Source organism: Pipra filicauda, unplaced genomic scaffold, assembly GCF_003945595.2.
Source record: "Pipra filicauda isolate LSUMZ 115617 unplaced genomic scaffold, ASM394559v2 scaffold181_size1560634_pilon, whole genome shotgun sequence".
In the NCBI taxonomy this organism is placed as follows: domain Eukaryota; kingdom Metazoa; phylum Chordata; class Aves; order Passeriformes; family Pipridae; genus Pipra; species Pipra filicauda.
This window is the reverse complement of record NW_024104289.1, coordinates 166,357-308,451: the sequence shown is the minus strand read 5'-3', so window position 1 is coordinate 308,451 and position 142,095 is coordinate 166,357. Positions and strand designations below refer to the sequence as shown.

At 44.6% G+C, this 142,095-nt stretch overlaps 4 protein-coding genes across 21 annotated transcripts in view; 3 read left to right on the top strand and 1 right to left on the bottom strand.

Moving 5' to 3' along the window:
* The first annotated feature begins 32,031 nt into the window (after nucleotides 1-32,031).
* PPFIBP1 (PPFIA binding protein 1) lies at nucleotides 32,032-110,607 on the top strand. 18 transcript variants are annotated; one of them, XM_039379951.1, is made up of 31 exons: nucleotides 32,032-32,078; nucleotides 32,997-33,072; nucleotides 59,111-59,267; nucleotides 60,939-61,144; nucleotides 79,175-79,261; nucleotides 80,102-80,215; nucleotides 80,783-80,914; nucleotides 83,643-83,735; nucleotides 84,218-84,310; nucleotides 86,031-86,145; nucleotides 87,368-87,400; nucleotides 88,681-88,742; nucleotides 89,409-89,493; nucleotides 90,760-90,896; nucleotides 91,816-91,946; nucleotides 92,648-92,701; nucleotides 93,620-93,680; nucleotides 94,548-94,577; nucleotides 96,278-96,452; nucleotides 98,103-98,135; nucleotides 100,548-100,689; nucleotides 100,938-101,066; nucleotides 101,701-101,851; nucleotides 103,043-103,154; nucleotides 103,298-103,386; nucleotides 104,892-105,014; nucleotides 105,650-105,775; nucleotides 106,565-106,753; nucleotides 107,274-107,453; nucleotides 107,787-107,852; nucleotides 107,975-110,607. In XM_039379951.1, the coding sequence occupies exons 3-31, from the start codon at nucleotides 59,204-59,206 to the stop codon at nucleotides 108,059-108,061; spliced, it is 3,099 nt and encodes a 1,032-aa protein (XP_039235885.1). In that variant the 5' UTR covers nucleotides 32,032-32,078; nucleotides 32,997-33,072; nucleotides 59,111-59,203; the 3' UTR covers nucleotides 108,062-110,607. The 18 variants fall into 18 exon arrangements, with proteins under 18 accessions (XP_039235885.1, XP_039235887.1, XP_039235886.1 ...); XM_039379953.1 differs by lacking the exons at nucleotides 32,032-32,078; nucleotides 32,997-33,072 and adding an exon at nucleotides 55,088-55,336 and having other exon boundaries at nucleotides 89,409-89,484; XM_039379952.1 differs by lacking the exons at nucleotides 32,032-32,078; nucleotides 32,997-33,072 and adding an exon at nucleotides 55,088-55,336 and having other exon boundaries at nucleotides 96,281-96,452.
* Nucleotides 110,608-112,156: 1,549 nt separating this feature from the next.
* On the top strand, nucleotides 112,157-112,928 carry REP15 (RAB15 effector protein). Its single transcript, XM_027711691.2, is given in 2 exon segments — nucleotides 112,157-112,566; nucleotides 112,569-112,928. Coding segments are annotated over 2 exon segments (750 nt in total). The 5' UTR covers nucleotides 112,157-112,176.
* A 2,626-nt stretch (nucleotides 112,929-115,554) lies between these two features.
* On the bottom strand, nucleotides 115,555-132,226 carry LOC113983003 (NADH-cytochrome b5 reductase 3). The gene is made up of 9 exons (XM_027711721.2): nucleotides 132,144-132,226; nucleotides 128,495-128,626; nucleotides 125,024-125,096; nucleotides 122,706-122,812; nucleotides 121,797-121,926; nucleotides 120,835-120,918; nucleotides 120,630-120,715; nucleotides 118,410-118,509; nucleotides 115,555-117,858 (listed from the first exon to the last, which is right to left on the bottom strand). Exons 1-9 carry the CDS (start codon nucleotides 132,162-132,164, stop codon nucleotides 117,686-117,688), a joined length of 906 nt encoding a protein of 301 aa, XP_027567522.1. The 5' UTR covers nucleotides 132,165-132,226; the 3' UTR covers nucleotides 115,555-117,685.
* A 7,251-nt stretch (nucleotides 132,227-139,477) lies between these two features.
* The window catches only part of LOC113982975 (poly(U)-specific endoribonuclease-A-like), a 5,382-nt gene continuing 2,764 nt past the window's right edge, over nucleotides 139,478-142,095 (top strand). Inside the window, 2 exon segments of the mRNA XM_027711631.2 lie at nucleotides 139,478-139,668; nucleotides 140,886-140,997. Of these exon segments, the coding sequence (XP_027567432.2) occupies nucleotides 139,528-139,668; nucleotides 140,886-140,997 (253 nt within the window). The 5' untranslated portion in view covers nucleotides 139,478-139,527.

Sequence of the window (142,095 nt, the reverse complement as noted above, 5' to 3'; positions counted from 1 at the left end):
ACAGATGAGGCTGGATAGTGGTCCTGATTACCAGAGAGTAGATGGCAACAGAAGATTCCCCATCTTGTGTGCATATCAGAGGCTGGGAATGTGCAAGGAACCCCAGTGGCTCATAGAGGGATCCTCTCTGGGACCTGCACCAGCTCCCCGGCTTGCAGAGCCCCCCAAAATCACAGCAATGGCATTGTCTTTCTCAGCATCTGGCCTAGGATGTCACCAAGGGCAATCTTGGGTTTAACTGACAGATAGAGATGACCAAGGAGACAGGTAAATCCCCCCTGAGTATACCAGTGCACATACAGCAGGATGTTATTCCAGCTTGGGTTCACAAACATCCCCTCCAGCCCTGACTGCTCTGGTGGGTAATGCTTCTCTTTAAATATCATTCTGTGCTGGTTTGACATTTCCCCCTCCTGCAACTACAGAGCTTGTCCGGAGGGCTGCAGGGACTGTTTTGTGAAGTGGGAGCATCCAAGCAGAGAGGCAGACCTGCTGCAGGGCACCCACAAATGAGTGATACCAGCCCTCTCCAAACACTGTGCAGATGGAAATTCCAGCTGTCATGGAGATGGACTTGCTGCTTCTGTGCCCTCACAGTATTTACCTCACCAAGGTGGAGGCACAGCTCTGTGGTGTCCTGCAAGAGCAATCTCCAGTCGTATTATTCTTGTCTTTCTCCTCCAACCCTTGCTGTGACCTGTTGTAGGTTCTTGCCTTCTGTTTGAAATGACATGAGCAGCTTCTGATGGTCAACAGGTCACACATAGCAAGGGATGGAGGAGAAAGACAAGGATAATATGACTGGAGGTTGCTGACATGTCTCCTGGCACCTCTTCTTGCTGAGATTCATTTGGGGTTTTGTTCAAAGCAACACTGTCCTCACCCCTTCCATCCTGCCCCGTGGAGGAGCTGCTACCTCCTGTGAGGGGACAATGGGACACCAGGCTCTGGAGTCTCACTCAGCCATTTTCACAACTCTTTATTGATGCTGGAAGTTCAGATCATTATTTACAGAGGTTACTTCCCGCTGTGACACTCCAAAAGCTACCGGCAGACCTGGCACAACACTCAGCCTGGCTGTTTCCCCAAGGGAAGCAAACTCCAGGTTAAAATCAGTCTGGAGTTCTGAGGCACAGAAGCCATGTGAGCTCTGAGCAGAATGAGGACTTGCTTCTGACATCCCCTTTTTGGATATGCTGTGGCTACCTTTGGCTTGGATGGCACAAATTTTTTACAACTGCCCAAAACTCTTGTTGGTTGAAATCCCTGCGGGCCCGTGTCAGTCTCCCAGTTCTTTGATGTGTCTCCCAGCTTGCTAATACAGGAGCAATGAGCTGCATCATTTCCATGAAAAGCAGGAGTGCAGCTTGGCTTAATGTCCTCCTACGTGTAAAATACAACATGTTTAATTTAGAAATACCCCCACACACTCAGTGCAGCTTTGGGAGCTGAGGGCCTAAGCTGAGAACTGCAGCCCATGGGGATCCTGGGGGCTGAGGGACACGAAAGGCCTGAGATTTGTCTTTTTTTTTTCAACATACTTGATCATAAGAAATGCAGCATAGTTTGTCCTGTCTTACTGAAACATTGCCATCATCTCTCATGTTTGCAGGAGAGGGGGAGTTCAGTTTGTCCCCTGTAGGGACATGTGAATGTATCCCATGTTTATTTACTATATCCAGCTAACCAAACAGGCCATTACAAGTGTGCTGTCCACAGACAACACTCAGCATTGTATATTTTTCATAAAACTTAACTGATTTAGGCAGATTGCAGCTACTGAATCTGAGTGCTTGCTGCTCATCAGTGTCCCTCAAAAAGAGGTGGCCCTTCCATTCCTCGCTTTTATTCCCAGCTTTTTGTGTTTAGTTCTCTGTTAGTGTCTTGGTTTTGAACTTACTGCTATTTCTGTTTCAGATTATTCAGCTTGTTCAGCTCCAATATCCTTTCTGCACATGTAGAAAAATCCCTTTTATCAAAAGCTGGTTCACTTCAGCCAATTCTTGTTCCAGATGTTCAGATGGTAATTCCATTAGTTTGGCTGATTTTATGTTGCTTAAGACTTCAACAGCGAACATTTATGATTTTCACCTTGAATTTTATGTCATTCATTTTAAGAAGTATATATTCAACTTATGTTTAATAGTATAAGAATAGTATAAGAATGTCATGCTTTATTTTAAATAGGCTTATGTTTTAAGTAAGCTATTGAATTATTAGTGAATCCAGCTTAAGTGTTTACTTATGTACATGTAGAAGTATAGACATATACTTTAAAAGAACACAAGATTTTTAAATATCATCCAGTCTAAAGCCCTGATTTCCAAACATTAAGGGGGACTTTTGTGTTTGCAGAACACTTGCCAAAAGATAATGGTTACTTCTGACTTTCATTTTATTTTAAATGTGAAAATATCATTTCTTGGATGCCTGAGACAGACTGAAACTTCTTTTGAATCTTCCTTGTGTGTGTTTTGTGTGTGAATTAAAGGCATCATATCTGAATTTCCTGACAGTTTTTGTTTGAATTTTAAGGTGGTTTATGTACAAAAATAGCAGTACTGTATGTAGGTACACAAGAAGTAATCTGAGTAAGGAAACTGGAGAATAAATTATTTGGGAATGCTCAAATAGTTCTTTACAGAAGCCGAGATTAGAAGAAATATCCACATATGTTAAGAAGATAACTTTGATCGCTTAAATTTGAGACTGTTTTAAAGAAAAAGTATAAGAAAGAAAAAGGCACTTTTATAGAAGGTGAACAAAGCTTTTCTGGGAAACTGAACCAGCTCTGGGAGGTTTTGATGAATCCTGCATGTGCCCTGTTACCCGAATTAAAGGAGAGCTGTCTCTTTAAAGATATTCTCAGAAGTTTTTGGCACAAAGACAAAACCCCACAACAGGAGCGCTGCTGCAGGATCCCTCGTGCCTGTGCATTAGCAAATTGGGCGTTAATGAGCTGATAGGGCTCCTAAAACCGTTTTGCAGGACGGCATTTGGCCAAGCAGAAGTGACAGCCGTGACAGCCGCAGGTATTTCCATGCAGCCAAGCTGCCAGAGGAGGTGTGCCTTCCATCTTCAGCAGGATTATGCTCAGGATGTAATTAATCTCCTCTCAGATGCACGTTCACTTATCTGCCTTTGCATTGTTTTGCTGTGCTCACCTGGTTTTCATGCCTCACTTTTTCTTTAGCACATGTTTAACCTTTCATGGTTCACAACCCAGCCCGTTGTTCCTGCAGCTGTGGTGGATTCAGCCTGTCCATCTTGTCCCTGGGAAGGAGCTGCTGGGACAGCAGGACACCCAAAATGAATGCAGAAGGTACAGCTCACCAAGACAGAGCAACCTCTTGTTTGTCTCATCTTTAGATGGTCCTCAAATCGTTTATTTTAGGTAAATAATGTAATTATTTTTAATTCTATAGGCTATTCTAAACTATTCGTGTCAGCCATACTCACTCAGACATGATTTAAAATCCCTGTCTCTTTTTGCACTTAACACAAAAAGACAGAGCTCACAAGTGAAGTGGAGAATCAAGATCATTTTGATGTTTTTCCTAACCTAAAAAATAGGTAACTTCCATGAATGAAACCTTTATTTTCTGCATTCCTAAGGCGTAAAATCTCTGGAGAGAAAGAGAGAGAGAGAGAGAGAGAGAAAGGGAGATTAAAATGGGTAGTAGCTAAATTGAAGATCCTCATCTCCTTGTGCTCCCTCAGAGCTGTATTTCCCATGTTTCTCCCTTCTTTCAGAACTAAATAATCCCTGTTTTATGGTTGTCTGTCACTTTGCTGGGAGCAGGGCAAGTGACTGATACAGTCAGACAGCTTGGTGACTGCCCTAGTCAGCCCCTAAGACTTAGCTGATCACTTCTTGTTTCTCCGGAGCAGATCATCTCAGTAATTTCCAGTGATTAACTTCCTTAGGTCCTGCCACCTGACAGCCGCCCTTCCCACTCCTGTGGACACCGGGATTGACTCAGCCGAGGAGCCTGAGTTTCCCACCTCAGTGAGTCACAGCAAAACGCATTCCCAGAGAGGTCAGCCCGGGAACAAGTGATGTGCACAGGGCTGTTGGAAATGGGAAGCAAGCGCAATTCCTGCTCCCTCCTGGGCAGGATGCCGTCGCCTTCCTCCGCGGCCCTCTCAGCCCGAATATTTAAGGAATGTGTGAAAGGGCGCTGTTTTCCTCCTCCTGAAGGCCGGTAAAGCCCGAGCCTGGGCTGAGCCAGCTTTGACACTGACTCATTGTGTTGAGCTGGAGTGAGTGACCGCAGTTATGTCTCCAGCGTGCCGGGCAGAGATATCCGCAGGGCTGGCACCACTCCACGGCTCCTCCTGCCAGCTCCGCGGTGGGAATGCAGCTCCCCGGCTGCTCTGCGACGTGGAAATGCATCCCCTCGCATGGAGGTTTGCTCAGGAACTCTGTACCGTGTCACACTGTGAACTGAGAAACACCCTGCACCTCCTCGCCCCTTGTCTTCATTGGTGCTAAAGAGAGAGTAACTTCTGTGTGGTAGATGCAGTGTTGGAGAGTCTCTTCAGAAAGGCACTTTATGGTTCTTCTAGTGCTTTTGGGAGTGCCTGTAAGCCTGGTTCTCCAAATCTTCGTTCGCGAAGTCTAGCCATGAACCTATGAATCTAAGCCTGGTTCTATTAGGAAATATAAAAAGACTTGTCTTCAGGAGCACTGGTGGGCTTTCATTGTGATCTAGAAGTTGTTGAAAAGGGAGAGTTATCCCAGTGGCTGGGGACCAAAGCTTAGGTGTAGGGTGTCACCACTAGGTGAACGTTTTGTCCTGTGTCTGAAGATAAACACTTTGAAGACCCAAAGAGCTTCTCTCCAGCTCCGTCATCTTTCCTGACTATCCCAGAAAGCAGCTCCTGAGTGTAAATAACAATTGTCTGCTGATACAGAAATGGAGAGAATGCTGTGAAAAGTACATGCACGTGAGCCTAATGAGTGTTTCAGCCCCTTTAAGGTACATTTATACCTAAATTAGGGAGTGAGAGACCTCCAGGGATAGGAAAAAAACATTCAGTAGGCCTGCAGAAATTTAAGAATGTGAAACCTTGGAAGTGTAATCTCTTTTCCTGCTTTTAATGACAGCAATTGTTCAAAATAACAGAAAGACAAAGCCGATATGGAACACTCGGTCTTTCCAAGCAGCTACTCTATTGCCACTGAACATGTAGGGATTCCTCAAGCCAAGCCCAGTGTGATTCTTGCTCATGTCAGGAGGTTTTCTCCTGGTCACATTTTACACAAAACATGCAGCACCTTCCAGTTTGTAATACTACTTTTTGTGATTTCCAGACACACACTGACACATCGCTGAGGTTCACCCCAGTGATCAGGCTGGAGAGGTTTCTGCAGTTAATTACTTCTTCACCCTCATGGGTGTGTGAAGTTTTATGGGAAGCTTTCTTGTCCTCTTGAAAAAGAACTAGAGCTTGCCTTTTCTTGTTTTTCAGGGGTTAACAACACAAAGCTCCAGATAAAATACACAAGACTGATCATCTGAAACTGGGGACCTGAAACAATCCCAAGCACTGGAGCAGATTGGTAAATTCTTAAATGGCCTTCTGCTTTTTAAGGGGTTTAAACCAGAAACTTGAGGGAGAAATGCTGATGAAAAGCAGCAGCCCTTCCATCAGTTCAGCAGCATGTTCAGTGTGCAGGGCTTTTCTTAGTGTTTTCAAACACTGTGGGAAGACCCAGGAATGGGACAACCGAGGTCAGAAGTTTGGCTGTTTTCGGGGGGTACAGTTTGGGGGCATTTTGTACTTCAGCTGCTGTGGATTAAGTGAATCCTTTGGGCACTGAATCTCTCCTCTCCTTTTTAGGAATGGATTGGAGGGGAATTTAAACATGAGAGGAAGGTTCAATTATGGGTTTGACAGCTAGAAACTGTTTGTGCAGTGCTTTGTCCCAGGACTGAACATCGTGTCATAGCGAAGCTCAAAGCTCCGGCTAAAACAATTTGCTCTGTTGAGTATTTAACTATCAGGATACTTCAGGTAGCTGAAAGCCAGGACAGCTTTGACAGCCCAGCTACAATAGGTGGTCAGAAGAGCAAACATTTCCAACAGTAAAACCGGGCTGTTGCAGAGAGAGCAAATTCCAGCTCCCTCAAGTGAAATAAGCTGCCCGGACAGAAGTGCCGCTTTTTCTGCTCATCCCTCCATCTGCACAAGGTGCTTGTGCTGGCACAACTCTGCCTTCCAGGATCTTACCACAGCTCCGACTGACACAACTATGCCGGGAGAGTCGGGAGTGGAGACCTGACCTGAAAACACCCTGGCTCAGCCCCAGGGTTAATTCCCACCTGGGAGTAAAGACAGCAACTCACAGAATCCACCTTCTGAGCTGCCTTGAAATGAAAGCCGTGCACAGCCTGGGCGTGAGACCATTGCCCTTTGGAAAGGAGATCCCTCGGCTCTTTCAGCTGTTGTATTTTTGGGAGGGGGTTTGGTCTAAAGGAAAAGTTCTGGGGCCCAACAAGGTACTGAAGTTTGAAAAAAATAAATTGGCTGTGATGTACACAGCCCTGTATTTCAGGGCTCTGCCCATGAGCTAGCACTGAATCATAGAATGGTTTGGATTGGAAGGGACCTCAAGGATCATCTAGTTCCAACCTCCCTGCCATGGGCAGGGACACCTTCCACTAGCCCAGGTTGCTCAGAGCCCCATCTAACCTGGCCTTTGACACTTCCAGCAATGGGGCAGCCACAGCTTCTCTGGGCAACCTGTGCCAGGGCCTCGCCACCTGCACAGGGAAGGATTTTTTCCTAATATCCAATCCAAACATTTAGGCATTGGGCTAATGACAGTGTGCTGCTAAAACAAGAAGACTTCCAGAAGAAGTTGAAACCTGGATCACTACAAGGCATTAACACTCCCAATAAACTGAGGTGAGTCCCTAAACTGTGTGCTGTGAGACAGCAATGCTTGTGAGAATGTAGCAAGGATAACTGCATTAAACACTGCACGATGCTTATCCTCAGCAGTGAGGCACTGCAGATTTAATGAGTGCTGCACGTTGCTGTTTTGAAAGGAGTTTTGTCTCAGAGTCGCTGCCAATGGGATGAATGGTCCTGCCCGTGCCTCCACCCAACACCCAGACACCCATTTAGTGCCAGGGACCTTGGAGCGTGTCCGCTCATCCCAGTGACCCAGCTGGAAATTAACTGCTCTGCCACACTGCACCCCCAGCTGTACCACAATGTGAGCGTGGGGGAGACATGGAGATCAGGAGAGATCTGTGAGATTCTGTCAGAGCGGTGAAGATCATGTAAGAAAGTGCACACTGCTCCTTTGAAATGCCTCTGACAGCTCCCGAAATACTGGGCTTAATGCCACTTATTGATTTGTAACCACGGAGACGGTGCGTGTTCCCATTGCAAAGTGAGGGAAAAGCTCTTTCCCTTCACCTCCTCCAGCACTGAACAATCTTGGAAAATACTCCTTGTAACCTCTGGAAGCCCTCACAGGAGGGAGGAGCGAGTTGTTTGCCTTCTTAGAGGCTGCTTCGTTTTCACAAAGGTGGGGAAAATCAACCATTCCTTGCAAACCAGCCTGGAGCAAAAAGGGCTAAGCTATTCTGGGAGATGAGAGATAAGCACGCCAGAAAGCCTTATCAGAGATTTGTCTTAACTTGCAAAGGTATTTTCTTTGATGAAAGAATACAAACAGTTGTTTGAAATGTTCTGTCTGCTCAGATTTGTTTTCAGAGATCTTACAGGAAGCCCCTCTGCATTAAGTTTTTTAATAAGGATCTTCACTTTCTGAATTAAAAATTAAAGTGCAAAAAAATAAAGGTATCAACAGGACAGTCAATTCAAAAAAGGCTGAAAAATATTGGATCAATATTTGTCCCAAGTCCAAGTCCAGCCATTTCCAGAGGGAGTGGAGTGCTGGATGTGGGATCCCTGTGATTCAGCCTGGTGGGACCTAGAGCGTGATCAGCCCTTGCCCATCAGCTGACAGCAAACTGGGAACATTTGCTGGAGAACTGATGAAGGTTTGAGGAAAATGGGCAGAAAGACCAATTGTAAAGCATCTAAACCATAGTTAGGCACCACAGCTTTGAAACAGAGGTTCTAGAAATAGAAGATACCAAAGCAAAATAGGTTATTTTTAAATTGCCTTTCTTTTCTCATAGTCTAAAACTCAGCTCTGCTGTTTAAGCTGAGACACACTGGAACTGTGTGGCCAGTGTGACAGGCTGGTAACTTATCAGAAAACAGTGTTTTGGGTAGACTTGCCGTCTTTGGAAACCGTGCTTAAAAAGCAAATGCTTAAAAAGCAAATGGTGCCTTCCTGTTTTTGTTGTGAATTCCAAATGTTTATTTCCAACATGTCACCATTTTGAGGGAAACCTCCTCTTCTTTAGAAGTCATGGTCAGAAAAAGAGCACAAGCAAATCATTTCCCCCCCACATGTAAAGCCTTAAGAGTTTTCTCTAACCCAGCTTTTGGAGAGGGGATGGGGGGAAGAGCTCTGAAAAGAAAAGTTTTGGGTCAACTCAAAACAAAATTAGGAGTTAGTTGGCTGGACCTGGCCGCCAAGCCGAGCCCCAAGGCCCACTAGTCCTGTGACTCTGCTCCTGGAGGAGCAGCACCTCGGGCCTCTGGAGACCTTTCTGCCATGGCAAAGCCAAGGTTGGTTTTTGGGGCAGGCTATCTATGGACTGTGAGTCTCTAAACTGTATGAAATGAGACAGTAACACTTGTGAGAATGCTTGTGATCACACAGGCCGTGAGAATGGCTTTGGAATGGGTGCTGGAATGGGCTGCCCAGGGAGATGGTGGAGTCGCCGTCCCTGGAGCTGCTCAAGAAGAGACTAGACGTGGCACTCAGTGCTGTGGTCTGGTAGACGAGGTGGTGTTGGGTCACAGGTTGGACTCGATGATCTCAGAGGTCTTTTCCAACCCTGCCGATTCTTCCGATTCTGCGCGAACGCTTGCGATCACACCGGCTGCTCCACCCCAGCGAAGAGCCCTTCACCCCTCCCCGGGTCTCGGGGGCGGTCCTGGGCGATCCTGGGCTGTCCGGGGCGGTGCCGGAGAGTGCGGGGCGGTGCCGGAGAGTCCGGGGCGGTGCCGGAGAGTGCGGGGCGGTGCCGGAGAGTGCGGGGCGGTGCCGGAGAGTGCGGGGCGGGGCGGTGTCGGAGCGGCGCGGGCGGGACGGTGGCGGGCGCTGCCCGGAGCCGGCGGAGGCGCGGCCCTCCCGGAGGGTTCTGTGGGGTCTGTGCGCAGGTAAGGGGCTCTCCGGGGGGTTCCCGGGACCGAGCGACAACTTGGCGTCCCGGCGGGATGAGCTCCCGCCGTGCCCTGCCCCTCCCCTGCTCCTCCTCTCCAGCCGCCATGGCCCGGGTCCCACCGGGAGCGGGGACCGGGAGCCGCCCCGAGCCCGGCGGGACGGGCACGGCCGCGGGGGCCGAAAGCCAGCCGGCCCTCCGTCCTCAACCTCCGTGAGGAGGGGGGAAGGAGAAGCGTTTTCGGCACTCCCGACCTTCTGTGCCTTATTTATGTGCTGGAAGTGACACAACTTTTAGGGAAGTTTTGGGAAGAGGTGGGCAGGCTCCGGCTTTAGTCTTTTCAGGCGCTAGTGCTGTTAAACTGCGGTTAAAGAGTTTTATCTAGAACTAGCAAATGTGTTTTGATTTAAGGCCTGGGGTTCTTACATCCTGTAATTATTTTCTTTTCCCTAGGTCTGTTTCTGTTAGATCTGTAAATTTCGGAAAGCTGGAATAGCTGTGGTAGCTCACGCTCTGGCTGACGTGCAGCTGTGGCTCTAAAAAGTTGCTTTGCACCTATCTAGTCGTTTATGTGGGGGGAAAGCGAGCTTTTGGTGTTGAACGCTATAGTGTAACACGTGTGCGCTCTCTGGTGCGAGTGCGGAAACACCGAGGAAGTGTTTCGGGCTCGGGCTTGGCTGTGCCTGAGCCTTCAGAGACTCTGCTGGCTCCTTGTTCTGGTCCGAGCACAGATACTACCACCAGCACCATGTGTGAGCTCTGGCGTGTATTGCAGTGGCAGCACATTGAGCAATACAAGTGTCGCCGCATTCCAAAAAGTAAACACCAAAAATGGGTCACACAGTGAGGATATTCTCCGGGCTTACACGATCGAGCACCCGAGAGGAAGAAGTTACAGTGTGTTAACTCCGGATTTATTGCCTCTATTAAAGGTAGTAGCTATAGCTGGAGGATTTACTTTTGTGAAGGACATAGGTAGAGGTTTCAGTAAAACCAGAGGCAGCATGGCAGCTTGGTTTCAGAGGCATTCTGGAAAAGAGAACAGCTGAAATCTGCTTAAACTCTCTTTTCCAAAGGCAGCAAAGATTTTGGCCTCTTCACTTCTTTACATCAGTAAAAAATTAGGAGCCAGAGTGCTCCTTAGTTTAGCTTAGTACCTGTCGCAGGGGAGTTTTGGCAACAGGATTTTAGCCCAGTTCTTTGAAAAGCTGTATCAGAGAGATCAGCTCCTAGAAGTGAAAATGCCAGTCAGTGGCATGTTGCTAAATTAAGATCCGCGTTCGTGTGTCAAGAGTGTGAAGTTGATGTTTGTGTCCTCCCCGAAGGCAGTGGGAGCTCCACCTGTTTGCTTGGCTGTGGAGTGGGGTCCTTGGGAGCGGGATCCCTCTTCAGCATCTCCTGCCTTTGAGCAAGGTGCCCTGGGATTTGATCCATTTGTGGGATCTGGGCTTAAGAGTTCTGCTGAGGAATATTTAAGCTGATGTGTCCTGTGCATGTGTGTCTGCAGCAGATCCATGCTCTGGAAAAATATTGGTGAGTAAGGTTTCTGCTTGTCCCTGCCACGCAGGGTGGAGCGCCTAGAAACCAGGGATGTCACAGGGGGCAGGGAACCGTGCTGAATATCATCTTTTTTTTCCTACTTGGAGGCAAGTGCTGTTCCTGTTTGGAGTTGTGCTGCCTGCGCAGTGTGAAACACCTCAGGAAGGAGTGGGGTGCTGATGTAAATGTCTGTGGGGGTGTGTGGGGAGGCTTTGCCTGTGACCCGTGGCAACAATGTGAGGATAATTGTTAACATTCCTGAAATTACAGCCATTCCCAGGAGACTGAGGTTCCCAGGTGGTGTTGCCAGCCTGTCTGGTCCCATTGCTCACCGGTGATGAGCCGGACACATTCTGGTCAGTGCTCAGGTCAGGGTGGCCTGACAGGCAGTGCTGCGTGTGAAGAGGTGCATGGGGTGCAGTGCCCTTCAGGAGGTTTTGTGTCTCTTGGATCCATCCAAGCGGGATTTTTCTGATGTTTCTCTTTCATCGCTTCAAGGAACACTTTCAATGAAGTGGAAATCCTTCCCCTGCAGAGGTTTAAAACCAAACAAGGTTTATTCATTTTCTTGACAGTGGTGTGATTGCATCAAAATAGACCTTGGGCTTACTCAGGACTGAGTAGTGTTACTGTAAACTCATTTGAATAACTGACTAATTTTCTTTGTTGTGCTTTGCATTGTGTGTTTTCTGTGGAGAGGTGGCCAGATGCCAAATCCAGTACAGATGTTCCAAAAATGTATCCCTGGCTTCTGGGATGGCACAAGAGGAGTGCAAAATAAACCCTAAATGTCTCTGACTGGGAAGTCCACTGGTTTACAGAGAAAGTAAATGCTCAAATATTAGGCAGGATTTAGGGAGGTAATAGAGCATCCTGGAACTTCCTGTGGTGTTAGAGGTGGTCAGGAAAGCCCCCTTCCCACTGCTGAATTTGCATGCCCTTTCTTAAGGAGGTGCTGGTAACCTCTGCCTCAACTTGTGCATGGTGATGCACAGGTTAGGTTAGTGTACCTGAGACAGCTTCTTCTCGTTCATGCCTTGGCTATTTTCAGGCTTCAAAGCAAAACTGAAGTGATATCGCTGCTTTAAAGTTGTACAATTATGATCTGACCTATTTCTGTCTGGCCAAACCACATCTGTAAACTTACAGATGCAAGGAATGGGTTTATTGAGAAGTTCAAGCAGGTTTTGTTGTGTTCACTCCTCATTTGGGGTGTGTGCCCACAGCTGTGCATTAACAACACCTAAAACCACTTAATACCCTCATAAATAAAACCACTTAGTACCTTCCTGTACTTAGGCTGAACAGTGAGCCCCTTCCCCTATTTGTAATTGTGAGATCCCATTAGTGACTTTGCTCTTGGATCCAGCCCAGGAGAGGTGAACTATGTTGTGCTGCTCTTTATGCCCAGACGTTTATTTAGCATTTAGTACAAATTCTCACCCTGTCCTGCTGTGCTGTAAATTTGTTGGGTGTCCAGAGCCTACATGGTGTAATTGCAGTGTCTCCTGAACAGAGGGCCTGTGCCTGGACTTCCTTCTTGGTCAGGCTTTGCATTTGCGCTGCTTTTTTAGTTTGAGTAGGGCTAGGTATCAACCCTCCCTGTGTCTTGGTAGGAAAGTGACTCTTGGTGCTGAAAATCTGCGTGCTGACAGGTGACCTGTGAATGGGGAAAGGATGGTTGTTCAATGACAGCTGCAGAAATAGCTCTTTGGAGATGTCTGGTTTGCAGCCATTAACCTTTGCATCACATAGGAAAGGCTCCAGTGCTATTCCTGAGAGATCACATCTCTTACCCAGTGTTTGGAAAAGCCAGCATCTAGTTTGTGTTCAGGTAAGGGTACTCCCTTTTCCTTTGCTCTGCATCGTTGACCAGTGCAGGCTGTGTCAAAGAGCAGGACGGGGGCCACTTCAGCAGCTTCTGGCTTGTGGTGTTGAAGGGAAGATAAAAGTAACAAGTGTGACTTTAAGGAGCCATTTGCATACATTTTGATAATAATCACTCTTCCAGTAGGCACCGTGTCCTAACTCTGGCATGAATAAAATCTCCTCCTCCAATGGCACCTGCAAGCAGAAGGCTCCCAGATCAAGTTTGGTTTGTATTTGCATCTCTCTTTATAGGCTTTTTCCTATATATTAGTGAAAAATCTGAAGGCTGAGACTTGAGCGGGTTGTTGCAGCATCTGAACTCTGAAGTGGAGAATTTCTGTGCTGCCAGACGGCTGCCTAATTGTGTCTCACATGGGAAAAACCTGATAACCACTGGCATGAATCAGCACATTTTAAATCAAACAGTTCTGGTGGCTCCAAATGTGATGGATTTGGGAGAACAACTTTTCTTTCTTGCTGTGTAATAGACATGTCAAAATAGGGGGCAATGGTAATGGTCTGGTCTTGCATAGACTAACCCGGGCCATGGGGAGTATTAAATGGGAAAAAGAACACACAGACCCTTTGGAGCTTGGTCTCCATGTTTTTGGACATTGTGAGGTTGGCAGTAGAAGGTGTCTGTAGGATCAAGTTAAAGTTCTGCAGAGCGTAATGCTGATAATTAATATCTGTCTTGAAGAGCAGGTGAGAAAGCCATCCTTGTTGTAAAAACACCCTGAGCTGCTCCTGTGTTTCTGAAAATAATTATCTCATGTGGTTGTAGCACTTGTGATCTTGGGTTCTGTCTCCTTACACTGTTGTAAAAATCCCTCTTGCCATATGGAAACTGCCAGAGTCTGTTCTCTGCTAGGCTTGGATCAGGTAGGGAGGTGGTTTGATGTCTGTGCTTCCCATGGTGCTCATCCTTTTTGCTCTCCTTCCTGCACTGGAAACATCTCTGATCGACTTTTATTAAGTGGGAGGTGGGTTCAGGTGCTGGCTTTGTTGTAGTATCCCCCGTCCTGCTTCCAAACCAGGATTAAGCAAAGGAAAATATTTCTTTACTCTTAATTTAAGTCTCTGGGAAGTTGGTTTTGCTTCAGAGCAGACTTGAAAAGGCTTGTCAGTTGGATCTTGGAGCCACCAGCATTTTTTTTCTCCTCCACTTAACCGAAGCTGGTTTCATTTGTGACAGCACTTTTAATTTGTTATGTTTGCAAAGGAAACATCAGGGAAGGTTCAGAAATGCATATTTATGTTTCTTGGCTAAGCTGAAATTGGCTCTAAGAACTTGGGTTTGGAAGTTTTAGAAAGAAAGGCTGGATTTTTTTTTTATATATTGCATTTTTTTTTTCTTCTTGTGCAAAAAGAGGTTAGAATGGCTTACCTTGGTCTACACCTTCCCTTGGATGTGAAACATGTAACTAAAAGGTCCTAACTAGGAATATCCTCTCAGAGGTTTCCACGCTCACCCTGGAGGAATGGAAGCAGTATTGAAGATGTGGTTGCACAGACAGATGGGTGTTATATGAAGCAGTAGCAGTCTGTCATAGGTGCAGACACTTCTGCAGCAACAGCATTTTGCTCTCCCTCCACTTGTAGTATAACTTGAGAGTGTCTTTTGGTGAGCAGTCCTAGGGCTGTGAATGCAGTGTGGAGACGAGAAGATCTGAGATTTGTTGTCAGGGTGGCGCCAGTAAACTTCCTGCAGCTCAGTGAGAGAGATAATTCTGCAGGGTTCTGGCTCCATTGTTGGGACTGGGTCTAAGGTGAATTTAAGAAAAATGTTCTGGTTGAACAGGCCTTCCTTTCTTGTTTTATCCAAGGGGAAATACCTGCTCAGAGCCTGATCTGTTCTTCTCATTAACTGAGACCTAAATCCATAACGATTTGCAGGTCCCTATCTGTGTGTCACAGGGTTTCCCAGGTTGATATCTCAGGTTTCAGGCTCTTAAAATCTGCAGATGCAGAAGTGTTTGATCATAAAGGGTCGATGAGGTGAGGTCTCTCTGCATCATTTGGGGCATCGTGGGATAATCAGCTGCCAAGGATTAGCCTTGCTCAGCTAACACAGGCTCGTGGGCTGCTCTTGGAAGGATGGGGAAGCGCAGGATTGTTTGACCAAGGCTATAATGCCTGAGGAGGGTGGAGAGGAGGCACTGGTGACCTGAAAGGCCTGTCAGGGATGAGATAACCTGCTTGGAGGGAGAGTGGAACATCTTGCACCCCAGCATGATGATTGCAAGAGTGGAGTCCCACCATGTCTCCAGAGAGCTTTGTGTTGGAGCCAAACCACAGCACAGCCTCAGGAGAGGGCCTCCTTTTGTGCAGTGGTAGCTGGGAATGTTTTTCCTTTTGGACCTGGTTGGAAGTCTATGGGGTTATATTTACCTCTGTGGGATATATTTACCTCCTTACTTGCAGAAGCACTAAAGCAGGACCTGAAGTTCAAGTCTGCCTCCTGCAAGGAGCCTCCGTGCCATTGTCTCCATCCGAAATCTGTTTCCAATTTCTCCAGTACCTCGTGGTGCTTGAAACTCCCCCTTCCTTCCCCACTCTTCCAAGGAATTTTGCAAAGAAATCAATAGCTGTCTAGTTATGACAGCAAAATGAGTGAGAAAGGCTGTAACGTCTCCATAGCTACCTAAAAAGTACTTGTGAAATGCCTGTGGAAGAGAGTGCCCTGGAATTATCCCATGCATTCCTTGCATGCAGACTGGAAATCGTTTGCATTAGTTAAGTAATCTCTGCACGCCTGTCCGGTGAGCAATGTTTGGTTACTGCAATAAATTTTGATTCCTCAACCCCTGTGAAGCTGAAAAAAATGGATTTGTTTTACATAGAAAACTAACTGACCTGAACTCTCAGTGGATGAGCTGGTTGCGAGCGGCCCAGCTTAATCCAACTTGTTTTTCTCCTTGTGTTTCATGTAGCATCTGAAAAGAGACAGCTTGTGGCAAATTAGCCAGGGTGAGACTACAAAAAGATTGAATTATTCCTGTTTGAACAGTTCCCAGCATGTGAGCACTTACTGCTTGGCTTGTACATCATCTGTATCTTGAGCTGGCTTGTCAGAGCTGCTGTGGCTGAGGTGAAAGTAAATAACCTCCAACTGGAAATCTTGCCTTTGCTGTAAATGAGAATTTATTCATTCATCAGTGAAAATACCATGAACAAAAAAGGTGGTTGCTGTGTGTTTGAGTTCCTTGCAACAGTGGCTCTCTGTGAAGAGAAGCTCTCTGCCATCTGTGCTGTGTTGTGCTAAAAAGTCATTTTGCTCCTGGTGGAACCTGGTGCTGGGGTGGAGATGCAGTTGTCAGGACATCTGCGAGGTGTGTCCATGCCTTGTGCTGCTCCCCTCACTCTGGGCCGTGGCACTGGAATAACAGGAGGCAGAGTTTGGCCTGCCTTGTTTGGGCAGGGCTGAGCTGGTTGTGGGAAGTGCAGAAGGAGCTGGAACAAGAAGCTGTTTCTGGAGGGATTTGCCTTGATACACTGATGTAACTCAGCACCTCTGTCAGAGGAAACTGCAGTTTTGAGAACCTCAATAGTAAAGCTCTTGGAGAGTGTCCGCAGGAAGGACACAAAGGTGGTGAATGAAGGGACTGGAGGAGCCACATGAGGAGCAACTGAGGGCACTTGGTGCGTTCAGCTGGAGAAGGGAAGATTGAGGGGAGACTTCACAGCATCTGCAGCTTCTTCATGAGGGGAAGAGGAGGGGCAGGCACTGGTCTCTGCTCTGTGGTGACCAGTGGCAGGACCCGAGGGAACGGCTGGAGTTGTGTCAGGGAAGGTTTAGGTTGGATCTCAGGAAAAGGTTCTTCCTTAGAGGGTGGTTGGGCATTGAACAGGCTCCCCAGGGCAGTGGTCACAGCCCAGGGCTGACAGAGCTCAAGGAGTTTGGAGAATGCTCTCAGGACCTTGGTGGGATTCTTGGGGCGGTACTGTGCAGGGCCAGGAGTTGGACTCAGTGATCTTTGTGGGTCTCTTCCAACCGAGCATATTCTGGGATTAAAGTGAGTAGGGAAGCTACAGCATATGTGGCAATAGTTCAGGATTGGCTACCCAGTTGTTTAGGACAGTGTATCCAGCTGGACTGCTGCTGCTAAATCAGAATTTGGCTGTGATACTGCAGTTAATTCCTCTTCTTACTGAACGTTCTGTATGATTTCCCTATGTCTGTGGTAATTAGGCCTGGCTTTACTGTTGCACATGGTGAGGAACAGCGTTTCCATTCCTTAGATCCAGCTGTGTTCATATAGCTCCTGCAGAGTGTGCTTTTAGGATCAAACCAGGGGGTCTGTCTCTGTTTTCCTGTGTTAAAAGGAAGAAATTGGGACCCCACTGCCTTTCTGCTTGAGCCTCATTGGGTTTGTTGCCTCCCTTTGCCCTGAGACGTTGAGCCATTTGTGGGTGAGATGTTACTTGCTGTCCTCAGGAAGTCCCCCATCATCCCCACATCACCATTGGCCAATCAGAGCTCAAATCAGTCCAACAGTTTAATTACCTCGGTAGCCTCATCTCCTCAGATGGTAAGATCGATGGAGAGATAGACAACAGATTAGCAAAGGCATATAGTGCTTTTGGAAAACTCCACAAAAGAGTATGGTGTAATAAACACTTGAAGAAAAGCACCAAGATCAGTGTTTACAAAGCCATAGTGTTGTCGACTCTCTTATATGGTTCTGAATCGTGGGTCATCTACCGCCACCACCTGCGTCTCCTAGAACGCTTCCATCAACGCTGCCTCCGTACAATCCTAAACATCCACTGGTCAGACTATGTGACCAACACGTCTGTTCTGGAACAGGCAGCTGTCACAAGTATTGAGGCCACGTTGATGAGAACGCAACTGCGATGGGCAGGGCACGTCTCCAGGATGAAGGACCAACCACTGCCTCCCTAAGATCTTGCTTTACGGTGAACTTGCCACCGGCTGCCGCATGAGAGGAGCCCCGAAGAAAAGATACAAGGACTCCCTGAAACAACATCTCAGCCTTGGCCATATTGATCACCATAACTGGTCTACTCTGGCCTCCAATCGGGAGGCCTGGAGACACACCATCTATAACGCAGCTGTCTCCTTCGAGAACACACGCAGGATCACCCTCGAGGAAAAAAGGCAACGCAGAAAGAACCGTGTCTTGCAGAATACACCATCTAAGGAGTCTTTCTGCTGTGCCTTTTGCAATCGGATATGTCTGTCACGTATTGGCCTCATAAGCCACCAGCGTGCCTGTAGCAAATGTGGATAGAGCCTTCCCAAATCTTCGTTTGCAAAGCCTAGCCATGATGATGATGATGATGATGTTACTTGCTGTAAGCAGAGAGGAATAACAGTGCAGTGCATAAAATACCTGCTGGAGGCAATGAAAGTATTTTTTCTAGTGAGGCCTCAGCTTTGCATTGTCCGACTTGCCATGTTTTTCTGGGAAGACAGAGGTTGATGGGGAGTGAGACCCAAGTGGAGATGCCTTTGCTGACATCCCTTTTATCTTGGCAAGCTGTAGGGAGAAGGCTGGTGAAGGGAGGAGGACATCCTGGCACGGAAGGGATGGTGGGGTCTCTGCTGCTGCACTCCTTCATTGTGAAAGTGAGGGGCAAGGAAACAGTTCCCTGGGGGGTATAAGGGGACTGGACTGGGTTTGTTGGGTGGTGAGAGCTCCTCCAGAGCTGCTGCAGAGCAGGTGGCCCTGCTGGCTTGAGGAGTTAGTGCTGCCACCCTCCAAGTGCATGTCCCTGCCCTCTGTACTGTAGCCGTGCTCCCATGGGAACACAGGGAAATTCGGAGTTATTTGTGGTGTCTTTTCTTTAATCCCTCCTGTCTGGCTTGTGCTGCAAAGCTCTGAGGCAGAGGCTTTCCTCCCGTATCTAGAGCCTCATGCCTGGATCTGGTTGATGTTTATACAGGAGCATGAGGGCAGCCAGAGGTTCTCTGGGTTCTGATAGAAACCATACATGAAATCAGTCCAGATTAAACTGGTAGTTGTTCCGTGATAAACAGGAGGTTACAGCACAGACTCAACATATTGCATAGCTTTGAGACTGTGAAAAATGAGAAGTGAATCCTCCCCTAAAAGTTGGCTGTCCTTGGATGAGGCTGAGGAGGTTTTGAGAGAAGCTAGGACACTGAGCTCGCTGCGTAGGCGTTAGCGGGAAATGAGGCAGATTTGAGGGAGAGGACTGTGGGTATAGGGAGGCAGAGGCGTGTTGGAGATGAAGTAAAGTAGCTAAAAAACCATGGGTCTGCGCAGGGTGAATCTGTGGTTCTGGGCCTGCACGCTCCTCTCTGTGGAGGAGGGAGAGGTCAGGTTGTGTATCCTGCTAATGGGCCAAACTGGAGCTGGCTCACCTCTGTGGTGGGATTCTGCACACCATTCCAATATTCCAGCTTCCTCATGCTCCACAGTGACTGAGCACATGGCAGGGATGTGGAAAGCAGGGGAAAACAAACTGGACAGGGCAACCTTTGAGTGGGTGGGCGACAGCCCTGTTCTTCCTGCAGAGCCTCTTGTGGGGCTCAGGGAATGCTGGAGGTTGGTTGAGGGCCAGACTCTCAGTGGGAAGCTTGGCATTCCCCAGGGCGGTGGCAAAATGTGTTGCTCTGCCCTCATCCCCTTTTCCCAGTTTTGGGGTGAGGGTATGTTGCGCTTCCCATCAGGGATGGCATTAAGGGGCCATTGAAGGCTGAGATGATTTTCCCTGGATGGAGTAAGTCAGCTCGCAGAGGCTTTGCTGGCTGGTGTCTTTGGAGTGGGCACATTTCTCCCAGTGAGAACAAAAATGGTACAGAAGTGTGTGCTCTGGGAGGTGCGCTGGGGTCACAGAGCAGGGCAGGCAGGATATGGACCAGTGTCATTTTACAGACCGGTTTACTCTGGGCTTGACCTGTGATGCTCTGGAGGGTTTGCAATGCCACCTGCTTCTCCTAGGGCTGGGAGTGGAGAGGGATGGATGCTGCCTGGGAGTCTCAAACTGCAGTTCTTTTCCAAGGGAAAGCAGTGCCTGCATGGTCTGGCTGCCTCTCCTGCCCACATGGAGATCATGTTGGTCTGGTGGATGTAAATGGACCTGCAGAGCTGGACCTCCAGATGTCCGAGGAGGGGCAGCTTCCAGGTGGGAATAGTCCTGGTGGTGAGGAAGGAGCTTCTTTAACTCTGTGCTTTTGGGTCTGTATACTCGGCACTTGGATCATATTAACTGCTTGTGTTTGGATTTCCAGAGAAGAAGCTTTCCCTCAATGCACATCTGTGGAGCTGGATGCAGATGGTGAAGGTTCATGTCCAGCTGTGTGTGCACAGAGGGGGGAGAGGTTATTTTGGCATCTGCAGAGGCAACTTACTAAAAATAGCCCAAAGCTCATTAACCCAGCAGCAAGAGTAGTTGTCCCAAAAGTCTTTCTTGCTGCATTTTTGGGTGTTTTTTTTCCCTTAAGGGATATTTGTTTGGAATATGCTCCGTGTCTCAGCATTTGCACAAAAGCCAGTTGTGCTCCTGCTGGAGCTGCTGCTGGGTGGATGGAGCCAGACTGAGCTCTGTTTGTAACGCCACCACTCATTCCCCTGAGGCTGGGATAAGTTACCTTCCATGTTTTCACTGCTTTCCTGCTATCAGGACTTCTGTCTGGCTCCCTGGAGCGCTTGTGCTGTTCGAGGGCAGACCATGTGCCCTGAGCAGGAGCGACACTTCCAGAAAAGACACTGGCAAGCAAGTGGCACGTGGAGAGGTTGGGATGTCAAAGCAAGGCCCTTCCTGTGGTTTGGGCTGCTGGCTCTGGCTGTGTTTCATGTGTTTGGAAGGGGCAACTCCTCACACACATGTTGTAGCTCTTGCCCATGAGCTGCTTTGTTGTTTCAAGCCCTTTTCCTTCACAGGGCTGGGGCCCTGGGCAGTGCAGAACTGCCTTCGTTTTAGGAAAGCAGAATAAAGCAGCTCAGTGTTAACTTGCTGATCACAGAGCTGATCCTGGCTGCAGGTTATATTATCTGGTGCCCAGAGACGTCCAGATTTTAAAACTGGATTTTCACAACTCAGCCTGTGAACAGGGTTGAGTGTGTGCTTGGCTGTGCTATCATAACTGTTTGCTGTCATTGACTGCACGGCTGCAATAGTAGGAGGTGGTGTTACATTTCTGGACAAGGCTTTGTACAAGACTTGCTGTCAAAACAGCTTGATAAACTGCCTGCTGTAACACAGAATGGTGGGCTGTTGTTTTGCAAATTGAATTGCTGGGAAGCTCTTATGATTATTAAAAGATACTTTGTGTTAATTTGATTTCCTGTAGAAGACACGAGCTGTGTAATTCAGAAAAACAAAGCAAGTGCTCAGTCAAGGTAAAAGCAAAATTTCCCTGCCTGTGCATATGCAATACTTAAAGATTTCCATTGGCATCATGTGCAGGGATGAAGTAAAAAAACATACATAAAACACCTCTACTTTAAAATTTGTCAATTTTGAAGAAAACTGGGAAACTGAGTAATGAAACTCAGGCAAAGCAGGAATGGGGAAAACATCAATTTAATATCTTCTCTGAGTGATGAGAGGCAGGAATCTCTATCCCCCTATTGTATTTTGAATGAGTTTAACAGCGCTTTCCAGATGGATTCAGCAGTGGTTTTGGGTGCAGAAGGGCTATTATTTGGGATTTCTGGCTGTGTTCCAGCTCAGAGGATCTCAGTTCAGGGTGAAATGCCCCCTTGCTCTAGGCAAGCATAACTGTTGCCTCTTCCTCCTGCTCCACAGGGACCAGCAGTCTCTCTCCTCCTGATTTTTTCATGCGGATGTCCTTCAGGTCTGAGTTAAGCTCACGGACTCTTGAATGAGTTGAGCTTAAGTGATCCAGGGCATCCTTTGGAGGAAGGATGCTGCTTTGGATAGCAGTAGCTGTGCTCACAGGATGCCAAGGGGCCTGAAAGCTCTGCTTTATTTATATATATAGCACTAAACTTTTAAAACAAATAGATACACATAACTATATATACAAATGTTTTGTTGCTTTCTGAGTTTGACCACAGGAGTTGTGTTGAAAATAGTGGGAAAAACTTGGAGGACTTCACGATCCCTGAGCGTTGCCTGCCTGCACTAGAGTTTAGATATTGCCTGAATATGCTTAATCAAACATTTGCCTGTGTCTCCTGCCAATTCAATTAAAGTGCTGTGCTCGAATTAAAGAGGTAGCTGGGAGGGCAAGTTAGGGACAGTACTTGAGTTAATCTTTCAATGTAGACAAACTCTGCTAATTAGTGTGTTTATCTAAGTCCTGCAGCAGTTTAGAATTCCTGGTGTGCTATTCCCTTTCCCTGTGCTTGCCCTCCTGCTGCAATGCTGTTCAAAGTCCGTCTCGCCTCAGAAGTGACTCTCCTTATCAAGAGATGTTCCTGGGGCTGTGTGTGCTTTATAAAAAGGATTGTGCGGGTAGATGCTGGTGTCATTTCTAAATGCTTTTCCTTGCAAGAAGCAGGATGATTCAGTGTGGTTCATCATGAACTGAATTTACCACTTAGCAATATTTCTCTTAGAAAGACCCAACCTGGCTGGTGCTGGCAGCAAGGTCCTTTTGTGTGTGTGTATCTACTTGGTGTTTTATTAACTGTGTATTGTTAAAGAGCTTTTCTGACTCCTGTTGCTGCTGCAGACTGCTTCAGAGGAGTCACAGAATCACAGACTGGTTTAGATTGGAAGGGACCTTAAAGACTGTGGTGTTCCAACCCCCTGCCATGGGCAGGGACACCTTCCACTAGCCCAGGTTCCTCAGAGCCCCATCCAGCCTGGCCTTCAACACTTCCAGGGATGGGGCAGCCACAGCTTCTCTGAGCAACCTGTGCCAGGGCCTCGCCACCCTCCCAGGGAAGAATTTTTTCCTAATATCCAGTCTAAACCTGCTCTCTGTCAGTGTGAAGCCATTCCCCCTTGTCCTGTTGCTCCATGCCCTTGTCACAAGTCCCTCTCCATCTCTTTTGTAGCCCCTTCAGGTACTGGAAGGAGCTATAAGGTCTCTCTGGAGCCCTCATTTCTCCAGGCTGAACAACCCCCAGTGCTCAGAGTCCTGAGAGGAACTTGCTGCCCTGCAGGAGCCTGAGCTGTGCCATTTGCAGGACGGCTCTGAAATCTGCAGTCCTTGCTCTTGCACCCACAGCATCCTTATCTTTCCCTGTGTCCCAGTGGGATGGCTGCTGAGCCGAGTGCTCTGCGTGTGCAGTGTGGGTGTACTGAGCTGTTCCAAGGCTGTGACCTTCCCCGTGTTCCCAAACTGAGCGCTCCAAGCCACAGGAAGTACAGCTGCATTGCTTGGAATCTCCTCACTTCTTGAAAAGGATTTCCTGGGAACAAAGGCTCTCATTGCTCTGTTTCTTCGATTTGATTTTGGTTTTTTTTTCTTTTTCTGTCTGCTAATAATCTTGGCTTCTTGTTCACTGTGTTTTCTGTTTTCTCCCTTTTAAAAAAGTCTGAGGAAATAATGCTTTCTGTATCTTTTTTATTTCTGAACTGAGTTTGCTCTGGTATCTGTAGGGCAAATAAATCTCCTTTTTGCTTCTTCCTGGAGCTAAGAATACCTTTCATTTGAGAGAAACTATAAATCTAAAATTACAAAAATTACAGTTTGACCTTTACTAGTTAGGAAAACAGTGATGTAATGAGATGGCTACTGGGAAGGTTGATTGCAGCTGTTTGGGGGAGCAAAGAGCTTCTGAATCTGTGGGTACATGTATGTCTGGATCATGCTCCCTTGGGGTTGGGGACTAGACTGTATCTTCTCAACTCTGACTCTAAAGGATCTGTGAGTGACATGAAAGGACTTGGAGAACATTAAAAATTGGTGTAGCCCTACACTGGCACCTTCTCCCTCTGCCTTCATGATGTGCAAGTCTGAGCATCAGAGCTTGGCTTTCTAGGCCTGATCCAGCCTTGGCTCAAGGAAATGGATATTTAGGCATTAAGTCAGTGCTATAACTTTGTGAGAAGTGCCCTTTGAGTCAAACCTGGCTCCTTCATGCTCAGAGAGATGCTGAGTTTTGGCCTGGGTTTGCAAACTCCCCTGCTGATCTTCTGTGGTTCAGCCTTCAGAAATATATCTCGGACTCTTGTGTGTTTTATCTGTACTAAGAAAGGTTATTTTTAACTCTGGATCAACATCCATGTGTGAAGGCTCAAAGATTACCTGTGGATTTACTAGAGCCAACTTCACAGTGTTGGATTTGCATAGTCTTACGAGGTACAATTTTAATTAAGAGTAATAGAGCCCTTGGATATGAAGTGAAAACCTTAATTGCTAATACAGCACAATAAAGTTTCTCAGTACCAAGCTAGTAATTACACAGAATTCCTCGCAGTATGGAAAGACTCTGGAAACACAGAAGTGTAGAGTTATGTAGAAGGAGTTTTTTGCAAATACCAACTGTCTGAATTGTTCTACTCTTAAAAAAAAAAACCAGTTCTCTCTCTTTTTGACTTAACTAGTACCATTTTAGCTGTTCAGAGTCTGTAATGCAGCTCAGTCCTTTGTTTGAGGTGGGTGGTTTTAAACAGCTAAAGCCTTGAGGTTTGTGTGACATGAAGTGCTGCAAGCCAGTCGTTCATTTTCTCTTCCTTGGTGAGTGTTTGCAGAAATTTCGAGGGCTCAGAAAGGACTTGGACTCATCCAGAAGCAAAATAACAGTTTGGTGTTCCTGTTGGATTACAGGGAAAGCTGGATACAAATCTGTATTCCCTGTTTTTCACCCACTTGTAGGGAGTGATAGCCAGTGCAGGGCAATGGTTATTTCAGCAGTGACCTTTTCAGCATCCAGCATATTTATTGCCCCCAAAAATAATGCTCATTCTACATGGATACAGCTTCCCCTGCTCTGAGTGGAGACTTGAATTCTTCAGTGCTTCAGTGATGGTGTGGGGTTTTTTTTAAGAGGTTCATTTCTTTTGGCAAAAAATGTGAAGCAAAATCAAAGATGTAAAGCTTCTTGAATTACTCATCTTTTCCACACAGAACCTGATGAAACATAAGGTTTGTCTGAGACATTTTCTACTGACCAAATGCATCTGGCTTCAGGCTGAACATCTGAGGGAAACTTTTGGGAAGGAGAGCTATGGAATAAACAGCAAATGAAATCACAGCTCTCTGTTGTATTACCAGGGGAGGAGGAGAGTGATTACTTCTTGGCAAATTAGGCTGCATGAAAGAATTCTATATAAAGATTATAGATGTCCTAATGAGTAATAATCAGTGGTGCAAAGCAGGAAGGGGAAATTACATTGTCACCAGCTGCATTGCTGCCCTGGCTGTGAGCATTACTGTGCTTTACCAAGCCCAGCAGGACCTGCAGGAAGCTCATAGTAATTCACCTTGCAGCAGGTGATCCCTCAGCCTGCAGGTCCCCAGTTTGCATAAAGAGAGGGAAACAAATCCTGGATTAAAACAGAACCTGGTGGTGTGTGTTGGCAGCCTTGTACTTGAGCTGTCTCTCTCTGCAGAAGAGAACTGGCTTCTCCGTGTGACAAAATGTTCAGTGCTGCACACACAGCTTGTGCAAATCTTCCCAATCTGTCCTTCTCCTCCCTGCACTTTATTTCTTGTGTTCTTCTGGTTCGTCTACATCATGCTCTTCTGTGGTCCTCCCTTAGGGTTGTCTTGACCTGCAGAGCCCCAGATTTAGGAGAGGATGGAAGTTGGACATCTGCTAGACCTGGTCTTTGCTGGGCTTAGAGATGTGCTGTGCGCCTAAGGAGTATACAGGGTAGTAAACAAGGAATGACTGGGAAGTGAAGGCTGTGCTGGTGCCCAGTAGCTGGGGGTTTTCATGGAAATCAAAGTAAAATGGCCTTTGCCTCTTTTTGGGGCAGTGCTCCTGTTCCTGAGGAAAATGTTACCATCACAAAAGCACTTAAGGCAGCCACTGGGCAACACTGGAGTACAAATTCAGGACAACTTACCTGTACTCTTATTTCTTCCCTTGTACTGTACCCCATAAACCCCAATGTTTTTGCAAGTGATGACTTGCCGTATGGATAAAGCAGGAGCTGTTTGTTTTTTTACTGTTTGGTCAAGTATGGAGGGCTATTTCTTCCCCTCATAAGTTTATAGGATTCTTAGGGGATATTTCAGGACAAAAGGAACTGAGACTGAAGAGGGTTAGTTCCCCACTTTTCATGGTGGAAAGTAAACAGTTTAAGTGATGTTGAAGTCTTCTCGTTGTCTCCCCAATGTTACACAGCAGTTAAAAATCTGTTTTGCCAAACTGCTGGATTCTAGGAATGCCTGTATGGGGGATGTTTAATACGGACATCCTTGTACAGGATGTGTGCTACTTCTGATATTAACTGTCCTTGGTGGGAAAGATGCTTATTAGATGATTTCTAAATGAAGATTTAACACAACACATACTTAAGGGTGCACTTGTTTGCCCTCAGCATCTTGGAAGTAGTTCTTTCCCATCCGACTTTCCTTTTGGAGTCTGAGACAAATTTGCCTCTTTCCTTAAAAAAACCAAACAACCGCCCTCCCACAAAACAAACCAACCCATGAAATATGAAATATTTATTTATTCCCATTTTGTGGGAAATATGAAACTGGCGTTCTCTGAGCTGGTTTCTGCTTGGCTGCTGTGGTAGTTGCTCTTGTCCCAAATTCCAGCTTTAAGACAGAGTCCATTTGTGGATTCAGCAGTATCCAGCAGTATTTGTGGGTATCTGAAGATGAAATGTGTCTTGTGAACAATTAGCCCAGGATGTGATAGGAGAAGGGTGTGTTGTGAGCTTCCTAGGGGGTGGAAGGAGGGCAGGGAAAGGATGTTATCCTGCTTGTAGGTATGGAGTTGGCGAAGACCTGCCGCCAGCTATGGATGCATTCCAGCTTCAGCTCAGTTGGTTAAATGTTTACTGTGGTGCTAAAAATGCCATGGTTGTGGGTTCAATCCCTGTATGGGCCTTTCAGTTAAGAGTTGGACTTGATGATCCTTGTGGGTCCCTTCCAACTCAGAATATTCTGTGATCCCTCAGGTGGCAGAACTCACAAACCCTCGTTCTTTACAGTTTTTCTTCCCCTATGTGAATTGGCTTTCTCTGCAGCATCCTTCTATTTGGACCCCTCCATTTTCCCTGTCATTGTCTCCAAATTATCTTCTCCTTCTCTTTTTGGCTTGGTCCATGGTTTCTCTGCAGTCTCTTGTGTTGTTCCCACAGGAGTCAACACGTGCACTGGGTGGCCATGTATAGATGCTGATGGAGCATCTTCTGGGCCAACCAAAGCAGGGAATTGCTGAGTTCTTGTAGCAGTTTGATCTGTGTGAGGCTGATTTGGATGTGTCTCCTCTACCTGCATAATAATTTCTCCCAAAGATGTAGGAATGTGACACCTCTTTGGATCTCTTCACCTTCTGCCAAATGTGGTCAGAACTGAGTAGCGAGTTGAAAATTTAATAGAGTGAAGACTGACAGACAACACTACTACATAAACTTAATTTCCTTTAGAAATCCAGGCCAAAAATATGTGCTGAGGGTTTTATTCTGCAATCATGTGCTTTAAAATTGTGTGGAGCAATGTGATTAGCAGAAATGATGTTTTCAGGATTATTTGCAGTGCATATGAAAGCACAACAGCTGAATCCTATTGTGTGCATGTATATTAGCACATGACCAGCTTAAAAGGACTGAAACAACTGAAGTGTCTGCGTGGAAAAATAGCAGAATACATGTATAAAACTTAACTTGTGAAACTGGGAAAGCATCTGGTTATGTTGATCATAATTTCCAGGGTTTTTAATTCTAATCTTTTGGCTGCCTCTCCTTAACAGCAACAAAAAGGTGTCATTTTATTCCTTTTCCTGGTGAGTGCTTTTGGGTTTTGCTGCTTTAAAAGCTTCCACTTCACTTCCCAGCTCTGGAAACACAAGAGTTTGGGTGCATGTGCCTCAATAATAGGATTTTGTAAGTTTGTGGTGTTGGAGCTCTTTAAGTTCCTTTAACTGTGAAGGAGGAGAATACTGACAACACCAGTGCTGTCAGATTTGTGAATTCTCTCATATCTGATTCCATAGACTTCTTATCACAGGGCTTCAATAACATAGGTGTTGGGGGCATGAGATTTTCAGTTAAATTCATAATTTTCCACGTCTTCCAGTCACTTCTACATCTTCCCTCAGCTGATGTCTGCATTTTCACAGATGATAAACCTGTTGCTTTGCCTTGTAGAATTAAAACAAAGCAGAAACTGCATGGAATGGCACTCCAGTTCAGAGATGGACACGGTGATTAATATAAAATTAGTCATAAATTTGTCATAATTTTTTTCCTTGTGTAAATCATGTCTAGTTTCACTTAAAGTCTGATAAGTTAGTGTTTTGAAAGCTTTTCTTTAAACCTTCTGCAGCTTGTTCTTGCTGCTGGTCTTACAAGTATTTCACTGAATGGTCTGTCTGGTGTTATTCTTCTCTGGCTCAGGGGATTATTTATAATATTTTATTATGCTTCCAGAAAGTATTGTTTTGCTGTTGGCTGTGTTGTCTGTATCCCCCAGTGCTGGGATGTTGATTCAGCGAGGTCTATGCTTGTACATTGTTCAGATGTGCTGCTTTGGAGTAGGAAATGTTGTCTGAGCTATCAGCTGCTTGGGTCGCTGGAGTTAATGATGTGATTAGTTTTGCTCGGTTCCCTTCAGTTTTCACTTTATGTTTCTGTGTGTGCCAGATGCCCCGGGTTTGGATTGAAACTTGGGATTTTTTTTTAAGCTCAAGGCTGGCACTGGCAAGTGGTTTAGTAAGACCCCAAACCAGATTGGCTTGTTAACATGGATGCTCTGTGATTCTTGTCTGTGTCAACATGTCTGCGGACTTCTAGAGACCAAAAATAAAGATAAGGGCTAAAGCATCTGTGTTTTCCCTTTTTGTCTGATTCGTCTGAGTGCAGCCAGCCTGTCGCCTGATAAATAAGAGATGTGCTACATGGTCTGAGGCAGCTGAAAAATGTATCCAGGGTGATTGGAAGGTGAAATATGACATGTTGGCCGGTAATCCTTGGCGTGGGTGAATGATTTATACAGATGTGGGGAAATCATTCACGATGCAGCCCTGATTACTCCCATTCAGATTCAAACCAGCCTTTGCCCAGAGGCCTTTTACAAAAAATTGTGCCATTAGTGGTACCAAAATAAAAGGCTTTTTCCATGGAAAACCATTATAGCTCCCCAAATCATTCAAACTATTAGTGTTTCTTCATTGCTTTGCTCCTTGGCTTGAAATCCTACTCCCGCCTCTCCAAGGCAAGATAACTCGACACAATCAGTGACATCCTTGGAAGTGTGTATGTTATTAATTTTCCTTAATAATTTTTTTGAGTCAAGTTCTATCTAGCAGCTGTTGATTTACTCTTTAGAGAGAGAAAAAAAATATAAAGGATAAATGGTCTTTAACTTCTATGAATCTGGGGGAAGCTGGATAATGAGGTGCGTGCCTCAACAAGGAGGTGTGTGTGCGTGGGAGCCTCCATGTGCACCCATGGCTCGGCCAAGCTGCTCCAAGCGTGGCTGGGATTTTGGGAAGAGGTGTCTCAGCTGGAGGTGGAAGGTGCTGGGAAAAAGCTGAGCGCTTGTATCACCCTGAGTAGGGTGTGTGGCAGACAGGGGAAGCACAGGGAGGCTTCTTGCCACCTTTACTCCTGACTGTCAAAGAGATCCAAGTGATCTCTTCTGGTGGGAGATACTCAAATACAAACTTCTTTGAGCCCTGTTGCCTGTGTAATTTTCTTTCAAACACGTAGGAAGAATGTCATAGTAACTTTTTAATTGAAGCACAAACACGCAGACATGAGGCAAGTGTGTGGGAAGCGGCATTAATTTGAATTGTGCTGTGACTACTCGGGTCCTGTGTTAGAGTCATTTTTTTAGCTTTTAGTGGAGAGGAGGGGCTCTTGTCAGATCTTGTGTCTCAGAGCCCTGCTTTGATCAGAAATGATTAGGCAAAGCAGATTTTATTTTTATCTAGTAAAGAGCAGACATGAATTAGATTATTTGCTTGCAGTACTCATGCATTCTTCTGAAAATATTCCTGTAGTCACAAAGCAAAGAAATAGTGCTGCAGCTTCGTTGTTAAGCTGTGCCCCTGAACATGGTGCAACATGTGAATTTTTCAGGTCTTTGAGCATATGGTTGTGTCCTGTATAAGTTCACACAGTGTGTAATTACGTGCAGTTGTGCTTCTTGAATTTGAAAAAGCAGTGGGTGGCTATGGCAGAAAACCTTTGATTCGCAAGGTAAAATATCATTGCTGAACATGCAAGATTGTAGGATTGGGATCTGTGTTTTTCTTCCTGGTTAAGAAATTAGAGTTTGGAAAGGAAAAAAGAAATCATGTTGTTCAGCTTTCTTTCCTGGAGATACTGGAAGGATTCCTCCAGGGCATTTATATATTGTGATGTTCTCTGTATGAAAGCAAAAACCTGCTTAACTCTCACCTGGTTTGCCTAGTCCTGTTCTTCTGAAATGATTATTTCTAAAAATGAATGTGGTTTTCTGGGAGACTGTTTTCTTGATACTGGAATAGAACTTGGATTGAACTCAGTGGAGAGCTTGGCTGTTGCTGGGGAGGCTGGAGAGCCCCTGTCCCTCCCAGGCTGTGCCCTCTGGTCTGGGCTGTGTGGCACATCCACATGTGATGTAAGAGCAGCTGTTCCCTCAGTTGCTGTTCTGGGATGATAATTTACCCTTCCAGTTAAACCAGAAAAGCCCCACCCTTTCCCAGAAGTCCCAACAAGTCCCAGTTTTCACTCATTGCCCCTGAACTGCAGACTTTCCCTGGGGGCTGTTGGCCTTCCTGGCATCCTAATGCTGAAGCCTTCTGGATCTTCATATCCCGTGCCCTGTTCAGGCAGGGGAAATGCTGGGATGAACATCACAGGCAATCCTAGAGGTGAGGGTGTGCAAGAGAGTGTTTTTAGCTCTGGGGTTAGGGGGTGTCTGATTGGGGGAGTGTTGTGGTTTAACCTCATCTGGCAACTGAGCCCCAGGAAGTCCCTTGTTCACTCCTTTCCTTGTGGAGTGGGGGAGAGAATCAGAAGGGTAAAAGTGAGAAAGCTTATGGGTTGAGATAGAGACAGTTTACTAGGGAAAGCAAACACAAAGCAAAACAAGGAATTTGTTCCCCACTTCCCATGGGCAGGCAGGTGTTCAGCCATCCCTAAGGACAGCAGGGCTCCAGCACATGTAATGGTTATTTGGGAAGACAAATGCCATCACCCTGAACATCCTCCTGTCCTCCTTTCCCTTCCAGCTTTCTATGCTGAGCATGGTGCCATATGGTATGGAATTTGTCAGTCGGGATCAGCTGTGTCCCCTCCCAACTCCCTCTGCACCCCCAGCCCCCTCACTGGTGGGGTGGGTGAGGAGCAGGAAAGGCCTTGGCTCTGTGTGAACCCTGCTCAGCAAGAACTAAAACATCCCTGTGTTATCCGCATGTTCCTAGCACAAATCCCAAACACAGCCCCATACCAGCTACTGTGATGAAAATTAACTCTATCCCAGCCAAAACCAGCCCAGGAAGTTCATTACTCAAAATGAAACGGGGTTTGAGGAAGGAAGGAAGCGGGGCGGTGGGAAATGCAGACCACTTCCCTAGCAACCTTGGAAACAAACTGAATCCTTGTGTTGCCAGGATCCAAGGCAGTCAGTTGCCTTTTGAGAAAGGCATGGAAGTGTTCCCTTCCCCTTGGACAGCGAGCTTGCCCAAGGTCTGGGCCGAGTGTGTGCAACTCTGACTCGGGGGAGGAGGAAATGACTAAACTTTCTGTGAAACCACAGAAACAAAGAACATCTTTGATTTACCCAAACAGTGATGGCACAGAGGCTTGGGAATAGCTGGTGGTGCCGCTCTTGCTGGGAACAGCAAGTCCATTGGAGACTGGCCCTTGTGGCGAGTGTGAGTCGCACAGGACTTAAAATAACACCATTAACTAACTTTTGTCCCCTGGCTTTGCAGTTCCATCCGTGACATTCTGCAGTGCCCTTTATAGAAACCTCAAATATTTTTTTTTCCCTGCCTTCCACATTTTGTCTCTTTTTTCCATCTCACAGATGTTTTTTCCCTGCCTGGCACAGGGCTCAGTACACAATTATTCTGTTGCAATAGCCTGGAGCCCCAGTCCTGTGACACAGGCTCGTATGTCCTCATGTGAGTTGTGTTCTATGTAATTTTTTTCATATCCTGGTGGTTTTGTTCAGTCTAGTTTAAAAAAACTGCTCTGAGAAGGAATGAGCACCCAAGCATTTGCGTGCCCTGAGACCATTACAGCTTTTCAGTATCTAGCCCTGAAAATGCTATTTTTGGGGCTTTTTTTGTATTCATCTCCCAGTCACGCTCTGTCTGAATTCTCTCTCTTCCAGTTTACACCCTCTGGATATTTGGAGTTTGTTGACCAAGTCAACGACTGGTTGGTATCTCTTTATTCCTAGATTTCTTCCTAGATTTTTGAGCTGATTCTTTGCTTTTTGGTTGTGTTACTTGCTTGGCTTTTAAACTTCTGTCAGTTTACCAGCCATATTTCACTGATTTTTGTATTTGTATTTTGTATTGCACTTGTATTTGAGTTACTGATTCTTAAGCCTCTTCTAATGGGAACCCATGTAAATGCCAAGATTTGGGAGTTTTTACTTCTTGGTCTGGAGTTTTATTCCCCAAACTTCTCTTTTGGATTTCAAATTCAAAGTTTGCCCAGAACCTTCCCCTGGAACGATTTTGTCAAGCTTCCTATACCAAACAGCTCTTATTTTGTGCACAGTCTGTAGATGGGAGTATCAATGAGTAAAACTTCCTGTCAAACCCCAGTAACAGAGAACATCTTTGGTTAACCAAAACAGTCGTAGTAAAGGGACTCAGGAAGAGCTGTGGGGTTGGTTCAGTGCTGTGGGCTGCTCTGATTTCCACTGGCTTCACTTCACACCCTGATTTTTAGATGTTCAACACCTTGGGGTGTTCAGTTGGGGTTTTTTGGAGGTTGCAGTGGTGAGAAGGAAGCCTTGCCAGGCATCATTCACCTTCTTTGTTTTGTGTTATACATGTGTGATCATCTGGGGAGGTAGAGTGCAGGCACAGGCCAACTGTGTAACGTAGAGATACTGAGAAATAATGTTGCTGGAAATTATTTGGAATAAACAAGCTAATTTCCTCTTTGTGCATCAGTTGTCATCCTTTAATCTCTTGGTATTAGCTTTTTTTAAATGCTGTTATGTACATCATCCACTGTGCTTCCTGTATCCTGTGTCACTTGAACTTTTGCAAGATATCACTGTTAAGTCACCTCAGACTTTGAGTGATGATTAATCAGAATCTCTGTTTCTCTTTTTCTCAGTGTTGGAAGTTTATATGGATCAGTGATACTTGCTCAAGAGTGACAGTGGAGATCAACACTAAGTCTGCTCCTCTGGGTAAGTGATCCAACCCACTGCATTGCTGATGTCTGTTATCTGCGTATCTGCTATTTTTTTGCTTTTTGATATCTCAAACAACAGCTCCTTTGGGATTTGATTTCAAATGTCATTAAAATGATGCTGTATATGACTTCCAGTAGGAGATGTAGAAGAATGTCATGCTGCTTCTGCAGACAAACATTTATTGGGGATCTTTTGAAGGACGGTCCTCACTTAACACAATCTGAGCTGCTATTTAGAGTCAGGGAGGCTTTCCACATTTTAAAGACAGTGAATTTGCAGTTGTGGCAAAGTAATGAAGTATATTTTGATCATCCTAGAAGCACTACTGAAATAAGCAGTGGAGCTGTTCTGTGGCACATAAAGGGCTTAAGCAGTGCCAGGGCTCCAGCACAAGATCCCACTGGATTTACCATGGTTGCAGGGTGCAGCTGTGCTGTGCATATGCAGTTAACCTGACTCAGCAGGTATGCACAGAGAAACTGCCAGCACCTTTCATGTTACTGGGGCAAGTTGATGTGAAAATGCATCCAACAGAACAGTGGATGTGTCGTGTTACCCTTTGGAAATGGCCCGGTTCAGCTGACTTCAAGGAGCAGCATTTTGCATTCGGTCTAGACTGATTTGATTCAAGTAGCCTGCTGCATGTCAGAGCTGGCAGGCTTGTTTTGGGAATTGTTATCCCTGATCTGCTTTGATTTGGATATTATAGTATGATTTAGCATCCTGAATTCCAGCTGGAGAGCTGGGTCGGATTGCTGTGCCTGCACTTGGGCCACGGCTGGGATGTGCTCACCCCAGGACACCACGGCTGGAATCCCAGCTGTGCTGAGTGTCTCCCGATCCATGCGGCTGCACTTTTCCATACTGTGTTCCACGGCTTGCTGAGCCCCATGTTTCCTTGTGTGCTGCATCCTTAAGCTGTTAGAGAGTGTCCAAAGGAGGGACACAAGGATGGGAGGGGTCTGGAGGTGAAGCCACACTTTCAGGAACAGCTGAGGGCACTTGGCTTGTTCATCCTGTAGAAGAGGAGACTGAGGGGAGACCTCATTGCAATTACAACTTCCTCAGGAGGGGAAGAGGAGAGGCAGGCACTGATCTCTGCTTGACAGGACCTGAGAGGATGGCCTGAAGTTGTGTCAGAGGAGGTTTAGGTTGGATCTCAGGAAAAGGTTCTTCCCCCAGAGGATGGTTGGGCACTGAACAGGCTCCCCAGGGCAGTGGGCACAGCACCAAGGCTGACAGAGCTCAAGGAGTGTTTGGACAATACCCTCAGGCACATGTTGGGATTGTTGGGGTGTCCTGTGCAGGACCAGGAGTTGGACTCGATGATCCTTGTGGGACCCTTCCAACTCAGCATACTCTGTGATCCTGTGATCATCTGTCTTGGCTTGCTGTCCCTCAGCTGCCCTCCCCTCTGAACTGCTCATCCCTGCCCTACCATGGGGTGCCGAGTGTGGTGTTTGTGCCATCCTCTCTCAGGTGTTCTGTGTCACCCTCTGGGTCACTGCTGCTTCCTAGAGCTGTCCTGCATCCCTGGCCTCGCTGCAGGCCCACAATATCTGAGGACTGGTGTGTCATTTGAAATTTTATTTTCCTTCTTTTACTCCCTTACCCTCTCCATAACCTCTGGAATACTGCTTCTTGGATCTCCGACCCTTCCCACTCTAAATCACTGTGTGTGAGCTCTCTCTGGGATTCACAGCTGACCAAGGTCTTGCACCAGACCTGAAAAGAAAGGGACATTGCTCCTTGTTTGTCAAGAGCCCTAAACTCCACTACCAAATGCTTTAATTCCCTGAGTTTTTAATCAGGGCTGCAGGAGTAGTTATCACCTATTGTCCCCCCTCTTGGTCACATTTCTCCAGTTTTATTACTGCTTATCAGAGTTGGTGGGATTACACTTCAGCTGGATTTGAGTCTGTCGTGGCTGTAAAAACATCATTAAAAGTTGGCTGGCAGCCACGTCCTGCTGGATGTGTGTTTGGAGACTTCCAATCTGCTGGCATGACCGTGCCTTTGCTGGAAGTCTCTCCCTCTTTGCTCTCCAGATGCTGTGCTGAGTCCCTTTTCCTGGGAGCAGCAGAAATTCTGGGACCTAAATCTACCTTGTTTTCCTTGTCACTTGTACTGTTGCTCTTGGGAAGGGGAGTGTGTGTCCAAGTCCATCCTAGGCTGTAGGAACGGGTGCTGAGTGCTCCGTTTTCTGTTCCTGTAGCTCCAGTACTGGGATTTGGAATGGTGTTGGAGTCAGATTCTCTATCCCATTGTTCCCTACCACGTTAACCATGATACTGACAGTTCAGCCATGGCCCACAGGAAGGCAGCATGTATAAATAATCCAGAAAGGCTAAATGAGGCTTTAAAAATAAGCCTTAGCAGAGACAGCTGCTTTAGTGTGGTGCCATGAAGACATAGGAACCTGGCTGAATCTATGTAGCCAGATCCAGTCATACTTCCTGCTCTTTCCTAGCAAAATCCACGCAGGTTTTCAGATATGTCTTTACCTTGCTCTCCCAGCTCTTGGGAATGCTTTGAGTTGTGGTGTCCAAAGCTGAGGCAGAGCATCACATGCAGCACTGAAATAACAGCCTGAACTCCAGTCCACCCTTTTACAGTGCCTGTGTGCAAAAGGCAAAAATTAGGATTTGTTGGGGTTTTTCCCTCCCCTCAAGGTCACGTCGAATACAGGAGGGAAAGAAGTACAAGGCTGCTTCTGTGTATTGCATTTATTAGCACTTGATGGCTTGTCCTGCAGGGCCCAGCCCACACATGGCTTTTCCTGGCCTTTTAATAGTTGTGCTAAACTAAAATGTGCCCAAAATAGCACTAATTCCAAACACTTCCCCAGAGCCTGTGGCTGCTCTGCGTGTTGGTGGGAGGTGGTTGGGGCATGGTGGGGTCCCCAGGCAGTCAGTGCTGGGGATTTCTCTGGTGTCTTTTCCCTCCCTTTCTTTCCAGAGGAAATATTGCTGTTTGCAAGAAAACAGAATATTATTGTACTTTTGCTCTTCACATATTCTGTGTTGTGGTTCTGGGTGATGTTAATGTAGCTTAACATGTAGTTAAGGTTCTGCTCACCCACAGTGCTGATGGGGGCTCTCTAACACACATCTCCCCTGCCTGCAGAGATTTATGTGTTTATCTGTAAATAGTTACCCTGCTGCCCTGTTTATCTTGCATGTGACCTCTCTGTCACACACTGCCTTTCCCTGTGTCCCTCCCATCCGATTCTCCTGATTTTATTGACTTTCCCAGTCCTGGCAACTGCTTTATATTCAGAAAACAGAAATTCATCCCTCACACAAAGCTTGCAAATCTGATTTAATTTCTTCCCTTACTTCTTTAAAAAATCCTTTTTCCTCTCTTCAAGACTGAAAATGTACATTTTCCCTGTTTATTTAGACAAGCTTCTTTTGTCTGCAGGAAGCTTGTCAAATGATAAGTTTCTTTGCTGCTTGCATTTGTAATCCTGTGAGGTTTATGTATTGGGAATAATAAGAAGGAGATTGTCCAATCTGTTTAAAGATGTCCCACTTTTTGAGTGTAGCATCTCATTAGGAACACAGTTTGCTGTTTGCATGGCTTTTTTCTTCCTCTCTATAGCTTGGGGGAGAAAATATATCATTTCTTCATCTAGTAATAATACTTGGCACATTGCATCTTCAAAGAACTATAGAGCTATGAATTGAATAATTTCTATAACACTGTGTGGTAGTTTCTCATTATTATTTCCCCTGTTTTACAGATAGGGAAAGTGAACAAGAAGTCAAGTGAGCTTAGGCCAGGAAAAGAGAAACAAAATCAATTTAAGTTCCCAGCTCTCTAATTTGTACTAGAGCAAAAGGAAGTTTGATTCAGGTCGACACAAAAGGAAAGGGAGAGCTTTTTATCTGTAATGATCTTTCCTAACCTTGTTAGCTATTTATTTGTGTTTATTGTTGTTGGGTTTTGGTGATTTTTTTTCTAAATAAGTTTTCTGACTTACTGATGTCACTTCTCGGTGTGTGGTTGGAGGAATTGTCTGAAGTTTATAAAGCGTAAGTGGGGTTGGGTTTGTTGCTCACTGCTGTCCAGGGGATCTCTCTGCTCCTTCCCTCCTCTTTCCTCTCAAACCAGAAGCTGGGAAAACCTTTTCTGGTGTATTTGGAAATACTGTTTCTCTGTCTTGTTTTCCATCTGAGACTAAGATGGCAAAAGTGAGTCATCCCAAAGTGGGAACTGTGTTTAGGTATAGAAACTAATCCCTCTTGTCTCATCCACCACATGCTACACTAAGATTTTTTTTTTCCCCCTCATGGGCTGTAGTGGAAGTTGTTGGCTCAGAGTGGTGTCTGGAATTGTGTCATTTGCAGAAATAATTTGATACAACTGCACTAGACTTGATTTTACATCTGCTTAATTAGCTGACAAGACCCCCAAACATGTTGATGCTGCATAGAAAAGGTGAGTGCTGGAGGCAGTGAACAGTAAACTGGAATTGTGTGTTACAAAGGAAGTCATGGTAACAGTTTTGTTGGCTACTTGTTCAAAGTTAGTTAAAACTTCTTTATTTTCAGGAATTCTAGCTTTTTATAAAGGTGCTTTGGAGCACTGGGCAGTGTTAGACAGTTTAGTCCTCTTGGGGAGAACAGGTAATGTGCTTGGTGCAGAGGAGCATGGAAATCACAAGGAGAATTTCTTCATCTTTCTTTAGAAAATCTCCTGGCTGCTTCTCTGCAGGCTCTCAGAGATTCCCTGGCCACCTTCTGACTGGTTTCAGATGCCTTGTTTGATAACTTTCAGGCAAAAGCCTTGCATGGCTTATAACACAACTTTATTCTGGGCATGCCCTGCTGGTGAAGGCGGTGGAGAAAGCAGCTGTCTCCAGCCACGTGCTCTTTTTAGGGGATGCAAAATTTTGCAGAGCCTTTTTTAGGGGCTCAAGATTTAACTCCAAGATTATATTTAGTTTTTGATGGGTGGGGCAGATATCCTGGTGCCTTAGATGAGACCTTCAACAATGGACAGCAGCACCAAGGTACCGCAGCCAGTATTTTTATTTTCATTTTCCTTGCATCTCTTATGTATCTGATATTTGTCCTTTGTTACTTGTGAGCTGACTTTTTAAGGATCTGAGTGTGGCTTTTCATGAATCTGGATGTTTTTCTGTCGCTGGGCTTGGGAGGCCCTCAAGGCTGAGTTGGGACCTGGACCTTGCAGCAGTGATATGAAGGACTTTGCAGGGAATCAATGCTTGTGGTGGGGTCTTTGTGTCTCTCCTTTGTCATCTAACAGCTTCTCTCACTAGACTTTGATTTCAGCTGCTTACAGCATGTGGGGAGCTGCACGTTCCCCTCAGGCTGTTCTATTGTGTTTATTTTGTTAATTTTGTGTTTTGTAATTGCTGATGCCCTGACCAAGGAATTTTGCTGAGATGCTTTAGTATCTCTAGGTGTTGTTACTTAGGTATTTGAAATTAAGAGAAGGAGGGAGCTACCTGACTACTTGCATACCTCTTCCTTCTCATTTTCCTCCTCATCAAAACTCAGGGAAATTCTCAGCTGTGGGAAGAATTGCTCAGCAGAGCCTTGAGTTGGATATTCCTTGGAGCACCATCGACCCAAAATCCAACACAGCAGTCCCAAGATTAAAGAGGACTTTTTCTGCCATCACCTTTTTGTGGCTGCAGTTGTGCCAAGCACGAGAACAGAGGGCAGGGTTGTTTGGGATTAATGTTTTTTCATGCTTCCTCATAACTGTTTGCAAGCAGCAAAGAGAAGGGAGGAGCTGTTATGTGTTGCAGGTTGATCACAAATCACAAACTCCATATGCACTCAAGAGTAGGGAAGTCTCAGGAGAGGGAAAAGGGTGGTGGGAGAGGGGACATCAGCGTGAAAGGAAGGAGGGAAAAAGTGGCAAGTGGCAGCCAGAAGGTGATCAGGGGCAGGTACTGGGATGGTACTTGAGCTGGTGTGGTTCTCCATGGTGAACTTGATTGTTACCCTCCCGGTTTTATTGGTGTGACTAAGAAATTGCATTCTGAAATAACCTAAGTATTTTTCTGTTTGAAGATCTTAAATTTGCACCTTCCTTGTTAAACCTGCCTGCCCAGCTTCTATATCCCCACACCCTCAGGTGTAAACCTGGTGTGGTAGCCGGGCTTCTTGTTGCCTCCTCTTTTATAGTTTTACTTGGTGTAGTATGTTTATAGTAACATGACTCTGGGATTCAATGTGGGTTTGGGAAAGGCTAGGATCAGCAAGACAGGGGGTGATCTTTGATTGCAGATTTAAGCTGTATGTGTAGACATTTAAGGGAAGCCACCTCAGCTGATGTTTCAGTGCCGTGGTTTAAGCCCAGCTCACACCTTGGCCCCACGCCCTCACCAGTGGGATCAGGGAGAGAATCAGAACAGTAAAAGTGGGAATAAAAGTGGAAAAACTTGTGAATTGAGATTAAGGCAGTTTGATAGGTAAAGCAAAACAAGGAATTCATTTCCCACTTCCCATGGGCAGGCAGGTGTTCGGCCAGGAAAGCCGGGCCCCATGATATGTAACGCTAACTCAGGAAGGCAAACACCATCACTCCAAATGTCTCCCCTTCCCTCTTCCCCCCCCCCCCCCCCCCCCCCCCCGCACTTTATATACTGGTCGTGATGCCATATGGTATGGAATGTCCCTTTGGCCAGTTGGGGTCAGCTTGTCCTGACTGTGTCCCCTCCCAACTCCCTGTGCATCCTCAGCCCCCTTGCTGGTGGGTTGGGGTGAGGAACAGAACCAGCCTTGACACTGTGTGAGCCCTGGTCAGCAAGAACTGAAACATCCCTGTGTTATCAATGCTGGTTCCAGCACCAATCCAAACTGTAGTAGCCCATACCAGCTTCTCTGAAGGAAATTAACTCTATCCCAGGCAAAATCAGCACGTTCAGGAGGAAGGTGTGTTGGGCGGGATGGCAGCAGGTACGTGGGACCAGCTGGGGCATCCCTGGGCTGGCAGCTGATAGCCCAGGTGAGTGGATGGCTCTTGCCCAGAGGGACTTGGACAGGGCTTTGTTTTTTTACCACTGTCATTGCTGAGAACTTCTACAGTTTTGAGTGGAAAACCAGCTGTTGTTTTTTCAGCTCTCCTCACTTCAAATTGGCAGGTTACCCTTTTCTCCTGTTTTTGAGAGGCTGAGATGACCCTGACCAAGTTTGACAAGTGATAACCAGGGAGCCTGGCTGGGTTCTCCTGCGTGATTAAAGCTGCAAGCTGGCCCTCTGAACTTCACAAGGCAGTAGCTTCCAGATTGATGTATCTGGAAAATACCAAGTAGTTAGGTGACAAGGTATGAAAGGCAAGGAGCTCTGTGTCCAATCTCCCCAAGCTTTCCTGTTTGTCCCAGGGAGGCTCAGATCCATATTGCATTAAATTGATGTTTATCTGCTTATCTGCTGGCCAAGCCCATACACTCTAGATGTTCTCTTACCTCAAAACCAGAGATGCACCTGCAATTGTCCCTTCAGGATTTGGAAGCTTTTTTGCTAAAATTGTCTGTCTACCAGTGTTTTCAAGGACATGTCACACTTGGAAATCATGGTATTAAAATAATTGCCTTTGAAATGAAGGGAGGGTCATGTGCCCTACATCGGAAATTCCTCTTAGTTCTTATTAATCTGGTATATAAATGTCATGGCTTACATCCACAGGGTGTTTATATTGAATTTTTAACTGTATCAGTAGCTCTTGCTCTTCAGAATAAATGCCATATAATCTGGTAATGAGCAATATTCTCAATTTAGAAACAAAAAATAGGACACAGACAAATCTGAGTTACTGTAAGAAAATAGGAAATAGCCTTACCTTATGAGGGGAGAGCAAATCCAATGTAGTTTTTAGTGTAATGGTAAGGCCAGAGAATTCCATCTGTTTCCTTAGAGGATAGCACAATGATTGCCTGATTCTCCTCTGGAATACCTGTACTGAGGTGTGTAATGAGGGGGTAGTTGGGAAACAACACCCTTCTTTCCTCACCCTGAGTAGATCAGCGCGCACCAATTGGAGGTAGAGAAAGCAGTGGGAATTTCAGCTTATCCCCCCTGCCCCATCCCCTGGTTTGAGGGAGATGAAGTTGTTCCTCTTGAGATCTCCAGTGAGCAGCACTGCCAAGGCCAAGATGTGCATTTTGGGAGCAGAATCATTCTTGCTGTGGCAGGTGGGCATCATCCAAGAGCTTGGAAGTCTTGAAACAGCTTCCTTGCTTAACCAAGCCAACAGTCCCACACCTGGAGGAGGTTCCTTTTCTTAGCAACTGTTCTTAAATAACAGCAATGAAATTAATAGTCATAAAAGCATCAGTAGCTAATATTAGTCAGTGCGTGATAAACTAACGATGCTAATACTGCAGCCTCTCCCTGCAGGCTGGTGACTGAGTGGCCAGTGTTTGTTTTGCCCCTCACCATGGGTGGCAAAGGCTGTTAACTTTTAGCTGAGGTGCTGTTTGTGTGCTGGGCAGGTGGGTGAACTTTGTCCCAAACTCCCAGTTGCTTCGGTGGAGGCTTTCCCCAGCTTGTCCTGTTGATGTTGGTGTCACCATGATGATGGTGTGACACTGAACCAGAGTGATCTGCAGCAAGACCCATATTGGAAGAGAACATGTCTTCATTGCAGACTTGATGTGAGTTTTGGAACTTCAGTGTTTCCCCGGGCCCAAACACACCCCTACACCCCCACTGCCACTGGAGTGGGTTCTGGTACTACCTCTAAGTGGAGAAGGAGGGAAGGTTGTAGCCACAAGGATCAGGATGTTTGTGGGGAGTTGCTCATGTTCTGTCTGTGGCAGAAATGTCTGGCTGCTGATGGTCCGAAGTCAGTCAAGGTGAGGAGAGCTGGTGTTTCACTGTGGACCTTACACAGAGGGCTGATACTACTGAAAGCACCCACAGGTCACACAAACCTGGCAGGATCTGTATTTTGAGGTCCTGTTTTGGTCACTTATGTGGGCTTGTACAACTTTCTGATCTCAGGCTGGGTGGCTCTTGCTGCAAAACTCCTGTGCCAACAGAGAGACTGTCTCTGTTTCAGGCTGTGGCTCTGCTCAGCTGTCAATCCAATTTAAGGGGACCGCATTATAAACACTGTGAAACGCTGAGCTGGTGTAAAGCTGCTTTGCTGATAAGGAGCTGTTCAAAATATTTGGAGAGTTCGGCTCTGCTGTGGACCTGGGCAACCATTGCTGGCTGCACTCCCAGGGCCCAGTGCCAGGGGTTTTTTGGCTGCTGTGCCCCCTTGACTGGATGCCGAGTGACCGAGGCTTGGTGTGCCCTGGCTGTTGCAGTGCCTGAGGGACTCCAGGTGAGGGCAGCGGTGAAGCAGCATCCTGTGGTTCTGCCATCTGGGCAGCAAACAGCCCTCTCTGTCCATGTGGGGGCAGGAAATAGGGTGGAGTACCCCATCAGGTTGCTGGGAAAACCAAAACCGAGCTGAGGGCAACTCTGGTTCCCTTTGCGTCTGTTCCCAGCTCCCAGCAGGAGGTGAAAATCTGAGAGGTGGGAGATGCCACACCTCTTTCTGGGGAAGAGCATTGTTGTCTGTCAGTGCTTCAGCCCCAGAACAGTCTGGCAATGGAGCAAACTCCCATCTTACAAGTGCTCACAGGAGCCTCTTCGTAGATTTGGTTGCTTTTGGTCCAAGACCTCAGCACAGATTTCCACAATTGCTCCTTTTCCCGTTTCCCTTTTCCCTTTCCCACCCTGTCCTTCTTGGTACAACAATGGGATAGTGTTTATTCTTCCCTTGCGGATTTGGACACTAATGGAATTTATAGAATTATAGAATGGTTTGGGTTGGAAGGGACATTAAAGATCATCTCATTCTAACCCCCTGCCATGGGCAGGGACACCTTCCACTAGCCCAGGTTGCTCAGAGCCCCATCCAACCTGGCCTTGCACACTTCCAGGGGTGGGGCAGCCACAGCTTCTCTGGGCAACCTGTGCCAGGGCCTCTCCACCCTCCCAGGGAAGAATTTCTTCCCGATATCCAATCTAAACCTACTGTCTGTCAGTTTGAAGTCATTCCCCCTTGTCCTGTCACCAGAGTTCCTGATGAACAGTCCCTCTCCATCTTCCTTGTAGGCCCCTTCAGATACTGGAAGGTGCTCTGAGGTCTCCATGAGACCTTCTCTTCTCATATTTGTTTTATCAACAGGGTGTGTGGTGTATAAATGTAACACCTTTGCATCCTGTGAATATTTAGAGTAGCCAGCCTTGTCTTCACCTGTGTGTTCCTGCTCCTTTATAGCCTGTCTTAGAATTTTCTGTAGGGACCTTATTTGCAGCTGTGGTATTGTGTGCCCTGGGTGGCTCCTGCAAGTGCTCCTCTAGGTCAGATGTCTGGTGCCAGGCAGTTTCTTGGTGTGATATTAAGGTGTGCTTCCCTATTCCATGGGTTGTTGTCAGCCAGTGATAATCCCCTGTCACTAAAGGCAAGGACAGCTCTGCTTTGAGCTGCTGGAGTAGCTGCCTGTTGGGAGGATGGGGAATAGAAGCCCCTCGACATTGTTGCATCAGAAGGACTGTGAGTGCAGTCAGTTGTGACAGCAAGGAGCCGTGTAGGTACACAGCAAACAGCAGTTATGGCCTGCGTCTGTCTCCCTGAATGCCTCTGCTATCTGATCAGTTGTCAACATCTGTTAAATCCTGCTGCCACAAAACATGCAGGCACTTCTGAGGGTTGTGTTATTAAGGGTGTGTGCTGTGTATAATTTACGGTGTGTTGTGACAGCCCTGATCTGCGCCATGGAGCGCTGACATACAGCTGAGTTCCGATCTCCTGTGTTATCCAGAGTGAGTTTGGAGCCTTGCTGGCGTTACAGCAGGAGAGGAGATGTGTGTGGTCATGTTCCCCTCATCAGACATTTGCATGGGGCTCTTTGGAGCACAGAGTTGCTGGCCTGCAGCCATGCCGGCGTCTTGGGAGCTTGTCAGATCTTGCAAGCAAAGGAGTACCAGGCTGGGTTACAGTTCTTGGACAAGAAACTTCCAAGGAACAGGCTGCTGATGCAGAGATACCAGAGACGTCCTTGTCTTGTGGTGCCATGTGTGTTCTGACACTCAGGCTGAATGTGTTTCTCCGTTTTTGTTGTTACTTGGTATTTTCTGACTTCAGAACAGCACCATTATATTCTAGTGTGGTGAGAACAAACACCGGATTCTCCTCTCCCCCAGTTGTAAAGGATTTGCAGTTCAGTTGTTTGAAATCTGCAGGGGGGTGTAGCATTGGTTGTTGATAACAGTTGCTCAGTCACAAGTTGAATATCCACCTGCACTGAGCACGGTTTAAGTGCAGCTCCACGCTGCTCCTAGAGAAACCTGGATGCTATCTCCACATGGAGCACTGTCTTTTTCCCTCCTGGTGCAAAGTTCCCCCGAGTGAGACGTTTCCACAGATTAGAATTTCACACAGGTAGTTGAACACATGCTCTGCTAACCCATTCAAACAGCCCTGAAGGCCCCAGAGGAACAGGAGTCCCAGCTCAGGTGAGCAGCTTTTAACCTAAGCCCTTCAGGGGGACTGGTTTAGCTAAACTGTCTCTTTTGATTTAATGCCCAGTTTATTTCACCTTTATGTCTGTCTTCATTGAGTTCTCGAGTTTGGCAGCTGGAATTAGGAAAATAGTGTCTCTCTCACAGCATGGAGTTGGCAGACTGCTGTGTAGAGGTCCAGAATTGTTGACCCCACCTAAGATGGAAATTTCCTGCCTTGGACCACACTGCTGGAGTACCAGGAGAGGTAGGCAGTGTAGGCAGCATAAGCACTGTAGTCCTACCTGATTATAAACCACAGGGGAACATAGACAAAGTCAACCTCTGCAAAGAAGCCCCAAATGCCGGTGGTATCTTTCCAAAGTCACACCATTGCCACAGTGGCATCAACACAGGATGCAGGATTTGGGGACTGTTCTCCAGAGTGCTGAGTTGGAAGAGGGTAGCCAAAACTGGGAATGCTCTCCAGGACAGAGGACAGGGTTGGTATTTCAGGGTAGAAACAGCAGTTAAAGTTTCTTTTCCTTAAACAAAGACATTTTCATAAATCATAAGCAACTTTTGCCTGAGTAACATAAAAGTAGGTCTGCAGAAGCTTTGAAATGGGCACAGAAAGGTCAAGAGTGTGACAACATCAGCTCATTGATACTGAGACACAAAAATGCAGCAGAGGGAATTAAACCCCTACTGTTTGGAAGTATTTAATCAGCTGACAGTACTGCTTCAGATCTTGCATCTTGTAAAATACAGCACATCACATTACTCCATCTTGGGTAGAGCTCCACTTTCTTTTTAAAGATAATTTAAGTAGAATATTAAGAGAGAGGAGAGGAAAAAAAACAACAAAAAAACCCAAACCAGAGCACAGAAATGGCAATTTAGTGTTCTTGACATTTCTCAGAAAGCTGCTTAAGATTATCCCCTTAAAACGGCAGATTTCGCCTGCAAGTCGAGTGCAGGAGCAGGAACTGATATTTCATTAAAATATTAGGAGAGGCCTGAATGCATTTATGATCCTTGAGACATTTGCAGGAAACAAGAGCTTGCTATTTGGAACTGTCAGAAGTTTGAATAAAGGGCAAAAAGCAAATCCCCAAAAACTAACTGCATAACTCTGATACCTCCACTGCCAGAGATGTGCTTGTTACCACATAGAGAGATATTCCTGGTGTTTTTTCCCCTCCTTTTTTCTAAATGTACTTGTGCAACCTTTTGTTTTAATGTTGGATGTTGAATCAGAATTTAGATAAACTGGGGTCATGATTACTGTTATACATTGTTATATTTATGGCCAGATGGACTTTCATCCAAAAATGTACCAAAATTGATGAAAAAAGAGGAAACAGTGGCTTTCCCAAGGATCTACCATGTAGACCATGCTTTTTAAATTTTTTTTAATAGAGTTGAAATTATTCTGATTATTTTCTTTTTCTCTCACCTCGCAACATCAAGGAGTTGGGCTTCTGCAAAGATTCTTTACTTAAGCTTAAAAAACGGAGTAAGAAAAGTTGGGAGATCAAAAGATAATCTGTTGGGTAAGGTCTCTAACAGCAGGATTAGTTGTATAGAGCATGTTGCTGTTTCATTTTGGAAAGCACTACTTCTATTAAACTTGTATTTTAAGGCAACAAGTTTAATATTACCCACCTGTATTTTCCACTCAGATTGTATTACAATAAATCCTACACTCAGACAAGTAGAAAGAAACCCTTGTTTTAAATTTCTAACCTTCAGTAACTTTTTGAGGTAATGCACTTTCCAATGGGGGGAAACTGTGGTTAATGAAATAGAGGAGTTGGACCCAATGAGCTTTGTGGGTCCCTTCCAACTCAGAATATTCCATGATTGTGTGAAGTGTGGGGGGAATTACAGGAACACCCAATTGTGCCAACTTGAGCACACAGTTGGAGTGTCTGATCTTCGAAGTTTGTCTCAGAGAAGTCCTAGTGTTGTAGCATTTAAGCACTTGGAGCTTCCTTGTAGTCTGGCTAGTCCAGGGGAGGCCGCCAAGATGATCAAAGGAATGGAGCACCTTTCCTGTGAGGAAAAGCTGAGAGAGTTGGGATTGTTCAGCCTGGAGAAGAGAAGGCTTTGGGGTGACCTAATTGTGGCCTTCCAGGACCTGAAGGGAGCCCAAAAGGAAGATGGAGAGAGACTATTTCCAGGGATCTAGAGTGACAGGACAAGGGGGAATGGCTTCAAACTGACAGACAGTAGGTTTAGATTGGATATTGGGAAGAAATTCTTCCCTGGGAGGGTGGGGAGGCCCTGGCACAGGTTGCCCAGAGAAGCTGTGGCTGCCCCATCCCTGGAAGTGTGCAAGGCCAGGTTAGATGGGGCTCTGAGCAACCTGGGACAGTGGAAGGTGTCCCTACCCATGGCAGGGAGTTGGAATGAGATGATCTTTAAGGTCCCTTCCAACCCAATCCATTCTGTGATTCTATGATAGTAATTGATTTGGAAAAAACCCAAGAGTTTATCAGCAAGACCTGAACCTCTCTGAAGTAAAATACCAATGGTAGCTGTATCCTACCAGCAAATCCTTGGAGTGGCTGAATCCACCTACCTAAGTGGCAGTTTCGTGCTGTAAGGAGGGTGCTGGCTTGTAGGGTTTTTGCAGCCCTGCTGGAGTGGTGGGTGCAGCAGTGGGTTTTTCTATGAGCAGTTCAGTGCATTTGTGATCCAGAGCTGTCCCCATTTCTGTCCAGGGACTGAAGTGGCAGCCTCACATAGCTATTCAAACACCTCTGCTGCAGGCTGTTTCCATGTAGTACTAAATAAATGGTGAGCTGTCCCCCAGAGGAGCTGTGCTATGTGTGCATATGTGTGATGATTTACATGCTGCAATAAGGAATGTTTCTTTTCCTAAACAGGGCTGAAGCTGTAGTTCTGTTGTATATGTAAAGTAAACATTCGTGCCATTTTGGGATTTACTTTTCCCATTTTAAACAGCAGGATCATCGTGGTTGAGGCCTTGGCATCACCAGTGTCTTCTGCAAGCCCAGACTAGACTTGTCTCAGTGCTTTTTCATGTGCACCAGAGTAAGATCCTCCTCTGAGGGAGGATCCCTTCCCAACTTTAGCCAGGGAAACAAAATCTGTAGTCATTGAGAGAGAAATGTAACCCCCCAGAAACAGTCCCTCCAGTGATGGTCTGTAAGCACGTGAAAAATAGTCAGCCCCAAAAAGGGGAAATACAGGGGCAATAGGTTTTAAAATAGTTATTTTTATAGCTCTCTTATATGTGAACCAAGAATCAACATTTTTAAAAGTTCTTTAGGGCTTGAGAACAAGTAAAACTTATCTCCAGGTCTCCGTATATACCATGAAGGATTTGACCCCAGATGTTCATGTGGCTTGAAGGAAGCTGGTGGTGATTTGAAAATGTAATGATTTGTTTAATTATTTCTGTTTAACTCTGTTATTTGGGGTAAAGTGTTTAGGGGTTTGTTTTGGGTTTTTTTTTTTGGTGAGGGTTTTTTGGCATGGTAGTAGAGGACAAGTTCTAGGACCTTCCTTTTTCGGCTGATGCCCTGTTTCTGTTTGACCTTTGGTACATGAAGAACTCCTCCTTGGCCAGCTGATACAGTGAAAATGGGTGTATAGTTAACATATACCTTTCTACAACACTGAGTCTTGCCCCCCTGCCCCCCAAAGGTTGGGAAAGTGTGAAACACTTTAAATGTCTGCTTCTTTTAGCATCAGACATCTCATTTGGTTTGTGTGTAAGCAGGAAAACTTTGAAGTGTGGTTGAAATACAAAGGGAAAGTACTTCAAAGAAATATAACTGTTTTAAGTATATCTGATCCCTCGAGGTTTTTGAAGTTTTATCTTGAGATTATATGTTCAGAGGAAGATTTATATGGAAATACTGAGGGTTATTAATTCATCCAAACAAGGATGAGTGTTGGCATTCATTGAACTGTTCCGTGCTAGTTTTAGCTTCGCACCATGGCAGGCAAGTGATCCTTCACCTTCTGTCTGCCCTGCCAGTGTCCCTGACACTGTAAGTCTCCAAAGCAAAAGTCTGCTACAGAGTGAGACTTGTTCCTTACCGTTATCCCATGAGCAGCAGAAATCTCTGGATATGGCTGAACAAACCCACACTTCTGCTTGGCATCAGTCACTGTGCTGGAGTTGAGTCCACGGTGGTCCTTGGTGCTGCATTACAAGTTCTAATAAATATCTTGAACTTTGGGAGAGTTCAGCTCTTGAATCTGAGCCTTTTTTAGGGTTGGGCGTCCACTCCTGTACAAGCATGCCCAGCTGTGCTGGAAGAGGGGGGTTGTTGTTTTTCCTTTTGGCAAAGAAGGATTCTGGCATCAAAGGTTTTAATTGCAGGAATTATATCAGCAGTTCCTAGTGCTCAAGGGGGGGGGGGTGTGCAGGAGGGGCTAATTAGACATGTATAAATAATGGGCTAGGCAGAGCTTTTAATCCTGCATATATTGTTCCACCCTTGCCATCATGTGTTACTGTGGGACTTTGGAAAGTTAGAAAACTATAAAGTTACACAAGAACCACTTTTTCCCAGTGCAACTGTGAAACAACAGTGAGGTTACTTTTGGTCTTTTTATGTCATAAAAGCATCTTTCAATTAAAATATTATTAAATTACTTTTATTGTTTTTGAAAGTTTAATTAGATCTGTAGGTTGAGGGGAGCGACACAGTTAAGCAACCTGAGATCTTTTTTTTTCTTCTGTTGCAGACTTAAAAAACCCCCAAGTGAGGTGATCCTGCTTTCCCATGCCTTGCTTCCCTTCCATGCCTTACTATGTTTCATGTCAAATAAGGACCTTTCTGTGTTCAAACTTTCAGGACATTTGTAGATCCCAAAACTTCCTTCAGCAACCATGTGCTTTTCTTTCTAATATCTCAGTGGAATTACTTCTCTGGAAGATATCGAGTTTTTAGAGAGTTTATGGGGTAAAATTGGAGAGTCTGTAAACCTGACTGGCTTAAACATGTGGTGGATACCCTTCAGTATCAACCATGGTCATATTATCCTTATCCATGGAACCCTCCAGTCCACCCCAGGGTTGTTTCTATTCCCCTGGCACTAATATCCTTGTCTTGTGAGCTCTTCTGAGCCCCAGGCACAGCTCAGCCTCTGCTCCACTGAGTTTTTTAACCTTGGGTGCTGCTGGAGGGCAAAGGGCACCAAGGCATGAAAACATCTTTCTGTGAGGGGGTGGTGAGGAGGTGTGAGTCTGACAAAAAGAAAAACAGGTTGAGATGGGATGGAGAAGACATCTTTTTGGTTCCTCAAGTTGATAGCACGTGGCTTTTGACCTTCGTCTCTCGGCACTGGAAGTTGGGTGTTGAAAAAGCAAGCCAAAATCGACAGCGCTTTGTCCCCTGTCTGGAAAAAAAGACACTAAAAAAATCTTTGCTTGCTCCAGTGTTATTGAAATCCCTGGTGTGGCAGTTTGAGCCACATTAGAAATCCAGAATCCAATTTCCAGGCTTCCCCCCACCCCTTCCCACAATTTATCCCAACACCAAAGAGAAAACTTTCAGGCCAGAGGCTTCTATGGGGAAGGGGAAAGTATATACATTTATTTACACAAATAAATACTATACAAACTAAAGGCAACTGTATATATATATAAATTACATTTCTATCAGTCCTTTTAAGCCCCTCCCTTTAAATTTAGTCCAGGAGAAGCCTTCCAAGGCTGATGTGTAATGCAGTCTCTCTCTCTCTCGTGGGAGTGTTCGGGGCCCCTGAACACTCCCCCCCCCCAGCCTTCAGCTGTTTGCCAAAGTCTTTCTCCTCATGAAGTCCAAGAAGGTAGCTTTGAGTCCTTTCTCCTCGGTCCTGTGTGTCATTTCTGCTGTATGATCTCTCTCAGTCTCATACCTCGGTTCGCTGTTGCTGTAGTGTAGCTTATCATAGTAGGCGTTTGGAATCTTCATTCCTCTAAGTCAGTTTTCGGATGCCCCCGGTCAAACTCGGCAGGGCAACTCCCGAGCCTCTTGGCCCGTCTCCAGTTTCACCTGGGATTCTTCTCCCGAGCGCCGAGCTGTTTCATTACGAGCCCGTCCACTTGACTCTGCTCCAATGCTGAGCCTCTCCTCCACTTTACAGCCGAGGGAAAGAAAAGGCCCCCCTCCACAGCTTAACTGCAGAAAGGGGGAGCTGGGAAGAGGGCTTGGCTGCAAGGCCTACCTCTCTCATCTTACCTCGGGTGCTGTGAGTCGCGTCCCTCACAAACACTCACTCTAAATGCTGCCTCTAACTCTGTCCTAGGCAGAGTTGGGGGGCCGCAGGGCTCCCCTCTCCCCCCGGAGGGGGAAAGAAGGAGCCCAGCCACCCCCTGGCCTTCTCCACCCACACGCAGCAGACACCAACAGAGAACTGCCAACAGCTTCTGGTGGCTGTGCATATATGATTTTTAGCAGAAGCAAACAACATGGACAGTGACTGGCTCTCCAGGGAACACTGCCCTGGCACCCAGTCACCTCTGAGCCCCCGACTCCTGGGGGGGCCATCTCAAACCATGACACCTGGTTATGAGTCTCGGGGCTGTGCTTGCCCAAGGGACTGGAGAGTCCCAGGGACTTGGATTCCCAGTTGTATTCCCTAAACACAGGCTGTTTGCAAAGCTCAAGCAGGAGTTATTGGCAGAGGGCTTTAGTTTGGGAGAAGATGAAAAGGTCCATCAGCTTTTGAGGAGAACAAGAGAAAACCAGAGGGAAAATGGGCCTACAATTATTGTTTCTCACTTCCCCCCATATTTTTTTCTCTTTAAAATTCAGTCCCGTTCCATTATGAGGGGGAAAAAAATTCCTTAACCATGTTGAATTTTACCCTTTCTAATTTTTAAAATGCCAAGAGGAGAGAGCTGGCAAATCATGGAATATCAGGGGATTATTGGTGTTGCAATGGTGGTTCTGGCAACTTCAAGTTCTCAGAGAACACAAGTCTTTGAAAAATGAAAGTATCCTCACACGCAGAGCATGTGCTTCAGATACCACACTCTTCTTTTACATATTACTCCTGAAAGGTAGATCTTAAGACAGCAAAATCTGAGGCAGATAGAAGGGGGAGGATGCAATGTATACACAGATTTTCTACATGTAACAGTTGATGCTGCAAAATTACAAGGTATTGGGTTTTTTGTTGTTTTCTACAGACCTTTATTAAAACACTGTTCAAGGTGAATGTATTTTATTTACTGGTGAGTGCTCTCTACTTTTGCCTTGTGCAGTGACAACACTGAGAGGGTGGATCTGGAAACTCGTAGACTTGAAGGCCCAAAATCTAAAACCTTTCAAATCTGGAGGTTTGTGAATTTGACCCTTGGACCCAGTCCATTAAAAGAAAGTGGCACAAGCTATGAAATTGTGTCTAAATGTAGTTCAGTACTCAGGATTTGGTGGTTCTTAGCCTATTTTTAAGAATTACCTTTTGGACTCTCACCTAACAGTGCCTCTTTTGTTCTGTAGCCTTTGCGGTGACAGTGTGTCAGTAACATGTTGCCTGGGGAATGTGAGGCATTTCCTTGCTTGCGTGAGAAGTCTTGGAGTGAGGAATGAATATCTCAATTGTTTTTCTAATAAGAGGACCCAAACAAAAGGTGAGAAAATAATGTATTGTTTCTCAGACTCTATAAGGTGAGTCAGTAGTTGAAGATTATGAAATAGTTAACCTTGACACAGGAATGACCTGAATGAAGTGTATCTGTGGGGTTTTCTATTTTTGCAAGTCGCCATTTGACCTTGAAATGCTTGTGATAAAAGAGTGAAAGTGAGTCTGAGGAGGGTTTGGAGGCAGGTATTGGCATTCCAGGGCTGCTGTACAGGGAAGGAGCTGCATCCCTGCCATCCAGCAATCACAGAGCCCACTTGTGCATCACAAAACAACACAACCTGTCAAGTTTTGAAAATTCCTTTCAATTGCAACACGAAAAGAAGAAAAAAAAGAACTGCTGGAGAATAGGGTGGCAGAGATAAGCAAGCAGAATGATTTCAGTGCTGCAGACCAAAATAAAGGGTTTACTTTGTAACGGGAGACGAATGTAAACCATAAACCTTGACTCAGAGACTTTGGGTGTTTATATAAGCTGTTTGCTGTTTATGCTTCTCAGTCAGAGTATCTGAAGGATGCTTGTCTTGGCAAGGCTTAGCTTTTGATTTACGACTAATGTGTTTAACAAATTTTAAGGCAAAGTGCAGAATGCACGAAGCTGGTTGGTAGTAAAAATTGCTGTGTGATTTGAAATAAGTTTTTCCCAGGTATAAACAGTTACATCTTGGAAGGGCTTCTGTGCTTTATGCTCTCAAAATACTTTTAAGTCATTTCTGTGGCCTGATAACTTTTATCCTAAGGCGTTTCTTACATGCTGTGGGATGGGCTTCTATCCTCAGTGTACTTCCATTCATTTTTATCAGTTAAAGGAAATAAATAATGTTTGTTGTGTAATAAAGAAATAATGAAATTCAGGGAACAAAGAAAGGATCTGGACTTAGGGAACAAAGGGACATTTGTTGCCCTTTTTGCAGTCCTGCATCATAGGAGAATGGTATTGCTTTGATGTCACTGCTCAGCAAATTCAAAAAGAAAATTATTTATGGATATGAAAATAAATAGACATTATCAGTTTAAAGTGAGCCTTTGCCAACATTTGGGTTGGTTTTATCTGTAATAATGTTTATCCTTTTTGCATGGTTGAGTTTTGGGCTCTTGGAGGGTGCTGAGCCCAGCACTGCTGGGCTCCTGCTTCAGGGACAGGGATCCTTGTAACCATCTTCCCAAAATGGAGCACTTGGACATGGAAGGACCAGCCAGATGATGTGTCTGGTCTCTCTTTCTGCCTCTGCCTGTTAAGCCATTGTTGGATTGAGAGCTCAGGTACCTGCTGGGAAGAATCAAGCAGAGAGCAGCTGCTCCACACCTCTGGAAAGGGGGGCAGTGTCTAAATTACTCAGCCAAAAGCTCATCTGGGCCCTAACTAGTTTCCTCTCACTGCCTCATGCTCAGATATTTCTCTGTGTTATTGCCATTAAGATATGCAATATGTTCAACAAGAATCCATTTTCTTTTTTAGTTTCTTCTTTCAGACCTGGACGGAATGAAATGGAGTTGGTTTTACATTAAAAGAAATGTTAATGACTCTTAGTGTAAATGATCTGAATATATTCATTAGTAAGTGTTGAACTGCTACTGACTGGTGGCACTATAGTTGAGCATCTTCAAAACATCCCATGAGAAACTGTGCCAGAGATTGAGACTGAATTCATTTGAAACAATTTTTAATTTTGATTGAAATGTGTTTTGCAGATAATCCTCTCTGTGTTTATGTTTCTCTTCTTGCCTTCCAGAAGACAAATAGATGTGTCTGAAATGACATTTGTCTTCATGAAGTAGAACTTTATTTTATAAAAATTAGTTGCTTAAGGGTGTATTGTTTTAGTGTCGTGAGGCAAGAAAGATGAATTCAGAAGTTGCTTTAGACCTCTCCTGCAGTCATCTTGTAGATGTAGGACTGAGAATGCAGGACATGGATTTTGACAGCATCTGGGGTTTTACTTTTGCTATAGAACAGGATAACCCTCCCCATGAAAGATGACTGGAATTTCTTAGCTTTTTCGTTTGACTTTCATGGTAGAGTGGAGGGTGATAGCCTGATCTTGGGGGTCCTTTTTTAACGCTCCCTAACAAGCCCTAATCAAGATTTTTAAGTTCTGTACATCAAAATTTCCTGGCTTAAGAAGCTTTTACGTGTGAATGGGAAAGCTGGGAAACTCAAACCATCCCTCTTACTGCATCATGTCATAACAAAAACCTGGAGCTGATGCTTTATTTCCCAACACTGAGCATTTGCAGCCCATGTGCAGAGAGAGGAAGGAGGGTGGGACAAAAGGGAAGCCCCTGCCCTTCCTCAGGGAGGTCACATCCAGGGCACGGTGTGTCCTTTGGCCTTCAGACCTGCTGGCAGCTGATCCTCCCAAGCTCTGGGAACCTCTGGGTTTTAAAGCCTGGTGCGTTTTGCAGGTGGACATCCAGGATAAGACCACCCCCAAAACAACAACAAAAACAGGCTTGAGGATGTTGCCCCTCAATGCCTCTGTGTGTGTTGTTTGATCTAGAGAAGAGGCAGCCTCTGGATGGGAAAACTATCATTTCCTACATATGTAAAATGCTTAAGTGCTTTTTTTTTCCCTCTTCTTTTTGAAGTCTGCCATCTTAATTAAATATCTGATTTTGAAATCCATATTCAGGCAGCATCCAACAGACTGCAGTTCCATTCACAAAGCCCCTTGTTTTTTGTTTTTGTTTTTTTCCCCTGGCTTTCCTCGTGTTTATTTGCAGGGCAGCATTTTGTTTTCTCTGTGAGCTGTTTGGAAAATGTCTTCACAAGCACTCTAGCCAGAGGGTTTGTATGTCATTCAAAAATAAAAATAAAAAATCTCCACCTACTGAAAAGTGAACAGCACAGCCCTAGCAACCAGCTAGTGCTTTCCAACCAGAGGAAGGGACGTTAAACAAGTAAGACCAAATTACATCTTCTCTTTGGCCAGGGATGCTGTAGAAATGCCAGCTAGTGATAAGATTAATCCTAACTGAGAGTGGAGAGAGCTGCATTTGTGGTTTATTTTATTTTTTTCATAGTGGGTTGTAAATATAGCCTTGACAAAGCAGTTCTTGTCGGCACGAGCAAGGTGTTCAGCTGGGAGCTCTACAAGGGGGACCAGCCTCTCTAAAAACACCCCCACACCCCATCTTGCACTGGTTGTGCACACAGGAAGGTAAGTGTTGTTTTCTTGGAAAGCAAGGAAGTTATTTGAAATGGTTTGACGGACAGGGAGGGCACTGTCAGTACTTCCCTCTCAGGTGTGTTGTCGATGACGTTGTGCCAGGGGTGGATTTCATGCATCTGTCTCCTCTGTGCACCTTGATATCTCATCCATCTGCTGTGTCTTAGATCCATCTGTCTTAAAATCATGATTCCCCCCCCCCCCTTTTTTTTTTTTTCCCTTCCTACTTTTGTGGATGAAGGAAATTTAAACTGCTTGTCATCATTAGCTATTCCTTATTTTCCTAAGGACTCTATTGCACTCCTCCAAGATGGATTTTCATTCATGTTACCTGTGTGGTTTTCCTTAATCACTGCCAAGAAAAAAAAAGCAACCCGAAGTCTTGAGTGTTCTCTTATGTTTTATATGTATTAGACGAAAGCCATTAAGAGGAAAGAATGGAACATACATATGGGGAAAGCCGTGCTGTGTTAGTGGCCAGCTGAGGCTCCTCTCAAAGTTTGGGAAGTCACAGGCAGCCTTGATGTCCTTCAGCAGGCACAAGGAATAACCACTGGTGTTTAATTATTATTGTCCTCTTTCCTGTAGTGCACTGATTTGTGAGTTGCGTTTCTTTGGCTCCCTCTGCTCCCACTCTTCCCACCCTCTTCCTCCTGCAGTCTGTTGTCTGTTCTGGTGTTCTGCAGTTTGGTTCTTTGGTCTGCTGGGGTACGAGGTCCCATTTCCTCTCTGCCCATCCATGTGCTGGTAATGGTGTGCAAAGCCCCAAAATGATTCTATGCCTTTCCCAGGGAAGGACTCTTCCAACATTATTTTCCTATCACAGCAATTTTACTTCCTGACTGCTGGATGGGCTGCACTGTGCTGGGAAGGTGGCCAGAGCAGGATGTGCTATTCCAGGCTGATTTTCAATGACTACTTTAGGACCAAATAACCGGAGAAATGGGATTTTTTGTTGTATCATCTCCAGCTGTTCGGCTTGGGGGCTTTTTGTTCTTTCTCATTTCACCTCTCCAAGTTTCTCAGCTGTAGGCTGGGTCAGGCTGCTGACAGATGCTCTGTGAGTGGTTTTTGGAGATTGGTGTGTTTGCAGGGACTTGCTTCAGTAAGTTTTATCTTAAAATTGCTCTCAGCAGCATAGCTCCTTTGGCAGAAGCAGTGGAGGAAGCTCTGTGCAGACTGACAAGTATCTTTCCTTGGAAGTAGAGCCAGGTAAGAGTGGAATAGATGCTGGAGATCTCTTGGATCCTTTTGGCACCACTGTCTGCCACTGCTGCTCTCGTCAGCACAGCTGTCCTAGGGTTTTTGGCAACCATGGACAAACCCTTTGTTTAGGAAAAGCAAGGAGTGCTTTTTTTGGAAACATGAGGGGTGACTGTGCCTGGATGAAGTGCAAGGATGGTGCCTACGAGCCATGGCTTTATTATGCAAGTGTAAATTAGCAGTTCCTTGTCCCCAGCTCATGTATTTCCTAGACAGAAGATGAGAAGCCAGGGATGCCCTGTGATTATGGAACACTCTGTTCCTTTGTGTGTTTTTAGCCTCCAGGAGGCTTTTCCTGAGCAGCCTCCTCAGTATTTAATGCTGTATTTAATGCTTGATCATGACCTGCGCTGAACACACTGATAGTGAGGTGGGAAGGCACCACTGGAGGTCTCCAGCCCTTCCCCTGCCCAAAGTAGGGATTCCCAGGGCAGGCTGCACCACACAGGATCCAGGCAGGCTGTGAGTGTCTCCAAGGATGGAGAGCTCAAAAGGGCAGCCCTTTCAGTGCTTGCCAGTCTTGCAGGAACAAAACTTTTAAAAATAGGGTTTTTTTATTTAGTTTTTTTCCTTCCCCCTTTTTAAGTCTTAAGTGGAATTTCCTGAGTTTTAATGTGTGCCCATTGCCTCTTGTCATGTCACTGGGCACCAGTGAGAAGAGCCTGTTTCTGCCTTCTTTACTCCCCCATCAAGTATTTCTGCAAGTTGCGGGCGCTCCTGATTCCCAGACATTAATTGACTGTTGCAGGTTTGTGGTTGCTTTGCACTGTTGGTCCTTCTTCACTTAAAACTGTGAGGAAGTCAGTGTTTTGCCTGGGGGCAGCAGCAGCCCCAGACTTTCCATGTGCCCTTTGCCCTCAGAGGGAAATCCACCACAGATCTTCACACTCTGCCTTCACAGACACCCATATTTGAGCAGGACCTGATTATCAGAGCCAGAAAATCCTAAAGCAGAAAAAAACAGACTGTCTTTAATAATGTTGAAGTGAATGTATTTGCAAAAGCTGCATTTTCTGCTCATTTTTATCAGGCACTAAACCAAATGTCTTGTAGGATCTGTATATTGTACTGGTTGAAGGTGAAGGTTTACATTGTGTTTAAAATCAGGCTTCCTTCTTGAAGGCTGAAGGTCTTCAGTAACAATGCTGCAGCATTTTTTAAGATTTGCACCATCTTAACTTACAGGTATTTTGACTGTTTCAATTCTCTTGGCCCTTCTGACTCTGACAACTAAATAACAAAGCAAGGCCTTTGTCAAAAATGCAGCTGCCTTTGTGCTGTCATTCAAAAGTCACCTTAGGGTTTGGATCTACTTCATGTAATCCAAGTGTTGTTATGGAAGATGAAATGTTCGTTGGCATTTTAAGAATAGCATTTCAGCAAAAGCCAGCTGGCAGCCTCCAATAAGAGCTACTTCCCAGCTGGGTCAAACCAATAAGGTGACTCACAAGAGGGAAAATTCAGTTTATACCATGAATTTTTTGTTTTGCTTTGTTTTTTAGTAGACTCTTTTTCAGGACTTCTGCCAGAGATGCTGTGAAAAACTTTCTTAATTGCTTATGTTGGGGCAAATGTCAGCAGCAGTGTGGCCTAATACAAAACCCAAATGGCAGGGCATGCAAAGGTTAAAGCAAGTTTTCCTTCCTGGTGTTTCTTTAGCTTTGTTCCCTAACTATATTTATGGCAGAACAGTCTCACGTGCCTTAGATGAAAGCCAAGGCAATCTGGGCTATTTTGGTGGTTTGTGTGTCCCTTGTGCCGGGATAGAGAGACTGGGAATTCCTCTGGCCTGTGCAGCTCCACTGCAGCCAAGTTCCTAAGCACCTGCTTAACTTGTAGCACATCAGGATTTCAGGTCTAGTTCACCTGCCCAAGCAACATGTTTGCTTTTCCAGACTCTGCTGGAAATACTCCTTTGGGGACAACCTCTGGCTTTTAGGAGTTTGAGGGTAAGATCAGGTAAAAATCTTTTTAGGAGTTTGAGGGTAAAAATGCAATCACTGTTAGAGTGTGAATCTGCTAGACTCAGAGCAATGTCTTGGCAGGATACTCTTTGCCTGTACACTAAATCCACCGAGTCATGGCCATGTGAGATATTCTGCCTACAAGCAAATAGTTGCATACCTGGAAATTCTGGATTGTCAGATATCCAAAAATCTTGACCAAATGGTCAGAATCCTCTTTTTCTATACCTGCAAACTCTTGGGGAGGAAAATATAGCAGGCACATACTTGGTTTATTGCTGAGATGAAGCTTCCTTTTAGTGACAGAAGTGTCTCCTGTGTGAGCTCCTGGAAGTGCCATGTGGGATTTCAATGGCATGGACCTGTGGGCAGAGCAGGCCGTGGGCTGACCAACAGTAGCATCTGGGTCATCAGGTTGGAGCTTTGATTCCTTGGTGCCAGTTCCTGCCTGGTGGTGAACACCTCTTGGTCTTCTGCTGGTCAGCAAACGATGTTTGAATTCAGAGAACACACAGTGAAATGAAATTGTCTTTTGCAGATTAAATTGCAAACTTGAGAGTTTGGACCCAGCTCACGCACCCGGTGTTTTCTTGCTCCTTATGGTGTAGCTGGTGATTGTTCCTGAGAAAAGATGATGAGTGATGCAAGTGACATGCTGGCTGCAGCTCTGGAGCAGATGGATGGCATCATAGCAGGTAAAAACTTGGGGCAGCTGGCTCCTTTTGCTTTTTGGGTCCTCCCTTCTCAGGAGGACAGAGTTCCAGGCTGAGAATGGGATGTGCTTGTAATTGGTTTAGCTCTGAAGAGTTAAAACATGACTTGAATTTTCTTTTTCTTTTTTTTTTTTTTTTTTTCAAAATTGGAATGCTTTGGCTCCAAATATTTGGCTTGGACCTACCTTGAACATGTGAATTTTTTATAAGTACCTGTAAATTGTAAGTGACCCTAGGAGAGGCATCACAAAGAATACAACCTCTGCTTTTTTAGTGAGTTAGAAAGTAAAGTACACAACACAGAGGAGCAAAGCAGCAAGAATCTAATGGTTTAATCCTGTTCCAGCAGAGCTGTGCAAACAGCTACCCTAACTGAAAAAAAAATTCTGCAAGTATAGCAACACAGTTATAAAGTTTTTAATAGTTCCACTTAAATAATTCCCCTTAGGGAAAAAATAATCGTACAGTGCATGGTTTGTTTGAACGACTCTTCTCTGCAGTTTTCCTGAAGATCTTAAGGACACATGGCAGGAACAAATGTAAAGGGGATTCAGTTTGATCATAATGATCTCTAAAAATACATATAAGCTGTGACTTTAGTAATTTCCGTAAGTAGACACTGGTATTTGGATCCAGTCAAGTATTTGTGTTTCCAAGAGCCTGAGTTAGTAATGGCAGGATGAGGCTTAATATAAAAACAAAATGTGATGTTGGAATGTTTAAGTCACCACAGACTTCATTTACCCATGTCTCTGGACAGCCCTATAAAGTAATATAACAAAGGGGTATCAGCTCCTGTGCTGTTGTGGGGATTTTTTTTCTCCTTATTTTTTTTAAAGGGAGTTTAGCAGAATACTTGGATTTTTGTGGCTTGCCAGATGAAATGAATGAAAGTTCATGGAGGTGCATATCATTGTAGTTTCTAAAAGTTGACAGTGCAAATGAAAGTCTGTCATGAACACATCTCATTGTGCCGAGGTATTACAGAATTAAGGTCACAAAATCAGTGTACTGGAATTATAGTTGGAATTAGCTAGGTTGACTTAAATCAACCTTAATCTTGAATTCATACTTTCCCTTCTTACTTAATATGTAGCAACTTCTAATGTAGGTCAAATATACATACTGTGGGTTTATGCAAATGAGAGAATTTTCTCTTTATTAACATGCAAATGTCAGTGCTACCATGTCAAATTGCTGGGTTTGAAATCTATTGCCGTGGAGGAGTGATTTGGTCTTTTTATTTATCTTTGTATTTTCCTTTATTCTTTTAAAAAATTGAAATTCCTTATAGCAGCATAATATATTCCTACATGAAAAATGCAGGGCATGGTTTCCTCTGGACACCATCACTGCCTGCCTGGGATCATTCAATCTCTACAGGGTGACTTAGGGAGTGTGTTCTCCCCAGCATACCTTTTGTTTTCGATACATCCTGGGGAGCCTTGAACCCACGGGCACGGTTGTGGCGTTCCCAGCCCTTGTGGATCAGCCCACCTCCTTCCTGCTGGAGCTTTCACAAATGTGTGGGCAGAATCCAGCCCCAGCGCTGAGTTTGGCTGGAATAAACTCCTGCCAGGAACAACCACTGCCATTTCCCAGCGTCCTTCCCGCTTTCCTGGTGTTGACACCATGTGGTTTTGCTCCTTCCAGGTTCCAAGGCTCTGGAATATTCCAACGGCATCTTCGACTGCCAGTCCCCCACCTCCCCCTTTATGGGGGGTCTGCGGGCGCTGCACCTGGTGGAGGATTTGCGGGGATTGCTGGAGATGATGGAAGCGGATGAGAGAGAAGGACTGCGCTGCCAGATCCCAGACTCCACAGCGGAGGCTCTGATCGAGTGGCTCCAAAGTCAGATGGTACAGTCTCACCTTGTCCTACCCCCTAACAGGCTCATTTTGTGTCTTAGCTAGACTGGCTCTGCTTTATGCAGGTATTAAAAAAGTTTGGAGTAAGTTTTGGGCAACCAAAGGGAAGAGATTTTGGGTTGGAGGTGCTGCTGTGGCGCCTTGGAAAAGCTGGTGCTCAAATACCTGTTGCGATGGGTTGGGCTCTGCTTTCTTTGATGGGAAAACAGAGGGAGCAAAAAATATTTGGTCACTGCTGTTTCATGTCAGAGGGCTGGGGAAAGACATTTTTATAAGAATCAGATGCTTAGGTGGAGGGAAAAAGTTTCTTTCAAAGGAGGGCAACCAAGATGGGGAAGGGCCTTGAGGGGAAGCCATGTGAGGACACTGAGGGCACTTGGTGTGTTCAGCTGGAGAAGAGGAGACTGAGGGGAGACCTCACTGCAGTTACAGCTTCCTTGGGAGGGGAAGAGGAGGGGCAGGGACTGAGCTCTGCTCTGTGGGGACCAGGGATAGGACCCAGGGAATGGCCTGGAGTTGTGTCAGGGAAGGTTTAAGTTGGATATTAGGAAAAGGTTCTTCCCCCAGAGGGTGGTTGGGCACTGACCAGGCTCCTCAGGGCAGTGGGCACAGCACTAAGGCTGACAGAGCTCAAGGTGTGTTTGCGTGATACTCTCAGGCACATGGTGTGAGTCTTGGGGATGGTCCTGTGCAGGGCCAGGAGTTGGACTTGATGATCCTTGTGGGTCCCTTCCAACTCGGCATATTCCATGAATACTTTTCACTAAAAAGCATTTTTGGCAACATGTTTTCTACAGGAACTGGTGTTATTATTGAGCTTCCTTACCTGATTCACACAGAATCGAGTGGTATAAGCTCAGCATCCCTTTAATTTGGTTTAATATGGTTTAAACCAAACCATATTTATATTTTCTGTGTTTGTGAATCAGCCAGTTTTTGTCACCTTACTTTAAAAATACACAGAAATATAACTGACAAGGCAGTTCTTTCCCCACAACTTGGTTTTCCCAAAAAATCAAAGATTATTCAAGTGTAGGTTACCTGAACACTACCCTGGGAAATAAAATTGTGTACTTACCAAAAGGTGACTTAAACAGCATCATTTTTGAAGGAGCTGTGGTTTTGCCTCCAGGTGTCCTTTGACTTGTGACTTCCGAGCAGGGCCAAGGAGGAGTCCTTGTGTTTGTAGTCTGTGGCAAGGGTTGTGTCGTGGTGGTCCAGGTGTGTGGAGGTTTTGGGGAAGCTCCAGCACTGGAACTCAAGAAGTTGGGGTGCAGATCTGGTGAGAGCTGGGTGTGATGCAGGACTGTGGTGGCTCCGTGTTGTGTGCACCCTGTGCGTTGCCACTGTTGGGACAGACAGCCAGACAGCCACTATCTCCTGGTCCCTTCCCAGGATGGGCATCACACCCCCTAGAAAGGATTCAGTCACCCTGGAGCTACAACTGACCTTGCAGAAGGTGTTTTTTGTCTCCACAAATGGATTTATTTCAGTGCTCAGAGGACTGCAGGGTGCAGGACTCTGTGTGCTGTGGCTGGTGCTGGGTGACCCTTCATGCCATCTGCTGTCATGGGGGCTGAGCACAGCAATGTGGGGTGTCCTAGTTAGGACAACTGAGACCAGTTCATCAGGGTATGGGTGTAACCCAAAACTGTGTATTCTATAGCCTTCCATGCCATTTCCCAGAAACTGTTATCAATGAACCATTTACACCCTCTGCCCATAGAGCCTGACTCCTCAGGCTATAAACTAGGTGTTAAGAGGCCTGTGAGATAGGAGGATGCTCCTGTCCTCACACCCTTTGTGGAACTCCCCGCCCTGAGGGAAGTGCTGAGCATTTCTGCCTGAACTGCAGGATATATAATCTTGGAGTCTTGGAACATTTGGAACCACTCTGTGGGATCCAGAGAAGGACTGCAGCTCATCGCTCTCAAACAGACTTGGGTCACCACCCTATACTGGACTCCAATCACCACTTTTGACCAGACTGCAACGGCTTTTCCCCCGGCATCTCACTGCAATCACCACTTTTGACTAGACTGCAACTGCTCTCCCACCAGCAGGTTCTTCCCCTCTCCCTTTACTTTGGACTCAAGCGGGGCCCAAGGAACACCACGTTGTTCATGCCCCAGGGTACTGGGTTATACATTTGGGTTTTGTGGGTTAAGACCAATTGTTTGTTTGTATGCTTGTACTTACTGTATTATTTTAGTAAATTGTTATTCTGACTTATAATCTCTCCTTTGAGTTGAGTTCATTTCCCCTGCTGGTTAACTTTTAAACCAGCACATTTTTGGCCGCCCAACGTGGGGCAGAGAGAGAGAAGTCAGAATCACAATTTCACTTTAAGCATTTGTCTATTTGGATATAGAAACTCCCTGATCACCATGTTGTTTGATGCATTCACATGGATGTTGTATTTGAGCCTGTTCATATTTCCACAGATGGGGCATTATTTGCCTGTTTTGATGCTCTCTTTAAGACCAGGGAGAGGGATCCAAATTGCTTTATTAGTATATTATGTTTATGTCATTCTAACATCAGAAGCAATGAGTTTCATTGTAAATGTGTATTCAGTCCTGTTTGCCTGTCCTGGTTTGGGTTGCTACCTCTGGGGCTTCATTAAAAATCGTACCCAGCCCTTTGGGGGAACAGGGAGGGATGGTTGTTTCCAGCCTCTCACCTCCTTCTTCCCCTTCAGACCTGCTACAACAGTTTTTGAAAATATTGAGTTCCCTTTTGATGTTAAGGACAGTATAATGTTATTGTTAGTGTTGCTCTGTCTGCTCTGTACTGTGTACACCATGTTTAGGGTCAGAACAGGGCCTTCTAGGGAGGTTGTCTGGACACCTGCCCTGGGAGCAGATAATGCTGAGTGGCATGGGAAATGGGAGGACATCAGCCAGTATTTGGAGAAGTTTTCTCCTCCAATGATCTGGAAATTCACCCCTGAACAACTGCAGGATCCTGTTAGCATGATAAGACTGGTGAAGGAAAAATGCTCTGGCAGCTCCAGAGATGGCCAGCTCACAGCAACCTGCTGGGCCCTGGCCACTGCCTACCGGACACTACTTGACATGGTACAGCACTGTCAGGGGGAGGAGAGAAGGACCAAATCCGCAGGCACCACGTCCACCCAAACCACAGCTGAGTCAGAGGGAGAAAGAAATAAACCAACCGGCACCGTGTCCACACAAACCATCGAGGAGCCAGAAGAACAACCAAAACCAATAGCAGTCGCCCCTGTCCAGAAAAGGAAATCAAAGACTAAATCAGTCCGTATAGCAAATGATGACGGAGAGGCAGGACCTTCACATCCACTGGAGGAGACAGAGCCAGAAATAATCACTCGGTCCCTATCCCTGGGTGAGCTACGCGAGCTCCGGAGAGAGTTCACACGACAGGCGAACGAGTCCATTCTGACCTGGCTGCTCCGAATCTGGGATGCCGCAGCTAACGATACAATCCTAGATGGGAGTGAAGCCAGACAGCTGGGGTCCCTGTCTCGAGATGTAGTCATTGATCAGGGGATTGGAAGGAGGCAGGAAACTCTCAGCCTCTGGCGGCGACTGTTGTGCAGTGTGAGGGAGAGATACCTTTGCAAGGAGGACCTCCACGTACAGCAAGGACAGTGGAACACGATGGAACAAGGTATCCGGTGCTTAAGGGAGTTAGCTGTACTGGAGATAATCTTTTCAGAGGACGAAAGATTCCCTAAAAGTCCAGATGGCGTACAGTGCACCTCCCAGATGTGGTTAAAGTTTGCACGACTCGGGCCAGAAATGTATTCCCGCTACTTAGCAACGCTGCAATGGAGGGAGGGAGAGGACAAGGTGGGAGCATTGGTTAGTAAACTCAGGATGTATGAAGACACTGTCACCGCCCCATTACGAGCCCACGTCTCATCTGTGGAAACCAAACTGGCTGAACACGTCAGAAGCCTGGAAGAGAAAATTGAAGAGGGACACCAGAAGCTAAGAGAGGAAATTAAGGAAGGGATCTTCCATATCTCACCAGGACAAACAAGAGTCTCTGCTATTAGGAGCCAGCGTCCCCCAGCTAAGGAGAGAAGGTACACTCCACGTGGCGATCTATGGTTTTACCTCCGTGAGCACGGAGAAGATATGAGGAAGTGGGATGGGAAACCCACCCCTTCCTTAGCAGCCCGGGTACGTGAACTGAAAAGAGGAACAAATACCATAAAGAACTCTTCAAGGGTAAACGCTGCTCCAGTCTCTCGTGGGCAAGACTCCAGACGATACAGGAATGATGATACGTCTGATCCTCTTGAAGGGACCTCCAGGTCATACCCACAAGAAGAGCACAATGAGTACCATGACCAGGACTAGGGGTGCCCTGCCTCTAGCCAGGTAGAGGAGAGGGACAATCGAGTCTATTGGACAGTGTGGATTCGGTGGCCTGGCACATCAGAGCCACAAAGGTATAAGGCCTTAGTGGACACCGGCGCACAATGTACTTTAATGCCATCAAGATACGTAGGGGCAGAATCCATCTCCATTTCTGGGGTGACAGGGGGATCCCAACAGCTGACTGTACTGGAAGCTGAAGTGAGCCTGACTGGGAAGGAATGGCACAGACACCCCATCGTGACTGGCCCAGAGGCCCCGTGCATCCTTGGCATAGATTACCTGAGGAGTGGGTATTTCAAAGACCCAAAAGGACTTCGTTGGGCTTTTGGCATAGCTGCTGTGGAGACGGAGGAAATTAGACAGTTGAACACCTTGCCTGGTCTCTCAGAGGACCCCTCTGCTGTGGGACTGCTGAAGGTTGAAGAACAATTGGTACCGATAGCCACAGCAACAGTGCACCGTCGGCAATACCGCACCGACCGAGACTCTGTGACCCCTATACATAAGATGATCCGTGAACTGGAGACCCAGGGGGTGGTCAGCAAGACTCGCTCACCCTTTAATAGCCCTATATGGCCAGTGCGTAAGTCCAGCGGAGAGTGGAGGCTGACGGTGGATTACCGTGGACTCAATGAAGTCACACCACCCCTGAGTGCTGCTGTGCCGGACATGCTGGAGCTCCAGTACGAGCTGGAGTCCAAGGAATCCAAGTGGTATGCCACCATTGACATTGCCAATGCCTTTTTCTCCATTCCTTTGGCAGCGGAGTGCAGGCCACAATTTGCTTTCACTTGGAGAGGTGTGCAGTACACCTGGAATCGACTGCCTCAGGGGTGGAAACACAGTCCCAGCATTTGCCATGGACTGATCCAGACTGCACTGGAAAAGGGTGAGGCTCCAGAGCACCTACAGTACATTGATGACATCATTGTATGGGGGAACACGGCGGGCGAAGTCTTCGAGAAAGGAGAGAAGATAATCCAGATTCTCCTAAGAGCCGGTTTTGCCATTAAACGGAGTAAGGTCAAGGGACCTGCTCAGGAAATTCAGTTCCTAGGAGTGAAGTGGCAAGATGGACGCCGCCTAATTCCCATGGAGGTGATTAACAAAATAGCAGCCATGTCCCCACCAACCAGCAAGAAGGAAACACAGGCTTTCCTAGGCGCTGTGGGCTTTTGGAGGATGCATATCCCCGAGTATAGTCAGATTGTAAGCCCTCTCTACCTTGTGACACGGAAGAAAAATGATTTCCAGTGGGGCCCCGAACAACAACAAGCCTTTGAACAAATTAAACAGGAGATTGCCCATGCGGTAGCCCTTGGGCCAGTAAGGACAGGACAGGACGTGAAGAACGTGCTCTACACCGCAGCCGGGGAGAATGGCCCTTCTTGGAGCCTCTGGCAGAAAGTGCCTGGGGAGACCCGAGGACGACCGCTGGGATTCTGGAGTCGGGGATACAAAGGATCTGAAGCCAGCTATACACCAACTGAGAAAGAGATCCTGGCTGCCTATGAAGGAGTTCGAGCTGCCTCAGAAGTAATCGGCACCGAAGCGCAGCTCCTCCTGGCACCCCGACTACCAGTGCTGGGCTGGATGTTCAAGGGAAGAGTTCCTTCCACACATCACGCCACCGATGCCACGTGGAGTAAGTGGATCGCTCTGATCACGCAGCGAACCCGGATAGGGAACCCTAATCGCCCTGGGATTCTGGAAATTATCACCAATTGGCCCGAAGGTGAGAGTTTCGGACTATCCTCTGAAGAAGAGGAGGAGAAGGTGACACGGGCTGAGGAGGCCCCACCATATGACAAGCTACCAGCAGATGAAAGGCGATATGTGCTCTTCACGGATGGCTCCTGCCGCATTGTAGGGACAAACCGAAAATGGAAGGCAGCTGTATGGAGTCCCACACGGCGAGTTGCAGAAGCGACCGAAGGACAAGGTGGGTCAAGTCAGTTTGCAGAGCTTAAAGCCGTTCAGTTGGCTTTGGATATAGCTGAACGAGAGAAGTGGCCAAGACTCTATCTCTACACTGACTCATGGATGGTGGCCAATGCTCTGTGGGGATGGCTGGAGCGATGGAAAAAGGCCAACTGGCAGCGCCAAGGGAAACCCATCTGGGCGGCGGAGATGTGGCAGGACATCGCTGGCCGGGTAGAGAAGCTGAGTGTGAAGGTCCGTCACGTAGACGCTCATGTAGGCAAGAAACGGGCTAATGAGGAGCATCGTAACAACGAGCAGGCGGACCGAGCCGCCAGGATTAAAGTCTCTCAGGTAGATCTGGATTGGCAGCACAAAGGAGAATTATTTCTGGCTCGATGGGCCCATGACGCCTCCGGTCACCAGGGGAGAGATGCAACATACAGATGGGCTCGTGACCGAGGGGTGGACTTAACCAAGGACATTGTCTCACAGGTCATCCACGACTGCGAGACGTGTGCTGCCATCAAGCAGGCCAAGCGGGTGAAGCCTCTATGGTATGGTGGACGGTGGTCAAAGTACAGGTATGGGGAAGCCTGGCAAGTTGACTACATCACGCTCCCCAAAACCCGCCAAGGCAAGCACTATGTACTGACCATGGTAGAAGGAAGTACTGGATGGTTGGAGACATACCCCGTGCCTCATGCCACTGCCCGGAATACCATCCTGGGCCTTGAAAAACAAGTCCTGTGGCGACACGGCACCCCAGAGAGAATTGAGTCTGATAATGGGACCCATTTCAAGAATGGCCTCGTAGACACCTGGGCCAAAGAGCACGGCATTGAGTGGGTGTATCATATCCCCTACCATGCACCAGCTGCTGGAAAAGTTGAGCGGTGCAACGGACTGCTGAAAACCACCCTGAAGGCACTGTGTGGGGAGACTCTCAAACACTGGGAGCTGCATTTAGCAAAGGCCACCTGGTTGGTCAACACCCGAGGCTCCATCAATCGAGCTGGCCCTGCCCAATCAGAACTTTTGCATACTGTAGATGGAGATAAAGTCCCCGTGGTACATATGAGAGGAATGTTAGGGAAGACTGTATGGATTAGTCCCACCTCAAGCAAAGGCAAACCCATCCGAGGGATTGTTTTTGCTCAAGGACCTGGTTCCACCTGGTGGGTAATGCAAAAAGATGGGGAGACACGTTGTGTACCACAAGGGAACCTAATTCTGAGTGAGAATGGTCTGTAATGTTTCATTGTATATATATGTATATATATATAGATGTATATAGCTTTAAAGGGATATAGTTTTTTTAAAGGGGGTTAATTTGGGCATGACATGGATGGCATAGAATAAGGGGTGGATAATGTCCTAGTTAGGACAACTGAGACCAGTTCATCAGGGTATGGGTGTAACCCAAAACTGTGTATTCTATAGCCTTCCATGCCATTTCCCAGAAACTGTTATCAATGAACCATTTACACCATCTGCCCATAGAGCCTGACTCCTCAGGCTATAAACTAGGTGTTAAGAGGCCTGTGAGATAGGAGGATGCTCTTGTCCTCACACCCTTTGTGGAACTCCCCACCCTGAGGGAAGTGCTGGGCATTCCTGCCTGAACTGCAGGATATATAATCTTGGAGTCTTGGAACATTTTAAACCACTCTGTGGGATCCAGAGGAAGACTGCAGCTCATCGCTCTCAAACAGACTTGGATCACCACCCTTATACTGGACTGCAATCACCACTTTGACCAGACTGCAACAGCTTTCCCCCAGCATCTCACTGCAATCACCACTTTTGACCAGACTGCAACAGCTCTCCCACCAGCAGGTTCTTCCCCTCTCCCTTTACTTTGGACTCAAGCGGGGCCCAAGGAACACCACGTTGTTCATGCCCCAGGGTACTGGGTTATACATTTGGGTTTTGTGGGTTAAGACCAATTGTTTGTTTGTATGCTTGTACTTACTGTATTATTTTAGTAAATTGTTATTCTGACTTATAATCTCTCCTTTGAGTTGAGTTCATTTCCCCTGCTGGTTAACTTTTAAACCAGCACATGGGGACAGATGGGGGCCTGGGACTCGTTTCTTGCAGAAAGGTTTGAGGGGAGAGCCTTCTTTTTCTGGTTTTTTTTTTTTTTTCCCTTTGCTTTGAACTACTCCTTTGAAAATGCCTGAAATTTAATGAAGCATGTGGGAGCTTTCCCACTGTCTCCAGTGGGATTTGGACCTCGCCTCCACTGTCAAAGTGTGGCAGCCAACACTGAGATCAGGAGGAGGAGACGGGAGTGACATTAGAGTCAGATCTTTAAAACACACAGAGTTCCTGCCAACATCAGCATTTCCTTCCTGCCTAACGAACAGCAGTGAACATTGCTGTAACTAGTCTGTGTGGAGCAGAAACTGAGGGACATAACAGGTTGCATGCAAGTATGGCCTTTATAAATCAAAAAAAAGCCAAATAAACAGTCTTGGAAGGCGAACATTTTTCCATGGTGTTCAGAGTAATCTGTAGTCCACGATCGGTGATGCCGATCCACTTTGGGGTAAAGGGGCCCAGCAACGTGGCTGGAGGCTGCAGTGCCTGCTGAGATTAATAAGGTGTGACCTCTTGTGATGGCAAATGTGTGAGTTAGGGATGCCTGGCTGTTGGGATCTGGAATGAGGTCCTTCAGACCCGTGTGATGTGGAATCACCATGTGGCAATGAGACAGTGATGGATTTTTATTGCATCCATGGGCTGAGTGGGAGGGGAAGGGCTCTGTTATGCCGTTCAGTTTAGTGTGTCTTGACCACTGAGGAAGATGTGCAGGGGTTGTGAGTACCAGAGATTGCAGAAAATTCCATCAATGCCTCAGTTATTCCTCAGTCTACCTCAAATTATTCCCCTGTATTCTCTGGCATCCTCAAAGCCCCTGGGAGGAAAGACTAAGCGTTCTACTTATACTTTGCTACAACCACAGGATTTGCAGGTGTCACCAGTGTTGCCAGTCCCTGTCTCAGCAGGAAGGTGTTTAGATTGATATTAGGAAAAGGTTCTTTCCCCAGAGGGTGGTTGGGCACTGAACAAGCTCCCCAGGGCAGTGAGCACAGCACCAAGGCTGCCAGAGCTCAAGGAGCGTTTGGACACCACTCTCAGGCACATGGTGTGACTCTTGGGGTGTCCTGTGCAGGGCCAGGAGTTGGACTTGATGATCCTTGCAGGTCCCCTACAACTCAGAATCATATTCTGTGATTCTGTGAATGATTTGCAGGAAGGTTTTTTGCAACTATGCCCATCCTTACCGAGAAGGGAAGACATTTCCTTTGTTTGAAACTCATTTAATCCTCCACTGGGCTGTTCCAAGCTGCTGGAACTGGTGTGTGACATCCCATCCCAAGCTGTAAACAAGCCTCTTGTGTCTCAGGGGAAAACAAAAATAGCGTTTGCTGCTTCCAAACACTGTGTCACAAGAGAAAAATCCTCTCCTGGCCCTACAGGGAAACCGCTGGTGCCTGAGTTGGGAAAAGGAGATGACAGCAGTCTCCCAAAGTTGCTTCTGTAAAATGGGGCAGAGCACTCAGTTCTGCCATGCCAGGATAGGCTGCCCTGTGTCCCTGAACTGCTTCCTTTGTGCTCCTCTCAATGTATCAGGGAAGTCTGTGCCCCTTCAAAAAGGGCCAATGAGTTAAAATGCCTCATGCTGATTTATTTTTCTCTAACTGGCGTGTGCCAGGTGGCCACATGACACCAGAGCACACAGACAGTGCCTTGGCATCTGGCAGAGCTCTTTCAAGAGAATCCATGGGCTAGTGCCCACGGGGAGCTCAGAAAAGTTGTACATGCAACTCTCTGCTGCTCAAGTGAGGCAGTTTAACCATAACCTGTCATTCCAGCTCAAAACTGACCTCTGGGCTGCTGAAACCCTGCTCACATCTCCATGTGCACATGGAGGTCACGTGAGTGTCAGGGAAAAAATTACAAACAAGGACATTTGTTCCAAGTCTGGAAAGGGGCTGAGGCCTTTTCTAAGCTCAGACACTCTGCTTTTCCTGGGGACCAGAACTGTAATCCATAGCCAGGCCATAACTGTTGCAGAGTTCTGGAGATTTTTCAGAATTCTCTTGTTCAGCAGAAATATTTAGTGTATTCCAGTGTGTGCTTGAGTAAAGTGTGTGCTGTACTCTGGGAAAATGGAGCCTCTGGCTTGAACACAGACAGCAGGATCTGTAACATCATCACCACCAGCAAGACCATTTTAAATGAAACTCCACATTTTGCAGCCCTGTTGTGTCCAGCTGGAAGTTGATAGATCTGTCTCTTGGAAGGTAATTCTCAGAAATCTTGGTCCCAGTCAGGAATGTTGCTCCAGTTTTTCTTCAGTTGAAACAAGAGACAGTTTTCTTGCTGGTTATTACTTTTCTTGAAAGTGTTTTGGGTTTTTTGTTTTTTAATTTTTTTAAAAAAATACATCTTATGCAACAGCCTTCCCAGAAAGAAGAAACCAACTGTGTCTTGTTAAAAAGAGTGAAGGAAAGGAGTGGGTGAACATTCTCTTCCTACGTCTCAGAGCCATTTTCCCCAAGCTCCTGATCTGAACTTGTGTATATGGGTCCTGTTGAGTGCCTCTCCCTCTTTAAAGGATGTGCCCCTGGGATGAACGAGCCAGGATAACACTTCTTCTCAAACCCACAGCAAGTGCAACTGTGGTGTTAGCTTTGGAAGTGACTTTCTGAATTTATATATATATATATATATAATAATACATATTTTATTAATTCTTTTCACTCAAGAAGCAAATTTCTGAAGTTAACTGTCAAGCAAAACAAACTTTATGGCCTCCAAAGGTTTACTGAATTATGTAGAATCATGGAATCATTAAGGTTGGAAAAGGCCTCTGAGATGATCACCAAGTCCAACCATAGAACATATTCAGCTCATCAGAAGATTAATTTAAGCTGTGGGATCCAGAGTGGCTTGTGCAATCCAGAGTGTTGCTGCTGTCTCACAGACCAGCCTCAGATTTGGACATTTTTTCAACAAATTGGTTCTTCCAGGCGGTGACTGGGAGTAGTGAGAGTTAATAGCAGGGAATATTAGCTTTTAGAGAGAAATTTTCCTTGTGGATAAACATGGCTTGTAATCTTACTGAGGTATGTTGACCTATTTGGGCAGCAGGGTGGTTCCCCAGTGGAGGAAGCGGTTTGGTTAGCCAGAAATCATCTCATATTTCTTATTCATGGAAAAGTCTCATCTTCAAACCAAAGTGTGTTGTTTGATTCTCTTAGCGTGGGTGTACAGTACAGTCATATGGTTCAGCTTCTGCTTCTGTTGGGTTTAGCTATCAAAAGGTCCTATGGTAATGTGTGGCACATGGGTGTTTACCACCAAATACCTGAGATCCCTCCTCAAGTTTGCAGTATGAAAGGAGTCTTGTGATACTGTCTCAGCCTGTCATCATAAATTCCCTGCCAGCAATACTTTCTGTCTGTGAGAGATGTACCTCTCAAAGTTCTTGAAACACAGGACCCTGCTTCTTGTTCTTCATCCAGACTGGTGTGTTTTTTAACCCTGGAAGATGATACAGGCTCATTTATAGCACATTGTGGCGTGGCATCTTCATGCATCATGGATGAGTTCATCAGCAGTAAGAACAACCCATGCAGCCCTGATGGCAGAGCTGTCAAAAATCACCATTCCCAATCCAAAATGCATCAGTGTGGCTTAAAAAGCACAGCTTCTGCTCCTCTTCTGCTCTGCTGATTTATTCTGGGTTACTCAGTATTCATACTTTTGAGATTTTTATCTCTCAGTGGTAGTTTTAAATATTTCTTTCCAATTATAAAAGCTGTGTTTTTTTGAGATGATCACAGGACTCCCCAAGTTGGGCTCTGTGATAAAATATATTAAGGACTTTTTATGCTGCTGCTGTTACTGGGTCAGTTGAAACTTGAAACTGAGGACAGAGGTTGGTTGTTATTGTTGCATTTTATGTCATTCTTAAGTATGACATAAACTTGAGACCAAGCCACTCTTGAGACCTGGGACAGCTGAGTCAACCTTTTCCTTCCATTTTTTTCTTGGTGCCTAGAAGTGAATTAATTACATGTGTCCTTCCAGCTTTTTACAATTAATAGCCCATCAAGAAAAGAAAGCTCCCTTCTATTTACTTTGTAGTCAGGTGGAGGGATGGGAATTGCTCTTCGGGGTCGGATGGTTTCCGCGGGGCCGGGAGGAGCAGAGGAGGGGATGATGCTGACAAGGAGCGAGGGTGGTGCCACCTGCGTGGGGCTGTCCTTGCTCCCAGGTCAGGTTTACACTGCTCTGCACCTCCCTGCCTTGCTGCGTCGGGATGCGGATTGGAAGAGTTCCTTGCCGGGCTTTGATGTGTTAATTCCCCAGAGCTGCTCGCTCCGCCTGAGGAGCGCTGCTGCTTCACGGGCTCCGCTTCCCACATCTCCCACTCTGCCGCTGTTCGCCTCCATCCCGGGTTAGGCGGGGGAACCTGAATCGCTTCACCTCTCCCTCGGCTCGGGGGAGCCCTGACGGCGCTGGGGCTGCGGGTCCCTGCTTCGGCTTATCCCCACAGGCCCCGGCGTCCTTGGATGCATGAAAATAGTCATGACCAGCATGGAGTACAGCTGGGACATTCACGGGCACTGCGTGTGGCTAAATAAGGTAAGGAGCTCCGTGATTGTTCTGGCTCCTGCATTTCTCCCAGTGACAAGCCATAGCTGGGCAACGCAGGGAATGGGCATTTCATCCTCCTCTTGGATCAGGCACCAACTGTGCTGCTGTTGAGGAAAGGGAATATTGTGACACGAGTGCATCTTCCCTGTTCAATATTCATATTTACAAAATGTTTCAGGTAAATATCTCAGAGTGAAGGGCTGTCTTAAGCTGGTTTTCTTTCAGAATTCACTTTTATTGTAGTGAAGCCTTTAAAATATAATGTGCGGGTGGGGGGTTTGAGAGGGTTTGTGGGGGGTTTTTTCCCCCCTTCTCATTCTGTAAGGAGGAACTAAGGTGTAAACCTTAGGAAAAGCTTAGCAGCAGATCTGCCTGTCTGCTTCCAGAGCATGTGCAAATATTCAGAGGGATGAGCAGGGAGCGTGAAATGCAGGAGATGCCAGTTTGGGAGGGCAGTGGTGGGGGTCCCACACAAACTGGTTAAACGCTGATGAATTGTGCTCAAACCAGTATAAATGTGGGACAGAATCAATGCTTACAGAGGGTAAAGCTGTCACGGCTCTGTATCTGAATACTTTGCTTGGAAAACCTGGAGGCTCTTCCTGTGGCACACAAAGTGATGTTGAGGAAGCTTGGGCTGGAGGAACCCCCTTGCAAGGGACTCTCTAAGGCTGAGGGAACAAGCAGAACAGCAGCAGCTTTGTTTAACTAAGCATAGGTAATGTGTATTATAATGATGTGAACAATGTAAGCATGTTGATGAGCTCTAATTTAACTCCAGATGGTCAGGGAAGAGGTGTCAGGGACAGCTCACTTGCCCAACTGTTGACTTGCCTGTGGTGGTCCAAGCAGTCAGTGCAATCTGCTGCACAAGGAAATGATGCTGTGGAGTGGCAACTCCTTCTATACAAATCAAACTGCACATACAGCAAGAGCAGTGTGATTTGTGCTGCTTATTTCTCTCCTCCAAAGCAGGAGAGAAAATGAAGGGAAATGAGGGTATCAGCTGTAGTAGGCTAAAAATGACTTTTATTTTTGAAAGGAGAATTCAGCAACGGAGAGGAAATGGATTTTTTTTTTTTTTTTTTTTTTTTTTTTTTTTTTTTTTTTTTTTTTTTTTTTATTGGGAGGTTTAAACCAGCTGCTATTAGAAACTTCCATGCAGTTTGGAATGCTTACTCACTTCCAGGGAAAAGGGATTAAAGAACGAAGGCAGGCAAGCTATGAAAGTTTGGTAATGCATCTACTTACTCCAGGAATAATACCCTCCAGAGCAGCGTGGATTTTTACACTCAGATGATAACAGACAAAGCTTCCACACGTGTTTAACAGATTAGCCATGGATTGATCTTGCAGAGTTTCTAAGTGCACCGGATCTGATCTTATAAGGCATTTTAAGTAAATACTTAACCTCAAACTTCTGTGAAGCCTCAGTGGCATTTTGACAACTGTTCTTTTGTTTTTAGGATTACAATCTGTATTGGTAAATCTGCTTTCTCTTTCCATACAATGTCTTACTGTTAATCCCTAAATGGAAAACACATGCAAAGTCCAACTGCTTAATTGAAGATAGATTTGAAGTTGCTGATGAAAGAAGCCTTCTTTGGAAAATGGAAAGCTTTTCTTACACAGCTCATAAACTATGTTAATCCTGTATTGACTTAAATGATACAAATTTGATCCAGAACTACCAAGTGCCCCAAATATGCTGTTGAATCAAATATTTACTTTTCTTTTTTGCTTCTCTTATTCTTTTTTTCTCCCCCAAAGCGAAGCCATTGCTTTGCAGGGTGGGTAGTTGCCAGGCTAAGTCCCAGGGGGAGGATGCAGGTTCCCAGGTGGAGAGACACTTCTGAAGGACACACTGAGTGTTGCTCACCTAGATTTTGCACACACCAGGTCTCTTGGCATCTTTCAGACTTTCCTTTGTCCACTTCCTTGCTGTTAAGGCTCCATTCACCTCATCTCCTCATGCACTTCTTTCCCATATTCAGTGTTTGGGCATCTTCCCTCTATTTCTCTTCAGTCCCACTCATTGCCATCATTACTCTATTCTTCTTTTCATATATTTCATTTCCCCTCTTCCTTTCTCATCTGTCTGGGAAGAATATCATGCCAGGAATCAACTTTTTACCTCAGACAGCGCAGAGCAGTCTGAGGAAGGCATCTGTCCATTGCCTGCAGGTCTCTGGTCTCCACACCACCCTGAGAGGTGCTGGGGCTGCTGCTCTTGGAAATAGCTGCCATGGTCTTTTTGTGTCATCTTTTTCTCCACTGAAACCAAAGTTGGTGACTTTCTTTCCTTCTTGTACCTAAAATGGAGAGTCAGTCCTATCTTTCAGAAGTTAAAACAGTTCAGGCAAAAAGCCAACTGCTCCTGGGTTGTACACAAGGTTTTCTGGTTTTGGTCTGCTTTTATGCAGGTTTTAGAAAATATTTCTGGCAATGGCCACAAAAGTGATCTTTGCCCCCAGTACACACAGCTTGCAAAACTAAGACATCTCTGCAAGGTTTCTCCCAGAAAAAAGATGAACTGCCCTCAGCATTTGACAGGATGAGAGGAAACGGCCTCAAGTTGCACCAGGGGAGGTTTAGGTCAGATATTATGAAAAATTTTCTTCCCTGAAAGGGGAAAATTGCAACAGGCTGCCCGGGGAGGTGGTGAAGTCAGCATCCCTGGGAGGATGTAAAACACATGTGAATATGGCTCTTGAGGACATTGTTTAGTGGTGAACGTGGTCCTGAGTTGATGGTTGGACTTGATGATCTTGGAGGTATTTTCCAGCTTAAACTAGTCTATGATTATTTAAGCCCTTTTATTTGGCTTTGAGCGAGAACAGCCTTTGCTCCTGTGCTGTTTGGGGTTTCCTCCTCCCTCTTTCTGATGTCAATGCACAGCTCTGGCTTGAGCTGTCCCTCTCCAAACGCTCCTATTTTAAAGCCAAGTGCGACGTGCTGAGCAAAGCAAATTTTTGTGTCAGAAATGTGAAGGGAGTTTAGCAACAAAGGTGTCTTGGCAAGATGCTGAGCACAATGACTAACATTATGCTTTAACACCTCGTTGGTTTTCACAGCATTGTAAAGACATTTTCATCGTAATGTGAAACCAAGACCTCCCTCCCCACATTTTCTTCACGCAGCCTTTGGTTTTAGCTGATTTGTGTCTGGTTATGCTGACTGGAGGTATCAGGAGGATCAGTGGTTCGGGTGTTGATGTGGTGGTTGGGAGGCAGGGAGTTCAGTCCATGTTTTGGCAAGGACTTTCTTGTTAGCCGGGGTGGAGGGCTGTCTTTGCACTTCTGCTGCCTGCAAAGAGGGATGAATACCACTCTCCTACATCAGACACACACACTGGGTTGATTAATGTGTTGTATGTTACAAAATGCAGGTGCTGTTCTTACAGAGTCTTGAGTAACGGCCTGAGATGTACTGGAGGACTTAAAAGACCTAGAGAGTAGCAAAAGTAGGCAAACCCCTCAGTTTTGTATTTCACATACAAGTCAAGTGACAAGATCTAAAACATGAGCAGCTAACAGGTTTATTTCGGAAGCTCTTTGGCTTCTTTCATCTAAATTAAAGCGTAACAAAACAGAAGATCTCACTGATCTTCAGTGGCATGAGCTAATTCCTGGTAGAGGTCAGGGGGAAAATATGGCCAGCTCTGATGTTTAGAGGAATTTTGCCCTGATGCTCAGTGTCTGGGTGGTCAAGTGGCCTAGTAATGTGGCTAGTAATGTGGCCTAGTAATGTGCGGCTAAATAATTGAGATACAGGGTCATAGTTCAGATCATGATACAACGTATTGGTACAAATTGCTAGAGAGCATCCTTTCTTAGGTTGCTTGGGTTTTCAGGGAAGATATGGTCACCATGTAGAAGGTATTGCTTGGGAGACACATTTGCTCCTGCTCACTGATTTAAGAGCTGCTAGGACACAGCCTGATTTCTTCAGAGCATTAAGATGAGGTCAGACACTTTTACCTCCTCCTGTTTGCTTTGTGTCTGATCTCTAAGTGGTGCTGGTGGGAGCTTTATTTGTTCAATTTTTTAAACAAGGCAATTTCTCCCACCACCCAAGGTCAGCCATGTACCCTAGAAAAGGAGTTTCAGCCAGGAGGTTTCCTGAGGCATCCTTGGCAATCAGGGGAGGTGAGCTGCTCCAAGGGGAGATTCCAAGCAGGACCCAGAGGCTTGGAGCTCCTGGGTGGAGGTGGCCTCTCCAGGCAGGGTTGTGCTGCAGGCTCACCAGGGCATGAGGATCATCACATATTCAGAAGGCAATCAAGGCCCCTCAACATTGGGGTGTGTCTCTGCTGGATGTCAGAGCAGCTTCTCAGACTCCTCTAAGCAATTTATGCAATGATGGCAACACGAATTTCTGTCCTGAGCCAAGATCTGATCATGGCATGGATCACAGAGTGCTTTGAGACAGCTTTGAATATGGATAGAATAAAACCCTTCTCGCTGCTCAAGAGCATTGAAGTTATTATGAAGAAAGTTACTGATTCCTCTGAACTCTCTGATAGCATTAACATGTATTCTTGTTTCTCTTTAGCCTCAGGCAGCTTTGCAGAGATGTGTTTAGAGTGCAGATGTTCACCCGTACCCAGTAAGATGTGCCTGATGTAAAAAGATGTCTCTTACTGTATGTATGACTTGCAAGAAGCATAACACACATCTTGTAGATTGTACATTTTTTTTTTCACTTGCTCAGTGTCTCAGGGTATTTGTCTCCTTGCAAGTTTGGCTTAGCGTTGTATATGGTTGAGTCCAAATTTTGTTAGCAAAATGCTGAATGCACAGTAAGTGAATTTTGCAGAACTGGGTCACCAGAAGGTTCTTCGTTTCTCATCTTGAAGCCCTTGAACAATTCTTTCCTGAATGGTGTGTCCTTTGTTGACAGTATATTTGATATGTAACCCTTGGGGGGCTGGAGAATACTACAAATCTGTTCTTAAACTGCGCAGATTAAAAATACTCTCTAAGTGTGTTGATAGCATTGGATGACACTGTGGTACAATTGCTGACTGTGCACTATTTGCTGTATTTTTCAGACTAATGGACACATATCTGGGAATGGAGATGTTTATCAAGAAAGGCTGGCTCGTCTGGAAAATGATAAGGAATCTCTTGTTCTGCAAGTGAGTTGTCACCCCAGTTATTTTTTTGTGCTCTTGCCTTCATGAGACTTTTTGATAGCATGTGATAAAAACCTCTGAGAATTTATTTGAAGTTGTGATGTCTTGGACAGTTAACCCAGATTAAGGATGGGTGTGGATTTAGATTGCAGGAAAAATCCAAAGGCCTTTATGTCTGGGTATCCGATCTGTCTTTGAATCTTGTTAGCTGAGCATGTCGGCAGAGCAGCCACCTACTTACATTCATGTATATCTTTAATATCCCCACTTTCCATGACCATTCCCATGATGGCTGCATCAGGAGACAGATATCCTGTCCTTAGGAAAGGTGTCTCAAAGGTGTTTTCTTGGTCCTGCCCAGCCTTGGGCTGTGTGTTTTAACCTCCTTTGCTTTTTTTGCTCTCAAGAGGAGAAACTGGTTGTTATGGTACACAGTGTGTGATCCCTGGGAAGGAGAATAAATTGTAAGCAGTGAGATTTGGCTATTTGGTTGTTAAGGTAGGAACTAATGGGTTTAGCTAATGGATTGTCACAGCAAAGGCATAATTGTTGGTAGCAAAATGCAGCAGCCACCCCTCATGGAAACTTCCAGGACAAGCCGTGAGGGGAGATGCAGAATTGCAATGCATCTGCCAGAACTTTGGCTGAAACTGTGGTGTGAAGGGGGAGTTTTCTCTCCTCTCCTGTTGCCTTTGCCGAGTGTTGTGTCCACTGCAGAGCTCTGCTGCTTCTTCTCCTCCCTGCATGGTCCCATTTCATCTTTGGCCCAGCCAGCATGTGCAGTTCTTCAGCTGACACAGACACAAGGTGCTAAACGTGCATCCCTTTTTCCCTGCTGTCCAGGTAAGTGTGCTCACAGACCAGGTGGAGGCCCAAGGAGAAAAGATTCGGGATCTGGAGTTCTGCCTGGAGGAGCACAGGGAGAAGCTGAATGCCACAGAGGAGATGCTGCAACAGGTATTTCACAGCTCCATGCCTGTCTTGCTGTCTTGTCTTCCTTCTGTCCTAAAAAAACCTGCATTTTGCTTTGGTGAGAGCAGTGCACTCCAAGGTGTTGCAGCCCTTGATATCTCTTAGCTAAGGGGTAATTTTCTACTATATTTGCTTTCAAATATAGTAGAAGTCTTTGTGCTTAGTAATGTCAGGGCTGCTTTACACTGTAAGAATCCAGTTCTGCTCTTCTTTGAGTCCTTCCCCACTGAACTTCAAAGAGCCTTTAGATCAAAACCGTGTGGCAGGATGGGTGGATTCCCTTCACAGCTCCTTGCTGCCCACAGCAACTGTGATGACAGACGGGCTTTTTTCTCGTCCTGGCAGCCAGCCCATGATAGTGCCCCCGTGATCCCAGATGCATCCTAGGTTCCTGGAGTCTGTCAGATGGATAATAGCTGTGTCCCAGGGCTTCACAGAGTGCAAGGAAGAGGGTGATGTTTTTTCCCCATGAAGGAGACCTTTAGCTGTCAAAATAAATCACTGATTTCTTCCCCTTGGGTGAATAATTCTGTTCTCTTTATCTTGAATCAGGAGCTTTTAAGCAGAACTACCCTTGAAACTCAGAAGCTGGATCTTATGGCAGAGATTTCCACTCTGAAATTAAAGCTTACATCTGTAGAGAAGGATAGATTGGACTATGAGGACAGATTCAGAGACACAGAGGTGAGTAAAACCCAATGGAATAAATTGTGAAAGCTGTGTGTGTCTTCACATTACCTGAAGGGAACCTGAACCAGGCAAGAAGGGAACTCATCTTTAAGGTTAAAAAAATGTATCTCTTAAAATAAGAAGGGGCCCCTTTGTTAAATTCTGGTTTTACAAAGGAAGATTCCCAGAGCCAGTTTGGGATTCCTACCATCAGAGCTGCCATCCCTGGCAGTGCTCCCCTCTATGCACTGCAGGTCTGTGCAGCTGAACCTTGTTCATTTTTGAAGCCAGAAAGCTTCAAAACAGGTGGGCAAACCCAGTTTTTCCAGGAAACTGCAAGTATCAGGCTGAGCTTTGCTGCCAGGATGACATACCCATATCAGAAAAACCTTGGATCTGTCTGCAAAGCAGAACGAAGTTTCTACTTCTGGTTTTGTAAATGAGCTGAAATGTCAGGTGTTCATATTGTGGATGTTCCAGATGTCCTTCATTTCTAGAAGGAAAAAAAGCCATATTGTCATCACAGGAGAGCAAATTTCCACTTCAGTCCAGTCAGTGGTTTCCCACCTCCTTAGTTTCCAGTGAAGCATCGTTCCTCACTTGTATTTATGAGCATAAGAAAAAAAGTTAGGCTTGCTTTTGAATTGCTTTCTTTGGACCTGAAGCCCACGGGTTAAAAACTAATTACTTGAATTGCTCTCAGATTTGAAAGTAAGTGATTCTGTGTGTGGTGACAGCTGTGTGACAGCACATTTTCCAAGCTGTGGGATGGATCCATGTGCCTGCTGTCACCTTTTCCTCTGGTTCAGTAACAGGTCTGATTTCCTTCCTCTCTTTCTATCCTTATTTTTATTAAATCTAGTTAATCATAGAGTTCTCCTGTACTCCCCCTTTCTTTGTTTCCCCCCTGAACTGCAGTCTCTCCATAATTAAATAGCACAACTCACATACCAAGAAGATGGATGTGGAGCTACCGTTTCCTAGAAAAGTGGTTCCAGTGTGGGGAGCAACTCTATAAACTGTGTGCAAAAGGCTATGAAGACCTTTCTCTTTGAAATACCTTGAAATACACTTAATGCCTTTGATAAAAATAACTTAAATTATCTTTAATTAGGGGCTATATAGATTTATTTCCTGGGTGTTTATGCCAGAACTAATGAACTATTACTAAAATGTTCCTCCCTCCCTTTGAAAACCAGAATGACGTAGTTTAGTGTGATAGAAATTGTTATATTGTTTCTTCCTTGCTTCAACACTTTATAGCTGTAAAAAAGCTTAGGCTTAAACACTGAAAGGGGTAATATATCTTAATTTCCTTTGGTTCAGTGGGAAAATGAATGGCTGATTAGTTGTAACTGTCTCAGCCCTTACAAAATCTCAAAGAGGTATTTTGGAGACAGTGCTTTATCAGAATTACACAGTATTTTATTCCTGTTTAAAGTAGTAGATTATCAACTATTTTAGATGAGCTGAGTATTTAAATGAATATTTAAAATATTTGACCATAAAACACATTGTGGCATTTACGTGGAGTGTTCAAAATGGAAATAGATTCTTACCCAAACTGGGAAAGAAAAACTATGATTGTTGCTTCTGATTTTATTTAGGGAAAAGAAAAAAACCCCATCATTGACATCTGACACCTATTGTGGAGCTACTGGCTCCTACAGAATTACCATTCAAATTGAATCCCTGTATTATCCAGTTGTTCCTTATGTCTGTTGTTGCACCTTCCCATTCCAGCTTGGTTGGTTACTCATGTTCTCCATTCTTTCTCTAAACAGATGCTTCACTGGGCCTTTCTGCTCTAGGATTTGCTGTCTAGATGTTCACAGCTTTTTCCCAAAGCTAATTGTATACTTCATAGAGATTTGTAATTCTTCTGTTCTTTAAATCATTCCAGTCTTTTCACTTTCTCAGCAGACACCAGCATTATTTTCCTTAAGGAACATGGGTGGTCTGAGTTGGGCCGAGTTTATGTAAGAAAATACCTTACAAGGGAGTTTATTTAGGGAGGAGTCCATAACCATCCTTTGAAGCAGCAGCCAGAGGGTGAAACTGGCTCAGTCACGGGGAGATCTTCATAATTTAACCAACTCCAGTGTCCTTTGTGCACAGGAGTTTCTGAGAGGAGTAGTTTGTGTTCCCAGTGCCAGTAAGGAAAACCTCTGACCCCCACAGCTCAAAGTTATCATTGATTTTTTTTTTTTTGTGCACTTGCAAGGGAGTAATTGAAAACATTTTGGGGGCAAAGCATGCTGTTAGGACTTGTCTTGAACTTCTGTTTAACACCTGGGAGAAACTGTATGGTATTTTTTGGTCACCAGTTACCAGTGGTAAAGGATCTGATTACCCATGAGGTCCATAAGAAATTAATCAGAATAATTTAGTTTCTGCTCCAGGATCTTACACTCTTGAATTCTGGTTGAATTCACTCAGCAGTGAGTGCCACACAGCATATTTTGACATTGGGTCATGCTGCAGGAGAGAAAAACCCTCCAAAATCAATTGTCATAGTGTCAAAGGTGACCATCAGATTTGGGAATAGAACGGAAAACTGAGAAATAGAGTCCCTGGATATCTGTGAAGCTCTGAGTTGCTTGACTTAGGTGGTGTGATTTTGTGTACAGAGTGCCTTTTATTGCTGCTTTTATTGTTGCTGCTTTCCTACCAATGGGTAGCTTTTGTTCTAGGACTTTTACTGAATTTTCACATTGTTTCTGGTCTTTTTCCCTTCGCTCAGGATTTGATCCAGGAAATAAATGAACTGCGGTTGAGAGTGGGAGAAATGGACAATGAAAGACTCCAGTATGAGAAAAAACTGAAAACAACCAAAGTAAGTGAGGCTGAGGGGAAGAAGCAGAGGTGGGTCTAAGTCAGGCTTTAGGAGTTCATTCTCTTTTCCCTAATCCCTGCCTGCACCCTGCAAAACCTGAGTCCTCTCAGGCCCTGGGGTTTCTTGGTTCTCACTTAACAGCAGGGGCTATTTCCATATGTCATGCTGTGGTTTTCAGCCTGTTTTTTATGAAGGATAACTTACCTTGCTGTTATCAGTAAATTTATTTCCTGTTTAGCCCCTTGTTTCACTTGTGTCAAGAAACATGAGTTGCAGTACACAAGGTCTATGCCATAGCTGAGACCAAAATTAAGCATTTATTTTCTTCTAAGTGTGCTAAAAATAAACCACTTCTGAAGTGAAAACATTCACCTAAGTATTTCTAGCAGCCTGTTTCTCTGAGTGTCTAACTTCTCTTTGCCATTTAGCCTTGTCTCTTTTCTACCTTTAGTTTTCTCTCACTCCTCTGTCTCTGTTACCAGTCTTTAATGGCCAAACTTTCTAGTATGAAAATCAAAGTGGGTCAGATGCAGTATGAAAAGCAGCGGATGGAGCAAAAAAGCCAGATGTTAAAGGTGTGGTAGTTTCTGGGGGACACTGGGCCTGTTTTGAATCCTTCATGTCCTACCCTTTTACAGTCTGTCCTGCATTGTGCTGTCATGCTCTGTTCTTCATTAATTGCTATGTGTTGGTATGCAGTGTGCCTTTCCTTGTTAGAGAGCTCTTGATGCAGATATTCCTTGTAAACAGCTTTTATTTTGCATGGGAGAGGATTTTAGTGTTGTGAACTTTGCATAGGTTACACCTAATGGAATTAGAGTTGGGTTAAAATCATGCCCCTTCTGAGGAAAGATTGCCTTGTGTGTAGCTTGCATCCATTATTCAAGCAGAACTTTTTATCACCCTTTTATAGAAAATTTATTCATGAAAACTAGCTGGAAAATAGCAATTCTTCTGTACTCCCCCCCGCCCCACATGTAAATTTGCATATCATGTTTCTAATTCAGGGGGAGAAATACACATTGACAGCTCTAGTTGTCTGTGGGTATAACAGCAGCTTCTCAAGTGACCAAGAAATGGTCTTATTTTGGAGGAGCATGGATCCTACACTGGCAGAAATCCCATCGAAATCAGTGCCACACTGGAGCACTGGAGAAATGTATTTATTGCCCAACCGCTGTTGTGGAAGAAACTTTGATTTCTTGACAATTTTAAGGTTGATCTATTTTTTTTTTTTAAATGATGCTTTAGAGCAAACATGAACCAATTACAGGAAATTCCATAGTTTGGGTTGCAGACATCACTGTATGTTTGCAACAGATCTTTTGAGGGTTAGCTCAGAAAAATACCTAAGCCACTATTTTCTAGTTTGGTTTATTCCTTTAAGGATTTAAAACGTCAGTTACAAGCTGTTAATGCCAAAATGCTGAGTCTTGCCTTGTTTTGCTTTGTTTACAAACTGAACAAATTAAATTTTCAGTGTTGGGTACATTTGCACTGAGGGCCCTGTCTTGATGATGCTGTTGCACAAGATATCCTCGGACATCAAAGAAACATGTTACTAAACTGGGTAGGATTTGACTCAAATTTTAAAAAGTTAAATGCATGGGGCTGTGCCAGTTCACTTGCTAGTGCAGATGGTTAGATCTAAGTTAAAATTTGACAGTATTTTTCTAATACACCCCAGCTCCCCCAAAACACCATCTGTCTCATTCCTAAGAATCTCAGCTCCGAGCTTCCTTCCCTAGTGCTTGATCAACAAACCCAAACTGTGGCAGAGGTACCACATTTGTGTCTGAACTGCTTTCCAGTGTGTGTGTCCATGTGCTTGGTGGTGTTGTGGTTGATTTTTCTTCCATAGAAGCAGTGGTTATTTCTGAAACTGTCCTCAGCCTGGTTGTTTGGCTTTGAACACGCAAAATGCCCTGTAAATACCAAAATAAATCTCTGGAGATTTTAACCTTTGCCCTCATCATCTGCACTTTTTCTGTCTCTGCAAGGTTAAATAAATAAGAAAACTTTTTTTTTTTTTTTTTTTTTTAAATCTTTACTATTTTTTCTTTAAATTTAGATGTAAAATCTCTTTACAATGAGACTGACAATTTCAGACCACTGGTTTTGCCCCCACAGGTCTGTTGTGATGTTCAGGGTCATTTTGGTGGGTGTAAATGTCAGGGGACCCTGGGTCGTTTCCATAGGCTGAGGATCTGCCCAATGTGCTTCCTAGAAGGGAATTTTGGAAACATCTCATGTGTGTGTGGAAGCTGTCTCTGAGTGACTCTGTGTCTGTTACAGGATGAACTCTCAGCTTTGAAAGACAAACTGGAGCAGAAGGAAGCCGAGGTAAAAAGGCTGCACGAAAAATTGGTTTGCAAGCTCAAAGGAGAAGGAATTGAAATCCTGGACAGAGGTAAGAGAAAAGAAGGCTCTGTCACCATGTCCTCCTCAGTCACCTCATCTGAGGTCGTGTCTCCATGAATGGTTGTACAGGAAATAACTGATAAAAGCCTCAATTTTCTTAAGCTTTGTGTTTACCTCTTGTAATATATTTAGTGGGTGTTGACGATGCAGCTGCTGAAATTACTGTCAAAGCAAGTTCTTTATCAAATTTAAACTGGTCAAGAGATCCCTAGTTAGATCTTTATGTGGCTTGTTTGAGGCCTAAAAAGATGCAATTTATATTGGCCAAGAAAGATTTAAAAGAATTTCAACAAGTTCCCCAAAAAGATTGAAAAGGAAATTTTCCTGCCTGGGTATTTATGGGCTTTGTGCTACTTTTTTTTATCTATGGAATAGCAAACTACAGAACAAAGTGTGATGTGGACCTACCTGTAAGTAGGTGAAATTGAGGATTGATTCTAGATTTGTGCACTGGTTAAGTCCAAATCTTAATTAGGCTTGAATTAGCACAAAAATTTTCCTTGCTAGGTAATTATTTTATTTGCTTGCGAAGAAGAAACTAAATTAGTATTTATTTAATTTTAGATTCAGGATTTATGTTACTTGAAACTAGAATTTTTTTGTTAAAGCCTCAGAAAAATTTTCCAGAGACTTTCTTAGCCTGCTGCAATTTAAATTCTGAATATATCTCGCTGGTAATTATTGCTGATTTTAAGATCATGCTTTCAAAGTCTGTTTTATAGAAAACAAAGCCACAAGAGATTAGTCTCCTCCCCTGACCTGAGGAGGAAAAGGCTGTGTGTAGATTGTCACATTTTATTTAATAAAATGATCTGTTTTCAAAACCACTGGCTAAAATCACTAAAAGTGACCACAGTGAGCCATGATTCCATTTTTATTTAAGGACATTTAAATGTGAACAAGGTCTGATTTTATTGCATTCGTGACTACTTATATAGGGCTTTTTTTTCGTGGGGAGCTGCTTGAACTCCCACTACCCTCTGGTCCTCAACTTTAGTTTAGTTTTCAGTACAGCTCAGCAAAAGATCTTTTGCAATGATGACACATATTTTTTCTGCCTTGGACCAATATTAAGAAGCATAGATTATCTGCCTCATTAGCTGAATGAAGTGAGGAATAGTTGACTCTTTTATTTATCGGTGTTCTCTGAAAAGTTATTTAATATCATAACCTTCGTACTAATTTCAAATCCAATGGGTTTTCCTGCACAGATGAAAATTGTAAAAAGAAGCTCAAAGATAAAAGTAAGGTTTCTGGTGTCTTTCCCCAAGCATTTGCATTCCAGAAGTGCTTTCCAGAATAGCTTCCTGCATGTGTTTGCAAAACTGCTTTAACAAACATGGTTAGGTTGCATCATCTATAACCCTTAGTTAGAGTAAAACTGGAGAATAAAAGTGGAGATATCACATTTAAAAACCAAAATTTTCTAAGAAAAGCCGATAGGCAAAGATTTGGTCTCAGGAAGACCCACAAAGCAGTTGCTTCTCAGAGAAATGCAGCTGCAATCCAGTAAACCAGATTTTCAGCCAGCAGAACTGAGGGAAAATCATTGGAACTGGCTCAGTTACTGGTTTAGTTTCTAAATGTCTTTCATCTGGAAAACCATCCAGGCAGCTTGTTTTCTTCTTGCATTTCATTAAGGAGGAAAATGTTCTTCCTGATCTGTTTGCTTTCCAAGAATTTTTGGGGAGTTAAAATAGTGTAAAAGGCTTTCTTGCCTGTGAGTTTGGTGAGAAATTTGCCTGTGTTTGTAGCAAAATTTAAAGTTCACTTCATTTACACAAGGTGGATTTTGAGGAGAAAGTGGAGATTATTTCTATTCTCTTTGGATTTCTAGTCCAGAACACCTCCAGAACATACATATTTCCATGTATTTATACTTCTTGGTAAATAAGGATTATAGATGAAGTGCTGTTGTCTGTATTAAGGACCTTGTCCAAGTCGGAATATATATTTATTCTAGCATGACTGCTCATCACAGCAAAGACTTGTTTCATTCCATTGTGCTGTCCTAATTTCTACATCCATACTGAATAAAGGCTGTAATTAAGCATCACTGCCCAGTGCTTCCTTCATCATATCTATTAATCCAGTTGCTTTGGATAGTGGGTTTTTGAGATGCCATTTGGGGTGTTTGTTGACTGTTGTAATGAGGATGCATTTTATTGCACTCCAAATGGAGTATTTTTTATTTCAAACTTTTTGTTTTGTAATTATTTGGCTATTTGAAAGGTGAAGATAGTGAAAAGTCAAGTAGTAGTTTTACTCTTGAGTTTTCCATTCTCTTAAATTCCTGAATTTAATAATTTCTTTGATAAAATTGTCAGTGAAGAGGTTTTGAAGAAAAGGGATTTCTTCTATATATTTCCATCTAACCCAGATTTTAAATGGCTTATGCTTTGTCTGTTAATTTGTAAGTTTACTTTCAGATATTACTGAATTGCTTCTAGGGGTTTTTTTGTTTTTCTTATTTCCTCACAGTGTCTGGTTTAAATTGACTTGGAGAACTGTGTTGTGTTTTTAGATATAGAGGTACAGAAAATGAAGAAGGCGGTAGAATCTCTAATGGCAGCAAATGAAGAGAAGGTAGCAAAGTCATTATTTTTTCAGTAATCATTCTTCAGATTGATTTATATCTCTAAGAAAACCTTCATGTATGAGCCTTTCACAATTCAATTAAAAACCAAGCTTCTAAAAATTGATGATTTTTTGTAGTCAGAAGCACAGCAGTGCCTTTAAGGGACTATAACTGAGCATTTATGAGCTCTGTGCATGTACAGAGGGTCCTTACAGAGTCCTTCACTGTTGAGTCATTGAATTCAGTGTGACTACAATTTATACTGCATTCTGAAAATGTAAAGAGCTCCATAAAAGTGCCATATTGCAGGTTGTGTTCTCAAAAGGGCTTTCTGTGAAGTAGGAATTGTTTTAAGGGATGGTTTTGTGCTTTCATATGCATGTGCATTTTATAGGATGTTTTCTTTTGATCACCAAAACCCTAAATCCTTTGTACATGGCCAATTTATTATACTCTACCTTTGACTTAACAAGGGAGCTTTCAAGGCCGGGACAATAATCAGGTGGTAGTTTTTGCTAAATACAGGTTTTGATACTACAAAACCTCCCGACATTCTGAGTCCTGTCCCATTCACACTTCCCACTTCTTTTAGTCTCACAACCAGTTAAATTGAAGAATGTAGTTATTTGTATTTCTGGGGGAGGAAGCACAGTCACAACTTCCCTTTATTTTAGGATCGGAAGATCGAAGAACTCCGGCAATCTCTGAACAGGTACAAGAAAGTTCAGGACATGGTGATACTGGCTCAAGGTAAAAAAGGTATTGTACAACCAAAAAAAATTAAACTCTGCCCTCATTTAAACTCCAGGTGCATTGTGGTAGGGAGCTTAGCTGGGAAACTGAAATGGTACCTGTAATTTATACCATAACATGGTCCATTCCATATGTTCCAAGACTGGTGGAGGTTTCCAGATCCAGCAGCTTCTGATCCCTTGAGGTGATAAGTGTTGAGCTGGTCAAAAGTTTGAGTTTGCCTGAGTTTGTTTAGGACAGACATGGGCTTGTGGCTTTTGTTGGCTGTGCAGGTGTTGGAGGTGGATCCATCCTCCATCTCCCTCTCCATCCTAGGAGAGGGATGCAGGAGCTTCCAGGGGTCCTTTCAGAGAGTAAGGATTGTCAAAAGCTGAGGAGTGAGGAAACAAAGTATGTATTTTTGTGGGGCTGAGTGTTGGAGGGGTAGCAGTTTTTGAACAAGTACTGTTTTTTCACACCTTCAAACACAGGAGGGTATTAGAACAGGCCTCGAGTCTCTGGGAACTGTGTTTTGGGGTCACTTCACGGAGCATGAACAGAGATTTCTGGCAGTGAAAACTGGGCAAGAGAGGTTTTGGCTGTGAACAAACTTCGGCTTGTGTTTGCTTCAGGTCTTTGGCAACGAGTGTGAGATTTCTGCTAACTTTTTAGGAAGCCTTGGTTGTCTTTAACAACCAATCCAAGGCTTTGGCAGGACCAGGGCAGTTCAGGAGCAACGTTGGGAGCAGAGGATGCTGGATGGGCTTCAGCATGAACGGAATGAGACACACTGAGTTTGTGGCAGGCTGCAAACACCATGTAGGCTGCTGCTAGCCCTCTCTTGAGCAGTGGGCTGCATTTTTCCTATGGGTAACTTAGAGATAACACAGAGACAGCTTAAGTTGCAGGCAGACTTGACCTCCTGGTCTTTTCCTAGTGAATAAGGGAAAAGAAATATTTAGTATGAAATTCCAGAACATGGAGAGGAAATAACTACTCCAGTTTATTCAGCTTGTTGAAAGCAATCCCACTAAATGCCCTGAGGGCATTTGCTGGAGTTTTTGCTGTTTGTCTATGTTCCTCCCTCTGTTCCAACTTGTCTGTGTTGTGGTGGTTGGATTGGGAAGCTACACTGGCAGTGACTTCCCTCCCTCTATTGTGGTCTGTCCTAAGAAAACCCAACAATCAAATCCTTCCATTTTTGACCCATAAATGACTGCACCTTGCATGGGCACAAGGGTCATCATGTATCCAGAAATAAAGCCAGCAATTTTCCATGTTCTCTCCCTTCAGGCAAGGAAAGTGACGGTGAAGACTTGAATTCAGGGTCTGTTTCCACGGTTTTACTGGACACACCAAGTCTGACTGACCCAGAGAAAAGCCCATCCCCAACCCCAGTGACAGCATCTCCAATCCACGATGAGTTTAATGTGAATATTCATGAAGGGGTGTCTTTTTTCCTTCCTCATTTAATGCCCTTGGTCCTGGAAAACCTTGTTTGTGCTGATTTCATACTACAGATGCCAAAACTCAAGTTTCTGAAAAGACTTCTTTTCTGGGTTGCACAGTTTGTAGTAATGTCTCATATCCTTTTGGAGAATGTAGTTTTCTTGTGAAAGCTGCTGAGGAGTTTGAATTAAATTTATTTTTCTTAATCATCAAATGGGATTGGTAGACAGCACATAGCTGTATTTGCCATGAGAATGGGTCTAGACTACTTTTCCTATCAAACATATAGAAATTAGTTTTCATATCAAACACAGCTATTTTAGGAGCTATATTTGGCAGGAACTTGAAGGAAACAAGTAAATAAGCAGGACTTATTTAATATATCCTGTCATATTTATTACATTATTGCATCCATGATAAGTATGTTGTGGTCCAATATCTGATTTTTGCAAACAGATTTTCCAGTAATAAAACTATAGATCTCTTCTCTTAGAAGTCTGAGTCAGAGCAGGGTCTTGACTTACATGAATACACTATGAAGAAAATTAAATTAAATTGAATGTTTAGCAGTTTTTTGGTATTCTCTGAGTGGCTGAGGACAAGTGTAAACCTGAAAAGTGAACTACCCTTCATGGTGTCTGTGGTAGAGACAGATTTAGGAGGCAACCTTGGGAGACTTGGGAGATTTTTGTCTGTGCTGTAGCTTATCTGTGCAATGATTCGTGTTTTATCTTCAACGCCATCTTTCAAATAGTAAATCACTGTATTACAATACAAAAAAACCTTTCGAAACCTTATTTCAGACCCTCCTTTTCACAGTTTATCTGTTACTCTTTTTTCATATATGACTCCTTCATTTCAACTCAGAAGAGTGTAACACATATTCTTCATCCTTTTCAGAACTCCTTACAGATCCACACCAGCATTTTACAGATTTCAATCCCTTCTTTTTCATCAACATCCAAGAGCTCAGAAGCTGATGCAGAGAGAGTGAAAACACAGCCTAGGCCAGATCCTGCAAGTGAAATGAGGTATTATTATGGTTTCTATGCATTTTTCAATTGTAAATCCAATATTCTGGGATGTTTAATGAGGTTAATAATCTGTAAGTGACTGAATTGTCAAGACATTAAGTCAGTTAAACAAGGCTGGCATTCATCTGAGTAGCTGTAGCAAACTAAGCTAATGTTCATGAAGTGCAATGGTTAAATCCTTCTCGGTAAGCAAGGAGTGGCCTTCACCTTCCACTAGCATTTCTAATCCTGCATCCTCCTTGCCCTGAGAGGAGATGGAAAAGCACCCCAGACTCACACCTACACAAGGGCTGTGCTTGTGTTTTTCAACTGGCTCCAAATCCCTGGCTTTATATAAAGGAGTATCAAATACTAAGAACCCAGAGGCAGGAAAATCTTATTGACTTTAAACAATCATCAATCTTAGTGTGAAAAATCAGTGCAAGCCCAAGTTGATGTGGGATTTTTCCATTCCAGTCAAGGAAAGCATCCTGTCCAGAAGACCAGTTTGGCTTGGTTTCTGCTGTGCCTCATGCAGCTTATCTTTATCTTGAGCTCACCTTTGTCCTTTATCTTTCACAAGACTTGCCACCCTGAGGGGAATATTTGCCATGTGTTAGTATCATAAGAGCTGAAGTGAAAGCACAGTTAAAGCAGTCTGAAATGATGGGATTTCTGTCCAGCAAAATATTTTTTCTGTATCTTCTTTGTTTTTACAGTGAAGGAAGATCAGCAGGTTCCTCCCCAGAAACTCATCTGTGTGATAGTCCAGTGTAAGTACCATAATCAAAACTGTTTAGGAGACATATATTTATATATGATTGTCAACTTGAAAACCCCAACACCCCCCATATTTTACACACACATGTAAACACGTCCAGCAAAGATGGGATTTAGTGATGGCGGGTTTCTGCTCATGTCCTGAGCTTTCCTGATCATTACTTTCCAGTGCTTTGTCTGTGCACAGTTACTTTCTGTTACATTAGTGGTAGACTGTCAGTATACTCTGAAATTTATAGTTTTCCACAGTACACACACATTTGATTTGCTTTTTTCTTTTGATAGTGGGGGAAGGGTGATGAGTGGATTAGAATGAGAAAATAAAAGCCCAATTCTGCTCCCCTTATGTTGGTGTAAATATAGGTAACTTTATAAAATTCAGTGTTTCTCCGAATTTATATGTGGTTATGAGAAAAACTTTAATGGTAATTTTCTTTTCAACCAGACTTGAGTGTTCTAGACTGTAAATGCCACCAGAAATTGTGGGATATCTGGTCCTAAATGGAAAATAGAACCGAAGTTAAAATACTAAAACACTCATACTTGGCTTCTATAAGGATTAAATTAGTCAAAAGGCAGTTGCTAAAAATACTGTTTTTCATAGCTTTTGTTTGTATCAATTCCTTTGCCTGTGTAACTTCTGCTTGTGCTTCTGAAAATATGATGTTAAATAAGAAACCAACAAAATCCAAAGGTGGGCATTGTGTCACTGAAGCATCAGCAGCAGTAATTATGGTGTAATGAAATTTTGTGGTCTTTGATTACTGCATTGATTGTCTTATTTCAAAGCATCATTGGTTTTAGTGTATCTCAGCATGTTTACAGTGCTTTCTTTAAAGCTGGTTCCGTTGTCTCAATCTTAGCAAATTTAATTTCAATAACTTAGCTTTGTTTTTATGTCGTTGTCCCAGAACTTCCTCGCTGCAGAAGTCCAGCAGTCTGAGCAGTTTGAGGAAAGATCCATCCGAAGTGGTAGGTTTGACCTCCTCCCTCCCATCCCCTTAGGAATAGGAGTGACATCTCTGTTGTGGCAGTGACCCCATGGATGCTCTGTTGCCGCCTTCTGGGAAATCCTGAGTCAGAGCAGAGCTCGTCATGCGTTAGCAATGGTCACATACATGTGACATCTTCCAGAAGAAAATAAGTCCCACTACCCCTTCCTACTTGAATAATTTTTGAAGACCATGTAATTAATGCATTATAAAATCCAGTCTGGGCTGACTATGTTTTAGGTGGTCAGGAACAAAAATATTGAGCCATTATATGTCTAGCGATAGCTTCAGTTTAGGTTTCTCTAAGTGACCAAAAGCAGCAAACCTCCAGCAATGCCATCAAATCAGGGTGATTCATGTGTTCTTTTGTGACAACCTGGACTCCTAGAGAGAGAAACTCCTGAATTCCCTGACACCTCCTGTGTCTGACAGCATAGGAGGGGTGTTGACAGGAATGCAAATGTAACCAGGATTTTATGATGAGAGCTGGAGTTTATGGGTTGGAGGTTTTTGGTTCTTTGCTTGGACAGCCAAGGAGTAGAGGATGTGGATGTTTCTACCCTGTCTGATTCCTCTTTGGGTCCTCTCAGACTTAACATTCTGCATATCCCTAATTATGTGCACAGCTAATCCTTCACAAAGTAAACCAAAGCAACTTCCATGTCAGCTCACTGACCTCAAAGAAAGCAAGGATTAATCTGTGTGAAATACAGCTCCGAAGAGATTTATTTTGGGGGAAAAAATGTGCAGGGAAGGGTATTTCATTTCAGAATTTAACTCATAATGAATTGAATGCTGGCTGTAAACCATGACATTTTAAATGTCTGTCTTAATCTTTCCCAAACAGGACAGAGACCCTGCCCAGAAGCCAACAGAGGTAACGAGTGTGTGTGTCTTTACATGGAGGAACAGGGGCAGTGAGTGGGTGGTGAAAGACTCCGTGATGTGAAATGACCACACACGGTTCCAGAGGGGGAATATGCTGCAGAAAAGATAGTGTGGAGTCTCTGAGTGTCATCATCACCTCAGTGTCAGTGCTTAATGTCTCACCCTTGCCTCCTCACACATGGATTATCTTCCAGTCTGTTTGAGCTTAAGGTTGCCCTCCAAGCTAATGTTTCCCCCACATATTCTACCACTAGATAATTAGCAAAGCTAACCATTAAGTATTTTACTGACTCTGTAATTACCTTTGATTAGTGTATCTTTAAAACCCTTTGGATTTCCCAATTGTTTCTGTGAGTAGGAAACTATGTTCCTGAAAAGACTGTCATTGCAGAACAGTTACCCCTTATGGCCACAGCCTGCATTTGTTACCTATAGGAAGACCTGAGCAAGGATGACAGACCTCAGATACCACTTGTGGGGTGAATGCTGCATTGATTCAGCAAAAGCCAAAGGATTGTATTTGGATTGTGAATGGGTTTTCTTCCTTCTTCTTTTTTAAAGCAACTGAAACAGCCAGCAAAGTTAAACTACTGCTTTAAATTGGTTAACTGGAGTGTCTGCTGTCTCTCCTGGCATTTATTCTTCATGCTTGATACATAATTTCCTCTCAGTTTTGGCAGGAGACATCATCAATTCATCCATTAATTCAGCAGTTGCAGAGCAGTGATGGAAAGAGCTCCAATACTTGGCAGAGAACTGATATACCACAAGCCTCTCTGCTTCCCACTGCCCCTGCAGCTCCCAAAGGGGGAGGCAGAAATCCTGGAGAGCTGGAAAAGTTCAAAGCCTTCCAGGACTGTATTTTACCTTTTCTATACCTTTGAGCCAAGCTTGCAGAAAGTGAGGAACATCTTAAAGAAGACAGGTTACTCTTAGCAGGTAGTGATAGTAATCCTGGGTCCTGAACATGTGTCATGGTTAAACTCCCAACTGAAAACAAAGTACCAGGCAGCTGCTCCTCACTTCCCTCTCCCTGCCCTCTCTGCCCTGGTGGGATGGGGAGGAGAATCAGGAGAAAAAAAGGAAAATTCATGGGTTGAGATAAGAACAGTTTAATAATTGAAACAAAGTAAAGTAATATAATAATAACAGTAATAAAAGGGAGAGAAAGAGAGAGAGAGACAAATGATGCACAATGCTGTTGTTCATCTCCTGAGCTACGATGGGCTCCCCTTCCAAGTAACTCCCCCAATTTATATACTGGGCATGGTGTTCCATGGCATGGAATGTCCCTTTGGCCAGCTTGGCCATGGATATCCCTTTGGCCACACTCCCTCACAGTTTCTTGTGCATTTCCTCACTGGCAGAGCCTGGAAAACTGAAAATTCCTTGACTCAGGGTAACCCCTGCTCAGCAACAACCAAAACATCCATGTGTTACCAACACTGTTTTCATCTTGAATCCAAAACACAGCTACTAGGAAAAAATGAGCTCTATCCCAGCTGAAACCAGGACGACGTATTCAAATGAAGATCTCGTTTATGTTTTTCTTTGCGGATTTTACATTTTTTTCTTGTAGTAACACATGAGAGGGACTTCCCAGGTTTTCTGTCAGCGGTCACTGTGCAGTCCCTCTCAAAAGGCCTTTTGCAATTCCCTTATATTAAATCTTTATTTCCCTAACTTAAACAGGTTAAACCTCCTGTGGAAGGTCATAGTTTTGCAACCCTGCCCCCGAAGTCTCCCTCTCATGGTGGCACAGCAGACGAGGACAGTTTTGGTACCCGCAAGGCCAGATCCTCCTTCGGCCGAGGCTTTTTCAAGATAAAGAACAACAAGAGGACTGCAAGTGCCCCCAATCTGGGTAGGTACCATGCATCTGCATGCAGACCCTGTGCATTTTGAAGGGCCTTAACAACACCTGTAGCTTTCTTAAAAAGCAGGAAGGCCAGCCTTAGTCTCACTGTGACTTTGTGGCATTTTTCTCAGTAGGATGTTTAGGAAGTATCAAACAACAAGAAAAAAAAGCACTGATGTGATGAAGTGTTTGATCTGGTTCAACTTCTGCTGTGATGTTTCCCCTGGGACCTTGCAGGGGGTTGCTGCTGTTTTGAAATACTGGCTGTCTGCCAGTAGTTCACACAGGGGATTTATGGGCTTTTTTCTCCCCCAGCTCCATCCTCAGTTTATCTTTCATAAGATATTTCATATGTGCAGAAATGGAGCAGCAACACTTAGTCTTCGCCTTTATTTTTTTTGTATTTAAACAGCTTTGCAAAAGGGATGGTGACAACAGGAACAGGATTGGCAAGTCATTCAAGCTTAGGTAGATTTTTGAGCTATTATGGAGGAGAGTTGTTTTGGTGTTGTTATTTGGTGACATTTGCATATGACAAAGAAATAAAATATTCTGCTTAATGCAGAAGTTGTTGTTGCCATCACCTGAAATCCTCCTTACATTTACTGCTCTGCTGTAGCAGTCCTTCCTTTAACACTGCTGATGCTTTTGAGAATGCACGCAGGATCACTCTTGAGGAGAAAAGACAATGCAGAAAGAATCGTGCCTTGCAGAATATATCTCTTAAGGAGTCTTTCTGCTGTGCCTTTTGCAACCGGACTTGTCTATCTTGTATTGGCCTTTTTAGCCACCAACGCGCTTGTAACAAACGTGGGTAGAGCCCTTTCCAAATCTTCGTTCGCAAAGCCCAGCCATGATGTAGCAGTCCTTCCACTGTTGTGATGAAAGCATCCATGAGTCTTGGCATTCAATCTACTGCCAGTCACCTAAAGTTTTAGTTTCTCTCTTGCACCAAATTTAGGGATTTAGCTCTCTCTTTCAGAAACCTGAAGGGGGATAGCTTCTGCTTTGTTGAGCAGAAGTGTCTCCTGTTCTTACTTATCCCAAGACAATTTTAGACTTTTGTTCAAAGCAAGTAACATACCCACACATTGATCATACATTGCCCGTATTTTCCTGTGACACACACAGCCTGGGAACTTGCTAGCTCCCAGTCTGTTCTGAGGGTTAGACTCTTTGCTTTGGTTTATTTAATGTGTACTTGAGTGAGATCACCTGTTTCATCCTGGAATCAATGTGTCTAACAAAGTGGAGCGCTTGCGGCTGTCGTAAAGGATTGGAAGATGGGTCATGTAAATCAGGGCCCTGTGAATTTGCGTAAGTTATTTATGTTATCCAGGTCTCAGTGCTTCCATCAGCTGCTGTCCAGATATTTGCCACTGGACAGGAGTCACACTCAGCCCTGAGTGTGTCCTGAAGCAGGTGACCTCACTGCACCGAAGTGACTGCACGGAGCTCTGCTCCATTTCCTTTCTGTGCAAGGGGATTAGCAGTGGATTGGTGAATTAGCAGTGAATTCGGCATTCATGTGGCGCCTGTGTCTCATGTACCTCCCTCCCTTTGTCTCGTATTTTGTTGACTTGTTCTGAACTGTGTTTTCCCTTGTCCCTCTGCGTGTTCCCTCCTGTTGTGTGTGCCTTGTTTGGATCTCTGAAGATCGCAGTCGAAGTGCAAGTGCACCTACCTTAGGTACAGTAATCCTGCATGTCTTGCCTCTACCAGCCCTGGGCTGTGGCTGCTGCTAATGGCTGGTTATGGCCACACACTCCTCAAACACCAACTACACACAAGAGCTCTGCACCCAGACCTCTTCCCATCACTAAAAGGAGTTTTTGCGTAACATCTGCCCTCTGCTAAAAGTCAGCTGTGCCATTTCTCAGTGGCTGCTACTAATGAGAGAGATTGCGGGTTAATTTGCCGTGACTTTGAGCCCAAAGTTACCCACAGACCCAGGGAGCAGCTGAGAATCGGTGGTGTTTAAATGCCAGAGGCACCTTGGTGCTCCCATCTGTCCTGGATCCACTGGAAGAGTTTAAAGAATGAGGAAGTAGGGAATGTGGGAATGGCCTGAAGCTGTGTCAGGGGAGGTTCAGGTTGGATATCAGGAAAAGGTTCTTCCCCCAGGGGGTGACTGGGCACTAAACAGACCAAGGCTGACAGAGCTCAAGGAGTGTTTGGACGACGCTCTCAGGCACAGGGTGGGATTGTTGGGGCTGATCTTTGCAAGGCCAGGAGTTGGACTTAATGATCCCTTCCAACTCAGCATATTCTATCATTCTGTGATATTTCCCAGGCATTCGTTTAGGGGAATTCCAGGGGGAAGGGTGAGTAGTTCCTTTTCTAAGGTGTAGTTATATTTATTATATAATAAAAAGCGAGAAATAATTGGGTCAGATGGTGAAGGAGCCATTCACAGAATGAGTAAAAACCAGTCTTGTAATGTGAACCTTCCCTGAGTGGTTCTGGGTGGTGAGCCCTGCAGGGCCCTGCCTTAGCCAGCAGAGCTGTGTTGGTTGGGGTGGTGGTGCAGCCACGCAGGGTGTCCCTCACTGACAAAGGGACCAAGTGATCTGAGCCCTTCAGTTTCCCACGTGTGACCCCTTATGTGTCAGCTGTTCCAAGATATAGTGTCAGTGCACCAGAGGGAGCCAGGAATGAGGAGCAAACATTGCAATACCCGCAAATCTCTGCTACTAATGCACCCGACCTTGTCCTGGTATTCTCTCTCTAGAATGCTGTTTAAATGTGTTTTTTTCCTAAACTAGCACTTCATCTTACACAAGTAAAGCAAAAACCACGAATGCCACAGCCTGATTCCATGTTAGTGCTGTCTCCCACTGGCAGGATCCTTGTGTTCCATAGTGGTCAAACTGAAGTGCCTGGAAAGAATCTTTTATTTGACCTTGTTGCTTCACTGCAAGGTTTGACATCTGAAGCATTGGTGGAAAATGGGACATGTTCAAATGTATTCTGGCTGAATCATCTAAACTTTGCCCAGCAGAAGGACCCACTGGCAGAGCCTAAATGTTTTTGCTGGTCGTGCTCTACCTTGATTCATTGTCTGCTTCCCTTCTGGAAGTCTGAGAGTCCATTTCAAAAACCACTGATGGTCATTTAATTACACAGCCATGTTAAAAGATGGTAGAAGTGATTACAGGCCTGACTGTCAGCCTGCTGCAGACTGCCTTGCCACAGCTGCTTCATCTGAACAAACTCGTGCTGTCACTGTTCCCCAGCAAGTCACTGCCATAAACTCCTCATGGTAGTTTTATTCAGCTGTCTGGCACTTGCTGGCACACCTCTGCTTGTGTAGCCTAGTAGATACTGCAGTTCTTTTAGTTTTCTTTTTAAATGCTCTTAAAATTGTTTTTTTCTCTGTTAGTTTAGCTTTTGTGACGACTTTCCCTTTGGGGACAGGAGCCCTCAGGTTTGTTGTTGTAGAAAGCAGCTACAGATCAAAGATTTAATGGTTTTATAGTGGGTGATAATGTGTGGGGTCTCTAATCAGAGGTGCTTTGTGCATCACTCAGAAGATCTGGTTCAGACAGAGCCTAAACTCCCTGTTGTTCCTCTGCAGAGGAACAAAATATTCCACAGTTTGCAGAAGTGAGGGGAAAAGGGCCTTTCCCCCAGAGCAGGAGTTTTATTGCTGGAATTTCTTTGCCATGGGAATGGAATACTGCAGGTTATTGGGAAAGATGTCTGCAGGGAAATTATTTGGTTTTCTGTGGTGTGGAGAATCCTGGTTTGGTTCCCTGCCATGGCACTGAATTGTTTCTGGGCATCCATGTGCCTTGGCTCTGTCTGTGAAAGGACTGTAGGAGCACTCCCTGAGGAAGAGTAAACTTGGGATTTAATTGACTGATTGATTAAGGAGGTATTTTTTGCCCACCTGGTGCAGAGCATTGCCTTGGAACGTTACCAGCCAGGCCCACGAAGGAGGATACATGTTGTTTCTCCTAAATTTTCCCATCCCTCTTTGCCCCATTTTCTTAATATGGTGGCTCTCAATAATTTTAGCAGGAGTCATTCCCAAGTTCAGGAGTGTGTCTGTACAGTCCTGCACAAGTGGGTCTTGACAGAGATGTTGTTTTCTAACAGCTGAGACGGAGAAGGGATCTGCAGATCACTTGGATCTGGCTGGCTTGCCCCCACACCCAAAGGAAGCAGATGGTCTACAGATGACTCCACCTTCTCCAGATTCCAGGAAAAAGGCCAGGGGGATCAAAAAGTTATTTGGAAAGTAAGTAAAAGACGAGAGATGACCATTCTCCAGAGCTGGGGTTTGCTGGGAACACATCTTCCCTTCAACATGTGGCTCCATGATTTACTGTCCCAAGAGCAGGAGCCTGTGTAGCATTTTAGAGAAGTAACAGCAGGTCAAGGGCAGGTGGAAGAAGAGCTACAAGCCCTGTAGGAGATCTTGCCTACATTGATTGCAGTTGCCTTGTCCTTAGCCAAATGTGAACATGCTTACCTCCTTTAAACCAGGCTTAGGAGAAGTCAGTCTACCACCTTCAACCCCGATGACATGTCCGAGACTGAGTTCAAACGAGGAGGGACGAGAGCGACGGCGGGGCCACGGCTGGGCTGGTCTCGAGACCTGGGGCAGTCCCACAAGTAAGACAAGTGGTGCCAAGTGTGCTGGGGCTTGATTTCCCAGCTCAAAGGAGAAGCTCAGTGCCAAACATTCCCTCTCCTGGCTCTCCTTTGAGAGGTGATCTTTGTGGGGTTTGAGGTTGGGTGGGTGGTGGGGTCGTTCCGCTGAGCTGCAGGAGTGCAGTTTCTTTGTTCTGATTATATTTTCCATTTTACACAGAGGAAGGAGCATTTGCTACACACAAGTTGATCAGCCTCTTTGCCTTTAATTGTTACAGAATTGTTTGTCTGTTTTCATTGAACCAGGACGTGAGCCCTCACGTGGCAGTGACAGATACTCCTCCAGTACCTTTCCTGCTGCACTTCCAGGGATTAAAGGCTAAAGTGAAGCATTATGGTCTCTCTTTGGGGTTTTAGCCATGCTAAGCAGCAGAGGTGGTTGGTTTTGGTAGTATTTATTGTGATAGTAGCAGCAATTAGCACTTCATGGTGCTGATGATTCCAAAGGAAACACATCACAAGCCTGCCACGATGCATGTTCCCCTCCAGAGATTGTCCTAGCTCCCACAAAATATGAATTAGACTTAGATTTTGGCTTTCTTGGAGATTTGAGGCACAGGATTTATTAGTCTTTTTTTTGGTGAATCTTCCACAGTGAGCTGGACATGCCGTTCGCAAAGTGGACAAAAGAGCAGGTTTGCAACTGGCTCCAGGACCAAGGGCTTGGCTCCTACATAAATAATGGCAGGCAGTGGATACTGTCTGGGCAAACACTCCTGCAAGCTTCTCAGCAGGATCTGGAAAAGGTGAGAAATAACAGAAGCAATCCTTTCAGTTAAAGGTACAAAAAAATTGCTGTTTCTCTGCGTGTAAATCAGGTGCACCTAGTAAAAAATGTAAACAAGGTGAGTTTTCAAAATAACTGTCATGTGCAGTGATGCCAAATCCATTTCTTTCTGGTTGAAGTTTTGTAGAAATTTAATGCTCTGGAAGGAAGGTAATAATTACAAATATGTTATTTAACTTCATGAAGCGTGGATGTATCAATTGACTATGCCACTTTCTAAAAACAGGTATGTGAGAGTGCCTCATTATCATATGGATTTGTAGCCCTGATTCATGGTACAGTTGTTTTATGCCTGTGTAAGAAGGGTGTAAAAAGTTTATGGTTTGTTCTGATTGAATTTCTGCCCATTTTATACAAAGAGAATGAGGATTTGTTACACACAGGTTGATCAGTTGATGTCTCTAATTGTTACAGAATTCTTTGTCTTTTTTTCTAAAATGAGGAACAAAATAAAAAGGTCGATTCATTTTATACTTCTAATCCACAGTATTCACTACAGTTTGAATTTCCACCTCTTAAAAAATCACTCTCCTCATGAAATAGTAAGCCCGTTTACTCAGTTAGGTAGTTACACTACAACTGGAATAAGAAAAGTGTGATGTGAACATAATGAGTTGTAATAGTGTTATCAGAGGTAACATTAACCAGCAAGCACTAGTGAAAGTGTGTATGGGATAAAAGAGATCCTGGAATGTCTGCACTTGCAGCTAAACTGGGAAAGGTGTTATGCCTTTGGAAGCATTAATGAATTTCAGTAGTGCCTGGGATCTTCATTTGCTCTTAACTAAATAATTCCTTTAACCTTACCTGCCTAAATGGGAAGGTATTTTTCTGAATGCCAGCATGGGTTATATTGTGGGATTTTTTTTAACCTGTTATCAGAATACTGTGGCTGACATTTTCATACAATTTGGAATCCATCACTTCTTGAAATTAATTTATGATTAATTAACCCACCACACCACCAGGCCTTTCCCTAGTGCTGAACATGTGCTAAAATGATGCTGATATTAATCAAATAAAAAACACACCTGCCAGGTCAACAGCAAGTGCTGTGTACAGTGTGACTCTCTGGAACCCTTTGGAATTCAGCAGAAGGAGAAATAATACAGTATTGTCTCTAGATTTGCTGCTTTCCTTCCTCTCACAGGAGCTTGGGATAAAGCACCCATTGCATCGGAAGAAGCTCCAGCTTGCTCTGCAGGCACTGGGATCTGAAGAGGAAAACAACCATGGCAAACTGGATTACCACTGGGTTACCAGTAAGATTTTATTCCATGCTGAAGCAATGTCTTTAGATGGGGGTTCCTAATCATGGCTAATTTGGGGCTCAGAAGGTGAGAAACACCAACTGGTGCAGGTAACTTGGCTCCCACACTGACAGCAGTGTTTGTCTCTGCCTCAGGGTGGCTTGATGACATTGGCCTCCCCCAGTACAAGACCCAGTTTGATGAAGGGAAGATGGACGGCCGAATGCTCCATTACATGAGTGTGGTGAGTAAATGGCTTCTTTTTTTCCCCTGACATCCTTTCCATGTTCTTAGTTTGTCCCCACTGAAGACCAGGTGAATGGTTCATTAATCAGGACTTCCAACTTTCTGGGTGATGGCTGGGAGGAGGCTGAGGGAGGTCAGAGGGTATGCCAGAATTCCCTATTTGTCCATGTGCTTCATTGCAGTGTTTAAAGGGCCCCTTCAAACTGTAGTGGGAGTCCTGTGTTAAGCTAATGCTAATAGCTGTAACCTATAGAAAACAGTTACTACTACTCACCTGCAAGTATCTCCTGTATTCTTTCCAACTTTAGAGATACTGTCTTCACACAATCTTCAGGTGGAAGAGCAAATTTCTAAGCAAGAACTCAGATTTATGCATGAGAAATGGGCAATTTTGCTCTTAACAGTTGTGCTCAGGCAGGGTTTGCACACCAAAGTGTGCAGATGCTGTCATTACTGTTCATATTGTTATTAATTAATAGAAGTAGGTGGAATTTTTTTTCTTCAGTGAGCAAGCATTCTATCTGCTTACTTATTCATGTGGATGCTTAGGTGAAGAAAACCCAAGCAATTTCCTTTGAAGAAAATTGCAGTTTGAAGAGCCAACTTGTTTGAAAACAGGCTACACTTAATAGCTTTTGCATTTCAAAGTGAGATTCCCACTCCCCACTCAGACCATTTCAGTCAAATGTTAAATACTCACTGCTTTAATGATGGGATTTAGTGCTTATTTCCTTTAGTTTTTTGAGTTCAGACATTAATATAAAAGTAGGAGGCAAATTGTTTCTTCTGCTTAATTCTTGGAAATGTGATGCCCACAAGGCTCCATTGAGCTTGATCTTGTGCTGGAAGACTTTACTACCAGTGTTAAGTGAGTGAGGATTGACTGCAGATAAGATACAGCATGGGCTGTATAACGTAAGGGAATTAGTATTATTCAGGAGTCTTTTTTGTATTGAAAAAGGAGAAAAAGTAATAGGTGGACAGAGGAAGGACATGTAGCAGGAGCTTTGTTTTTTAAATGGATATTCTTCCTATCACTGCCCTTTAATTGTGGATATTTTTAGACAGAGTTTAACCATCAAACTATGACAACAGATTCACTGTAAACAACCACCTAAATATGCAAATTATGAAACTAATACTTGTTAAGATCTTATAAAGTTACCCTGCCTCAAAATTAATAACAGTAGCTGGAAAGCTGTCCTGGCTCTAATGCAGTCCCTGAGGATGTGTCATCTCACCCTGTCCCCTCCTTGTTGCTCCAGGTTTCCTGTACTAAGCCCTGTGCCCCGTGTGAAGAGCATCACCCAGGAGGTCATACGGTGCAACATGGGGAGCTTTTGTTTTGGGACAGATGGTTTGCTGCTAATCACCTGTCTCACATATTAAAATTTTACCTCTGATGTGTCAGATGTGCCCTTTTCAGCTAGTCTCCTCCAGTCAGATGCTGGTTCCATGAATAAGCACATTTATGTTTATTAACTCCTCCTTCCTCTTTGACAGGATGACCTGCTGTCCTTGAAGGTTGTCAGTGTCCTCCACCACCTCAGCATCAAAAGAGCCATCCAGGTGTTGAGAATAAACAACTTTGAGCCCAACTGCCTGCGCAGGAGGCCATCGGATGAGGTACTGCTTTACCCTGAAACTGTGGAGGGAAATCCTTTAGGATTTTATCCCTAATGTTTCTGATTGTTCCTGCTCTGCTTTCTCCTCCTTCCTATTTCATTCTGTTTCATTTTCAGTTCCCTTTTTCTCATGTTGCCTTTCCAGCCTCATGCTCTGACATCACTTTCTTTCCTCCACCTGCCCTGACCCCAGACTTGTGTCCCCCTTGCCAAGTCTCCTGCTTCTCTTCCAAGCCAACAGCTGGGCTATTTTGGCCCAGTGGTTGATGTGCTGTCTGGAACATAAATCATCTTGAACTCAGCGCACTGCTGCCATGAGTCTTGTGTAACTTTGGCAAATTGATGGCAGTGTCAAAATTTTCTGTGTAGGAGGAGCTTGGCCCTGTTACCAGATGGGAGACTGCTACCAGTTTGTTTTGGAAGCAGCAAAGGCTGGATAGGGCAATGGATGATGAAACAGCCCAGACTCTTGGATTTAGATTCACAATGTGTATCTGCCAGAACAGCACAGCAGCTCATGGAACCAGTTGCTGAAGCTTAAAACATCCCCATCCCCACCTTGGAATTGCTGCAAGGTGGCAATCTAAAAAGCTGAGTTGGGATGTCTCCTAACCTGCCCATTCCTCCTGTACACAGAGCAATGTCACCCCTTCCGAGGTCACCCAGTGGACCAACCACCGTGTGATGGAGTGGTTGCGCTCCGTGGATCTGGCAGAGTACGCACCCAACCTGCGGGGCAGTGGTGTGCACGGAGGACTCATGGTAAGCTTTTGGGATGGCTTGTTCCTTATTATTTAAAAAAGAAAAAGTGGTTGAGAATCACCAAAAGTTCTGACACTGCGTTCACTGCACACGTCTCATCTTCTTGTTCTACTTCATAAGTAGCAACATTTATTCCTCTATGGTTTAAAGGATGTGAATGTCTGTGGCACAATTACTGTAGTTTGGTAATCTGTATTCCCCTCACAATTTAATTCTGGTATGGCATTCTCCACCTCCTGTCCTCTGATCCTGCACACTGGCGGTAAACAGCCACTGTCTGCCTTCCCAGACCTGGATATGGTTTTCTTTTAGGAGGGAAGCTTGTTACTTCTGTAAAATTTGAGATTTCAGTGTCACACCAGGATTGTTTTTAATTGCTCTGGCATCAGATACTCCAGACAAGAGATTTATAATTACAGAAGTTTGTTATGGTGATTAAGAGTTAATACCCTGCTCCAAACATTTTGTCTGTTTTCCATGATTCTTCTCGCTACCTTGTCCAGAGTTAAAGAGGATGGCGGGCAAACATTCTGTGGCAGCTTCACACATCACTTCAGTTAAGGGTGAATTTATCTGTTCCTTTCTGCTAGTTTGTTTCTATTTGTGAAGGAAAGCCTGGAGGTAGCATTTTGGGAATCCTTTCTCTAGTTAACTCTCTTTTCTCTCTCTTCATTGTACACTTTCTCTAAAATACAAAAACTCCCAAAGTAGGGAATGACCAAGCTGATGTCCTTGAGACTTCATCAGATAGTTGCTGTCTTCAGCTCAATTCTGTGGTTTGATTCATAGGTTTTGGAGCCTCGTTTCAATGTAGAAACCATGGCACAGCTGCTGAACATCCCCCCGAACAAGACGCTGCTGAGGCGGCACTTGGCGACTCATTTCAACCTCCTCATCGGGCAGGAGGCCCAGCAGCAGAAACGAGAGGCCATGGAGTCCCCAGACTATGTCCTCTTGACAGCAACTGCCAAAGTAAAGGTTGGTCACTTGTTCTGGGCCATGTGTGAGGTTCCAGGATCTCCAGTGTGCTGGTTTTGGAGGGCACTTCAGTAAGGTCTGAGAAAAGGGGCTGGTTCCTAAGGAAAGAAGGATGAGAGAAGGACCTGGCAGATTTGGGTTTGACACTTGTGTCTGCCATGAACACACCACACCTCAGCCTCTCCTGTGCACAGATGAGAGGTAGCACTCGTGTTGTCCTTCTGTCTGTCCTGTAAGGTGTCTGGAGGAAGATTGTCTCCTACTGTTTATAGGCTCATGGTCTACTGTAGTGGAATTTTGACCTCATTTTAGATCCTTTAAATGGTGTTTTCTTAACAGTGGTACAATAAGAGAACACACATTGTCCTTTCTGCCATGAATTACAGCTGTTTGGAAGATCTGTTTAGGAGACAAGTGGGGTTTTGGCCCTTCATCATTGAAACATCAGTGCAAGAGTAGGAGATCTGTTAATTATTAGCTGATTCTCTAACTTAGTGTCAAATTTCTCTTCACTTTTAAGCCAAAGAAACTTACCTTCAGCAATTTTGGGAACCTGAGAAAGAAGAAGCAAGATGATGGGGAAGAGTATGTGTGTCCCATGGAGCTGGGGCAGGCATCTGGGAGTGGATCAAAGAAGGGCTTTAAGCCTGGCTTGGATATCCGAGTATATGACGATGATGATTTGGACAGGCTGGAGCAGGTAAGCCAGTTCTGGCAGTTTGGAGTCCCTGCCGTGGCAGGACAAGGGGGAATGGCTTCAAACTGAAAGAGAGGAGGTTTAGATTGGATATTAGGGAGAAATTCTTTATTGTGAGGGTGGAAAGGCCCTGGCACAGGTTGCCCAGAGAAGCTGCCCCATCCCTGGAATTGTTCAAGGCCAGGTTGGATGGGGCTCTGAGCAACCTGGGATAGTGGAAGGTGTCCCTGCCTCTGGCAGGGGGTTGGAACTGGATGGTCTTTAAGGTCCCTTCCAATGCAAACCATTCTATGACTATGACACAGCTAATTTATTATTGATTCATTGTTTTTATAGATGGAAGATTCAGAAGGGACGGTGAGGCAAATAGGAGCGTTTTCTGAAGGCATCAACAACTTGACAGTAAGGCTTAAAAGTGCTGTCTAGGGGTCTGTGGAGTAAGATCTGTTTCTCCAAGATAGATATAAACCCCTTGGCAGACATAAATAGGGTCAACCTTCACTGTTCCCTCGTTTCCTTTCCAGCACATGTTGAAAGAAGATGAAATGTTTAAAGACTTTGCGACCCGCTCTCCCAGCACCAGTGTAACAGATGAGGACTCCAATGTTTGATGGTAACCACCAGGCACCGGCAAAGGCTCACTTTCCTGTGTGCAGGAGCATCATCATTTGATGTGATGGGCAGCAGATAATGTACATTACAATTGCTCTTGCTTCTGTTTGTTCGAAGGAACACTGTGGGGTGGAGAATTTTAAAGAGAAAAGAAGATTTAAAAAAAAAAAAGGTGCCTACTCTAAAGTTGCCATAAAAGCCACCCAGACCCTGGTGAATGGTAATCATTTTAACTCTATTTAATGTACAAACTGGTGATATGTTTCAGAGTGTTGCATTTAAATTTATGTGGTATGACAGTGCTCTTTTTTGCTTATTCATGGTCTCAGATAATCCTTTATACTGTTTGAAAGTAACAGAAGGTGTTAGGTAAAATACTGAGTCTGTAGATATCGTGCATCAGCTTTCTCTAGGCTCTCAGCTGAAAAATAGAAGTTACTGCTCCTTTTCAAGTGCTTTTGTTTGGCACAGATACCAGTTCTGCCCTTCCTACAGTATCCAGTGTAGGATTTTAGTCATCTGTGCCCTGCATAAGCTGCCCAGTAGCTCTTGACTGTTGCTCTTATTTTTATACTGTTTTATAAAAAAAAAAAAAAAAAAAAAGAAGTATATGAAGTACATATAAAAGCAAAAATTTAAATTTTGTTGTGAGATAGAGTGATGGAAAGTTGAAGGTGTGTGGGGAAAGGGGAGAAGGTTGTAAAAAAATTATGCCAGTTTGCAGACCAGCTGGTTACTGGAAAAGGCAGGCTGACCTTTGGAACTGTTTGCTTTCATTGCTTTTTACTAAGTGCACAGTCTAATGATCTTCCATTTGGGATGAAACAATTCTAAAGCACATTTTTTCTAGCAGTGACCTGTACGAAAACTGCACATTTTAAAATGTCTTCTCTCTTGGTCCCAGCAGCAGTAGTTAGAACATTCAACAAGGTTGTTAACACTTCTGTGACTTAAAAAAATCCAGTGAAGTTGAGAGCACTCCCTGCATATGGAAGGGATGTTTCTGTGCTATAACTAACGTGAAGATGGTGTAGTTGCAAAAAAAACAAAATAATAAAGTTATATAGAGAAATGTATAGGAAATATATTATTTCATATTATTAAACCTAAGATGGGACTTTTCCTCCAAAATTCAAATATCAAACATGTTCCTCATCATTAAAGCACACCTCCGCTGCTTTTGAGGATAATCAGGTTTTAAAGTTCCGAACTAGCCAGTGGAAATCTCATGTCAGACTTTGGGTATTGTGAGCAAACAAAAAGAAAACCCAAGTAACTTTTTATTACAGTGGTTGTTTGTATGGTGTTGAACGTTGCATGTGTTGTGGCACAATGGCATGAAGCTGCTTTGCTTTGTAAAGGGAAAAAAAAAAAAAAGTCTAAAAAAAAGTCCAGCTGGAAATGTTCCTTGCAGTGGTGTGTTGCTTTTCCAAGTGTTTGTCACTCGTTTTGTTGCTCTCTGTGCTGGAAGTGAGACTGTTCCTGGTGTGGAGCAAGGGATTTTAGGTTTGTGCTGACTGTGAGGATGTTCATAAAACAAAGCTGGGAAAGGAAGAAAGGTTCTTTCTGGGGCTTCCAGGGAACTCCCACCAGATGCTGGGGTAGATCAGAGACATATTCTGGCATTATATTCTTGTGACCTGATGACCTGGATCTTTGAAGGATGTGCAGGGGAGGTGATTGTTGATGTTCCAGGATGAAAAATTTTGATTATTGATGTATCAAGATGAAAAATCTGATGTGGACAGGTTGCATCGTACATAATGTACACTGCCATTTTCGGTAACTGGAGCCAGGCAAACAATCCGTAAAGTCTCCATAAAATACTTTTTGCTGCTTACCCTTTATCTACAAACAGATCACAACTGATGCTTTAGTCAACATTCCTGACTGATTCCTGTGCACGAATAATTTGCTGTTATTTCTTCCTCTGCAGTCTTGGGGGTGTTTGAGCTGTTTTATTTGGGCAGAAATACCACACTGTGTAACATGCAGATGGTTGGGATGTGGATTCAGGCCTCACTTCCTGTGAATACTCTGCAAAATTGTTATTATTTACATGGAAGTTGAGCATAAAACCCTGTGGAAGCACTGGGAGAATGTGGTGAAGGCTTCCAGGCAAAATTCCTCCAAATTGCTGGCTGGTGAACAGGACTGGATATCCATAGGGGGGAAAAAAGGGGACCTAGTGACACAATACTGTGTGTGGAACTAGGCACAAATATACTCTCCAATGTCTCTTCAGTCCAGTGTTATCAGTGACCGCAGGGATGGTTTATTTAAGTCCAGTGTAAGCAGAATTCTGCTCCAAACAACCCTTTCCTGCACTTGCCAGCTGTCAGCCAGGTCATCCCCTTGGAGCTGCCTATCATCTGAACCTGGGTTGTTTTATGGGGTGGGAATATGAGAGCAAGTGATAAAGTCAGGAAGTTTTCGTGTGTGCACCCTTGATACCATCAGGGTGTTTTCATTTGTGTTTGAAAAGGGCAACATAACTGCTGTGTATTGCCATGTGAAATCCAATAAAATCTGTGGAAAATGCCAAGTGTTTCTGAAAGCTGGTTCTCTTTTTTCCCTTTAAATTTTCCTAGGAAGCTTGTTTTGTTCTATTTAAAAACTGACGGAGGGAAAAGGGGCAAAATCACACATTTTTTGTTGACTCATTAGTTTGTCAGTAATGCCTGTAGAAGAGCTCAGCTAACAGCCAAGAAATCAACTATCCCAAGATGTTTTAGTTACTTCTGGGATCCAGATTTGAACCATCTTAGGTTGTTTGGTATGGTGTGATGAGAAGGGCTTCACCATTGCTCGGTGTCCTCTGGCCGTTCTTGCTGTAAAAAAAGTGTCTCTGTGGTTCCAGGTGTTGTTCCCCTCAGCAGTCAGGAGCTCTGGCTGCTTTGCTAACAGGAGCTGAGCTTCTCCAAACTCCATTTTGTTGCTGTGGTGCAGGTATAAATGATGGTCAGTTGCTTTGCTCAGTGGAGCCTGGATAATGGGCCGGAAAATGCAGAACCCTGGTCTCATGACCGTCACTGCCATGGTTTTGTTCATCAGTTCAGTGTTTCAGTGGGAACACTGAATATAAACACTTTGAAACTTAGAGTATAATAAGCTTCTATCTGTTTGTTTGCAGGGTAGAGGGAAAGACAGATATTTTTCAGTTAAGAGCCTATGGAGATTAAACCCAGCTTTTTTCTGTTAGCTTAAAGTACATATTACACTTAGGAATGGAGAACTAATCCAGAAAAACTCTTCTGATTCCCATCCACAAGGTGGATGGGAATCTCCTAAAGCCTACATCCTGGCTTTAGGAGAGAAGTTGCACTTGCCCTACCTGAATGCTTTTTATACCTTGCACTGCTTTGTTGTTATGACTGTTCAGTGCAGATTTATGCTTCACCTCAGCACTTTGGGGTTTTCATTTGCAGCAAGAGCTTTTTATTTGTAGCTGTATTTGATACTTGTGCATGGGGGTGCATTGACTGACTGAGCTTCCTTGAGATAATCCAGTTACAGGCAGGAACAGCAGGAGCTTCTCAGTTGGGCCAGAAGTCCAGCTGAGTCTGTGTACATTGCCATGGACTACTGACAGGAGCAGCAGGTAATCCTGGGATACAGGCAACATCCCATCAAAAATGATCACATCATTTCAAGTACCCTGTAGCAGTCTTCAGGGTTGGATGCATCCCCTTCTCTAGGTGCTTAAAAGAAAAAGGTTGTTTCATCTCAAGGAAACACCCAGTAGTGCCAATAAAGTGGCTTCTCTGTAATAGTCCTAGAAAGGAGATCAAAGGAGATAAGATCAGACTGGAGGGAGATAACATCAGCTGGAATGGTGCCAGAATTAACAATAAGGAAAACAAGCACAGGTGAATTCAGTAGGTGTGAAAGTTACTGGGCCTGTTGGGCTGGTTGGTGCTCAGTCAGCTGTGGAGAAACACACCCAGGAGAAAGCCTGTTTGCCCCGTGGGCTCACAGAGCTCAGCTCTGCCGCTGCTACCACTGTCACCTGGAAAGCAGCAGGTACCCATGTGCATGATAAACAGGTCTGGCTGAGCCCAGCACCTGCAGAACCTTTGTTGGAAAAGGAAGGGACTTCCACAAGGCTGTCTGCATGTGGAAACGACCTTCTCTGGCACAGAAAATGGGCCAGAAGGCCTCCCAGGAGGACAGCCAGGAGGACAAGGCTGAAACTCTGCTCATCTGCGACGTCTTCAGCCAGGGTGTGCTCCACGCTTCTCAGAGGCTGAAGGACTATCTTGGTTTTGTGGATCCTCAGAGCAAATTCCAGCCAGCCACAAACACGCTGAGTGAGATCTTTTTGGTCAACTTCATCAGCTTCTGCATGGAGAAGGGAGCAGAGGAGCTCATTGTGACCAGCAAAATGACCAGGCAGCAGTCCTGCCTCTTCGGGGTGGACTGGATCTGGACTCTGTCTGGAGCTGACAAGCAGATCAAGCTTCAGATCGCCGTGCACGCTCTGCAGCTGGCAGAGCTTTTCTGTGCGGCCCCGCGGAGGAGGAGGAGGAGGAGGATTGCTGCCGGGAAGCCGCGCTGGCAGACGAGTGCTTCCAAAACATGAGCTGGTTCGGGAAGCTGGCAGAGTTCTGCCGCCTGGTGGGGCAGGACTGCCTGGGCTTGTTCGTCGCTTTCGGCGTGCCAGGGAAGCCCAAGGACATCCGAGGAGTCCTGCTGGACAGTATTGCCAGGGAGGAGCAGAAATGCCGCCTGTCGGGCAGGAACGCGCTGCGGCAATTTGTGACCGGCACTGATAGCACCCTGCCCACGAAGGACATGCTGGAAAACTGCCTGGGCACAAACAGTGGGCTGAGGGAGGTGGGCAACGTGTACACAAACTTTGTGTAAACAGCAGAGGCAGCACAGGCTGTGTGAGGCTCAGCTCTGCCTCCCTCTCTTTTCTCCTCACACGCCATTCCCCCTACCTCCTTCTTCCCCACCTTCCCCCCCGACCCGTCGCATTCCCTGAGCTCCTGCAGGAACCAAGCTGACTCAGTCTCTCCAGGTTTTAAAGCAACAGGACAGGCCTGCCAGAAAAAAAAATGTTTATAGAAGGCATGTTGTTTTTCCAGAACATTTTGTTCACCAGACATTGAGTCTTGGCTGGAGCTGGTGAAAGGTTTATCAGCCAGATCCTTAGGGAGGTCCTGGTAGATTTGACTCATAGCCTTTGTTTGCTGTGTGGCAAATTTTTTTCTGTACTAGGAGGGTGAGTCTGTACTAAAGAAAATGTTCTGGTGCTGGCCAAAGTGTAGCACTGAGTGTGAAGGACGATACCAGGGCTCAAAAACGCTGGCTAGGAGGAGGCAGCTGGTTCCCAACTAAAAGGAAAAGCCCCTTCCAGCACTAGAAATTGGCTCTGTGAGAAACCTGTTAATTACCTGCCCCTAATTGGTGCCAAGCTCTGGAGGGCCTTAGAGCTGTGAGCAAAAAGCAGGGCTGGGCCCAGCTGCAAAGTGTTTTCTCACTGAGTGGCTGTGGCAGGGCAAGGTGTGGCAAAAGGCAGGGGCAGGTGTTAAGGGAAACTTGGAAAAAAACAAGCAGTGCGGACAAAAACCAGGCCTGAGGTGGATGGGAGTCTTTACTTTTCAGAGGCAGCTCCTGACCACTCAAGCAGAGATCAAAAATCTGGAGGAGGCAAGAGTATTTCACTTGGAATTTGTTTTCAGAGGCTTAGGAGCCGATTGTGTTTATGGACTTGATTTATTCCATTTCCCTCAGCTTTTAGTGGACTAAGTGAGGCTCTTGGATCGTACAGTTATAATTACTTTCTTTCAGCCCCTGTTAACCAGTGAAGAAGGCCCTGATCCATTTCCAAACTGGTAAATTCACTTTGTTTACAGCTGTCTGAATAGTGTGGTCAGTGCAAAACTCCTCTGCCTGTAGTTTCCTTATAATTTCAGTCACTTTATTTACAGAACAAAAGGAATTTTGAAAGCTCATTCATCTTTTACTATTTCCTATTTGAATTTTAAGATGGGGGTAGCTGCAAGGACTAAGAAACACAGGCTGTTACTTGCACTGCCATTAAAAAAGAGCCTAAAGAGGCTGAGGCATCAGTGCCACAAGTGTTTGCAGCATTCCATGGCATAGGCAAGGAGCTGAAAGGGGAACTGAAGTAAGACCAGAGAACTGTGGAATTTTTGATGAGTCAGAAACAGAGCTGGGACTGGAGAATGGAGTCCTTTCAGTCCTGGAATAACTTGCTGAGATACAATAGTGTCATTGTATTTTGTGTGTGTGGCTGGGTTTGGTGGGATGGAGGGGACAGTTCTACTGTGTTACACAGACAACCTACTATGGGGATATGTGCAGGGAGAACCTCCAGGATTCAGCAGGATTGGTCTGTTGGGTTTTTTTCCTGTTTAAACTAACAGAACAATCAGTACTGGAGCAGGATTGATTGTTGTGTTAAAAAAAACCTGCAGAAAAGCTTTCTTTCATGTTAAATTAGTGTCAGTTCAGCTGTTCAGCTCTGTAGGAACACTGGATCTGTGAAAACTGCTTTACAGAGAGAGTAATCAGGCATTGGAATGGGCTACCCAGAGAGGTGGTGGATTCACCATCCCTGGAGATTTTTAAACGCAGATTGGACGTGGCACTGAGTGCCATGATCTAGTAAATGGACTGGATTTGGACCAAGGGTTGGACTCGATGATCTCGGAGGTCTTTTCCAACCCAATCGATTCTATGATTCTATGATTCTATTCTATGCTTGGGCTTTTGGATGTTTTGCATGCCTTTGAAGCACTGGAGAGGGAAGGGGAAAATCAAAATGCCTGTGTAGAGTTTGAACCATGGGAGTTACACATTTGGGCAGCTGCTGATTTATGTCCTCCAAAGGGACTCTGGTACCTCAGAGATGTCCCTGAGGCTTGATGTTTTATTTTGGGAGCTGGGGTGGCTGTGCCATACTCAGCTGGTCCAGAGCCCTGGCCAATTCCCAGGCCCAGGTGCCTGAGCTTAAACCCCCAAGGCAAACAGGCAAAGAATGGTGAAGATGCACCACAGAGCGTGTAACCCTGTAAATCTGACCATTCAGCCAAGCTGGGGCCTCAGCTCAGGTGACTCATAGCCATGCCCGGGCTCCTGCAACTGCACATGCTGATGGACCAGGTAAGGTGCAGCCCCCAGCCAGTGAAAGCCCACGGGAATTTCTGTAATAAATAACATCAGGAAAAGCCAAGTGAAGGGGTTGGGTTGCTTGGTTGCTTCCACTGCTGCAAGGACTTTTGTTTCTATGGTTGGCTCAGCTTAACAGCCTTAACTGCAAGAGATGATCTGGATAGAAGTTAATCACACTTGCAGGACTTTGCTGCAGCCCCTGCCAAAAAACTGAAGGAATACTCCTAATTACTAAATTGGCTCAAAGAAAATAATAAAAATAAAGTAAAATACGCAAAACCAACTTCTATCCTTGACTTGTTTAAAGGCTTTAGTACAGGGCCCTCAAGCAAAAGGGACTATGACACAGTTTTGGTTCATTAGATCATATAAAATCCCTCTTTTTATTTATTAAAAGAGCCTTATGTTGACAAGGAAGATGTACAAAATAAAGGTAAAAAGAGGAGGTTGGAGTGATAGGGAGGAAAATGGAGACAGGTCACTCCTTGATTCAGTATCTAAATACAGCAGTTTTTGACCAAGCTCAAACAAGAAGATTAACACTTGAGTAAACAAATCTTTTTTTTTTTCTCTTTTGAACCTTCATTCTATAGTATTTTACAGTTTGTCTCTTACAAGGCTGAAGATGATGTGCTCACACACAGGTGATTCACCTGCAAGATACTTTATTTCTTACACAGACATGAAAAAAAGCCAGTAGTTGAATGAACAGAGTAAATAATACAAAATAGTTGATGCATCATCAGCTCGAGGGTTCTGGTTTGGTTCTTTTAATAAGAAAACATGAAAAAAAAAAATCTGTGCATATCCCACAATGATACAAACCAGCAGCTTCTCTCCTATTTCTGCTTTTTGCCTTCCATAAAAGGGACTGAAACTTAAAACTTTAGTAGTATTTCAACTTTGGAGCATTGTATTAAAGAACAAGTTTCAGAAGCACAAGTCAAAAATTGAAGACTTGAGGCAAACACTGAATTAATAAAACTAATAACAGCATTATCTAGTTGAGGTTCCTTAAATTAACTGTATCTTCTCCTTTTAATTCTTGATGAAAAATGAACCTTTTAAATACACAGTACCCATCTATTGTACAGGCACAAAAGAAAACACAGTAAGCTATAACCTCGAATTCCTACTGAATCTTTAAAAATTGGTATTATACACTGACACTGTGACTGCACCCCACAGTACTTCAGACATGACTAAACTCCCTTTCAGTCACTCTGATGTCATCATCAGAAACAAGATTTTTAGTTTCCTAGACTGCCTGCAGGGCAGCTCTAACCTCAGCAGCATCTCTGCTGTTCAGGAGCAGAAGGTCCGGCACACAAGGTGCCTTAAATTTTCCTTTTTTTTCTGTAAAAAAGTGTATTAAAAAATAAAAGCTAGAGCTATAGTAAACAACTCCCAAGGAACAGCTTTAGATTCAGTGAGACATTTGAATTTGCTGTCAGTTTGGTGACTTAAGGCTGTTCCTGGGCATCCTTACCAAGCAAAACCCTCGGGAGCTTTTGCCTGAGCAACATGGGATGCATTCCACACCCAGAGCTGGCCTACCTGCCAAAACCCACCCTGGCAATGAAACCTGAGCTCCCTTAAGTCCAAATCCATCTCTGGGAAACAATGAACAAAAAAAATCCCATCCAGTTTTCACTCAGCATTTTTTTCACACACAGAACAACTGCTTTTGTTACCCCTGTGCCATCACCCGCAATTTAAAAGTAAATACAAAAGTATTTTTTTTTCAGTATTCCACACACTTACAAGCAAACAAATTCCAGGGATTTGTGGAACAGTGCCCAAAGCCTCCTGCCTTCTTTAGTTTCTTTTAGTGCCCAGGGATGAGAACTGGGAAAGTGTTTGCATTTAAGAGAGGCTGTTCCAAAATACAAAGGAAACGCATTTTGTATCACTGCCTGCCTCTCTGTCTTGATTAACAAGGCAGCTTGAACAGCTTCAGTCATAAATAGTTAATTGGCATCCTTCAACTCAACAAGCATCTTTAAACTGATGATGCAAAGACCATGGATACAAGGCAAACACTCCTGGCCCTCATACTGTACAAGCTCCTCAAGGATTATAATTTGGCATAAGCAACATGAATAATCCACCACATTCTATTACTTCCATAGTTCATACCAAATAAAATCCTGGGTGTGCACAGTGTTAGGAAGTTAATCTGCCTGATTACAGAGCTAAGAAAAAGCATAAATGAGTGTGTGCTGCCCTGAGCAGCCGCACTGTGTTCCCTGGAGATGGAGCACACAGAGCACGAGGCACCACTACCTGTCCAGGCACAGCTTTAGTACAGCTGAGCTTGTGTGTCTTACTTGCCAGAGAGTCAGAAAATAAGCAGCATTTTTAAGGTAAATGTAGCTTCCCAGCACTGTGCATCAGCCCCCTCTGTAACTTTGTCCTGTTCCTTGTTAAATGGTTTTTTCCTTCCCTTCTCCATAAGATCTCTGAATTACCAGTCGTCTTTAGAAGGAGAACCTCATGTCCTTGGAGTAGCCCAGTTTGTCCAGGTTGGGAATGCAGGCATACTGGATCATTGGAGGGGGTCCACACATGAGGATCAGAACATCGTTTTGAGGTGGGGGTAGGTGATCTCTGATCATCTCTTGGTTCACAAATCCTTGGCTGTATTCCCAACCTGTTAAAAAAAAAAAAAGAAAGTGGGGAAAGGGGAAAAAAGAGGAAAAGACAGACACAGGTCACTTTAGAAAGGAGCAGTCCAGCTGATAAAGTTGTTCCTGGTTGGAAAATGCTCACAGTGATAATCAGTTATACTGGGATATAATATAGTGAGGTCATGGGTGTAACCATCACATTCCCAGTCCTGGATGTCAAAAAGATTCTGACCCAAACCTTTGGGCACAGTAAGACTGACAGTTTTTTCTCCTAGTTTTGGTCTGGTTTCACATATGAGAGTGAAAGTCTGCAGAACAATCTTCAGGGGGGTCTCAGGTCAGTTCAAAATTTCCAAATATCAAAGAAAAGAAACAGTGATCAGAAATTCCAGGAGGACACTAACTGCACCTCAGTGCATCCCTGTGTGAGGAATGATGCTACTGGGTGCATCCCGACATTCATTAGGCAAGCAATCGATCATTAAACTCAGGAATACACAGTGACATGCATGTCTCCTGTGAAACATGTGCATTAATACTCAGAAGTCACATGAAGTGGCAGTTTAGCTCTTACTTTCGGGTGCTTTGTCCACCGTGTACCAGCACTTAAAGCGACTGGGATTCTGAGCCTGGATCTCCTCCAGCTCGGAACGCAGCAGGATATCCTTCTCAGTCTGCAGGATGAGGAAAACAATGATCACACACTGCATCTGAGTGCAGCCCTCACATGACCACAGAGCAGCAGCTACTCTACGAGTCCTGAGAGATGGAACAGATGATTCAACTCTGTTTTACAGGTTGAAGAGAGCAAACACAAGTTATTTCCATGCCTATCCTGTGGCAGAGCTAATAAAAAGGGTCATAATAACTTTCCCAAATCCTGACCATGCCATGCCTTCCCTCTAAAAATGAAACAAAGCAGAACTTGGATCCAAACACAGAACCACCACCTAATCAGGGAATCAGAAGAATAAAGCCCTTTTTAGCACTATTACAAAAGCAACTTTAATCAAAAAACTAATCATGAATGCACAGAAATACCTCCCTTTCACCTTTGCCAATTCAAGCATCATCAGCATTGCCATATGCAGACTGCTTGGTTTTTAAAAAGGATGTGGAACAAATAACCAAAAGGGTATCAAGTTCTGGTTGGAAGAACAAATGCTACCCAGAGTATTAAGTTTGCTCCTCCCTGATGCAACATCATTGAAGGCCAGAAGAAAGCCTTATTTCTGTATGAACAGCTGCAGTCTGAGCAGGAAGGGAAAGGGTATAGACTAAAAGTGGTGCCATCCTCTGCAGCCTCAGTAATCTGGCACTGAGATCACTGCTATGTCTGTAACCGGGAGGGTGAGGAGGAATGTGCCAGCAGCTATTCCCAAAAAGGTGCCTATTCCTGGAGCACCTACAGCTGCAGGTCCAGAAAAGCTATTACTGGGTCTGACCAATTCAAAGAGTGACAACCAGCACAGCAGGAGCCCATGTACATTGTTTTAAATATGTTAAAATATTTTAAATATTTAAATATTTTTTATAACTGCCTTCTATTTGTGCAGTTACTGGCGCAAGGACTAGAAAGCCTTGGACTGATGTTTACCCAGCCTGTTGCTCACACACAGGGAATTGTTCCTCCAGCCCTCCCTCCAAGCAGCACTGAGTTTTCTGTGTTACTAAAGTAGCTCCAGCCCTGTGTTAGTCATCCTGAATTACTCACAGCAAACCTGCCTGCTCTGACACCACTGCACTTCATGCCAACTCGTAAGGCTTGGCAGAGACCAGCTGCTCCAGCCAGTAGCAGAGGGCACTGGCAGGGCTCCTCAGGAAAGGGAATCTTGGCACTTGGATAATAGCTTGTGGGCAGAAAAATCTCAGGTTGTAACTCAGCTATCACAGAATCACAGAATATTAGAATGGCCCGGGTTGGGAAGGACCTTAAAGATTATCTCATTCCAATCCCCCTCCCAAGGGCAGGGAAACTTTCCACAAGCCCAGGTTGCTCAGAGCACCATCCAATCTGGCCTGGGACACTTCCAGGGATGGGGCAGCCACAGCTTCTCTGGGCAACCTGTGCCAGGGCCTCCCCACCCTCCCAGGGAAGAATTTCTTCCTAATATCCACTCTAAGCCTACTCTCTGTCAGTTTGAAGTCATTCCCCCCTTATCCTGTCACTCCAGGCCCTTGGAAATAGTCTCTCCATCTGTCTTGTGGGCTTAGATATGGTACAAATGAAATGAGGACACACTGAATGTGAGAGGAGAGAGGAATAATAGAGAAGAGCCTAAAGAAGCTAAAAAACACAGGCAGGAAGTGAGGCTCCCCACAAATAATGACTCATAATCCAGAAACAAATACTTATTAGATGGAGATATTCAAAGCCTCACCTAAAGTGTCCTCAAAGAGGAAGACCCCACATGCAAACCCTGCTACAAAGCTGGGGAGTCAAAGTTGCTGAAGGAGACAAATATCCACCTCTGTCACGTTTCCACTAACAAAGACAGCTCTGAAAGTCTGCCCAAAACGTTAAACAACTTGCCCAAAGGAATGCAGAGAAAACACTCATGAACTGGATTAGAAGCAGAGCAATGAGTCACAGGAAAACAAGCATTTGGGAGGAAAGTGGCATTTCTGTAGCAATGCTAAAATCCCAATTGTTTGTAGTGCTTTTATATGGCAAGTTGTCAACATCTCAGTTCACTTCTCCCCTCAGGGTTTGTATTTCTGTACCAAGGTTCCTCAGAAAGGATTTCTGCTAGTTAAGTAAAACTTCACAGACAGAAAAAAAGGAGAGAATTACCTGATTAGCAAACAGCAGCTGACAAATGGTGGGGTCATCTTTGTCTTTCATGATTGCTTTAATGATCTGCAGCATTGGGGTTATCCCTGGGAGAGAAAGGCATGTCAGTGATGTGAGAGTGTGAAGGAGCAAAAGAAAGGATAAGTGAGAGAAAATGTATCTCCCAGCTCTTAGAAACCAGGGGTGAATCCTTATAGATACATACCAGTCCCACCTGCAATCATCCCCACATATTTCACTGTCTTAGTAACTGGGTCAGCTTTCTTTTCTGGCCGAATATCAAACTTGCCTGAAGAGAGAGGAGATGCAAAACATTGAGGAAAGCAGCAAACACCGCCTGTTATCCCTTTCCAATCCCTAATTGCCTTTGTTTCAGCCCCGTCACCTTTCCCTCCCAGCAAACAGCAAAGGTGAAGATGTCACGAATCAAAACAAATCCTGCAAGATGATGAGAGGTTGTAAGACATGTGACAATAACACTGACATGGGTTATTACTTACTCCTGACATCAAGACATCACTACCTGTACTTCTGTTTGCTCATATCCCATACCCCCAGTGATATTCGGAAGCCCAGATTCTGGAAAAAGTTCTACAGAAAGGAATTAATCTGCTCAGGGAGTTTATTTATCCTGTGCAGATTATTTTAAGGGGCAACCTGAAATATGCAGGGTGTGTATTTTGTATATTTTGTGTATTTTTTCTATATTTTTCTCTTTTTGAGATGATTTGGCAGTTTCAGTCAGATCTGACAGAGAGCTTGAAACTCCCCAGAATGTTGTATTTGTTGTATTCATACCCCTCTTCATCCAGGATAGCATGAATACTACATACAAAGCTCTGGAAAGTCACGTGTTGGGAGTTCTGCTGCTCACAAAACTGCCAGAAGGTTTTTGTGACACACTGAGGGCTGCACTGTGCCAAAGTGAGTTATTTTATATTGACACAAAAGTCCTGCCTGCTCCTAAAGTTCATTTGCTCTTGGGAAATTAGCACTGGGCAGTGCAAATGCCAAGTGTTTTTATCAGTGTATAAACTATGGCCATGACAACAGGGAGAAAATTCCCTTGTTTGAGAACAATATCAATAACAAGCACTTCTATAGTAGTAAGTAATTTTTCCTGTATTATTTACTCTGGATAAGTTATATCTTTCAAACCAGCCTTGCCTTTTCCTTTGTAGACAAGTAGGCCACTTGGTCCTCTGAAGTCAATGGTGTCCCCTATTTTCAGGCTGTCCAAGTACTGAGACATCTTCCCCCCATCAGGAAACTTTGGGTGGACACCTCTGAAGTAGATCTGTTAAAAACAACAATGAAGGAATTGATCTCACAGCTCAAAGATGAGCATTTGCCCTTCAAATATTTAGGTTTATAGGAATAATAATATATTTAGGTAATATTTATACACATAGTCCTCATGCAAAGAACATAATTACTCCCTAAAGAAATATCAGTGCAGATCTGACTGACAAAAAGAAGATTAAAATACCACTCTTGCCCCAGTTTTTGGACACAGACTGGCAATTTCTCCATTGTATTTCTGTAACACAAAAAGTTTCAATAATAATCAGCATGATTTACACCCAAGTTCAAAAAGGGTAGAAAAAATAAAGAAAAAAGCCCACACCAGGAATTTCAAAAAGTAAAATTCTGAGAGCGAGTCCAGTGCAGATATTAATATTTTAAATTCCTGTCAGCTTTAAATGACAGGTAGCCTAGCTAGGTAATCTAGCTACCAGGAGACAAAACAAAAGGACATTATCCTAAGACTTAAAATCACATTCTTACCAATTAAATCAGTCATTCACACTGCTTGGATCAGTAACAATCATGATCACTGTTCTCAGTGATCATAATGACCATATTACATCAGCTTCAGAAGCAGCTGACCATCCAGGCAAGGTTAATTTCTTATTTCAAAAGGATTAAAAAGTGTTTGAACATCTGCAGGTCTCCCCAGATTGTGGAAAACTGCAATATGGGAGTACAGGAAATGATGCAGCATCTCAGGAGACACTAAAGAGGTGTCTGCAAAATGCCTGGTGGGTTGTAGGTAACAGAGCATGACATTCTCACCTTGACAACAAGATCCACAAAGCCCTTGTCATCATCACTGGAGACTGGAGTGTAAGGTCTGACAACCAGAGCTCCATCGATCCGTGCAGACAGGTAGATGTGCTGCCCTGCAGGCAGGGAAGTGAAAAAAGCCATTTTCTTTCAAAAGATTTTTATTCTATGGATGTCCACTGTACACGGACTTCAAATGCAGCCTCAAAGTTCTCCTAACTACCTTATTTTGGGGCATCACTTCTTCCTCTCTCACTTTCCTGACACTGTAACACCTTGCCAGAGTTGTTAACCATGCACAGATTTTACCTGCAAGGGCAGACAACTCTGCTGTCAATTTTATGTGTCAGTCACATCTCTTCTGGCACCTTCATGTACTTACATTTACCACAGCCCTAAATGTACGTGAGATCTTGCAAAAGATGTGATTTGCCTTGTACAGACAAGTAAAAAGGCCACAGGAGGGGAAACCTGTCCAGTGCTGTTCACACCTCTTTATTAACTCAGTGTAACTAACAGATTAATAAGTGTTCTTATTTTGACCACAGATCCCCCACATCTTCCAGGAGGTCTCTTTGCTAAGGCTGCCCAGACACAAACCCCTTTTCTAACCCTGCTACTCCTCCAGTTTAACATGTGAATGCAGTGATCACATTTCCACCTGTCACACATTCTCTGAACTCTCTAGAGTAGTTTCTTTTCTCAATGTCAACATTTTTTTCTGAAAAAAAATATAAATTAACATCTAAGAAAGGTATTCTTATAAAATTCCAACACTCTGAAGAGATCCAAGTGAAGAATAACTGAGGGGAAGGCAGAGGGGGATTTGTTTTTTATTATTTTATCACAGCTAGGTCAACAGAACAAACTATCACCCCTGCCTGTTATGGGAACACAAAGAGGGGATTTTACCACGAGCTGCTCTGTGAAATATCATAATAACCATATTCCATCAGCTTCAGAAGCAGCTGACCATTCAGGCAAGGTTAATTCCTTATTTCAGGAGGATCACAAAGTGCAGGCAAAGCAGTGGGTGGATGAAGATGTGCTACCTGGTGACCAGGGAAATGAGCAACCACAACTCACCTGAAGCTGTACACGGACAGAGCGTAAGGGTCGTTCCTATAACCCCCTCAGCAAAGCCTCCACACATCTGGCAGCACAGGGAAGACCTGTTCCTCCTCCAGGCAAGGAGTGGCCCCACTACCCCCTCCTCCCGGAACAGAGCTGTGGTGACCACTGCAGACTGTCAGCCTGGGCTGCTCTTGGGGCACATCCCACAAGAATTGGTACAAACTCAGAAAAGGGGTTCCTCCCAGAGAGAAAACATGCCTTAGGCTCTTACTGGTTAGAGCTTTTCCCTGCCCTGATAGGACATTGGCAGCCTACTCGTGGGGCCACACGCACACAATCCCCTCTCCCTCGGGATGAATTTTCCAGTGTGTTTTCCTACAGCGCTCCAGCTGGTGGGAACTAGTGCTGGTGCTGGACTAACCATGCAGAGCACACACACTGGTACCTGTCCCACAGCTGCAGCTCTGCTGCTCCTTCCTGCTTTTCCACCCTCACTGGCTTCCAGCTCTCTCTGCTTCCCAAATCTCACCCAGCAAACCACTCCTCAATGTTCCTTATGGGCAAGGGAGGGAAAAAGGCTCCTGGCTTCTTAAAGGGATCAAGAGATTGATAACACCCTAGACAAGAGGGAACTTCACCCCGTGGGCTGGAATGCTGGAAAGGTGCTGACAACAACCACAAAGCACCTGAGCCACAGATCATTTCAACAGCTTGTTAAAGCAGAATTCACTATTAAACACAAGCCACAATTAAATGCTTTTTATACAAGCAGTAGCTTGTATACAATGGCACTAAGATATTATGGAAGGCAAGTCCTATGGAAGCAGCTGCCCCACAGGGATTGACAAATTCCATGAGACTGGCTGCAAATTCAGAAGTGAGGAGGAGATCATCTGGTGAACCACTGTGTGTTAGAGGAGAAGTAGCTCAGAGTGGTGCCCCAGGGGCTGGAAAGGGATCAAGCACCACAGGAAAATTTCCAGCTGAGACTGGAAAAATACAAGTAAAGACCAGTGTTTGTTTGTGTTCCCTTCAGGGAAACAAGCTGGATGTACGCTCCCTGTAAGCACACAGATTGCAGACCCTGCAGATTACACACAGCGTGAGGATAATCTTGCAAAGCTCCAAATACCAGCTCAAGCCACAGGGAGAGTATTGAAAATTCAACAGCTCAAAACATAGGGAAAAAAAAATCCCCATAAAATCTATGGTAGGATAATTAACAACACTTGGATTCTTTCTAAGGAACGTACCTAAAGGGAGACCCAGGACATGCTCCATGGAAGGGAGAGCAAATCGGAATCTTCTTGTGTCGTGACTAACTTCCTGAAAGGGGAAAATGAAAAGAACAAAAAGCTGTGTTGTTGGGATTTAAAGTCTGTGATTTCACTTGTAAAATCAACACACTGGTTTGTGTTGGCCTCCTGCAGGATTAAGTATCTGGGGGAGAGCAGCACCCCAACTGAAATTTTTGCACAAATATGAACTCTGAGGTCAACTTTTCCTTCAACTCCCTGAAAACTTCTCTCAAAATATTTGAGAAGTAATACAGAATTAAAAATAGAAATAAGTACTGTTCTGCTGTATATTTAAAATGTGAATACCAAAAGTTAATAACCCTCATACGCAGATTAAGAATAAATAACTTTCTAAATATTATGAACATTTACACTGCCTTCCACAGAAGGCCACAAGATAAAATTTAATTAGTTGTTCAATTCTCATTTTAAGTTTAAATATGCAGTAGTTCAAGGCCAAGATATTTTGATTTTGATCTCTCAAAATCAGATGAAGTAACTATTTCAATGCAGAAGATGATTTCAGAAGACACCAGTGGCTGTCAAGATTAGGAAGTAGCAACCTTGCTCCTTTTGCTATGCTAAGAGCCTTAAAAATATTTTCCCTGTAAAAACTGAACTAACCTGTAAATAAAATTGAAAAGAGCACTATATTTAGATATAAACTCTATTATAAAATTATGACAATATATGCAGTCCAGATAGGATAATTATTCTAATCTTTTACCAGGAAAGTCATACCTTGAACAAAATTGTGGCAATAAGTACATAAAATGTTATTTCTTATGCTATGTAAGTTTTATATTTTAAAAATCAGGTCCTATTCATGGGAATGGAAAACACAGCAAAGAAAGACAGAAAGACACAGCACAGAGCTTAATGCCTCATCCAGTGACTTCCTTTTTTAAAAGCCCTATGGGACTAGAGGAAATTTCATGAACATTCCATAAAATATTGTAATCCTTATTTGTTTATTTATTTGTTTTTAAAATAACCAATGGAGACAGATTCCTTCCTCATCAGAGTTTACTTCATCTTCCCTTATTCTGCTCACACTGATGAAATTTTCTTCACAACTCATTTTAAGGTAAATCCTGAAGGAAAATGGAACTAATTGGCAGTCAAAAAAGGGCTTCTCTGTACTTACATCTACTCAGGAGCAGTAACTTCCGTTAGAAATTCCTCTAGAAAGACAACTGCTATGGAGTTAACACTGCTGCTTTCACACTGACTTCTGCTGTTCCTGAGTGGAAATTTCAGCATCAGCTTCACCACTTCAAAGCTGGATTTTGCCAATACTCCTGTATTTTTATTATGCTGTCTTTACCCTCATACAGAAAGCAGCAAGTTCTGAATTCCCATTTAATCATCTCATCAGTTAAAGTTGGGATGGCTCAGCTGAAGGTGACTGAACACAAGTATTTTGGTGCATCACAAGAGGCAACTGTGAGAAACACTAAGAGTCTCCAGACATTCCTAATACCGAGATCAGTAAGGTTGTGCCTCTGCTCTCTCCCACAGGCAAGACACTGAGCCAGCCATTCTGCAAGCTGGGAGTCAAGGCTGCGTTACAGACAGCCTTGAATCGGGATGCAGGAGCAATTTCCAGCATGGGATCACTTTGGCTGCGTTCCCCAATGCCATCCCTTGTCATTGCCCTGAACTCCTGAAAGCCCTTGGCCAGGCACTCCTGTCTAAAGTTGCAAATGCAAAGCTGGAGGGCAGTTTTTGCAGGCTGGTGCATTGCTGAAGCCACTGAAAGGCAACCAATGAATGATGCTCACCATTATAAAACCAACCAACCAGACTGAAGTTGTTGGGTTTTTAAGGCATAAATTTAGTTAGCACACCTAACTATATTATGACATATTTTTTTCTTGTGTTAAACACTAGGAAGCAGCCTTGGGACCCCTATTTCTCCATTCAAAAGATGGGAGGTATGGAATACTCAATTTGGGCACATTCATAGGATCACAGAATGGTTTGGGTTGGAAGGGACCTTAAAGATCATCCAGGTTCAACCCAGGGACACCTTCCACTAGCCCAGGTTGCTCAGAGCCAACTTGGCTTTCAACACTTCCAGGGATGGGGCAGCCACAGCTTCTCTAGGCAACCTGTGCTAGGGCCTCACCACCTCCCAGGGAAGAATTTCTTTCCAATATCCAATCTAAACCTACTCTCTGTCAGCTGAAGCCATTCCCCCTTGTCCTGTCACTCCAGGCCCTTGGAAATAGTCTCTCTCCATCTTCCTTGTGGGTTCCCTTCAGGTACTGGAAGGCCACAATTAGGTCACCCCAAAGCCTTCTCTTTCGCAGGCTGAACAATCTCAACTCTCTCAGCCTTTCCTCACAGCAGAGCTGCTCCATCCCTCTGATCATTCTGGTGTCCCTCCTCTGGACTTGCTCCAACAGGTCAGTGTCCTTTGACCTGGTTACATATGAGCTCTTCCTCCACCCTAATATCAATGAAAAGCATACAAAAATAACAAGAGTGTGAAAAAAAAAATAATCAGTATTTAGCAAAAAACCTGTGAATTCTCTTCTGTTCCAAACTAGTCCAGCAGAAACATGCAAGTAGTTGGACTGTCAGAAGCCTGTGCAGTGCCTCAGCTTCCCTTCCCTCCTGCAGGTCAAGCTGTACCTGCAGCCACGTGCTCCCATCTCATGAGAAAGCAGAGAGTATATAATAATAGAGTGGCTGCAGTACACATGGGAAATAAATTCCATAAGTACACATGGGATATAAACTCAGCAATGCAGCTCAGCCCAAGCCACAGGGAAGCTTTCAGTTCCCACGAAACCAGGATTTGGAATGGCAATGACTGTTTTCCTTGACAGGCAGAACAAGTGAAAGTCAATCTATCAGTGCACTGCCTACACCTCAAAAGCTCTGTTCCAGTCCAAAGTTCTTTTTATCAAAAGTCTTCTGATAAATTTCTGACTAGTTCATTGACTTAAAAAGTCAACACTAAAAAGATCCTCAAGTGTGACTTTACACCCAAAAACCCAGGATTTCTATCCCCAGGTTTATCCAAGGGGAACCTGGACTGTTCACCTTTGGTGGCTTTGGTCCCCTTCCCACAAGCTGAGTTACCAACTTCTGATGGCAAGATCCATCCCTGAAAGGGTCATGACTTTCCTCTGAAATCCTGGTTGAGCAGAGATTTCATTCTGTACTAGAAGGTACTTTTAACAAAGAGAAGCTGAGACAGCTCAGGTGCTGTCAAGGACTGTATGATTTAAACACCTTTCAATGATGTAAACACTTTTCTTCCTGTAACACATTAAAATACAACAATCTAGTACCAGGAATCAGTATCAGCATAGTTGTGTTCACCCTGCTGTGACATTACCCAAGATTTCAGAAGCTCTGAGCATTTCACAGTGTCCATAGATAGGTCATGCTCAGCACTCCACATGCACTTACCTCCTTATCAATCAGCCTCAAAGTGTACTTCACTTCAGGATCCTTCAGAGTGATGGCAGGATGGGGATTCCTGAAAATCCTCATGATGGTGGTGTAGATGAGCCATATTGGGTATGTCACAACCTGACGCAACTGCAGCAACACAGAAAGAGTGTTAGACTTGTGCACAATGAGAGCAAGTCATTTTAGTGAGAAGATCTGTGGTAGCATGACAGGACAATCCAGCCACCAAAAAAAAATAAAGGTGTTTCTTTGTACTAATATGAGCATGAAGAGGAAGTATTATTAAAAAATACCAAACAACAACAGACAAATACCAGCAAGTGTAACACAGAAATTTGCTTTATGAATACCTGGTGTTCAGTGCTGAGGCACTTGCAGTTGACCAGGATTCCCAGCTACTCCTCCCCTAAATGTCCCAGATGCTCACCCCCTACATCCCATGTCCCCCAGCCTCCCACTGGCACGTGCAGATTAGGCTGGAAGGGACCACGGTGGGTCATCTGGTCCCTGCTCCAGCAGGGTCATCCCAGAGCACATGGCACAGGATTGTGTCCAGACAGCTCTGGAATATCCCCAGTGAGGGAGACTCCACACCCTCTCTGGGCAATCTGTTCAGTGCTTGGTCACTGCACAGCAAAGAAGTTCTTCCTCATGTCCAGGTGGAACTCCCTTGGCATCAGTTCCTGCCCGAGGCCTCCAATTGCTGGGCACCCCCGAGCAGAGCCTGGTCCATCCTCTGCCCCCTCCCTGCAGACACTGACACACATGGATGAGGTCCCCTCTCAGTGTCTCCTCTTGAGGCTGAACAGCCCCAGATCCCTCAGCCTTTCCTGGTCAGGGAGATGCTACAGTCTCTGAATCATCTCCACAGCCTCTGCTGCCCACTGGGCAATGGGTCCCCCTGAAAGCTTTGGCCAGGGCCAGGGCTCCTGTCTCTGAGTGAGTTATTTGGGCTCCCTGGCCTCCCAGTGTCTCTGCTCCTCCATCCACAGAGAACAACTACTTATAAAAATTCTCTCAGACTCTGTAATTTGTTATTCAGTGCTTTAACAGAGGAGAGGTGGAAAGCATGACTAGAGCAAAAACCAAAAAGTGAGCTCACAGTCCTGCCTGGTTTGCTTTCACTTTCATTTCGTTTTAAAGGGACCTGACCGGTATTTCTGCAAGTGTGACAGTGGTCAGGAGACTATTTAAAAAAAACCAAAGAAACAAAAAACAAACCCAAACCGCTCCTACATTATTATTACTAGAACTGTGTAAGGGACAGCATAATTTCCCCCTTCTTAAGATGCTGCTGTAGGGGTTTAAAATGCATCGACACAGTGTACAGCTTCGGGACACACCATGCCATACCCACACACTGCATTTTTCACTTTTATTTGGAACAAACTGAAATAGCTCCACACATCTTGTTTGTGAAGAAGCTGAAGTTGATAGGAATGTTTTCCTTAACTCCCACAAATCCACTAGACTACTGCAGCTCCGGGAAGAACTTTTGTTACTGACACAAAAAAGGGGAAGTGAGGAGAGTTAAGAAAGCAACAGAGCAGCAAATAAACTCCCTAATGAGAATTCAGCAGGTGAATGAGACCTGGTAGCAACAGCAATCTGACTCTGAGGCAGATAGTGTTTCAAATGAAATATTCATGTGTCAAAATAGTTTCATTTACAAATGTGCCTGTCTAAAATGGACCAAAAAACTGCAAGCAATGCTGCTGTTGTCTGGCAAAAATGCAGTTGAAAATGGGAATTCAAAACCTCAGGCTCAGTCCCAACTCCAACATTAATGTCAGTATCACGACTGGGAAGGCAAGAGGAGGGTGGAGTTCAAACTGTCATCTCTGCAAGTCACTTTCTCCACCTGTGTGCAGAGGTAAATGTTTTCTCCCACCCTTGCAAATAATTTTCAGGTCATCAGTTGTCAAGCAAAAACTCCCACAGCTGTTCAATAAATGAGATTAACACACTGTCCCCAAATGTGCATCACCATCACTTTGTGAAGCAGTGAGTGTACTGGAACAGAATGCAGTTTGATTTTGACAAACAATCTGAACACAGCGTTTGCCTCGTGGAAGGTAATTTGTTATTCATGGTCAATTAGTGCAAAAGCCTCGTGGCATCTGGCCTAGAAAGAAACAGCACACCCACCAATTCAGATAATTTCAGTTCCCTACTCAGACACTATCAGCAGGTGGGCAGAGAAAAAAGGGGAAGAACTGAAGGCTGAATGAGTATAAAAAGTTATGCCTGCTAAGAAAAACATTCTCTGGGTTAAAAGTGATCAATAAACTCTCAGCATGGGGCAGACCAAAGTGTTAATGAAGATAACTGCACTGCATCCATGGAAGCTGCATCAGGTCTCCAGCAGCTGAGAGTGACTAGCTTGACCAAAAGGCCTGGAAATCACTAAATGAGGACCTGGTGACTCATCATTTCCAGCTGCACAAATCTCTGCTAACAGAGAACACAGAATTAGTAACTGAGCAGGAATTTTTATTCATGGAAACAGACCTCAGTGTGATAACAAAGAGAAAAACCATAGCATGGAGACTGCCAGCTGCTGGGGCGTGGTGAGCAGGGCACAGTTAAACACAGCTTCAGGCTGGACACTCCATCACCGACCTGCCCTACAAACACACAAATCAAACCCTGCTTTGGCATGAAAACCCTGTTACCCTCACCTCCAATTCCCCTCCCCACACTTCCTCATTCAAACCCTGTTTCTGAAGTGATCTTAGCTAGACAATCTTCTCATCTGTTTTAGAAAATAAGAGGATAAAGGGATTTCTTCACTTTTGCAGCTTCAGCATGTGCCTCATCTCCTTCCTTCAATGCATCTAACAAGAAGCCGTGCCCAAACGAGCACGTTTGCATCCAGCTCCGTCCTGCCCCTCTCACAAACCCAGAAGCGTTTGAGCAGGTACATAAGACAAAAGAAACAGGGATGAAGGTCTGGGGAAAGAGGGGAATGATGCATGGGAGAGATGACAGTGCTGCAGACCCCACCACTCAGTACGAATGATCATGGAATCACAGAATGGGGCTGGGTTGGAAGGGACATTAAAGCTCATCCAGTTCCAACCCCCTGCCACGGGCCGGGACACCTTCCACTAGCCCAGGTTGCTCCGAGCCCCGTCCAATCTGGCCTTGAACACTTCCAGGGATGGGGCAGCCACAACCTCGGGCAATCTGTTCCAGTGCCTCACCACCCTCACAGTGAAGAATGTCTTCCTAATATCCGATATAAACCTCCTCTCTTTCAGCTGATCCCGACGGAGGGAAAACCGCACCCCCGCAGCTGCCTGGCCGGAGGGTTCAGGGCCTCTGAACAACAACAGCACACAGTTATTCGTGGAGCCGAGGGCGGACAAACGCCACCACCGCCGGCACCACCACCACGGCGGGGGCCGGAGCCGCGGGAGGCAGCGGGGACACGCTGGGGCACCGCCAGGCCTCGGGTGTTCCGCGGGAGGAGCAGGGGGTGGGCAGGGGGGACGATACCGCACCGTGGGATGCAGGGACCGCTATGCTCCGCTGCCATGCCATGCGCTGCCATGCCATGCGCTGCCACGCCATGCTCTGCCACGCCATGCCATGCCATGCCATGCAATCCCGCTCCCGGTCGCAGCCGCTCCCCAGCACTCACCACGCTGAGCTGCGCCCCCATCGCTGCCCCGACAGACCCAAGGACACCGCCCTAGCCCACTCCGCCCCTTGACGTCACGGCGGTATGCGCCTCCCGCCCCGCCCCGTGACGTCACACTGCCGAGCTGAGCTCCCGCCCCCCTGACGTCACACCGGGCGGGAGCTGGCCGTGGCCGAGGGCAGGAATGTTCCCGCGGGCACTGAGGGGTTGCCAGTGTTGTGTTGTCACAGCCCTTTTGCCCTCTGTTAACTGCCTAAATAACCCCAGAGTCCGGTTAGTGACAGACGGCTCTTAGAATCATAGAATCAGTCAGGTTGGAAAAGACCTCCGAGATCGTCAAGTCCAACCCTTGATCCAACTCCGCCGTGGCTGCCAGACCATGGCACTGATGCCACATGCAGTCTCATTTTAAAAACCTCCAGGGATGGTGACTCCACCACCTCCCTGGGCAGCCCATTCCAATGTCTGATCACTGTCTGTATTTACAAATTCCTGCTAATATCCAACCTAAACCTCCTCTGGCACAGCTTAAGACCCTGCCCTCTTGTCCTAATTCTTCCCGAATTAAGGCACCAAGGAGACCGTGTGCTGAAGTCCATAGGACAGGTTTTATTTAACTAGTTACCACCCAGGGGTCCAGCGGTGTTCCGGTAGTCCTTCCTCACCCTGGGCTTCTCAGTGGTGGTTCCTGGGATCGTTTGAAACTTTTCATCATTCATACATGTTAGCAAAGGAGTTATACATCAAAAAAAGGAATTATTGCTCCTTGGCTACAAATGGCATAGTTCTCTTATTAATTAGTATTCTATCTTCTGTTGGTTAAATGATTCCCTCACTTCTTGTGCTAATTAGTCCACATGCTCCGTCTTCTTTTGGGTTGGTGGGTTTCTTGGGTCGATGGTCCGTGAGTCGGTGGTTGTGATTTCCCCCTCCTGGAATTACCTTTTGCCTAGTCAGAGCTGATTTCAGCACAGTTTCTGAGTTGGTTTTAGCAGTTTCTTCCTTATCTGGGGAGTTCTGCCACAGATGTCCTTGTGGCCCATAAATTCTGCATTCTCTGTGTCCGCTATCAGTGGCACATCCTTCTCCCCAACCTTGTTAACCTCCCCCTAGCTCTGAGACCACTGAAGCAGGTCAAGCCCTTAACTTTAGCAAGGCAATTCTACAGACAAGTGGTTTATCTTTCTAAGACCCGGACAACAGTGCCAGCCTTATACAGTCCAAGTTCTGAGTATCCAACCTGGCCTTCAACGCTTCCAGGGATGGGGCAGCCACAGCTTCTCTAGGCAACCTGTGCCAGGGCCTCCCCACCCTCCCAGGGAAGAATTTCTTCCCAATATCCAGTCTAAACCTACTGTCAATTTGAAGCCATTCCTTCTTGTCCTGTCACTCCAGGTCCCTGGAAATAGTCTCTCTCCATCTTCCTTGTGGGCTCCCTTCAGGTCCTGGAAGGCCACAACAGGTCACCCTGAAGCCTTCTCTTCTCCAGGCTGAACAATCCCAATTCTCTCAGCCTTAACAATTCATTAATGGCAATGTTTATCCAAAAAGCACCAGGACTGAGCTGTGCAACAAGATAGGATGTTTCAGCCGGGCTGCCTAAAAGTTTGGTTTACATCAATGTGTACAAATTACTGACTAATAAGCAAATGCATCTTTGTGTCTGTGCTAAATGTGAAACATTTCGAAGCTCTTTAATTAATATGGCTTCACCTGCAGTGAACAGACCTCAATGATTCCTAAACAAAGATTCTCCTTACAAAATCCTGGATCTTGGCAAAGGTCAGCTGCTTGAGGTGGCAACTTTGTCAGGCAGATCTTCCACAGGTTTATTGCCCCATTCCTTTGGAAATGCTGTCACATGGGAGTGAGACAGCACCGAATACTCTCCTCATTCTCCTGTGACAGAAAAAGAGGAACAGAGAGCAGGGTCAGCCTGGCCTCAACTGTGGCACAACCCACATATTTTCCAAGGCTGCTCTCTGGACACTTGGGTTTTCTTAGTGAATTAGACCTGGAACAACCCAAATTCTCTGACGAATTTGCCCTTGATCAGTCCTTCACTTCTGTTGGTGAACACACTCCTTTTAGTTTGGGATGCCTTCATTTTTCTTAGCTCAATGTCTAAATCACACGATGGAAGTTTTAAACAAGATTTAAGTACACATTTGGTTATGAGATTGCTAGTGATGCTGCTGACCCAACCTGTGATTTTATCAAAGATTAACTTAAACACTGACTCCAGTGATGACACTGCTTGTAAATGAAAATTCCCTGGGCTCCCATCTGGGCTCTTTCTACTAGTGTGAGTAAAGAAGTCGCAACTTTCTTACAGACAGAATACGCCCACTGGCTTTTGTATTTTAACTGAAAACCCAGAAGAAGACTTCCTGCATTCAGTTGATAAACTGGGGCAGTTGATAAATGCAGGACATTGGATTTTTTGTGTTTACCCAGAACTGCAATAAATACTAGTAAAAAATGGTAAGGAAAATTTCTGTTCCAATTAAGGATATTGAAGTTTGAGATATCAGTGTCATAAGGAAGCTTCACTTTAATGTGTTTTAAGTCTTGAATCCTATGCAATTCTATGTGTCAGGTGTCTTCATTACCAGGGGCTTTATTTTGCTCTAATATGATTCTTTGAAGGGGTACATGGACCAGAGGTGCAGAATCACTTCTATAACTGGTAGCCTAATGCCAAGCCATTTTGACTTTTGTATATACATACATACATATATATATATATATATATATATATATACAGTTTAGGCCTAAAGCTATGTTTTTTAGGAGTTAATTATTATGAAGAAGAAAATGCTAAAATTACCAATCAAACAAAAAGAAGCTTTAAACCATCTGAAGGTTCATTTAATCACATAATGAATGCAAGTTTCCCAGGACAGGTGTTGGAATGGGTACCTGCATTTACCAGCACCTGCCACCACTTGCTTCCAGTGGTGCATGCGAAGTGCTGCCTTTCTAAAGCATGTCTTTGTTATAATGCTTCCTATATTCACAAGAACAGAGAAGAATAAAGAAGCATATGTTGGGTTTTTTCCTTCCCTACTTTTTTTTTTTTGATCTCAGATTTATTATCATCTTCCCTTCTATTGTCAAATAATAACTGTATGTGGAACAGCAAGACTGGAATGTCCTGTCCATCTCAGGGTTTTCAGACTTGCTGTGCTTATTTCTGCGCCCCAAAATTCATGCAGAAATCTAAAATCTGCTTAGCAAATAATTCAGATGCAATGCTGTGACTCATGGCTGCAGTTCCTGCATGGATCTCAGGATTGCATCTGGAAATCCAGGTGTGAGAGGAGGCGGTGGCCATGCTTCTCCCTGCTGTCACCTCCAGTATTCCCGGCCAGAGGAGGTAAGGAAAAGCAGGAGCCAAGTGCAGGTGGTTTTGACTTCCTGGTCTGAGTGTTCCTGTGCTGAGAGAAGCGTGAGTTGTGCTGCTGTCCTTACACTCCACGGCCTCTTGTGGGGTTTGGCACCTCCTGCCTGTCCCTTCCCTTTTGTGCTGCCTGTCAGTGTGAGTGACAGTCCTTGGAGTATAAAAGGGAGACAACTCCATGCCTTGGACTACTAGGAGGATTTCTGAGGTTGTCTTATCCCTACTCAGAGTATTTGCTGAGAGAAAAACTTCTTCCTGGCATGGCAAGTAGGTAAGAGAAACTTCTTCTCTGACATGAAGGGTGAAGGGGGTGGGATACATTTGTCTGAGAGAACATTATGTGACATGCAGCACGGCAATAACCCTGCTTCATCTTTTTATTCTGTTTTCTAACTTCAGTATAAAAAATCAGTGAGACTTCTGAGCCATAAGCTGGTTTAGCTTAAAATAAAGGTGATGCTAAGATCAGATTTTGCTTAAAAATAGCTTTAATGTAATGTAGAGATAATGTAGAGTTGCTTCTTCAAACATCACCTGCCTGCCCAGGACCTTGACAGACTGAGTAACTGCTGAGTAACTGCCCGCTCTTATGTTTGTTCCCTCACAACGCCTTTTCCTTTCCACCTACAAAACCTTCCTCACTTAAACTTTGGTATTTCAAATAACAGCTTTAAACTTAAAAAAAAAAAAAAAAGTCACTGGACTCAAATAAAAGACATACACAGTAGCATAAGGGGAAAAATGGAGATAATGGCTTCTATCCTCTATTAACCATATAAGCTGATGCATGCATTTCACAACACTGAACCCATTTTATAAAATGATTGGAAACTTCTTGTGGATGTTCTGGTGTCCAAATGCTCTTGTTCTCTGTGTAAAGATTAAAGGCTGTTTAAAATTGGATGTTGTTCAGAGGATCTCTGAAGGTAAATTTACTTTGGAGAAGATGTTTGATCAAACCTTCTTTGCAGAGCTGTGTGACCCATTTGCAACACATGTTTTTCTTGCTTTGACACTGTTGACTTGCTCACATTATTTGCTACTGACCTTTAATTCTCTTCATGTCCTGAGTAATTTCTGATTTACAGCAATAAAATCTTCTTTGTTTTGGGTACAACAAAGGTTTCATACAAGAAAATCACTCCGAAAAATCAGGCACACCATGAATGTTTCACTTGAAAGCCATAATAAAATGGGGATGATATATTCTTTTGCTCTAGCCATACTGCTGGTGCATCAAGTTACTATTGCAAAGAGCCTCCCCCAAAAGTTGTCTCAGCTCTTAGAAGTGCAGACTAAGTGTTCTTGTTAGTGGGGTGGTGCTTTGCTCACAAAAGCACAGCCCAGCAAGGCTCCAACTGGACAAAATCCAGTTGGATTGGCCTCACTTCTTGCACAGAAATAATTTATTCTATGTGAAAGCACAAATCTAACAACTGAGAGCTTTCACCATAGGGAGGGGGTTGAGAATTGATGATAAGAATCTCTGGGTTGAGTCATACATATAGTTATATTGAAATCCAGAGAGTAAATGTGCAATACTCTTTTCCAGAACAACCTTACCTAAAAGCTGGTGTGTCATGGATTTGCATGAAGGTGTTGAGCATCTTCTCATTGAAGTTGTCTCATCTAATATGTGTAAGCAAAGTTTATGGCCCTTTTTGAAAGAAATACTGTCCAGAAAGAGTTTTTACAAGATGACTGTGTAAGCTGCTAAACAAGTTCTTTGCTTTGGCAAGGATGTATTTTTGTTTAACCTTCAGTTTCAATGTGTACAGGTGCTCTCTGTTTGGAAACAGAGAAACATGGAAAAGTCCACAATGATATTGTGGTAGCACCCAGCAGAGATAAAAAGAGAAAAGGGCTTTATTTTCTAAAATTAAGCGAATTCAGAGTTTTGGGACAAGTTTTCTGAATGCAGGATTACGTTTAGTAGAAGTATATTTATGAAACAAATATGAGGATTGAAATCTGTTAGGTAACCCTCTCCTGAGTAGACACATTGAGCTCATGCGATATTCCATAACATCTCTAGAGGAGGAAAGGTCCAACAAAGCCCTAAAGTGCTTTATAAACACAGGATAAATCTGCTCAGAGCAGACCAAGAAGAAACAGTAGGTATTGAAGGGATGACAGATCTCCTGTGTAGGTGACTTTTACCAAAATACATCCATACTAAAATATGTGTGTATAAAATACTGAATTTATGGAACAAAGTATTATAATAAAACCCAACTGACACTCTCTCTAATGCTTCACATATCTTGAATGTCCAGCATACAGCAGACTCCTATCCACCACTTCCAAAGTAAAAACTGTATTAGACACAATATGATGGCTCTCAAACAGATGGGATAAGCTGAGGCAGAGGGGCAGGCAGCAAGGAGGGCCCAGAACCCAGGAGAAAAGTGACCCAATAAAATTAGGTCAGTCTAAGTCTTTTTTCTTCTTTCAGGTATAGACACCTTTTCAAGCCTAGTTCAAAATTCAAGTGATCTTGTAGATCTGTCAGTACCTCCTGAGGTACATGATGGCTCAGCTTCACAGCTCCAGGCAGCCTGAGGTGTGGCAGCCCTGCCCTTCTGTAAGAGGCTGCTTTCCCCACTCTAAATAGTTCTGTGAATATCACAGGTATCCTTCATGCTCCTCAGCTGCTGCAGCACATCCTCTGGGGCTTTAATGTAAACTGCCTGCTTTTGGCTCCTAGCTCAGGGATGTGAATTCCTTTGGGCATCAAGCTCTCAAAGAGTTAAGCACAGATTGCTTGAGCTTTTCAGGGTTTTAAACTTAGGGTATGAGTTCCATCCCAAAGTTACACAGAGAATCTGGAGAAAAAGTATTGCTCAGTGACAGGGGAAAAAAGTCTCAGTTTGCTACTTTCTGTTTCTTCCAACATGGAGCTTAAACCATCAGTTTCTGAGCCTGCCACAAAGTGCAGAGAGGAGAGGACACATAAAATGCTGGCTCACTTTTTGCACTTCCTGGCTCTCAAGCTGCCATGTCAGAAGACTGTAACTTCACCACAATATTTGTTTGCTCTTCCTGCTTGAGAGCATGGATTTTGCCACTGGCAGGAAGATACAGTGAGTTATCTCCATCCTGGGCAGCACAGAAGGAGAAGACATAACAGGAATCAGGAGGTTCAGAGCTGGACTTGAAGGTGCTTTAGTTTAGTATGGGAGAACCAGTTAAAATCATGGCACGTTGGCCAAACAGATATTTGAAAGAAATGCCCATTGTTAACAGATTTCAGTACTTTTCTTATTTTCTGCTTTAAAGGAGAATTCAAACTTATCAAGTGGTTCTTCTCTGGGCTTTGATGCATGTGCTGGTTTGTAACTGATTAATTCCACTGTCACTCATTTACAGATTAATCCATTCCTCTTTCTTCTCCACTCTATTCTTTGTCTTGATCCTATTGATGTGGACATGATGCACCTGGAGCTACCTCTGGGTGGTTCATCACAGTAACAACTTCCTAAATCTTGTTGATAGATGGATGAATAGACTTCTGAAAGCTGTACACTACTATTCAGGGCAAAATTCCATTAAAAACAAGGAAAGGAGCAGTCTAGGTAGGTCTGTATGTGCATCAGAGATCAGTGCATGGAAGACATTTATTGTAGAGGGAATTCTTCACTTCCTGTTCTGTTGGTAGTGCTGTTGCACACTGGTAACATCTCCTGCTTGCCTCTGGTTTGTACAAGAATGAAATACCACTGTCTTCATTTTTGTTTTTTGGAAACTGCAAGAAGACTTATCAATAAGAACTTTTTCAAATAAACTCTAACATAACCTTAGGGGAGGCTCAAGTTTCTTTACGGGTTACCTGCATTCTTTAAAGATGAATGTGTGGTTTTTAGACCAGCACTGACAGGAAGGTGTGGGGAGAAAGAGAAACCTCTCCTGATGACAAGCTGGTATCCAGAACATGGAGTGACATTAGAAGACTCCAGAAGTGGGACTTACAGAAGTAACAGCATGTCTTTTTTTAATGTGTATTTCTCTGCATTTCTTGACAGGAAGGCCTTAAATCATGAACTTTCTAATCTTTTCAGTGAGATGTGGGATATGGATGTTCACCGCCTCTTGCCTGGGAGGCACTACACAATTGATGTGCAGGTAACCAGCTGCCAAGTCACATGAGGATTAAGGGCAGTGTGGTGCTGTAGGAAAAGGTGTCTGCAAAAGTGCCTTTCCTAAAAAAAATTGTGTGTGCTTTGTAATTTCCATTTTCAAGATCTAACAAGACGATACTCTGAGCAATACGGTCTGAATTCAGTGCTGGCCACACTTCGAGCAGAACTAGAAATGTCCTGAGGTCCTCTCCTGGACATCCATGGATGTTTCAGCATGTGAATGATGGTTTGTGTGTACAGTCTGGGTGACTTGCAGTAGGTGAGATAGAACCCAAGTCATTCTTAGGGGAATAAGGGAGGAATTTGAGGAATTCTTGGTTTTTTCCTGGAGAGTGGGGAATAGCACAGAGGCGTGGGTGAAGAGGATTTCAGGGCTGTTGCTTACAGTCTGAGGGAACTGTAAGGGAGGAGTGGGTATCAGATTTGATAGGCAGCCATTTCACTCCTTTCTAGCTCAGTGTAGTGCAAACACAACCATGTGTTTTAGCCACAGATTGCAAGAGGCCACTGAATATTCAGAATCCAGTTTTGTACTCACACAAATACTCACTTTATTCTGATGTTACTGAAATGTTTTATTCCAATGGTGCTTCACATTATAACATATAATGTTCTGTTGCTGATAAATTTGAAATAGGGTTACCAAAATATAGCCAAAATATGCATGGGGGAAACTTCTCCCATCTGGTTTCTCCATTTGTCTTAAGGCTCTACTTACCCTTGCCCATGTTAACAAACTGCTACTCATCTTCTATCCTCTTTTCTTGGGAATGCCCTTTATGAAATAGAAATTTGAAAATTGTCAGGAAAGCCTCCTCACAACTGCACAGAGAAGGAGGGTCCTCAAATGTCCTTTTTATTTATTTGAGTTGGGAGGGACCCTTGGCTCTACATTACGTCTGCTTGTCATTTATATAGCAGAGTAACACAGCTGACTATTGATCAGAACCGAATTGTCACATGGATCATCACAGTCATCTCTGAGTCAACGGAGAAATTTCAGGCTCTTACAGTGTCAGAGATTATGCCTTTTTTACTTTATGTTGGCAGTTCTTGTGTACTGTCTTCTCTTGTTTCATAGGAAGACAATTCCTAACAAAGAATCCTGATAGGGTTTGTTTGGATTATTACAAAGGCAGGCACTGTCTCCTCTGAGGACACCTTACTTCCCACATTGTTTTACTCTGGTATTTCTCCCAGGGAGAAGCAGGTCCAGCACAGCCAGGGGACAGTGCTGTCCGGGACAATGCAGCCAGACATCTGTTCAACAATGTAAATGAAGGACTCCTGAAGAGCATAAAAACTTTTGCAAGTGAGACCCGTTCTTTTGTTAACAGTGGACATGACATGGAAGAATCCATGTTGGGTTTTATGGGTTTGCCTAAAATATAGCATCGTATATTATTTGGATGGTGGTGAGGATCATCAGGCTGCGCGTCATTTGAAGGGGGTTTTCATAACATGGAGGTTACCTTTGACCTTAGCCTCAGGGAGAACATCCTTCTATGCCTTAGCCAGAATCTGAATTTCTCTGTGATTCTTTCACTACAAAGTGAAAAGGATGAGACTCTTGCGGAAAGACTGAAAGAGGTGGGATTTTTCAGCCTGCAAAAGACAAAGCTTCAGAGTTACCTAATTGTGGCCTTCCAGTACCTGAAGGGAGCTATAAGAAAGATGGAGGGAGACTACTTCCAATGGCCTGGAGTGACAGGACAAGGGGGAATGGCTTCAAATTGACAGAAAGTAGGTTTAGATCGGATATTGGGAAGAAATTCTTCCCTATGGGGGTGGGGAGGCCCTGGCACAGGTTGCCCAGAGAAGCTGTGGCTGTCCCATCCCTGGAAGTGTCCAAGGCCAGGTTGGATGGAGCTCTGAACAACCTGGGCTAGTGGAAGGTGTCCCTGCCCATGGCAGGGGGTTGGAACAAGATGATCTTTAAGGTCCCTTCCAACCCAGGCCATTTTACGATTCTATGTTTCTGTTTATTAAAAAATACACCAAATTCATCTTTCCTCCTTTGCTCACAGCCTCTAAGCCCTTGCAGACAGCTCTACATCCATAGCTATTCCATGCATTGCTGTTGGGGGCTATAGTTCAAGCGTGTCCATGAATGTATATTTCCTTCCCTAATTTTTCTCAAGCTATCTCATGTAGGTTTAAGCTGAATTATTCCTCCACTGAAATAATGCCCACAAAGCCTTGTGCCAGCATAGCTCAATTTCCAAAGCCTAGGTCTGTAATTGTGGTGGTCAGATGTGATTTGTTTTGGTAGAAGGTCATTGTTGCTTCAGCACTTGGCTCCCTAAGGAGATGCTTATCTTTAAAAAGATCTTTAAAAGGTACAGGAGTGATCTGACCTTGAGTCACCTCAAGACCTACACCCAACAGCATTCCTGAAAATGGAATTTGA

Excerpts from the sequence above, each read along its gene's own strand:
- PPFIBP1 (XM_039379951.1), top strand. The coding sequence starts at position 59,204 with ATGATGAGTGATGCAAGTGACATGCTGGCTGCAGCTCTGGAGCAGATG. Across the intron at positions 89,494-90,759 it reads ACTGGCTCAAGGTAAAAAAG|GCAAGGAAAGTGACGGTGAA; the intron begins GTATTGTACAAC and ends CTCTCCCTTCAG. Across the intron at positions 98,136-100,547 it reads TGCAAGTGCACCTACCTTAG|CTGAGACGGAGAAGGGATCT; the intron begins GTACAGTAATCC and ends GTTTTCTAACAG.
- LOC113983003 (XM_027711721.2), bottom strand. The coding sequence starts at position 132,164 with ATGGGGGCGCAGCTCAGCGTG. Across the intron at positions 128,627-132,143 it reads TGGGGGCGCAGCTCAGCGTG|TTGCGTCAGGTTGTGACATA; the intron begins GTGAGTGCTGGG and ends GTGTTGCTGCAG. Across the intron at positions 118,510-120,629 it reads AGCTGCTGTTTGCTAATCAG|ACTGAGAAGGATATCCTGCT; the intron begins GTAATTCTCTCC and ends CTCATCCTGCAG.